This window comes from Lagopus muta, chromosome 22 (assembly GCF_023343835.1).
Source record: "Lagopus muta isolate bLagMut1 chromosome 22, bLagMut1 primary, whole genome shotgun sequence".
Taxonomy (NCBI): domain Eukaryota; kingdom Metazoa; phylum Chordata; class Aves; order Galliformes; family Phasianidae; genus Lagopus; species Lagopus muta.
The window spans coordinates 822938-960000 of NC_064454.1; the positions used below are offsets into that span (position 1 = coordinate 822938).

General features: G+C 49.4%; 1 protein-coding gene and 1 long non-coding RNA gene across 6 annotated transcripts; both read right to left on the reverse strand.

Annotated features, from left to right (window-relative positions):
- Positions 1 to 27759: 27759 nt before the first annotated feature.
- Positions 27760 to 39419, reverse strand: LOC125703714 (uncharacterized). The gene is made up of 3 exons (XR_007380946.1): positions 39392 to 39419; positions 36190 to 36388; positions 27760 to 35609 (listed from the first exon to the last, which is right to left on the reverse strand). It is a non-coding gene; the product is annotated as an uncharacterized LOC125703714 (long non-coding RNA).
- A 16965-nt stretch (positions 39420 to 56384) lies between these two features.
- On the reverse strand, positions 56385 to 121185 carry ETS1 (ETS proto-oncogene 1, transcription factor). 5 transcript variants are annotated; one of them, XM_048968175.1, is made up of 10 exons: positions 121139 to 121185; positions 115167 to 115249; positions 113613 to 113754; positions 74186 to 74305; positions 73315 to 73515; positions 69940 to 70017; positions 69567 to 69815; positions 66433 to 66693; positions 57741 to 57859; positions 56385 to 56945 (listed from the first exon to the last, which is right to left on the reverse strand). In XM_048968175.1, the coding sequence occupies exons 1-10, from the start codon at positions 121182 to 121184 to the stop codon at positions 56730 to 56732; spliced, it is 1515 nt and encodes a 504-aa protein (XP_048824132.1). In that variant the 5' UTR covers position 121185; the 3' UTR covers positions 56385 to 56729. The 5 variants fall into 5 exon arrangements, with proteins under 5 accessions (XP_048824132.1, XP_048824130.1, XP_048824134.1 ...); XM_048968173.1 differs by having other exon boundaries at positions 113613 to 113757; XM_048968177.1 differs by having other exon boundaries at positions 121061 to 121167.
- Positions 121186 to 137063: the final 15878 nt, after the last annotated feature.

The following is a 137063-nucleotide window of genomic DNA, read 5'->3' on the forward strand; positions in this document are numbered from 1 at the left end:
TCTTGGGTTGAGAATAACTGAGCAGGAGGGCACCAACAGGGGCTAAAGGTGGGCATAGTGGAGGGTCTGCCTTTCAACCTCCTTCAGCTTGGGCAGAAGAGCAATCCCTAACATCTGAGTCCAGTTCCATCACTACCCATATGCCAAAAATACCATGGAAAAAAACACCATGAATTGGGTTTAAAAGTGGGCATTAATCCCATGTTAATCCAGTTTCATTCCTTATTATTTGTAGCACTGTATGTCCTGGGACAAAAACTAAGGGAGGCAAAAAAGCAAGAAAGCAAGAAAGCAAGAAAGCAAGCAAGAAAGAAAGAGATCATATGGAAGCAATTAGCAGAAACTTCATTCAAAAAAACATTAAGGTGCTTGTAGCATTAAGGCTCAAGTGATCTGTACTCTGGGACCATAATTCACTGACACTTAATAGCATTTACCCTGCAGATGTGCATTTTATGCAGAAATATCAGCTTACCGCTTTGAAAAATTAACCTATTGAAGGCTGTCAAGTTCTGGACACACTCAGGGGAGTATGAGACATTGGCTATGCAGCCTTCTTTTTCACCTATGGGTTGGGGGATAGATGGGTTAATGGGGTATTTTAATGGAAGCAAGAGGTGGTTGTACCCTTTGTTGGACAAGGAAGGAAACTTCCCTTGTAAAATCCACCCTGATTCAGATGAGCATCAGAGTGCACAATGTTTGGGCCTTGATGGCAGCCTTCTCCCCTTCCCCCACTGCAAGGCTGAAATAAGTGCTGTGCTGCCCCGTGGGACAGCAGTTGTAATTTCCAATTGGTCTTAGAGCACAGGCTGCCTCTCTGGGGAGAGCTGCGTGCAGCTTTGCTCAGTAAGGCATTATTTGGGGATGAATTATTACCTGCCATCCAAAAGCAAAGGCGGTGGGGATGCTCTAAGCCCCTGCGGAGCCCTATGGGGTCCACTGAATCTCAGCTGAGAGAGTTCAGATGCTGCTAAAACAGAGAGCAGGATGAGGTCAGAGCCACTTCACCGCTGGAGTTGATGGAAAGGTGTAAAATAGGGAAGAAAAAGTGGAGTTGGGCTCATCTGCTCCGCTTTTGCTCACCCCATACATACTGCTTCCAGGAATTTTGCAAAGTGAATGTGTCCTACACAGCCTATGCTGGATGCATTGACGTGCTGTGTCTGTGGAATGCCATTTATTTTTGCCTGAGGTGTGTGTGACAAAGCATCAATTTCTCCACCTAGATGAATAAACAGCCCTGTGTTCCAGTGTCATCTCTGAGGACACCAATGGTTTTAGGAGGCAACAGGGGGAGGCAGTAGGGCTGCATCCAGATCCCTTTCCTTGGAGCAGCCCAATGCTGCTCCTCAGAGCAGGGCCACAAGCAGAGCTGTGCCCACAGATTCCCAGCCCCTGGCACACCGGACCTGTTGACACTGGGACATTCTTCAACACTACACCCCAAGGGCTGGCTTTGGGAATAGAAACGGTGGAAAAGCTCTCAGCACCATTCCCTGGTGGCACTGAGGACACGCCAGTGAGTGGGAATGCTCATCAGACACATCTGGGGGACCTGTGGAGTTACTGTATTCCACCTGGGGTTGTTTTGTAGCTCCCCTTGGTGCAGAAAAAGTCCTCCAGGGTTGCTCTGGTGCTCACATGGCGGGACATGAATGCATCCAGCATGAATGCAGAGCCAGGAGCTTGCTGTGATTTGAGCTTTTCCAACTGCAGAACATGGAAAAGAACATTGTTAATCCCCAGCCCACACCTGCTGCCTCTCTTAACATTTTAGGGTGAAAACATTCTATATTAGAGTATTAATAAATGATCTTACTTTACTTGGCAGCCTTGCCATCGTGTCAACCAAACCCTACAGAAAACAGCCCCAGAAATAAACACATACCCTCCATCCAGCCAGTGCCATCAGTGATGGGCTTAGCAAAAACACGAAGCACCTCCACAGTAGGTCTGTGTTTTCCAAATACAGCTTCAAGCAAAGAGCATAACACATATATAACCCCCCGAGCTGCCATAAACCTTCAACATCGTCAGAATCAAAGGACTTTGCAGGGCAAGCAGTTAGCAGGCTGCCACGGACTGAAAGCTCACTTTACAATGAAGGGGGAAAAAAAAGGAAGCAAAAAAGTCTCTCGCAGTCCTGGGAATGAATTAGGAAGGTAAAACTCAAGTTCTCTCTGAATGCATTTCAATTACGGAGGTGAGCGCTGCTCACATGCACCGCAGGGACTCGGGGTTATTTATTCAGCCTTGTAGATCACGGGCTTTTCTTAGCGGGAGTTTGGAGCAGGATCTTGTCTTCCCCATCTCTTTGAAGAACAATAAGGAATGGGAAAAGAAAGGCCTTTTTTTGTTGTTGTTTTTGAAGGGCACGTATTTAATCTTATCAGAGGCAGGCAGGACAATAACAGGAAAGGGTAGGGAAGCCTCGCCAGGGATGGGGAGGGAAGGGCAGGGAGTGAAGAGGGGTTAAAAGCAGAATGCAGCCCTGCCCCCAGGGAATCACTAATCAGAGGCTGTGGGGCTGAAATTTATCCTGGCAAAACACCATCGGAGCCACACAATGAGAAAGCCAATTCTGTGCAGACAGGTTAGTAATGAGGAAGGCAGGCAAAAGATGAAAGGATATTTCCCCTCCTGCTTGCTCAAATATTCACCTAATTTCGGCAAGCTGAGCGCTATGCTATGCCGGCTCAGGGACAGGAATCACAGAATCATTAAGGTTGGGAAACACCTTCAAGGTCATCAAATCCAACCATCAACCCGTCCTCACCATGTCCATTGTAAAGGGGCAGGAATGCAGCAACGAGAGCAGAGCAGGAAGGTCCCCAGCGGGAGCAAATTGGGACTTGCTCAAATGCAACAACTGTAGAAAGAGAAAGAAAGGAAAGAAAGGGAAGAAAGGAAAGAAAGGAAAAAGAAGTCTGTACTTCATGGCTGTATTTAGCACTGAATAAATATGTGCCTCCACTGCCCGAACTGAAATTGCATAGGGATGTCTTTGCCTGCTGCTTGGGTTGATGGCTTTAACTGCTGGAATGCTAACGGCAAAATCAGATTCAGCATCTCCCCGGCCTCCCTCAAAGGCATTGCACCATTAGCGTGTCAACATCTTGCTTTATTGACAGTATCTTTTAATTGCACAGCCACACAAATCCCATCAGCGAGATCTCCAAGACCTGAGATCAGTGCTTCTTCATGAATATTTTACTGGCGTTTTTATTGCACATGTCAGAAAAATCAAGCAGAAACGGGAAGAAAACAAGTGATTAAAGACTTAGAAAATGAAAGAGGGAAGGTGAAGAGAGAAAAACTCTACGTTGGAGAAGATAATTAAAGGGAAAGCACCATAACAAAGCCTCCTGGGGAGCATATGTGCAGGGCAGCAAGCAGAGAGCAACACAGCGTTAAATGTGATCCATGTAAAGGAATAAAACCCAATGGCTTGGGAGCTTCTGGCAGCCCCTCAGTCCCAGGGAAGGCTGGCAGGACAGATGTGAGGAAATAAATAGCCAAAGTGCAAGAGGTGATGCTCATGGTCCAGGATGTGTGCTGCTCTGCTGGGCTGAGCTCAGAGGAGGGGCATGAATCTCACTTCTTCATTTCCAACGTTCATCTGAGCACTGGACTGATGAATCTTGCAAGGCAAACAGCTTCTCTCCCTCTCCTGGTGAGCTCTTCTGTTTTGCATCCAATCCATATTCATTGGCCAGAAGAGTGGAGTCGGTGAGGAGCTTTGAACCGCTGCTCCCATATCGGCTGCTGGCTAAAATCAAAATAACAAGAGGGGATCTCGGCTCCAAACATCTTGCAAATCCCCTGTATGACAACATGCAACAGTTTTGCTCCTCCACGTGGCATTTTTTCCCTGTTAACGATGCAGAATTGGGCTTTCTTTTGGATGTTGCAAGGATAAAGCAGCTCAGTGCTGCCCCAAGCCCCTCTGACTGCAGTGATCGGATCTACGTAATCACCTCGATCCCTTTCTCCCATCTCAGCCAAGAGGTCTCCAGAGTCCACGTTCATACAAGGTGATGATCTCCAGGCAATTTCACAGCCTGGAAGTGCAGGGATAAAATGTAGCTTCGTCATCCAAGCCAGGGAGAAAGTGTCATGTCTAATGAAACCTTGTTGCTCCAGTCGAGAGCCAAAATGTTTTGCAGGTGCTTGTTGCAAAGAGGAGGACAGATAATGAATAAAACATGTTTGTGCTTTAGTCTCCAGTAAATGTGACAAACTCAAATCTTATGGCTGGGGGAATGATATGAAATATGAGTTGGAGCGCATCTGAGACACTCATAACTAATCCAAGATGTTGGGCTGTGCGCTCTTGCTGCTACAGGGTATGGGTCGAGCCAGGTTTATAAGGGAGCAGGGAAACAGAGAGGGGCTGCAGTTATCTTTAAAAAGACAGCAGGATGTGACCTCTGGCTGCCGATGATATAATTCTGCACATTAAAGCAAGTGTTGTCTTCGTCTGCTCCGTCCAAACTGAGCTGACCCCACTGTTTTCGAGCCCTGAGGAGAAGCGAAAAGGGGAAAAACATTTTAGACGCCAAAGCTCATTACATTAAAACACACATGCTAAAAAGCCTCCAGAGCCCATCCGTATTATTAGCGCTCTGAGGTCAGCGCTGCACGGAGCAGCCAACAACTGCAGGATGGCCTTAGGAGCGGTGATTTATCCCTGCACACAACCCCTGCACCCTGATGCCGTGCCCACACTTGGGTGCTTCGCTCTTTTTGAGAACAAAGCCGTGATTCTCTGCAGGAAGTTTGCATTTTTCATTTGGTGCTCACAGAACTGAGCCTGGATGGAAAAAGGAGCTGGGAATTGCTTGGGTGAACCCCGGGGGTGCAGTGGGTGCTCCCTGCACAGCCCTGGTGGCACTCACAAGGAGGAACACTCCAGTTTTGTACTCTGAATGCCCCAATTAGACCAGTAATGCTTTTCTGATACGTTTTCATCGTGCTTGCACTTCCTTTTACATCATTACTCCAAACATTCCCCTGGAATACACCTACGTGTGGTCTAAATTAAGAGAATAAAGAGCTATGTACGTGCTGCAGGTCAGTGCTGGGCTCGGTGCTGCTGGCCCTCCCTCTCCATTGTGTTTTTCCTCCTCTTCACTCTCATGTTCTGAACCTGACCCCACGCTGCTTTGTCACTGCAAAACAAGAAAACCAACTCTCAGTGCCATGACGAACCCCCAAAAAGCCTAAAAGCAGTTCAGAAGAAAGCGCTGACTTTGTAATACAAGGGGCCATGTCTCCAGCTCATTCAAAACATCTTCCTCATTTATCTTCTTGTTAACTAAGGCAGAGCTTTTTGCTGCTGTGTATTCAAGAGGATTCCACCAGTTGCACAGCAGGCAGCTGGAATCACAGGGAAGCAGAGTGTTCTGTATCTCTGCTCTGCACACCAACCTCTGCTGCCCAGAGATATACCTTGAGCTGAGGCCATGAGCTCTGAGAAAGAACAATACAAAAAGCATGATACTCCCAGGTCCCAGCTTCCAAAATCAGGCAGGTTTAGAAATGCAAAACACAAAGTGTTGCACGCTGCACATCCTGACTTGAACCCTAGCCCTCTGCTTTTTGCTGTTAACCTTCAGCTCTGAGCAGCTGAGCAGCTCTGCCCACCTTGCACCTTGCAGAGCATTGCATTTCTTCCATGCTCAGTGCAAACCTTCCCTGGGAGCTGACTCAGAGCAATTCATCCCCATGGAAGACCCTGCTCTTACCACTTGTTCAAGTGCTTTTTCCCAGCAGGATCTCACAGCTGACCTCAGGTATTGCTTTACACAGCCCCGAGCCTCCGCTCTGAGCTCTTTCCCCTTCATTTCTGTCTGCAGATTCTCTGTATTCTTTAACCCAGATGGCTTTGCCCTGTCAAAAACATTAACTGTCAAAATGACTCCAGGCAGCTGCTCAGCCTCTTGCTTTTGGAGCTGTTCTTCCTTCCAAGAGGAAAGAATGAAGCAGTGAATGGGGTTTCAAACCCACTGTGATTTGCCAAAAATCCATCAGCAAGCATTGCACAGGAGGCCATTACCTGCCCAAGGAACACTGTGCTGGGCAGCCAAAAGAACTATGGAAAAGGTAAAATCCCAGGGAAATTATCATTGTTTTTATAGTGGAGCATGATGGTTGCTAATCTGAGATGAGATGCATGCACAGGTGTTCATGCAAAGCCAGAACACCTCTCTGAAGCATCTGGAGGGCAGAGATGTAGGAGTCAGCCCAGCCCACAGTGCAAATGATGCTATGAGAGCTGTGCGAGATCACCTGGGGGGCAAAAATCTCCCTTTGTGGGTACTTGAGCTGTGTGTGCATGCGTGCTCACGTGGTTGAGTTTATGGCTTATCTCCCATCCCTCCTAGGGCAAAGAATAAAGTACAAGGACCCCAAGCCAGCAGGTTTTTGGGGGACTTGAATGATCAGAGCCCAGTTTTTAAGACTTTGCTCACTTTTATAACCGAGACATGGGGAGGCTGTGAAAGGAGATGGCCTCCCCTCTGTTCTTCATTGCTTTTAGCAGCAAATTTTATTTATTCAGTTATTTTGGCAAGGTCCTTGTGGGAGCGGGTTGCTGGAAGTGCCGCGGCTGCAGTGAAATAGAGCAGGCAGCAATGACGCCAAACTCGCTTTGCAGGAGACATCTCTGGTTTTAGTCTGTTTTCCTGCCACAGAAGCCAAACTCAAGCAAGCAGAGCTCAGAGAATCATTTTAAAGAGTCACAGGTGGAAGAGTTTGAAAGCACTTTAATTGGCTTTTGAAATTGCCTTTAAATTGCCATTGAGCGATCTTCTCCAAGGCATCTTTCCCATTAGCCAAATTCATTACAAAATTAACCTCTGCACCCCCACTGGCTTTTTGCCCTTTCCCCTTTCTTCCCTTTCTCGTGCTCAGTCTCTGTTAAAATTAGAAACTATGGAAGGCAGGAGGAAGAGTAGAAAAGAGATGAACTCTCCAAAGTGACAGAGGTGAGTTGGAAACTTTGAGCCATGAATGCATCCCCACTGCTGTCCTTGCAGTATTTCTATAACTGAGCTTTCACTGCTGACTGCATTTCCTTCATTTCATGGATGAAAAAGGCTATTTCTTTCCATCGGTCTGAATCTATGGGTGTCCATAGAGCTTCCATGGAAAGTACCCTGGTAAAAGAGGGGAGGAGAAGAAAGTGCCTTCATGAGCTCCGTGATTGGTGAGAGATCAGCCCAGGCATCTTTTGAGGTCGCTTTGTTCAACATTCCTTTCCTGGAAACACTGATGCCAGCCAAACTGAGCCATGCCAAGGCCCTCCTAATTTCCTGCAGCAGCCTGGCCCCCAGTTTCAGAGGTTATTTTCCTTCAAAGCAACAAGAAATAACAGAGCAAACTTCAGTTTTGCCAAAACACTGATGGCAAGAATGCATTCACCCAGAAAAAAAGCGCTATTTCTCCGTGCTTTCCTGGTCAGCGAACATCAAGAGAGAACAATTGAGAAGCAATTCCCTTTTCCCTAACATACAGGCCCTACAGCAGCTGCTGAGGATGCAGGGGAGAAGGAGGCCAAGGAAAGGAATTAAGCAAACTATTCCAAATGAGTAGAGAAGGTGCTGATAGATAACAATAAAGACAAAGCAAGTTAGAAGTGGGTCAGGGCAAGAAGTAGTTCCTCTCCAGCTAACAAATGTGTCTGGCCTGCTTCCATGATGAGCTCATATATCTGACAATATCCTCACTTTAATGCTTTGCAGACCTCAGGTATATTATCCTACCCTTAGCCTGAACCCTTGGGGGCAGCCACACCAGGGAGGGAAGTGGGGAGTGTGCACATTGCAGCAGGATGCTCATGGCAAAGGGATGGGGATGCCTATGGTGTTTGGAAGCGAATGGTGGGGGTGCTGGGATGTTGGTAGTGCTGGGATGGGGATGTTTATGGTAGGGTGGGGATGGTGGTGGTGCTGGGATGGGGATGTTGGTGCTGGGACGTGGATATTCACAGCAGTGTGATATCGGTGACGTGGGATGGCGGTGTTGGTGATGCTGGGAAGGGGATGTTAGCGGTGCTGAGTTGGAGATGCCCGTGGGCCAAGGACCAAGAGGTGGCGCTGACAGATCATCAGCAAAGCGCACTCTAACACCGGCAGCAGAGGAAGGCAGACAGATACCCAGCACAGACATATCATTCTCTCTTATCTCCGTGCACTCAGGCTGGATGAGGAACTCTCAGGCACTGTATTTCATGTCTGTCCTGCACAGAGCGTAGCATTCCTGAGAAGAGGAGCTGCTGGTTAAGGAGTGACACTCAGCACGTGACACTCATCTCTCAGGTCTGAAGGCCACGGTCAAAGGCAGCTCTAATTAAATTAAATGGAGGGAAGTGTTTTTCTGCTAAAGAAAACATGATTTCTTCCAAAATTGGAAGGCTAAGGGGGTTCAGTGCAAGTGAAAAACGCTTACTGTGCAGAAGAGGGAATGCAAATTATTTGTTTGCACATCTCAGGCTGCTTCTGGGGAGTTTTCATCGCTAACCACCCTGTCTGTCCTTTTAGGTATGGCATATGGAGGGGCGAAGCTCTGAATGAGCCCCTGACTCCAGGAGTTACATTTTGCTGCTTGGCAGCTTCCATTGGTTTTGCAGTTGCCGGGCTGATTAGAAGGTGACTGCAGGTAAAAACCAGCCCAGCACACTTCGACTGCCTTTTCCTCAACATCTTAAAGCATTTCTGGTGCTAGATGTCAGTCACTGGAAATCCCCACTGTCTAGTGAGACGCTTCCGCTGAGGCTCCTCTTTCAAACACCGTTGGGGAAAGGACAGTGCAACTTTGTGTACAGCACTGCAGAGAACATAATCAGTCTTTCCAGTATGAGAATGCACTCAAATGTTGGGTAATAGTAAGAAGAAAGGCACAGGATGCTTGTTTTGGGCAGCAGGCATGTGCTCAGCTGTTGGGTAGCTTTGCAAGGAGTCCATCTTCTCAAGGCATCACAAGGGAGAATGAACCTCAGCCTCAGGACAGATGTTAGCAGCACAGTGAGCTCTCCTTGCCCAGCATCCGCCTAATGGGTACAAATCTGCCAATTAAGGGCTGATTAAGGTTTGTCTTTAAACACGTCCTCAATACTCAGCAAAGTGCTCGCATGCACTATTAGCAATAGGCTGTTTGGACAAGGTCGTTGTCCCTTTCATCTCGGGATCTCAAAGCACTTGATGAAACTTCACTGCCTTTCTCTGTGGTAGGTAAAAGCTATAATGTTATTTTAATATCATGAACCTAATTTATAGGGATAAATTACAGTGGGAGATAAAGAGCACGTGGATCCATGTGGATAAAAATAAAAATCCATATTGCCCCATTATCTGGCATTGGTTAAGCTTCTGCTTGTATAAGTTTTTTTGGCTAATTTCTCTCCTTTTTCTTTTTAATGAAATGCTATTTATTTATAGCTGAACGCCAACTTTGAAGCCAGAGCCAAGCATTTGGGGAGCTGCTCAGATAGGGCTCTTGAAAAGGAGAATTATGTCTGTTTCAGATGTTTTCAGAAGTTATTGTTTAAAAGCAATGAGAACTATGACATTTCTCCCAACGAGCTTGCCCTCCCCTCATTATTTCTATGGGATGTGGACAAAGCAGATGTCTCCAGAGCTGGGAAAAGAAGTGGTGACAAGTGTGTGTGTGGGGAAAAGGCGCTGGGGAGGGGATCAGATGAAAGAGGATTTTAGTTAGGGAGCTTCAGAGGACCAGAACTGGTGCAAAGTAGGAGATGCCCAAAGGTGGCCAGGGGATGTTTCAGCTTTCCCCCCCAATAAAGCCACCTTCCCAGCTGCTGGCCACCTTTTGTGGCCACCTTTTGTCCCATTTGTCTTCCCTGGTAAGCTTTATGCATGTGAACTTCTCCAGGAATCCTGAACTGAGAGAGGCTGAGGAGGTGGAGGAGCTCTCAGTGGTCGTTTTGGAGCTGTTTCTCTGCAGTGGATCAATAGGAGGGCAGAGCACAGCTGCCCACCCTGGATGCCTCCCAGCAGAGCTCTTCTACCACCTCACCTTGTGTTTGCAAGGCACAGAAAAGCACAAAATACACCACACTGAGAAAGAACTGGTAGCATGCCCATCACTTCTTCCAGGTGATAACTCAGCTTCAAGCCAAACCAAGACCAATGACAGCACATGGAAACCTTGTGTTTCTCTTGCAGTCCCAGCACCTCATTTGGATGAATTTCCCACTCCCAAGCAGCACCAGGGAAGCTATTTCTGGCCTCTTGTCCAATAACCAAACCATCCACACAGCCATGGGAAGCTCTTTGCCTGGGACCACCGCCTTTTGACGGAGAGACGAAGGGATTATTGTAAACTGGATTTTTCCATGGCTCCTGCTCTGCTGCCTGAATTACATCATGCCCTCCTGACCCACGATAAGGCAAGAGGCAGAAGAGCCTGACAGAGAGCCTTTGATAGCGCGGGGGGACGTTGGCTTGCCTCCAGAGATGATTACAAGCGGCACATACCTTCATCGCATCGCATTCGGCGAGCAATTCCTGGAGGGTGATATAACTTCCTCCGCTTAGAGGGGCTCATGTGGGGCTGAGACGGAGACAAGCTGGGGCTCTATCTCAGAGAACAGCAGTTTTTTTGAGGGACGAGAGGGGGAAGATGCGGGAACATCCTCCCACTTGTGTGTGTGGACAGATCAGTCATTATTTAGCAGCCTCCTGGGAAATGAGGCGTTCTGCTGCCCCTTGATGGACTCTTCATCCTTAACCTATTCCCTGCTGCCCTATGATTACAAACACAAATCACATGGTTTGTTTTCTCCAGGTCAAAAGTGGTCAAGATAGTCTGCAACATTCGGAAGCAGAGGCTGATAACATTGTATTATTCCCCGTGTCTTCCTGTAAATACTCCCTACTCATTCGTTCTACAGACGTAACCTATGCATCTCTGGAACCATTTTTCTCACTCTGTTATCAGCACAGAGATGTTCACTTCTCTGGGACTTGCTGACAGCCAAACAAAGTCTTTAGAAAACAAAACAGGAGCAAAGGAGAAAACAAAACAGGAGCATGCTGGCCAGCAGAGAAGCATCTTGGGAGATGCCCTAGATGTGCACCTCAGCTCCATTCCCCATCCTGCAGCTATTTCTCCTTTGGTGGGACAGCCCTGCCTCACTTTCCTCTGCTCCTGTCTTTGTGTTGCTGCACTCCAGCCATGCTCTTCAGCAGCTACAACGAGGCAAGGGAATGTTTCAGGATGAACGGGTTTCTTTCTTTTTTCCCCAATGGTTCAATGCTGTTCAATTCAGGAACGTGCAGGAGAAGACCACCCACATCTTCAAGAACTAATTCGGCAACAGGGGAGGGTAGTTTGGGTTTCCCCACTGCAGGTCCTTCTCCATTCTCTCCTGCAGAGAAGCTGAGTTGCCCTGGCCCTGCTCCCATCACACGCTGCAACATCAGCCATGCACTTACCTGCACCCACTGACACCCACTGTCAGCCCCTGCCTCCCTGTTATCACAGGCTCTCCAGAACTTTGGGTGTGATCACAGAGCTCACAGCAACCCACTGGTTAGAAATACTAATGGTTACAGCCATGCTTTCTTCTATTTAATGTAACAGCCCAGGAGAATGCTTCCTAAACAAAGCTGCAGTGTTTGTAAATGTCTCATTCAGTGCAACATGCCCACATCCCATATTCACCCTGCCACACAGGGCAAGGGGAGGAATAGGGGATCCAGCCTTGTTTGAAGTGCAAATCTCAGCTCAGCCTTCACTCCAGAGCCATTAGCAGTGTGTCCATAATGCTCTAAGATCTCCAGTTGTTCCCCTGGAAATCTGAAAGCTATTAACACGCTTGAGAAAGGGAGGTAAATGAAAATGTGTTTGCCAGTTTTGCCAGATGTGAGGCCAGTGTCAGGGACAGATTTTATTATTCTATAAATACCAGGGGCAGAAGGTTGTTATTAGCCACTCCATAATTAATACAATGTGCAATGGCCTCAGACAAGGCCCACCACTTAATGTCCAATTAATAGCATGCTGCCCTCCTGAGCACATGTTAAACTCCCCAGATGTTGCACAAAGTCATAAGTGCAGGCAGAAGGATCCCCAAACTTGGTCCTGAGCTCAGAGGACAAGTTTATCAGAGAACAGATGATGTTACATACTGCAGACATCAAAGCCTGCATGAGCACATTTCTGCACATATTCAGTATGCATGCAAGGAATGCCTAATGCGAGCTCACAGACCAGATATCTGTGTATTAAGAGGCAGCTAAGTGAACAAATCCCAGATTTGCAGTTAGCCAATGCATGCTAATAACCTGCTTTCCTGCTCTATCAGCACAGCAGGAAGCCCTGGCATATCTGCATGTCCAAGGGCACAGCCTTCCAGTGCCAAAAGTCACTGCTCTCTGCAGCACAAGATGCAAAACAGTTCTGCTAAGTTGTACCTATGTTGTTGGAAAAGCATCAAAACTGTTCTATAAGTGGGTGCCCCTCTTCCAGCAAGCCAGAAGTCTCTGGGGCTGGAGATATGGAGGAGAAAGTGAAAAAAGGGTGGATTTTCAAAGTAAAGCAAAGAGTAATTTGAGATGTGGGTCTTTGGATGGTGGTGTGAAGGTGGACGGGGTGGTGCTATGACTGATGAACGGGGTTAGTGTTGGGCTGGGGGGGAGAGCTCATGTGTCAGTGAAGGGAAAGCTATTCCCACAGCTTTCCAATGTGTTATTACAGACAAAAGGAGGAAATCCTTCACCCTGATAGGGGAAATCAGTGGCTTTTGGTGATGGCTGTATGGAAAAGCCCGGTGGGGATTGTGATACATTCATTACACAGTGGGTTTGTGGGTGGTAGCAGAAATGGAACAGGAGCCCCAGCCCTGAGCAGTGCAGAGCATTGCTGTCAAAGTGGCCAGAAGGGCTGCAACGTGGGAGACCACAGACCAGCAGCAGAGCAAGCAAATGCAGCACTGCTACCCATGTTGCTTCCCAACCTGCCGTGCATACACCCAGCATCCTCCACATGTACACCATCCCTGAAGGATGACTTGCAGGCTGAGCACCCACTGCAATGGGTTCGCTTCCCAGTGCTGAGGTGGGAGAGAGTGTAAGTTGCAATGCAGCTCACTCAAGTGATTTATTTTATTGCATGTGTGTAAAAGAGTCTTGGCGCTTCACAGAGGGGTCACTGCCAACTTCAGGCTAGCCAAGCTATACCCTGGTGTAAAATGAGATGGATGAACAAGAACATTTTTCCATAATAACAGAGTGAGAGATGCAAGTGATACTCCTCAGACATCCATCCTTAATTCCTTGACCTCTGAGCTGTCTGGCAGACGGCCCCTGTGATGAGTAGAGGTGATAAAAGTGCTTGCCAAGCCCTCACATCCCAGCTCCATCTGGACTATCCAGCAGCAAGCACTTGTGTCCCCCCAGAGCCATGTTTCCAAGCCGTTCCCAAGTGCTTTATTGAGACAGGCTGGGTGACACCTCTTGGATGAGGATCAAGTTGGGTCCAGCAAAAGTGATCCCCATGCTGAAGCATCCACTGCATCCTTCCTTCCTTGCTGGACACTAAGCTATTCTAAAAATAAAATACTGAGTCTACTGAAAGCTATAGCTCTGAGCCTAGAACTCCTAAAACTCCTAAATTCCTACAGCTTACAAAATATCTGATGGATGAGACCAGCTGGGTCACCAAGGGGTTGCAGAAGAGCATACAAAGCCATGCATGCTGAGGTCTTCAAGGGCAAAGAGGAAATCTTCCATCACTGCACTGGCATGACAATCTGAGCTGTGTTGGCCAGAGAATGCCCATCCCCCTGTGGGGCTCCTCTGATTCCTTTTGTTTACATCCCACAAATACTTTCAGGCTGTTCTCATGCCCTGGCATAGCCACTGCATCATCAAAGTGAAGGGGAGAAGCTCTGGGCAGTGATGCTGTGTATGGGGCTGCTTGGGCTCTCCTGCTTCTGGTTCTTAGAAGCCTTGGGGTGAACAGTCAATGAGATTTAGCATCAAGGGAATGGAGGCTTCTGGGCAATACATGTTGTTTCCTGGTCTGCTTGAAGAGCACTTAGGGCATGGGTGTGTAATCTGGACCTAAGTGGTGCTGCTCCAGCTGGTGATAAACAGCCTGTTCATTTTCCATCCCCATTACACTGAGGTGAGCCCATCAGCAGCATTTTCTATCTGCAGTCCGCAGGTGCTGCAGAGCCCTTTACTACCTCCCTCTTTTCCTCTTTTCTGCCATTTTCTGCTGTGCATGTGTTACAAAAACTGCAAATGCTGGGTAACAGGGCAGGATACATCCCCTGGTGCTGACAACAATCCCATGGGTGGCATTGTCTTGCTGCACCCAGCCCTCATTTCATGCCACTGCCAATCTTAAGCAGCTTCAGGGCTGTAACTCTGTGTTAACAGGGCTAGAAGCTGGCAAGCACTTTCTCTTCTCTTTTTTTATTTTGGCAAGATGCATCCATTCCCCTGGCCATGGGGCTGGGAGCAGCAAAAGGATCCTGCAAGTGGAGCCGAGCTCAGGGGAGGAAGGCATTAGGATGTGACAAGGTTATCTCTTTAACAGGTTTCTTCTGTCCTCCAAACATATGTGCAGTAACACATCTCTGGAAAATATGTGAGTGGGTGAGTTTGGACTTGTCTCTCTCCCAGATGGGACTTTACACAGCCCACATCATAAAACCATCAGACACAGTTTGACAGAGCTGCCAGCACACCCATCCCTTTATCAGAGGCCCAGAAATGTCCATATGATCCCTCTTCTCCCCCAAACCTCCTTTTTGCTCTCATTTACAAGCAGGAAATATGTTGGCAAAAGGGCTTGGCCAGGGCAGAAAAAAAAAATAAATAAAGGAGAGGGAGGAACAAAGCTTCAAAGGGAGAATGGGGGTAAAAAGCAGAAAAGGGGGTAAATTACCACCAAGCATGCAGCACTGAAGCTGGTACCCCTGAAGGGCACAGCTATCTGTGCTCACATCCAGGGCAACCAAAACCAGCTGGTTTTGCCCCATTTTCCAAGATCAGCTATGCACTGCAAGGTTGCTTGCAGCGTCCTCCCAGTCCCCTCCTGCTGCAGACAGAGCACAGGGAGATGCTCGTGGGTTGCACAGCCCCAGCAGGTCCCAGCAGCATCCCCTAAGACAGGCAGGACTCCTGGCTCTCTCCATCACACAGCCCAGGCTCCTTAGGGCTGTTGCTTAATAAGAAGCACTCGACAGACTGAGCCCTTCTGCATCTGCTGTGCTGAGAGCAAAGTGACATCTGAATTCCACAGCCCACAGCTGGGAAGCATTTCACCAGCTCCAGAGATTGTTCTGGTGTAAAGAGCTATTTCCCTGCAAACAACCGAGCGTAATTCTTAGGAAAACCATCTGAGTCCTTGGCCTTCGCTCAAAACACATTAGAAAATCAAAAGCATTTATTTTATCCCATTTTTCTCCTGAGCTTTGTTCAATACTATCCAGAGCGAGTAGGCTTAATAGACTTTGCCTTGTGACTGCAGACACCTTTCATAGCTTTGCTTTTTCATCACACATGAACTCCGATATTCATCATCTGAAATCTGGTTAGTAGCATGTTCTCATTCACTAGTCCTCTATTTGCGTTTTGTCCACCGTTCCTTAATTAATTTAGTATGTCAGGGCTTATAAATCACTGAATTCATTAACTGCTGGAGTCTCACTTTGCCCACCAAAACCTCTAAGTAGAAGTCCCACTGAGGTCCTACCAGAGGTGGTGATGCACAGAACAGCCCCTCATGCTAAGGCTGGATGTGCTCTGAGATGCTCAGTTCCTCAAACACAGCAGGTTGTGTGGAGGTGGACGGGCTGCAGGAAGAAAACTGTTCACAGGCTCAGATCGAACTTACAATTAGTCAAAACCTGGCAACAGAAAAAGAGTCCAGACCATCCATTCCATGTCATGCTGTTTTCCAAAAGAATGTTTGGGTTGGTTGTTTTTTTTTTTCAACTTTCAAGGATATTTTGGTCTTAAAAATGGAGCCAGAACAGCAGGATTTACTCCTGCACCAAAAAAGTCCTCCTTAAGGTCAAAAGAACCATTTGCTAACTTCCAAAACCAAATTTATTTGGCCCATTGGCACCAGTTGTGTATGGTTTGACCTGAGCTGACCTCTTCTTGGCTCCTTCCCCCCTCACTGATGCTTTCCATCCTGTGGTTGGGTTCTCATCTCCCGATGGCAGCAGGGACTTCGGCTGGCAGTGCTGGAGCGCATCTCCAATGGGGGTTGGGAGCACCCAGATTTGAGGTGGGTGTGAAATCTGGCAGATTCACATCAATCTGAAGGCACACTTGGTCTTCTACACCTCAGAGATGCTGTCAGGGTGACAAGCATCTTCCAGGACTACAAGCACCAGCAGCATTAAGTACAGCAGTCCATAGCCAGGCTCCTAAAACCTCTTCTTCCCTATTCCCCTGTGTTTCTTAAAAATCAGAATTGCACTGTTTTCCAAGAAGAGAGCAATTTTAGATTTCTAACCCCAATCTGAATAGGACAGATGCTGCTATTGCTGGATTTGTCCTCCATAAACAACATCAAGTGAGTCCATCATAGATGCAATAGGAGGTGATGGGATTTGTTCCATGTTTTGGAACACTGAACACCTTGGTGCTTCCCACAGCAGTCAGGCTCCCTTACAGCCCCCTTCAGTCAAAAGCCCAAATTTGGAATTGAGCTCACAGGGATTTTTGGAGCATTCTTTGCTTTGGGGTTGGGTGGGGTATTTTTTCCACTCTTTCAGAAAATTATTAGTTTTTAACTAACTTGCCACCGATCAAAAGACAAATTTTCTTTGAATGTCAAAACAGGATGTTTTTGACAATTTCAGGACATTCTCAATGATTTTTTTTGTCTTTTTGAAACAGGAAGCCTATTTGAAAGCCCTTTCCTGCATGCAGTTTCAATTGTGACAAAACTAGCAGTTTTCTGACAAAGTTGTGCTGTTTTGGTTGCATGGTTTTTTTTCCGAATAAAAGAAATTGCCACTCCCCAGAACGAAGAACTCTCTACCAGGAGGCTCAGTACTACAGCTGGGTGTGGGTTTCTGCCCCTTTAACAGCCCAGAAATAGATAATATCAAATCTGAAGTACTGTGGCAGCTGGGTGATGGGGAAGGGAAAGGCTGCCATGGGTGTATGGAGACCAAGACCATGGCAAGAAAGACATTAAATGTGCCCACGACATGTTGCTATTCAGACATCTCCATCGTGTTCCCCAAAGTGGGCAGGCAGCACCACATAGGGTGGAAGGTTCAGGAGGGAAAGGAGGTGGAGGTGGGTGGTGAGGAAGGCCCACTGTAACATGGTGCTTGTCAAAATGCTCAACTCTTGATGAGGAACTGAAACAGTATTTGCAAGTCAAATGCTTTCCTCTCTTTGCACGCAGAGAAAAATGTGGCTTGGTGGATCAAGGAGGGCAGGGGGTGCTAAAAGAGTGGTTGGAGGGTTCCTGTGGCTAAACAATAGGTCTAGTACAGGAAGAAGAGAAATAACCCGGTTTATGCATGGGCATATTCGTGCTAAGGCATCAGTCTTCTATTTGATTAGAAATGGGACCAACACATCCTGGCCTGGCTTCAAGCCATTGCCGCCTTCCTTAGTTCACATTTGCTCCTTGAGAGGACAAATGCTGAAAGCTTCAGCTGTGGAGGGTCATTCGTTTCCCTGAGATGTCCTTTCCAGAGGAGGTGTTACTGTTGAAGATGGCCTGGGCATGACATGCACAGGGCCATGGGAGGATGCTGTGAGCACCCAGATCTGTCCGACCCCAAGGTAACATACTGAGCACACACGAGCCTCTGTGGGGCAGAAAGACCTCAAAACTGATAGCAGTGAGCAAGGTAAAATAGCCACTGAATGTCAAGCATGTCTTCTGTATTTCTGGGTGGTCTGGAAGTTATGGTTTCAATACGATGCATACACAATACTTTGCATTCATCTTCTCTATTTTTGCCAGGCTTTTGTGGTGACTTGCAAGAGAAGTCTATGTCAGAAGGAATGCAGTGAAATACTCATTCCTTCTGTTAAGGAAACTCAGAGAAAGGCAGGAAGAAGGGACCAAATGTGTTCTCAAGACAGGAAGATATGCCCTGCTCATTGCATTTGTATTTCTGTGATCCAGCACAGAGAGGAGAGATCTGGCTCCTCACCATCAGTCTGAGACAGCAGAATTAGCAGAGCCCTAAAGGGCAGGGAGACACAAGAAACTTTACAAGGGAGAGAAATGTGTTGAATTTTGACAAAGGGAGAACATCACAACAAGAAATACATCGCTCAGACGGAGAGGTCGCAAAGTGGCACTGACTGGCTGAATTAATGCTCCAATGCTCCCCATCAAAAATATCTATGGGAGTGCAAAGCACTAATAAAATTGTTCCCCAGATGGGATTTTCAGGCTCCTTTTTCCTTGTCTTTCATCTAATTTGATTAACTTAGCTCATTTCCTGTTCTCCCTGTGATCTCGCTTATGAGATGTGCAATCACAGGTTTTATTGCAGCCTGATTAGGATCAGTAAATGACAGGAGAGAGCTCTGCAAGCACGACCTCAGCCAGCTCAGTAGTGTGGTCAGCTGCTTCCATGTCTCCTCAATCCCCTAGCTATGTCTCTGCACCCCAGCTGGGAAATGAAGTGGCCCAGGTACCAGAAGCATCTCAGGGCTGCTACATACAAGCTATGGGCAGCTTACAGGATCATAGGCAGTAAGGTTGGAAAGCACCTCTCAGATCCCCAGTCCAACCCCAGCCCACCCCACCGTGCCCAGTGCCCACATCCCTCAATGCCACGTCCCCAGGGATGAGCCCTCACTCCCTGGGCAGCTGTGCCAGAGTAGTACCACTCTTCCAGAGAAGAAATTGTTCCTAATATCCAACCAACTTGTCCATTGTAGGTGGGAATTCTGTCCCAAACAACACTCCAATGTGTTGGATACATCCCAAATTTCTTTCTCCCACTTTCTTTTTTGGGGTACCCATTTTACTCCATGCAGAGCATCAACGTGCAGAGGATGGAGATTGGGCGCTGCTCCCAGCCTTGTTATCAGCTCTGACCTTACTGTTTAAACAACTTTAAGCCTTCAAAAAATAAATACTCTAGGAGAGTTTGGCTTTACTCAGCTCCCTGCCTGGCAGCGCTCCTAAAACATCCAGGAGTTCTCACAGAGATATTTAGCATAATATTTGACACTTCTATCACTCCTTTCATCCTAAAGTGCTTCTCCAACACAAGACCACCGTTGGAGTCAAACCTCTGGTGGGACAGCAGGGCTTTTCCCTAGAGACCAAATCCCACAACAGCTTGGGAGCCCCAGCTTCTGAGCACCTCAGTGCCATAAAATCAACGGCAGCTCAGCACACTGAACATTTGTGAGGACATGGCTTGGGTGATGCTACTAAAAAAAAAAAGTGGTGCTGCTTTGGAGAGCAACTTGAGAGGTTCTAGAGCCTGGGACCATGGGCTTGAGGTTGGGTTTTGTCTGAAGGTGGCCTTTGTATTGAAAATGACTCAGGTTTTGTTCATTTCAGTCCATTGGTTGCTTTCTCCAGGAGAACAGTGGCTTTAGGAATGGAAAAAATGTGTCACTGGGCAGAGTGAGATAAACTCTGTGGGCTTCAGGAGCAGTGTTAGTGCTGGAAGTGGCACCACGTGTTCAGGTAGAATCCTGAGATGCACATTTGCAAATTGAAGCAGGATTGTCAGAAAAAATCAGGCAAATCTGTACAAGCTAAAGCTGGAGCTCTCTGCTGGAGCTCTCCTCCTCCTCCAGACATCCAGGTATTGCCCAGGCCTGGAAGCCATCAGGCATGTAGAAATGGGTTCTGGCTGATGTGAAGCCGGACAGAAGGGTTTTATGAGCAAAATGCAAACAGGATTGCAACTGGGATTGGAGTGTGTGGGGTGGGAGAGCAGGACACAGAGGGGACAAGCCCTGAGGGTCTGGTGGAAAGAAATTCAGCACATTAATCCTTGCACCACTGAGTGGTGGAAGCACTGGAAGACCAAATTCCCCTGTTGCCCCATCAAGGCTCTCACTAGCTGGGTGCTAGAGGAGAAAGCAGTGTGCACGCAAAGCTATCTGTGCTGGAAGGTTCATTGGAGAAGGATGAGAGCCCCGTGCTAATGGGATTGGGGATGGGGAACATGCAGTGCAGTCGTGAGCTGCCTGCACAGCCTGGGCTGAAGTTGAAGGGAAGGCAATTATCTGATTATAGGCTAATGAAGGACAATTGAAATGGATAAGCCCTGCTGGAAAATCAAACAAGGCCGACCGTGGAGTTTCTAGGGAGAAAAATGATCACCTAATGGGAAGGACCCAGGAGGAGAAAGGGAGGCTGCAGACCCCCACCACACCATAGAACCACAGAACAGTTGGGTTGGAAGTGGTCTTAATGCCCCCCAGCCCCAATCCATGCCATGGGCTGGTTGTCCCACACCAGAACTGTCTGTCCAGGACTTCATCCAGTGCCTTGGGCACCTCCAGGGATGGGGCACCTTCACACTGTGTGTACACACATGCTCACACACCTCTGACTCCTTTAACACAACACAACAAATTCTCACAGTCTGTGCAAAAAAATGGTGAATACAAATTGCTTTCTGCTCCCTTATATTTCAGCTTCCCCCCCGTTGCATTTTTCCAGCCACAGCAACTCAGCCATAACGCTGAGATTTCTGAGCCCCCATGCAGAGCCACAAAATGATGTTTAATGTGTCTGACGTGGGAGCAGGTGATTAATTTGTCTGGGGGCACAGGGGTACAGCCTGCATTGCAACACAGCGCTGCTCCTTTCATTCTCAGCTGTGGAAGCAAACCAACATGCCCTCAGAAGAAATGTTATCCACTTATTTGCTTTATTTAATAAATACGAATCATCCTTCAGCGTTGGCTGGCCCCACAGCCTAAGCTGACCTCCAGCATGAATAGATGACACGTTTGGGAGAGGCCAGAGAGCTATTCAATCTCTGAATCCAACCCAGCAGCATTGCTACTTGCCTGCATTCTTCAGTGCAGGTGGAGATGCTGTGCAGTGCAAGGGGATGAGCTGGATGTTTGCTTGTGGGCAGAGGGAAGGCTGAAGGCCTGGCCTGGGTTATCCATCCCCAGCCAGCAGCTGGGTTATTTCTTCTGCAGGGAGATAGAAAGCTGTAAACGTGTCCAAGCCAGGTGCACTGGAGATATATTTCCTGGAGACAGGTGAAATGCTCACTGGTGGGAGCTGGACCTCACAGCCGTCAAACACGGTGCTTGGAGCTGCTTGGGCTGCTCATTGCCACTAATTGGGTGGTTGACATGCAGAGGGGGAAATACTGCACTCCCATTTGTACCTTACAGCCATCCTTTTTTTCTGTCTTGAAGCCATTCCACCGTCCCAAATGGAGGAAAGGTCCTCAGGGAGTATTTCCCACCCCCCCCCCGCCATGAGCATCCCTTTTCCCAACAGCAACACAAGCAGAAGAAGCAAACTTAGCACCCCAAGGCAAAAGCTGGTGCAGCCGAGCCCTCGGGTGGGACGCACAGCCAGGAGGGGGCTGTGTGGGGCTGATAACACTGCCGGAAACCCATCAGAGACACTCGGCCCCAGCCCTCTGCCTCTCATCAAAATTACCTGCCAAAGGAGGCTCTGCTCCAGCCCTGCACCTTGTCAGCTTTTATGGTAATAGGAAACAGCTGCTCGTGGGGGCTGGCGACACGCAAGTGAAAGCAGGGGGAGCCGGCGGGGGGAAGGAGCCATTCATAATTTTTGCTCCTTGCACAAGGCTGCAGCACGAGGCAGAGATGGAGAGGAGGTGGGGATGCTTCCCCCTGTCCTGGGGCTGGCTCTCACTGCTCATCCACCTGGTTGGAGGAAAAGGGTTCCCACCCAGCATGGAGCTCCCCAGCAACAAGGTCATGTCCAGGAGATGGGCTTGAAGTTTTATTCTGCTCCAAAAAATAGGCTTTCCACACTCAAAACTTCCTACATCACCTCTCTACATGAATCTCCAGGGGTCTGAATGCCGAGGCTCATTTCTGGATGCTACAGCATCATCTACCTGCATCATCCTGAATCTCACCCCACAGCATCCCACATCCCAGTCCCACAGCATCCTGTATCCCAGCCACATAGCATCCAAAGTTTGTGAGTTCACAGAGGATTTACACTTGTGCCCAGAATGAGGTTCTGGGAAGAGCAGGACTGCTAAGGAAGCAGTTCCATAATCAGGTTAGCTGCGCTCATTTTCAGGAACAGGTTGCTGCTAACAAGTTTTAATTAAAACCATCTTCATGGTGTCAGCAAGTTGAAGTAAAGGGCAGCTATTAATATCAAAGGTTGCTCTGCCTGCTGCACCAGTGGATACAGAGAGGCCATCTTCAGGTATTTCAGCTTGGTGTGTAATCAAGCAAAATCTGAACGCAGGAGAGGATGGGCTGGAGTGTGTCGGGAAAGTGTGTCTCCTACAGCCATGGCTTAATGCTTCTCCAGGACTAAAAACCACTCATGGCAGTAAAAGGAGGAAGAGTTTTCCTGCCACAATCTCAAATTCACCTGGACAGAGTTCTTGGGCTTGCAAGCATGTTTTGGGTATGGAAAAAAGCCTCCATCTTCCTCCTCCTTGCAGCTGGATCAGGTTCAGGGGTTGTTTGAATAGGAGACACAGTTCACCAGGAAAGGAAATTCTGGTTCAGTCCACCAGTGGAAAATGAATATTGAACTCCAAGGGCTCTTTTTTGTGCCATTTTCCCACTTAACCCTGGATACATAAAGAGCTTCAATGCTGTGCTTCTCATTGTGGAAATACAATGTTTCCATTTTTGCACCAAAACCATACTTTCAGATCTTTCTTCCGTTGCTCACAGATCTGCCTCCTTGCTTCCTCTGCAAGGTTGTGTGGAAAGAACTGCAGAGGCACAAATGCTGCCAGAAGGAACATAGGCATGAGCATCACTTGATGCCCAAGGACATCACAGAATCATAGGGGTTGGAAGGGCCTCCAGAGATCATCGAGTCTAACCCCCCTGCCAAAGCAGGTTCCCTACACCAAGTAACACTTTTGCTTTGTTATCAAGAGACAAACCTGCTGGAATGGTTTTCTTCACCCAAGAAGCTTTGGAACAGGGCAGGGGATGGGTTTTGTCCACACACGGTGCCTTTAAGACCCCGGACATCAACAAAAGCCGGGCTGTTCCCATCACTGGTGGGAGCAGCAGCAATTGGAAGCAGATGCTGGCGGCAGCAGCTCAGTGCCCGGGGCACTGCAAGGGGCTCAAGCTGGAGGGGCCAAGCACACAGCCCCCCAGAATCCCAACCCAAACCAGATGGGAGGGGATGGCTTATATTTGGGCTTAGGCCATTAAAATGGATCATCTGCCGAAAGGGAGCTGAGATGTCCTGGGGAAAGAGGATGGAATTGGAGCGAGAGCACCTGGAGATGGGGTCTGCAGCATCTCCTTTGCAGGGGCGCTCAGGCAGTGCTGAAAAACACGGGGCTGGCTCACAGGGTGCTGGCGTGCAGCTAAAACTCAGCAGGTTGAGCTGCTGCAAGGCCTTGCAGGAGGGATTTTGTCTGCAGCTGGATCACACCCAGCAGTGGGACTGCTCCAGGCATCCGTTTGGTCAGCAAGAATTGCAAGGCTGATTCCAGCCTGGGAATCAGAGCTAATCCACTCTTGTTTCCCAGCCCTGATGTATTGCGGGTTGATGGTAAGCAGGTCTGCCCGTGTGTTTGCTTCCCATTGCTCATCCAGGGAGCAATGCTCCTGCAGCGTGAGCATCATCCTCCCTGCCTGCTGCAAGCTGTGATTACACATGGGAAAAAATGCAAGAAGTCCTGCTGCCCTCATCCTGGGGGAAAACTTTTGGGTTTTGTGGCTGGGATGGGAGGCAGCAGCCTTGTGAGCTCTGTGCCTCTTGTTTGGACACCCCAGGGAGAGTTCTGGGGCTGGCAGATGTATTGCCACACAGGATGCTCCTATAGAAAGTTCCTCCAAAAACATGGTGTAATTTCCTCTTTTTACCTTTCTGTTCAGAAAAAGCAGAGGAAATGGTGTGTGCAACTACGTCACCCCAGGGGCTGATCTCTATCTATGCCACACATGTTGCAGGCTATCTGTGGGAGAAGCTGCTGCTCTCACAGTGTGGCACGGTGCAGAAGCAGCAGCACACCTGTGCACAGTGGCTTTGTTGGAAACTTCATGTGGGGGCTCTGTGGTCCAAATCTGAAAATGCAACAAGAATGCAGTCTTCACACAAGGTTTGTTTGGTTTGTTTGTTTGTTACTGACAGTCCTTTGCAAATGATATTAATAATAATGACTTTGCTTTGCCTGCACGAGGCTGGGACTCTGTTCCATGCATGCATGCATGCTTCCCCCCACCCCCCGCCCATCTCTTTCCAAACCAGTCTTGGAAAAGAACAAAATCATGGAATTAGCCAAGTTAATCAGGTGAGCTTCTGACGCACCTCATTTATCTTTCTTTCGAGGCTGAGCCTGGGAGACCCAAAAATGGGATTAAGTGCAGCGATAAACAAAAGATCCCAGACGGCCCAGAGATTTGTGGGTTTTCCCCTGGTCTGAACTCTGGGCTGTGCAGCCCAACATTTGCTTTTTATTTCTGAAGAAGAGGAAGTGACGGAATTGGGCTTTCTGCCACACTTCAGTGACCGATTGAAACAGCCTGGTTGAGAGGGGACGAAGGTCAGGCAAGGTGATGACTGCGGCTCTGCTCCGTGCTGGGAATAAAAGAAGGGTTTTATCCACTCTGCCTCTGCTCCTCCCTGCGTCCCCCTGACTGGCAAGGCAAGGAGCTCACAGCAGGCTTGTACAGGGCTCAAGGTTGTGGGGAAAGCAGGGGAGGATGCTGCAGCTCTCACAGACTGCCTGCAGACACCGGTGGCCGCATCCATCCATCACCCCGGCCCCCGTGTGCAATCCATCACTTGCAGGAGCCCTCTCAACCAGCAGCATCCTCCTGATGCCTCGCAGACACACAGCTCACCCTTCTCCCCCCGATTCTGTGCCCTTAAATTCAGCTGAAACTGTGTTTGCTGCTAAAGAAAAGAATTCCTTTCCTTGCAAACTTTCCCACCAGCTTTTGGTATTGCTGTCCATTTGAGTGCTGCAGAGTTGCTGGCTGCACTGAACACAGCAGCAAGGCAAAGCTGATGCGTGTCTGGAGGCTGTCACATTAAATGGAAATGCATCCCCAGCCCTATCCTGCAGTCCTTATGGTTTGGGGATAAGTGAAAGTCCTCAGTGAGGATTATGAGACACAAAGACAGAGGGTTTCAAAGCCATCCAACTAAGTGAAAATGTTCTAGCAGTTTTCTCTTCTCGCATTTGGCTTTTTTCCCCCCGGATGAAATATGGTCTTTCATCTGGAATTTCCTGAGAGGAGCACAGAAACCCATAGTCATGGTTTGAAAAATGACAATTAATCTCCTTAATTCCGTATTTTGAAGGAAAACCTGTTTTGCTGGATTTTTGAAATGATTCATTAAAAAAAAAAAAAAAGAAAAAGAAAAAAAAAGAAAAGAAAGAAAAGAAGAAAGGAAAAAAAAAAGGAAAGAAAGAAATTGCACATGGGCAGCAACAGCACCTCCCCACTTCTGGCAATCAGCTCCTGAGAGCTGCAGTCTTGTCCCTGGGGTTCCTAAAGCAGCAGCCATGGGGTTACGTTTCTCCTTCTCCCTTGCTGAGGGTTTGGGCTTCACCTCTGGCAGTAGAAATGGGGCTGGAAGGCTTTATGGCAGGGCATTGCCTCTGTGCTGTGATGGCCCCAGAATCCATCTTGAAGAGCTTCGCTGTCAGCATGGATCCTCCACTTAGGCAAAACAAGCACAGAGCAGAGGAGAAAATCTTGGGGTCCTTTTTGGCATGGAAACAGCTCTCCTTGCAGTCAGATCCCCTTCCTTCAGATTGACGTTTCCAACTTCAGCTTGTTTTAAAGGAGCCTTGGCTTGCACACCCAACCCAAAAGCAAGGAGAGGCATCTCCACCCCTGCAGCCACTAGATGGTGCCAAGAGAAAGAACGTGGGAGGAACGGGGGGGAGGAAGAGAAGGGAACCCAAAAGTCCCCTGCCTCCTAAAAGCCACGGGGTGAGGAGCATCCTCAGCAGATGATGATGTGATGCATGGAAAGAGGGAGGTTTCTGCACCATCGCAAAGGAAACGTGTGCAGGGATGGAACCTGGAGTTTGTGCATGGAAATAGGGTTGGGGTGTGGGATGTGTTTCTATGACATGGATGCACTGGGTGGGCCTGCAGGTATCACAGCCTCATTGGCTTGTGTGGAGTATAGAAGGATTCGGGGAGCATCTCAGTTGTATCTCCAGATCACAAGAAAATGTCATTTGGCTTTGTTTCAGTGAAAGCTAGAACTTTGAAGAAAAAAAAACCAACCTCCAAAGCTGAGTGAAGTTTCTCTGTATCTGTCAGCCTGCTGAGTTTACCCATCTTTGCCAGGTCATATGACTTTGGTTTGAGTCTCACGTTATTATTTCTTGTTCTCCTGACTGCCCTGATCCCCAGAATCCCACATGTGATAGAGATGAGACTCAGGGTTCTTTTCTTTATATCTTAATTTAGGAGGTTTCTAGACCTGTCCGATCTGGCTCCATCTCAAAAACATGACCTTGAGGCACCTCTGGGTCTCAGAAAACCATGGCTGTTCTGAGAGGATGCATAAAATGAGCTCATGATCTTTGGGTCTTCTCCGTGCCAGAAGGGCTCACAATGGGTTTGCATTTACTTTTCAGTGTTGATTTGCCCTAGGAGAGGCTCAGTACCCTGAGCTGTGCTTTTACATACAAAGACTGATTTCCAACTGGGCATGGGAAGAGCCCAGAAGAGCAGAAAAAAGCAGAAATATTGGATTTCCTGTGGTTCATCCCCTCCTGCGCCTTAACAGAGGTCAACAAGCAATGCCACAACACATATGAAGGTGGGGGATGGGATCTATACAATGTTCTCCTGTGGAAACTGAGGCACAGAGGGGTTGGGCTGCACTGAGTCACAGCTCCTGGGTGAAAGCAAAGGGGCCAAAAACCATTTACCCACGTGTTTTCTACCTAATAGGGAAGAAAAAATTGCCTGCAACTTGAGCATTTCTCTGCTTCCTTTCCTCTTTATCACTTCCAGGTCTGAAAAAACAACACCAAAGCAGCACTGGGCCAGATTCTCCCCCTAAATATTTCCAGAATTCAAGAATTTGTTCCTTCTCCCTTTTTTTTTTTCCCTCCCTTATCCTGTCAGTACCAAGGGGGTGGAAGAGCAACACGTTTCCAGAGAAGAAACAACTTGCTCATCACGCCTAAGCGAAACCCCCATTCAGACAGAGCTCAACAAGGCACGGTGATGCACCACGGTTTGGCAGCTAAAGGAGCTCAAAGCCTCTGTTAGGGCCTGACCTGAGGCGTGCTGCCGTGACCACACTGAGCATCCTCCTCCTCCTCACCTCTCCATTACTGGGAGCCAGCTGCAGCGTGTAGGAGAAAATGCCCCTGTCACGGCTCTCTGCGCTGTGTTATTGTTAGTGTTACATTACAAATCCCGTTTCCATGCCGAGGTCCCGGGGGGGTCATAAACAGGGGAGGTCAGGACCTTGCCAATAAACAGGCCCCCAGCCCCAGGGCAGCCTCCCTGCCTCACTGCAGGCAGCATTTACCTCCAGCACCCCAGCCCTGCATCCCAACCACACAGCACCCTTGCCATGAAGCCCAGAATCCTCCCAAATCCCCTTCAAGCACAGCACAAAAGCCGTGCAGGATGGCTGGCATTGCTTCCAGCTGCTTGCAGCTCAATCTATAATTAACAACCTTGTGGAGATGCAGCTTTTAAAAATAGGCACGAGCAGGAATTGTTTCCCCTATTCATTAGTGTATGTTTGGCTGGTGTTGCTTAGTGGCAGCTCCAGCCAAGCATTGTTGTCTAGAGCAGATTTGGTGCACAGCTTGGCGGTGAGTCGTAGGTGTGGAACGCACTCATGGGTGCAAAAATATCCTTAAATAAAATCACTGGTGGATGGAAGCTCAGCGCCAGTGCTCTGGGCTGGTCCTTCACACACACCACGGCGTTGGTTTGCTCTCCTGCCGGTACACGGGGTTTGGAGAACATCCCAATGGGAGCCAGGCTCCTCTTCCACCAAAGCATTTGCAACCCCAAGTAGCAGCCAGGAAAACGTTAACACAAAGATTTCTGGAGATGTAATGGGATAAGATCCCATCTGATCCCATCAGGAAGATGCACAACAGCGAATGGGGCAAATATTGGGAACTTCGTAGCCTGCAAACGCCTCCTCTCACTCTCCTCCCCAGCACTGCTGAGGATGTTTCTTATTAATGTAAATCTTTATTTTGCTGCACAGGGTGGGAAAAGGCTGGAGAAACAAAACTCACCCAAGTGAAGGATAAAACTTTGGCTCTGCTGCTTTTTATCCCCTTTTCCCACAGTTTGCTCCAGCATCTTCAGCCCTCCTGTGGTTTGGGAGTGCAGCTCTGGGTAGATATTGGCAAAATAGGGGTGGAGATAGAAAAGAAAGGGGACTGGAAAGGACTGCAGGAATGTCAGGCAGCTTTAAGCTGCTTGGGGAAAATGTAAGTGTAGGAGGGAGAGAAGACAGAAAACGATGCTATGAGAAGGCACAATTGTAATGACCACATTCAAGCTCCTGGAGAGAGCAGGAATAAAACCCCACAATAAATCACAGATTTCATGAAGACCGTACAGCACAAAGCATCAAGGTTTCAGGATGATTTAGGAGCTTGAACACCACTCAGAACTGTACCTCTGCTCCAAAGGCAACGAGGGCTTTTGCAAAATCTCCCACCCACATGCCATGGGAGGGTTTCGGGAGTGCCCAAGTCCAAGAGGCTTTGATGGTGCCTCTGCAAACCCAGGGAGCAGCTTGCTGCAAGCCTGCAGGCTGAAAGGCACTCCTGAGTCACACGTCCTGAAACCATGCTGCAGGTAACATGCTAACACACACACACAAAAAAAGTGGAGAAAGTGAGAGAGGAAAGCAAAGCTCATCAGCATTGATGTACTCAGCTTGGACTGGTGGTATCCTAGTGTGCAAGAGTGCCCTGAGCTCCAGCACCATTGCAATGTGGGGCTGTCTAAGACCAAAGCTTGGGCCATTGCAAACTTCTGCTGCAGGCTGAATGTTTTCAGTCTGGTGCAACTCACCTGTGGCTCAGCAATGTGCACCTAAAGGAACTGATCAGTCGGCAGGGGACCCACATCTCTCAAAATACTGGGCCAGCGCATTGTTGATGCTCAGCATCAAACCTCCCTCCTGCACTGTACCTCTCTGAAAGTCACACAGATGCAGCACAGAAATTTCTGTTGTCTGCCCAAGCCGGGGTTCTGAGTGTTGCCATGAACACCCAAAAAAACCAAGACAAACAGCACAGTGACTCAGAGTTACGTGTGAGGTTGGTTTCACGTCCACGTGAAAAGAGCTCCCCATCTCACTTCTGCTCATGGGGCGGGTTGAGAACAGCCCATGGTAAAGGCAGCAGCAGCATTTTGCTTCAGTTTGCTGGGTTTTGCTTTGTTGTGCAGGCAGCTCACCCAGAAGCTGAGCAGCACTCGAGATCAAGATAAAGGTCTGCAGAGCAATAGAGCCCCAGCAATAGGAAAAACAAAATAAATAGGCACAGAGAGCAGAGAACTGCAGCCGTTGGGTGGCAATGCTTAGTGCTGGCTCTTGTAGCTGTTACACAGGGGGGGAAAAAAACATGGAGCATGACTCAACCGAAGGGCAGAAAATGGCTTTATGGGCTCTAAGTCCTCCCTTCAAATCACGTTTGGAAATAAGGATGCGCCTTTGTGACAGATCAATGCAAATAGGCTGAGAGGGGCCAAGGTCAGAGAAGAGAGCACCAGAGTCTCAGTGGCAATCTGCTTTCTGGAGGTGAATTTTAATCCATTTGTAGATCAAAGCCTTTAATTGCATCATTTTGCAGGACAGTAATAGCTAATGGGAAAGGGTAAATATTGTTTGCAGGTGTCAGGAGATAAAATAGAGGAAATCTCAGGCATTCCACCCACCAAGCCCCCACATCTCCCTCACCACAACTGGCAGCAGCAGGCATGGGAAAGGGGAGAGCAAAGTGTCTGAGACTAAATATTGTTTAAAACCAAGACCTGCTGCAATTAATCCACGTGCTCTTACATAAACAGTCTCCCTCCTGTCCGCATCTGCAATCCTTTTTTTCCCCCCTCCTCTTTTTGGGGGGAAGGCTGTGTATTTTACTGCCCAGGGAAAACTATGCAGCATCCCTGATGGGTCCAAGCAGTGCTGCTGGTACAGGTGGCAGTAAACACAAATATAAAGCTGTTGCAAGCAGTCCTTGGCAACCATAAAAGTCAAGAGGTGCTTTGCAATGGTGAAAAAGCATCATTTACTTAAACAGAGAAACTGGGACATGGGGACACACCTGTTCATTGAACAGCAGCTGCAACATCTCACACCTACTGGGGGATTTGGGAGCTGTTCTCAAGGCTTCGGTGGACTGGGTGAGGGGTTGGTGAGTAAAATTGGTCAGAAAATGATTTTGTGTCCAGGGAAATTTTGACTGAAAGTGAGACAGGGAGGAAACGTGCTGAAAAAGGTCAAATTCATCTCCAAAAATGCAGACAGCTCTATGCTTTGACGAAATTACCCTTTTCAGAAGGAAGCTGATATTTTCCTGTGCGTGATGGTGTGTCCTCCATTGAAGAGAAGCTGCCTTAGTGGAAACCATTCCAGCAGCCTAAAAAACATCACAGAGATGTTTGAGCAGACAGAAATCCTCTCAAATGCCAAATAGACAAAAGAAAAAAAAGAGTTCTGTTAAAACCCAAAGATATCACAGACTTTCAGATGTGAAACAGCCAAAACAGGTGAACACTGACATCCCTGCTCCTCACCTGCCCCAATCAGACAGAGCCCTCCTGGGAGAACCCAAAGCCTCCACTGAAAACAAACTATCCTTTTTTGGTTTGGTTCCCCAAAACAGCCTTCATTTTTTCTCTTCAGAAACCAAAAGCCTGCAGGATCAGATATGTCGAAGCCCTGTCTTCTGGTTTTGTTTGCTTTTAATGGGAAAAGTTGGAAGGGAAGAAAGCAATCCCAGCCACAATTTGCTCTCAATAAAATCCCCATTTTCCACTGATACATTATGGATTTCATACAGCCACAGAGGTTTTTCCCTCTATCAGAAAACATTCACAGCTTCAGAAGACAAAAGTGGTGCAGACTCACTTCCATTTAAATACCAACAAAGAAGTAAAGCTCCTCTACCTTCCTCCACCCATTTCACCGGTGCTGAGCAGCCAGAGCATCCTGCTGGCTGGGATTTCACCTCCCTCCCACCACTGCACATAAAGCTGCAGTTTGTTAACGAAGCCCTTCTGTAATTGTATCCCCACCTCACGCTGCTGTAACCTTCACCAGTCTCTAAATGAACAGGCTCAGCTCTTTTGATCCCCATTTTGCCTCCAGCTCCATCCCCCAACCCCAAACTTCCTCCACTCTGCCTCGTAAAAGGATTTCTCCCCAAGAAACATGGTTGCTGTTTTACTGATAGGGTCAGGACCTTTCCTTTTTTTTTTGTTTTATAGCCGGCTGGGGAGCGAGGCTTTCCATCTGGGGAGATATGTAATGCAATCCCAAAATAACAGTGCAGTGCCCCATGCACAGAGGAGGGACCAAAACACTCACCCCATGGTGCAGGACCAGCACCACACAAGATCTTCCAAGAGGAAGATTTATCTGTATGTGTGTGTATTTACTCCATAGCCACTGTTCCTGTGTGCTGCACCTAACACAGAACTTCCCCCAGTTTCCTCCAGCTTATAAGAACCAATCTGTTCTTGCCCTTAAGGTGGGGGGCTGCTGGCATTGATGGAGCTCTAGCTCCCATCTCCCTTATGCATGGGAACACAACTTGCACCAGACATTCAAGGGCAGGCACTGGTTTTTCTCCTCTCAGGAGTAGCTGCACGCCACAGGAGCACTATGGAGAGGAATATAGAAGCACCAAAAGGAACCTCAGGTTACCAGGTCCATGGGCACACTCATCTAGGGAGCGCTGACTCAGCCTGAGATGCCAGCCCACAGAAGAAGTGGGTGTGCTGGCAAACCCACCCCAAGCAGCCCTTTTTGACAGATCTTCCCTTTTTCTTGTCTTCCACTCTTCCCACTCATCCTCCCTTCTCCAAAAGAGAAGCCTATAAAGGCACAATGCCCTTCAACATTTTAGCTGTCTGCCTCTTGCTGTGCTTGGCACAGCCCAGCCACTTTTTCATTCACCTGTAATAATCATTACTACCACCATTACTCTTAGTATCACCCATTATTGTAATTAAAAAGACACCCCTCCATCCTCACACATCCAGGTCTTGCTTTGTTACATTTTGATGTTGGCTGCTCTACGTGGTTCCCAAGACTACAGTGCCCAAATCCAAATGCAACCAGAATGGTGATATGAAGTTCCCATGGCTGCCAGAGCAGCACAGTCAGGCTGGTTTGCATTTGAAATCCATTAAAACCAGCAGACTGTGTTGGTGAGGTGAAGGGTTTGGGATCCCTTATGCTTAGACCTATAGAGTAGTCAGCTGCAGCATCCAGACTTGGAAAAATTCAGCTTTGAATTTTGCACCATCCCAGGTAGGCCAACAGGTAAAGGAATGGGAGAGCATTGTTTAAGCTGAAAACTCAATATGGAGGGGAGGTTTCCACTAAATCTATCCCAAGATCCCTGGATATCCACCTTAACACCCTTGTTTTACCTCCTGAACAAACCCATGAAGGTGTCAAAAATCCCAAAGAAAGGCTGGATGCCCAGGTAGTAAAGGGCAGAACCCACCCCAAGGCCTTTGCAGCTCATGCTGCCTCTGCCTACATCTGCTAAGCCACCAGAAAGAGCCATTTCAGTCAAAACTCACAACCCTACTTGGCAGGGCACAAACCCCCAGGGCACACACAGCTAAGTGCTGGTGTATGGCAGGCAGGGAGGCTGAGGATGATGCTGTCAGCAATGGTGTACTCAACAAACAAAGCCCAAACACCTACAGAGGTCGCTTTTCCAGCCACCTTTTCCCATCCTCCCCTTTGTTAAAATGTTTGCTGTTTCCAACATGGACAGGAAATCAAATTAAACGTTTTTCCCTCGCAACCAAATAAACATCAACTTATTTTAGAAACACAGCTTGGAAAGAAACACGTAAGCTCTTCCCAAATCCCCTGTCTCTTCCCAGCTCCCTGATAAGACCCCTGTGACATTATTTTCTTTACAAACCATAATGGGAGGAACAAATGGTAGAGAAAGGCACGCGTCCCCCATTACCCTGGTGTCCTCACCACGCATCAGCCCACCTTTGTCTTTTCAAAGGGGGTTTTCAGTTTTGAAATGAGTGTCTGTGTGCATTCGTTGGTTCTGAAGAGGCAGAGGGAGGGTTTTAACCAAACAGATGCACTGCTCCTTCCATAGCTGCGTTCTAAGAAGAATTTAATAAAAAAAAAAAAAGACAGGGGGATTTGGGATTTTTCTCCTCATTTCGTGAGAAATAATTGGGTGTATTGACTGGTTATTTCCGTGGGACAAAAGGATGGGCTTGGAGGCAGATCGGGCTCTCAGCACAGCACACCACTAGAGGGCCCAGAAAGTGCTTTTCGGCGATGCTGGAACCACCCTCCACAGTCACCTTAAAAAACAGCATCGCCCACAGCCTCCAGAAAGTTATAGCTAAAAAAAAACCCAGCAAGAATAAACAGTCAGAATAGAGCAAGAATTAAAAAGGCACCAGTGGTTATTTGGTATTTCACTACAAGACTCCCAGAAGTTCATAACCTTGTAACACCAAACACTCATGCACTCCTGCAACTGTCAGGGCATTTACACCAATTTATGATGTGTGCTTCAGCTGTATTGGCACCCACCTACACTTGCTCTACTGGCACAAACGTTTTCAGCCATGGCAGCCCCAGGCTGAGCTCTGCCATGTGCGCCCCATCGGCTCCAGGCTGCCGTGGCTTTTGATAATTATTTCTCTTGGGCTTTTTAAATTGCTTTTCCACATTCCTCTCTGCAGCGTAAAGGGAGCAGCTTTTCCTGGAATTATGCAGTTTGTAATATTTAGCTGCCCATTCTCCTACAGAGAATAGATGATGATTTTCATGTTAAGGGGAAATAGAGGTAGAGAGACATTTTTTCTTCCAAAAAAGGGGAAAAACTCCAAGTTCAGAATCACCCCACTGCCCACCTCTGCACGGATCTGAGCAAATTCCTCGACTTCCATCTACAAGCATTTCCCCAGGGCACTGGTTCATTACTTGCCACAATTAAATCGCCTTCAGCCTGGGCTGTATTGATTGCAGCACACTGCAGGCCCTGAGCAGAATCTAAATCTCAATCTAAAAATCTCCACATCCTTAGGGTAAGGAGGCTCTGAGATGTGACCCTTTCTCTGCATGCTCTTGTGTTTCTGCAAGACCAAATTGGTGCAGAGGACATTGCTTTGCCCCAAATCACTCCCAGGTTCCCGGGCTGTGGACAACCCCCTTAAACCATTCCTTGATACCACAGGAGCCAGGACCCGTGGTTTTTTTTTTATTTGCAGTGAGATCCCTAAGTGCTGTCTCCTGTTAATTGCCATCTCCTGGAACTGCACCTCCAGCCCCCTCCCAAATTAACCCCATCACTTGGCTAAGTCCTGAGGGAGCAGAGGCATTAACAGCAAGCAATGCCTCCTCAGAGACACCATCAAGACAGAGCTGGGAAATGAAATCTCTAATAGGGACAGTAATGAGGGGGGTGAGGATGGAGGTCTCTGTCCTGGAGGAGAATGGCATATGGGCTCTGAGCTGAGCTGCTATCATGCAAAGCCCAGAGACCAAAGCAATGATCTCAGCCCAGCACCTCACATAAATAACATGATTCCAGCACCAAACTGAGTTCTCAACAGTGCTGCTCAAGCAAATAGAAGAGGTTAGAGAGCAGAAGGACAGCAGATTGCTGGAGAGCGTGCAGAGGAGGGGAGGGCTACAGAGATGGGGAGAAACCTACAGGGCAAAGCACATGAGGGGCAGCTGAAGTCCTGTAGTTGGTTTGGCTGAGGTAAGAGAAGGCAGAAAGCAGGCATCACGGCAGCCCAAAGCTCTTCACAGGCTTCACAGATGATGATGCTTCCTGCAATTCTGGCCATGACCTGACCTGGTTTTGCTATCAAATGAGGCTGTGGCTGCTGCTGACCTGCTCTGCACGCTGCCCGGCAGGCGGCCTCCCCTCCCTGCTTTGTCTGCCCATGGCACTCACTTCCTTTGACGTCTTTAGGATGAGTGTGGAGCAGAGGTGGGCCAGATGATTTTGCAGCGTCCTGAATCATAGCAGTGATTCCTTCAGGAATTGTGGCAATGCATGGAGATAACCTAAGGAAATGCTGGATCAGGATGGAAACCTGCCTGCCTTCCTCCAGCACCGCCATGCTGAGATAACCGCATCGCTCATCAGCAGCTCCAGTGCTGCCAAATGCACTTCTCTCATCACATGGATCTGAGATCCTGGCTCTCTGCACAACCAACCCCGCCAGGCGCACTGGAGATGCTCAACATGCAGCCAGCTTCCAAAAAAAAAAAAAAAAAAAAAAAAAAAAAAAAAAAAAATCTATTATCAGAACTGGTTATGTGAGGGAGCAGCCTGTGCAGTGGGGCAAATGCTGACTTCTGCACCTCTGTTTATCCCAATGCCCCAAACACCATGTATAGGCTGTGTCCTTCCCATCCAGCCACAGGTATCTTAAATGATCCCTGTTCACTTTCTCCCATCCTACCACAGCAAGCCACCATTCCATCCACATTTGAGAACAGGAGTGAAAACCCAGAGCTGGCAGTGGATGATCCTACTGCTAACCCTTAACTGCTCTATACCATGCTGCAAAGAAAGCAGCTCAGCTGCTGCAGCTCCCCTCTCCTCTCCACATACCTTACTCCCCCAAACCCCTGGAGCTGAGCTGCAGGGCAGTGTTAGCAGCCAGCTCAGTGGCCTTGGCTCATCCCTGCCGGCCTCTTCCCTGCTCCCTGTCCCTATTGTTCACAGGGCCCGGCCCTGACCCCATGTATTTATAACCCCCCCTTTCCGGCACGGCATTGTGTGCACCCCACGTCCTGGATGAGCCGGGGCTCAACTCCACGCTTCCTCACCTTCCTGTTTACGGGGCTCAGGAGGATCCAGCCCTGCCCACTTCTCAGCTGCTTCCGTAAAACCCTCAGTATCCTTCCAGTAGAGAGAGAGGGCTCTGGAAAACACTTCAGTTCCCTGAAATTTGGAGAGGGAGATGACATTGCCCAGTTGCAAATATGGCATGCACACATCTGGCTTGCAAACCCTGATGGGTTTTTTCTGTCCCAAAACAGAGAAGAGAAAAAACAATGAGTCCTGCTAATAGCAGAGCATCTCCCACATTGCTTATCTATCTCCTGAATCAAATTTTGTTGTGCTGTATTTCCTCCAGTACACACATACTTCACACCAGGCAGCATGGTCAGGGCTGTCTCAAATTCTTTTACCTCCATGCAATGCTGTATAGCCCCAGCACAAAACCCAGACTCAGAATTGGACTCAAAGTTGTCTTTTTCTTCCTTCCAAGATCAAACAAAGGGTGGAACCTTTTTGGTTCCAAATACATAGCCATGTCTCAACTAAGACAAGGTTTGTACTCATGGTTTGCTAGGAAAGAAAAAAAAAAAAAAAAAAAAAGAAATCACCTACACTCTGATATCATCAGCAAAGCCATTTATTACAACAGATGGGACTTTTTGCCCAGATACCTTTTGTTATTTAAAAGGCAAATCAGTAGCACTGGCAAAGCCATTATGCTTGCCAAGAGAGCAGGCAGGTGGTCCCCACAGTGACCTCCACAACAAAGCCAATCCCAAGCAAGACAGGGCTCAAACATCTCCTGTCCCCACTTCCATCCTCTCAGCACTGCACAAAGGGATGATTTATCCCAATTTTCCCCCTTTATTTTTTGCTAAACGGTAATCCCAGCACGTGTAAAGCTGATCCACCCTGTGTCTCGCGCAGCCACAACCGTCAGCAAGGTCCCCTCCTACCACGCAGTGGGAATTAAACAAAGCAAAACAAGAAACCTCCCAACCTTAATCTCACCCTTGCAAAAGCTGGGTGGAGCAAGCACTCCAGGAAGCCCCCATTCAAAGCCATTCATTAGTCAAGAGCTGTACAAATAATTATCTTTACTGCTGGATGCCACTTCCCCAGCTCACAACCTCAGGGTCCAGGTGGGGACGTCACTCCCCACGTCCAGTCATTGCTAGAGGAACACTGGGAGCTTTTTCCCTTCCAACATGCAAACAGCAGCATGCAAACAATAGCCTGGCGTCAGCAGACACAGCTGGGGCAGCCCCAGCCTCGCTGCCATTTGCAATGCTGCAAGGTTTGTTTTCTCCCCATCTCCCAGCCACCGGTGGGTCATTCCCTCCTGAAATCCCACCTGGAGCCATCAGCTGGGAGAGGCTCATGGCCCCTCCAGCTGTCACTTCACACTTATTCTTTCTCTGGCTTTGACAAAAGGCAAATATATTTCCAGATGTTTCCTACTCAGAGCTGGGACCATGGGTTTAGGCTCATGGGCTCTGGGCTGCCCACTCAGTCAATGGGCTTGACTGCCATGAAGGAGCAGACACCCATCGTTCTCATTCCTATACCTAGTAACCCAAAGCTTACAAGGTATACAAAAAGATTTCATAAAACTCTCAATGAAGGAGCAAGCAGATGGATACCACAAGCCATTAGAAACCCATGGCAAAGTTCTTTAGGATGGATGGACAAAAAATGTAGGCTGACAGAGAGCCCTTGCAGAGAGAAAAGGTTGTCTTCCAGCATTTCCTCCTATTTTCCAGTGCATTTTGAATATTGGGTGGATACAAAGAGGACCTTGAAGTCCTTCCCTACTTATGTTTATCCCTTCCAGTGATGGGAGTGTGTGTAGCACTGCCCAACCTCTGCAGGTGGGAGATTTGATCTACCTACATGGACAACAGCAGGTAATAAGAACAATTAATAAGAGCAAAAGATGCTCTGGAAAGAGAAAGTAGAAATTAAGAAATAGAGTCATACAATGCAATGCTCTGAATGGCTCCACAGGTTGGACTGTATCAGTACAAACCTCAGAAGGAAAGAGCCTAGATGGAAACAAGAGGTTAACTTGGGAGGCACAGGATGAATTTCCTAGGCAGGTCTCACTAGTGCACTGTATCCTCTAAAGCTTATAAATCTATTAACTCTGGACTGCTAAGCTAATTACAGCTGGTTACACTTCCAGCTAATAAAATATTTGTCATGTTTAAGGCACGTGGGAGTTTTTCTTCGGCTTAACCAAATCACCCTGACAATTCCTTGAACTAAAGAGATTCCCAGCAGCATTTTTGCCAGAGGTTGGAAGAAGAAAAATGAAATCAGATTATGTGCAATGATGAAAAGGAGCTCTCAGGCAGCTTTTCCAGCCATAGTGCACAGCAGCAATGCATGCACAACTCCAGCATCACTCCTCTCAACGACCCAACATCAGGAATAGAGGTGCATGGAAGCTCTGGGTTTGAGCACAGCGTGACCCATCAGACACTTGGGTTCCAGAGGGTTCAACATTTTGGCATCATCCCAACACCAATTTGGCATGATTCATGCTCGTGTCTTGGGGAGCCTGGGAGAATTCAAGTTCACCTTGCTGCTTCTTTGGTTCATCTCTCGGGACACTTCGTGGTACATGTTTAATTCAGCAAAGGAAAAAAAGCCTTTTGAACACATTTCCTCATCTAAAGGCAGGTTTTTTTCCTTCTTTTTTTCTTTTTTTTTTTTCCTTCTACCCCTTATTTTTTAATGGACTTAATAAAAGAGGAAATGTATTAGCCAAGTCCAGCCCATGTGCTTTTAATAACTCAATTTAATTAACATCCCCCAAACTGTCTTATTAAAACTAAATTAAATCCTTATTTGAGATCTTTAATAGATCACACAGACTTTGTGCAGAGACAACTGCAGCTGTGGGAGTGCCAGAAAAGAGAGCAGAGCTTTGCTTCACTCAGCCTGCAGCCAGAAGAACCACTGCTAACTCACTGGGCAGAGATGGACAGTTGTCTGAAAAGAAGTAAAATTTGGTTCTGCAAGGATTACGCAGTATAAACCCTTTCCATGGTGCTTTCTATTTATCTTAGCCATGGTTTTACACAATTAAATTGAGAGTATTTGGGTCTGTAACACCATAAAGCAGTGGAAAGCACAGCAGTGACAACAGTGCAGCAAAGTCACAGGCTGCAACAAGTGAGAATATGCTCAATGCAGCAGCTGTGGACACAGAAACAGAGGGGAAAAAACAAATCTGCTTACCTTTAGAAGGCCTCAGGTATACAGGGATCTCCACCATGATCCCCTCACCTCCATTGCAAACCCTTAAATGAGGGCTGGGAAGGGGTGGATCCTGGCTGCAGCCCTTCCATCACTCAGTGCATTGCATGCACCTGAGCTGCCCTGTGCTGGCCCTGCCTTCCCCCCATGACTCCTTCACCCCATCACTGCTTCAGGCTGCCACTCACCATTTCCACAACAGGTGAAAATTTCTGTCTCTTCCTTTTCCTGGGGATCTTTGCTCTTTTACTTGAAAAATGAGGGTGTTCATATTAATAAGAATTTCCTTTAAAAATGCACCATTTTAAAGGTGCCCCACACAGGAAAGAAGTTTGGTTTTGGGTTTTGCTGGAAACAAGATATTCATTTTAATAGCTGATGTGGAGGAGCTGGTGCCATTTGGTGGGGCCTCCAAGGCTTCAGCACCTCACCCCCCATCTCATCTCTTTGTGCCTTTTTCTGTTTACCTCCATTTTTCTCTTGGTTTCCATTCCCTTTTCCATGTTTTTTTTGCCACTTTGTGTCTCGCTGCCTTTCCCCCTCACCTCACCCAGTTTCGATGGATGTTTGCATACCATGGAACTTCTGGGCCAGTGCTTCTCATCCCATTTTCCCAGCAGCACCTCCAGAGCCAGAGAGCCAATGGAGGCAGCGTCTGCTTTCCATCACACCTGCCAGGCAGGGCTTAGATCTCCTCCAGTTTAAGACATGTCAGTGCATTAAATATATCCAACCAGATTAAAACCATGTTCAGACAAGGCTGGCTTGTGGCCGCTGTGGCCCGGTGGGTTGGAGTTCAAAGGAGCTTGTTGGGGGCGATGGCCTGAGATTGCACAGCCCCTGCTGAGGATGCTTTGGGCAGACAGATGGATTGAAATCATTCACTGGGGGTTTTAATGATGGGATTTTATTTGGCATCTACCAGCTCTTGTTGACCACTGAGGTGATGCTGAGCGCACATGCTCTGGATGGATGGGGTCGGTAGCAAGGCTCAGCTGCTGTGCTCACTGCAAGAATGTGGAGCTCCCCCAGGGCATCTGAAATGGTGGGAATGGGCTGCCCCAGTGTACAGGATCAGCCTGGGAGATGTCTCAACTAAATGTGAACAGCACTGTGTAAAACAATGGATGCAAAGAGCAGAGAGCTTGGGTGCAGTCAAGAAAGTGGGCTCAAATCCTTTAAATCCAGCTGGCCAAGAGGTCAGCACTCAGAAGGGCTGCAGATTCTCTCTCTGGGGCCAGCAGTGCTCAGTCACAGCCTGCATTCCCTGGGCAGCAGTGGGAAGAGGGTGATTCATCTGGTTGGGAGCCACAAAGACACCCTGTCCCATCAAAATCTGGATCCTGGGGCACATGAGGAAGGGCTGCCCATAGGGTTAAAGGCAGATCCAAGCTAATAAATGTGTGAGAAGCTCAATAACGTGAGTTAAAATGCCACCATTTCATCATTTTGCTGTAAGAAACAAAGAGCCGGCAGCTGGTCGTTTTGCAATTCTGTTGACCATGATTTTCCAACCCCAGATCCATTCCTGCTGACGTTAGTGGAGTTATATCACCTGGAAAACTGTTCCAAATGTGTCTCAAGCAGCACTGTTTACTGAAGCTTCCTTCATTAACAGTTTCTCTGGTGCAAATCCATGCTGAAACCAGAAAAGACATCTGTGGAAAAATAAAAAAAATAATAATAATAAAAAGAAAAATCAACAGAAATGTTTGTGAATGGAAGGGGAAGGAGATTTGAATCATCGGCTGCTGGAAAACTTCTCTCATCTATTTGTTCCCGGGCTTGACATCTCAGGAAAAAAATAAATAAATAAAATACCACTTTCCAAACTCAGAGAAGGGTCTGAAAAGGTTAATCCCAGCACAGCTCTACCATCAGCCCTTCTGGAAGCTGTGCTCCCGATGGAAAGTGTTCTCACTGGGGCTGGGATTGGAGGAGGGATTAGCCCAGCGCTGTGTTTGTGCTGTGACTCTTTAAAGATGGGAGATAAGGATCCTGTGATAATTGTCTCCGAGCAAGGAAAGACAAATGCTCGTGTCTTGTTTTCTGAATGCTCGTGCAACTTGCAGCAGGAAGTGCTTCAGCCTTTGGGAAAACCCATTTTTCTTATAAATCCATGAGAAGGGGAGGAGAAAACCAGCATGGCACCTCACAGGAGTGGCTCCAGGATAAAGGAAAACCACTGCCTGAAGTGCCGAGCGGCAGTGCAAAATGAATTCATGCAAAGAGCAAACTTCTGTGCAGTAGCTGACGATGTGCAAGTATCCTCATGGGTTTTATTTGTCTTTTCCCTTCCCCCTGTGCATTCCTTCACCCCGAGCATCCTTTTCATCGAGCGGGGTGTCCTCGCACGGAGCTCTGCAGTCCTTCTCTCCACAGCAATGTGTGCACCTGGGGGAAAGCAGGGAGACATCAAAGCTGCAGGAGCCTGGCACACAGGAGCTGGGGGCTGGTTGTGCGGGCTGCAGATGGCAAATGGCTGAACCCATCTCCAGCTCGAAGAGGAGAGGTTAATGTGGCCATTAATAGATGGGCTCAGGAGATGAGACATTGAAAGGGGAGGGGAGGAGGCACCAACACTGCGTTTGATCCCTCTCTGGCGTTCCCCAAAAGCCACCATATGCCCAGCACCTGATAAACTCTATTTATAAACCTGGAGGAGGAGAAGGCAGGTCGTAAATCTCCCTGCTTTTCTTTTCTCTGTGGATCAAGAGGAAAATTAAAACCACGTGCTCTGTTTCCCAGGGATGCCCCATCCTCCTGCCCACGTGCAGAGGTGGCTGTGGGATCAGCCCACGAGCTGAGGGGTCCATGGCTGGACTTTCCAGCCTTAATTATTCTGTAATACTATGATTCTCTGATTTCACCCAGGTGAGACACTGGTGTCTCAGGGAGAAGAAATTGTGAACATGTTTTTGTGTGTTTTCATGAAAATCCAAGGCTCTGGGGCCATGAACTTGCTGCTGAAACTTCTTCTCATGGCTCCTATGAGGACCTTATTCCCTTATGTCATTACCAAAGCTCTGTTACTGGGAAGCAGAAGGCTGATCACTTTTGGTAGGGAGCCAAACCCTGAATTGTAGCAGGCAGGAACAGCAGGAACCACAGTTACCAGCAGGCCTGTGTAACATGCAGTGGAGGTGCTCTCAGATCTGCTAAGGGGTTGAGCTTGCACTGCTCTCTACACTCGTGCCACATTTGGTTCTTGCATCCAAACTGCTGGGCATGAGGGCAGGCACCAGGCAGCCCCACCAGGCCCAGCAATCAGTGCAGTACTGTGCAGCACTGGAGCAATGGTGCTGATTCAAACAGAGTCGTCTGATGGGGAAAGCGATGTTCTTTGTGCCATAGCTGTGAGCGAAGGGTCAAAGGCCGCTGCCACCAAATGTGACCCACACGGTTGACCCCTTATGGAGGCTCAGAGCACATCAAGATGCCAGAAGCCATTGCAGGGGCACTGAGGCGGTGATGCAGAGGATGGGGAGGGAGCGGTGCTCCTCGTCCCCACTGAGCAAGGCGGGGTGAAAGGCGAGCTGTGCCAGTGACCCAAAGGGCAGGGCAGAAGCAGGAGCAGATGTTAAACAGAAGCCTGCAGTGTGGCTGTGGCTAGCAGGAGCCTGCCCTGGAGGAAATGACCCCGCGTAAGATGCATTGTCACTGAGATTTCTTAACACGGGATGGCAGCTAAGTGATTAGGATGAGCTGAGCAGGGCCAACAGCCGCTAAAAATGCCAACAGGCAGAAAAGATCTGCTCTCGGGATCACTCTACAGTTTGCATAGTATTGGAATTAATTTTTTCCCAATTTTTTTGCTTTTTTTTCCCCCCATTCCTCTGACTTTTTGTACTGCGTTGTTCCCTGGGCTGGAAATACAGAGAGTGGGAGTGCCTCCTGCCAAAAAAAAACCCAAAAAACCAAAAACAAAAATCCAACCTATTGATAAGCACTTTTCAATACAATTTTGAAAATGAGGAAACTGAGGCCTGGCATTTGTACTCCCCTTTGGATGAGATGGAGAATTGTAGGCTGGGCTGCTCTGTTCAATCCTGGCCAAAATAATCCTGGCTCCCTGAGGACATGTGCAATGTGTGTCTGCCCAGAGCGATGCCACCCAGTGCTGTGCTGTCTGAACCCCTTCGTAACCCAAAGGGAAAACAACAACAACAAAAAGAAAGAGAGAAATCAAACCAAACAAACCAAGTGGCCAAACTCCCTCCGAAGAGCCTCAGTTCTCACGGCCGGCAGTGACCGGCGGCAGCCAGGAGCCTCCATGCACTACTCCCCCGCAGGGCTGTCCTGCAAAAAAAAACCTTGGGGTTTTATTTAGCATCATCAGAGCAAAGGAAAAAGGGCATATTTCAAAGCCACAAATCCCACAGGGAGGAGAAACCTGCACTGCCCAGCAGCCCTTCCAGCACGGCTCTAGGTAGCGTGGAGCTGGCGGCTCCCCGAAGGGAGGGAGCCCCACCATGACGGATGCATCCCCTGGGCACCATAAAAGCCAAAGCCGGATAGATTTACATTATCCAAACATCTCACTGCTCCCAAAGCCATCCGGGGGCAATGGAGGGAGGGAGGCTGCTCCGGTGCCCAACTTTTTCCAGCATTCTCCCCCAGTTAAACCCATTGATTACCCCAGGAGAGGGCATGTCATGGGCTCCATGCCCCAAGGAAGCTGCCCGCTTTGCCCGGAGAAATGAGCTCAACACAAGCCAGTGCCTGACTCCAGGGATTCTCCCACTGAATCTGCAAGAACCACACTTTTGGGATAGGATTGTGCATAAAAGGGAAAAAGTAGAAAAAAAAATAAAGAAGAAAAGCAGTAAAACACAGCCCAGCACTGCACGTTTCCCAAGCTTCCAGCACCAACCATAGTGCAGGGAAACAGCGATCACTCAATAAATGGGAGCACGATCTCAAGCATTGGGAAAAGCAACATCTGAAGTTTCCAGAAACATCCCACAGCACCTGCGTAATATTTTTTCTTGCTGCCTCCCCCTAATTGCATCCATCTGGGACAGAGGATCTCTTTCAGCGCCGCAGTGCGTGGGCAGGAACCATCGGTTTTTGCCCCATTTTTCTCACAGATCGCATATAAACATGACCTCTTCCCTCTGAGCGGCTCTTAGATGGCACGCTAATGCAAATAGGCTGTTTTATTATTCGGGGTCTTTCAGCAGAGCCTTCAGTAAGGAAGTTTTTCTAAACTAGCTGCTTTCCATTCTTGTTTCTTCATTTCTTTTCGGGGGAAAAGAAGAAAGATGCTGGAAGTAGAAAGGAGGGGACGATGTCAGCCCTCCTCCCCCCACAAGAGCAGTGCTGGGGGAAATCACCACACAACCCCATGCCTGTTTCCCTCCTTATTTCCAGGAGATGCTACAATCTTTGTCAAAAAACATTTGAAGTTGTATTTCCATGTGATCATAGGGATTTTCCATGGTTCCATACGGATTTAGGTTGGGTTTTTGCCAGATTGCAATTTTCTTTTTGTGGAATTGGACCCCAAAGAGACAAAATGTCCCAGCGACTCTGGCTCCTGAAACTGTTTCTAAAGCCGTCCTTTTGCATCTCAGCACCAGCTGATGAAACTGGGGAGAGATTTATCTCCCCACCACGACCCTGAATCGACCGCTTCCTCAACAGTGGGGAGAGGAGATCATTTAGCTGCCATTTCAGTGAAACCTCGTTAAGTGTTTAGAGGGTCCATCTCTCTTTAAGTGCTTGCAGGGTCCCTGGGAATGCAATTAGTCATACAGCAATCCTTTGCTGAGCTCACCCCGCGTAACAGAGCTGCAGGAGGAGGAAACCTTCCTCTCACCATGGGGTGATGCGACGTGTCCAGGGAACAAGGGCTTGGAGCTCACATCCTGGGTTACAGCTCTGCAGTTACAGCTGGGATGAGAAGTGTTGATGCGAAGTAAAGGGCAGTGGGGCTCATGGATGGTGCACCCATAGCCTCATCCTGACATCCTTTACTCCGGGGGGCCAAGGACCCAGCTGGACCTACTGAAACCACTTGCCAGCTGGGGAGCATTTCTGTCACAGCCCTGAAGTCCTGCCCAAAGGTCCCCCAGCATCGCTGGACTTCGGTGTCACTGGTAGGAGTGGGATGGGGCAGGTGGAGACAGGAGGCTCGAGACCAGCAGGCCATTGGAGGACTGAGGTTTCTGCTGTTCATGTTTCTATTTTTACTCCCTTTATGGTTTTCCAATTTTGAAATTCCACTAAAAAGAAGAAGAAAAAAGCCCTGCCTGGAATTTCTTTCATGCCCCGTTCTCAGCCTGCGTGCGTATTTCCCAACTCATTTGCAAGAGTTGCATTGACTCAGCGGGGACAAGAGCCAGCTCTGGTTTCCATTACCAGTGATTAATGCCAGGGAACATGTTTAGACTCCCAGGGCCTGCAAGCTGGTCAGGGCTCGGGGAGTTTTGGTCCCAGCTCTGGTAAAATATCACCGGCTGACAGCAGGGCCTTAGGGCAGAGAACATCCCCTTGCCCTCAGCAAGCTGCAGCCAGCTTAAAATCATGCTTGAACCATTCTCTTCCAATAGGCTCATTCAATTCCATTTAGATTTCTTCATTATACTTTTCTATTTATTCAAATTGCAAAGGCCAGAACTATTGGCCATTCCCAAATCCTATCTGATGGGGAGATTTTAAGAGAAATAGGGGAAGCTGGGAAATCTCCGGGGCCATGGGATGAAAGCAGCCCTTGCATCCCCTGCACACTGTGCTCTGGGGTATAGGAGCTCTACACCAACCCTTGTTCCCTCCCACCCAAATTCACCAAGCACTTCGGTGATGCCAACCACGCTCATAAAGCTTTTCCCACATTGGGTTAATTGGATCAGCAGCAGGAAGGACCACTGAATTCCCCTCCCAGCAGATGTTCAATTCAGGCTGCATTAAATAAAGAAGTCTCCTCCTGCAGGTAGCGCCGCTGTCAGCAAGGCAGAGCTGCCATTTATCTTCTTGCCGTTGATGGTATAAATCCTTCCCTGGGCTTCTGGCCAAGGCAGCTGCCATTGAGGAGCCGATAGCTGCTCATGGAGTTAATTCCTGCTGCTCTGCCACCAGACAATATGGGCTCAAAAGACCAAAGACCCACTGGGTTGCCCCATGTTCCTGGAATAAAACTTCTCTCAGACTCTAATGGAAGAATGAGGTGATCTCAGAGGTGCGTGAGTTATATGGGATGCTTCAGTGCAGGAAAGGTAGAAGAGAGGGCCCCTGTGCCATGCTGGGAGAGCTACGCAGGGTCCAGAGTCTGATACTGGGAGATCTTTGGGAGGGAATGATGCTGACGTTTTTCAGAGCTGGTCCAAACAAGTTTCGATTTAATTTGGTTGCCCCGATCCTCAGAAAATTGTTATTTTTCAGCTAAAAGTCAAAGTCCACGCAGTTTGTCTGCCACACAGTTTGTATTTCAGTGTGAGCCCGTGCTGACTCTTCTGTAATGCCAATCCCATAATTTCTATGGAAGTCATCCTTAAAAAAAAAAAAAAAGAAAGAAAGAAAGAAAGAAAAAATGATGTATCAGAAATCACATACTCCAACTAGAAACTTGACTTGAGGACTTGTTGCCTTTTTCAGGAATGCAATTAATGCCCTTTTCAGTCTTTCCTTTCATCCAGCAACTGCAGTGACCAAGGCTCCGAGCATCCTGCGGGGGAGAAGAGAGCACAGTGGGGATGCATTGGTCTGTTTCCCTCCACTTGAGGTCATGAGAACATCCTCCTCCAAACCTGGAAGGCAGTTGGATATTGTCTCCTCCATCTTGATTTTTGAGGCAAGCTTCTTGCTTCCAAGCCTGCCCCGTGTAACCCAAGCAACCAACTCAACCCCAGCACCGCTCTGCTTGTGACAGAGATGGAGTGCCAGCATTACTTCCTTCCAGCCAGGCTCCTAAATAATAACACATGCACATATAACCAGAACTTCCCACCAGCTTCGATGAGACCTCTTGTCTGCTTCCCCCCGTGTCCTTCATGGGGAGAGAGAAAGTGGTGGGAAAGTTTGTTCCCAGGGCACCCAGCTGGCTGCAGCAGCGCCTTCAGGCTTGGAACAATGCTTGGAAGGGAAGATGGGGAAAAAATAGACTGGGATGATAGAGTATGGACTTATCCAAGCAGCAGCAGTGCATAGTTTGCGGTGTCCTGGAGTTATTTCCTACAGAAATCTGGTTTAGGTTATGCAGCCCTACTAGCGGACTGAATCTTCACAGTCCTGAGTTCCTTCACTGGACTTCCATTCATTTACCACCAGCTTTTCTGCTACAGGCTTTGCTTTTCCCAAAGGAAGTCCGTTAGCCTCTCTCAGTGGTTTTCAAGGGATGTTCCCCAAACCACATTTGCTGGTGGATCTCCTCCACTGGAGGACACCACGTCACACACAGATGCACCCCAAGACTGAGTTTTTGCTTTTGTCATCCATCATGGCCCTGTGCTGAGACTTCAAGGATGAGATGGGGACCATGCCTGCCAGACTGCATTTGGATGAGATGGACCTCATGCAGAATGTGTTTGTCCAGCAGAAATGGAGAGATGAGTGGTTTGGATCTCTGTGTGCCATCTGAGCATGAGACTGAAAGTAGAGGAACAGCTGAGTTGGGGTACTCCAGTGAGTCTCAGCATTTTGGGGGAAAACAGGGAAGGCAAGACCAGACCTGTCAGCACTTTCATACCTACCAGGACATGAACCATATCTACTGGGTGCTTTCTGAACAAGCTAACACTTGCAGACCATCTTCATGGCTCATAAGAAGTGCAAACAGAACGCCACCAGCATTTTTTTGCATTCCATCTTCATGCATATCACTAACCCTAAACTCTTTCACACAGCTCCACCAGCACGTCCTCAGTTTTAGGATCCCACTTGGAGTGGCTTTAAGCAGCCTTGCTTTTCCCATATGATATCACCAGCATTCTTCAAAGGCTGTACTCTCAGAGGCATCTGGAAGTTGAGTGCACAGAAGTTGGTTGGTCAAAAACCACAAGTCATTTTTATCCACTACCAGAAAGTTCTGTGTTTATTTCTGTCGTTAGGGCAACTCAAAACGAAGATGTCTGTGGCTTAGAATGACTGAGAAAACTGTCAGCGTGTCTGGAAGTCCACCTGGGAGCAAAGAGAAATGGATGTGGATCCTCAGCAGCACAGGGCTGGAAAGCCATCACCCACCCTGTGCTGCTGCTTCTCCAGTTCCACCTCCTGCTGGTCACCATCAGGACAATATTTGGGGCTAAATGTATCAGATCTTTCTCCTACCCACTCTACTGATCTCATCCAGCCCTTATCTGCTGAGGGCCATGTCCATGCGTGCACACGAGCAGCGAGCTCTGGCTTGCAGTCCCATGCAAACCCATCCGGCGCGTGCATACCAGCTTACGACTGATTTGTATCGGCTTTGCCTGTGTGGTTGAGTGAGTTTGAATCATAAAGCAAATTGTTTATTAAACTAATTTAGCTAAAATGCGCAACTTCTGAAAGCAGCCCGCTCTCTGCTCTCCTCCCCCCCCCCCCCCTCCTCCAAAGCCCATTGCTGATGGTGGGGGAACCAAGTCCTCCAGCTGCCGAGATTTCTAAATCCAGCCATAAAACTTTATTTGTCCTGTTTCTGTTTATCGTTTCCATAAGCTATCCCGGTAGGAATTGCACATTCCTTGTTGCTAATTTTAACAGAGAAGGACTGCACAGATCCCCAGGCTGCAGCTAGGAATGCTCCTATGGAATCACATTGCTTGCTGCCAGCACGGGTGACTCTTCCCATCCGGCCCCTGGAGAAGGCACACGAATGGCTTCTTGCTGAGTTGCTGGGTTTGCCTCCATTTTTTTTTTCCTTTTTGTGGGTGATCAGGCAGTTGGCACAGCCCCGCCAGTCCTGAGGTTCCTGATGAAACACCACCAACTGCAATGGCAGCTGCGTTGCTCCAGCCTCACATTGCATGGCTGCTGCTGCTGCTCTGGGTGCGTGGGCAAGGACAGCTCAGTGCTCGCTTTGTGCAGCCCACAGAAGGGAAAAGGTGCAAAATGCCTCTTGTTCGTGCTACAGTGCTGCAGTACTGGGGTCTATGAGTGTCCCATTGGCACCAGGTTAAGTTTCCAGCCCAGCAAAACCTTCAGCTGAAAAGAAGCTCCAAAAGCCACACACAGACACACACACACACACACACACACACACACACACACACACACAAAAGCCCCCAAGTGGTGTGGCAGCCCCTCACATCCCTTTTTGGATTTATGTTGCATCCCCTCTGCCTTTCTCCTCTCCCCTTTGCTGGCACTCAGTGCCTACTTTCATCAGTGGGGTTTGGATGTGACATGAAACCAGTTGGACCTCACACAAGGAACACTGTGACCATAAACATGGGAATAGCAAAAAAATACATATACAGATCACCTGCACCAGGCTCTGAAAATGGGGTTTCTGATGGTGAGGGGAAGGCAAAAGCCCCTTCCTAGCCTCTGAGACCTGCAGCACGCTTAGCAAAGCTCAGCAGGGTTGGTGATGCCAACACCCGCACAGAGACTCCTACAGGAGCAGCTGGGATGGAGAAAAACACAGAAACCTCAAAGAAAATAAAAACAACAACAAAAAAATTGCTCATTGTGGGGATTTTTATATTTCTTTGCATTTCTTGGCATGCCTACCTTGAAGTGATGCTGTTCCCCAAAGGAGCCCACTCCCAGCTCCACAACACCTCTGGGGCTGTTTGGGTTTGTGCTCACAGCCCTGGGACTGCTGGTGGTCTGCATGGTGCTGGCTGCACCAGGTGCTTTCCAGCTGGTAAATGCCAGTGATGGAAACTGGAAACAGTTGGCAGAATTCCCGTGATGGGGCTGGAGCTGCAGCATCACTGGGATGCCAGGAGGGGTGAAAGAGAAGAGGATGGAAGGGAGAAAGGAATAAGACGGCGGCTGAGGAACGGCACAGGGCTGTGCTGGGAGTGCCTGTTCCCACTGGGGGTGATTCAAGCATGAGATGGATTAGGGCATCCCAGCATCACGCCATGAAATAAATCCAAGTCAGCACGACCATGGGCACAGTGGTGAACATCCTGCTCCCCCCTCCATCCCCAAAAGGATGCTCGGAGCTCAGCGAGCATTCCCACGACACAGATGCAGAATTTGGGGAGCATCCCCGGTGCAGGGCATCCCCCAGAACCCCAGGAAGGTGTTTGGTGCTGGTGGGTGTGCGGCCCCCCCAGCTGCTGCCTCCCTCCAGGCACAATGGCTCATTGTGGGGCCGGCTTTCATGCAGGGCCAGGGAATGGCAGCGCAGGGGAAAGGCCGCCGGAGGAGCCGGAAAGTTGCTGTTGGACGGCGTTCAGAGGCCTCGGCGCAGTGGGAGGGAGCCGGGCGCGGAAAGCAAACAGCGGAAAGTGCTGACTGCAGGGGCGGCCCTGGCACCTCCAGCACCACCTGCAGCAGTGCTTGGGCAGAGGGAGGACTGAGGTCCAAATGCTGTGAACTGGCCATAAATCCCCTGATATTCTGGGTGCATCCCTTGCTGTCCCCAGCGGGCACTGTGGGCTTGGCTGAGCATCGCAGCGTGACTTTCGGGCTCCAGCTCTGCCCTTGCTCCCATCCTTCTCCATGACATTCTCTATATTCTCCCCTTCCATCACCTCCTTACATCTTTCTTTTCCTAGCTCAGAGATTTCTAGAGAGCCCTTCCCTTTGTTCAGTCCTCGCTGATTTCGGTTCCTCTTTCAGTCTCTCTTCTTTCCCTCAAGCACCCATTTCAGATGTCTCATTTCAAGACAGACACCCAAACCAGGCCGCTTTGCTATTTGGCCTCTATTTCAAGCAGCATTCTCAGTGCTTTGTGTTTGCTTTTGAGTGCAAAGCTGCCTCAATCCCATCCATCCACAGTGCTGCTGGATGCAGCTCCAGCCAAACCCTGCATCTGAGCGCTGATGAAGAACAGAGTTGAAGTGTTGCTCCATCTGTCAGCCCCAGTGCTGCTGGGGGAGTTGGGGACATACGTTGCCCTCTGCAGTTTCCATAGTGAGCAGCCCAGGTGCACAGGGGCTTCCCCAGCAGCCACCAGTGGGTATTTATAGTGCAAGCGCTGAAGTGTGGTCCCCAGGCTGTGCACACCATAGAGGGGACAAGCTTGCTGGGTCAGTGAGTGGCAGTGCTCACCCATCCATCCTTCAGCCCTTCCCCAGACTTCTTGCACGCCTGCAAGCCAAGGCTATAAATGGAGCTGTTATCAATATTCCTCCTCCTGGATTTGTCGCATCCTGATGCAATGCACACAGATGACTTGTCAGCTCCTCTTGGTGCTCAACCCATCCAATGCCTGCATTTGTGGACGCAGTGTCTAATCAATCCACTTCGACGCTCATTTGCCTGAACTCGTGCCACAGCACTGTCCTTGGGGAACTCCACATCACGTGATCTCAGTCCTATGGATAAGCAGCATCTGCTGGTGTGAAAAACCCCTCCAGTTCCCCAGCCCTGTTAATGAGCATCTTCAGCCCTCTACACCAATCCCAAACCGACTGCATCGCTTTCCTGAGGACAGTGAGATCCTGAACCAGAGCCCACAACAAAACCTCATTGGGAAAAAACCATCATGTGAAGAAATGCACAATTTTTCAAGATTTAGTGGCGATTCAGGTGGTGAGAGTGCATTGAAATGGCAAATTTGCCCATTGGCCAACAGTGCTGAGCATCTGTGAGGAGAAGAAAGTCAACCCCACGTGTCCCATCCTACAGCAGGAGGGAATGTTTGCATCATCCCCGGGCTTTTGCACTGCTCCCGTTTTCACCTGGCCTTGAAAAGCGAAGGCAACGTAAGAGCAAATTCACAAAGCAGCACACTGGGACTGAGTGCTATGAATTATTCTTCTTTTAATTTCACATGGTTTAAAATACAATATGAAATAAGGCTACAGTATATAAAAAACTCTCCAGCAAAATGATGTGCCAGCATCAGCAATTAAAACAAAACCAACCCCTTCCTTCTTTAAGTATTCAATGGAGGAGGGGCGTTTTTTGTATCCTTTAAAAAAAACGACAACACAACACACGGACACACACACACATCGCTACATCTCTACGCTACCTCAGCTCAGTTTTTAAAAAGCACCTGCTTTTTCCTTGGTTTTTTTTTTTTGTATTTTTTTTTTTAAATCTTGCTTTTAAAGTTTGTTTTTTTTTTTCCCACTTTTAAAAAATATAAATTATATGAAAATACACGTTGGAAAATAGTCGAACAGCACAATATAACAATCTCTCTCTTATTTTTTTTCTCTTCTCCTATCTGTATCAGCTTAAAAAAAAAAAAATTCCCATCTGTAAAAACAAAATGTAACAACAAAAAAAAAACCCCACTTTTTTCTTTCTTTTTTTTTTTTTTTTTTTTTTTTTTTTTTTTTTTTATACTGAGGCAGTTAATTCCTGGAGATATTCCATTATAACATATATGCATACATAGATTTATCATTTATTTAGACCTCTTTGGAATGTAGACAACAGCTCACGGATGTTGGAAAGACCCCACCAGAGAGCAGAGCGCACTGAGGAACCCAACGCTTGTGATGCTCACAGCAACGTGGCAGCCAGGCCCCAAAGCTCTGCAGAAAAGCCCTCCAGAAGACAACGAGGCAGAAAGTGGAGATGCTTCCTGCAGCCTCTGCATTGTTTGGTGCTAACCAGGATTGCTTTGCGGATCTGGCGTTGGGTTGGGAATAGGGGAAGAGGTTAAACTGTGTGATATTTGCTGATTCTCACCGAACCGCTCTCTGGTTTGGTGGGCATGGTGAGGATGGGTTGGGGTTGGACATGGTGACCTCGTGGTCTTTTTGGATCTTAATGATTCTATCACTTCTCCGAAGTGACTTCATGTGTGACCATGCCTGGAGCTGGATGGTCGTAGTGCGTAAATAAATGGATCTGCACTTGCACACACACGGCTCTGCACTGGTTATAGTCATCATACACAGAGATGGAGGATAGATCTAGGCAGACCTGCTTGCTTTTTTTCCAGCATTTTATATCTCTTACTGGGGCCTCTTTCCCCTGATCTTTGAAATGACTCTTTCTTTGGGAAACGCACCTTAAAAAACCTTTGGGAAAGGAAAGTCACAGCAGTGCAGAGAGCTGCACTCCCCAGGCTGGGGGACAAAGGGGACAAAAGGGACGCAGCGGGTGAAGGGGATGTGCCCCAGTTGGTCAGACACCAAAAAACAGCAGATCAGAAGCAGAACAAAGAAAACACTCCAAATCACTGGAAATCTTCCAGAACAAGACAAACCCAAACACTATTCCTGAGTGCCACCTGGATCTGCCAAGGCTGGAGCTCACTGCCATGCAGAGCAGCCAGCAGAGGAGCGAGTCCCATCCCTGGCAGCTCCCTCTCAAACCCATCCTGCTGGTTCAGCTTGTGTGTGAGTTTACCAAATTTTCATGGCCTTGAAGAACAGGAGGTCACACCTCCCTCTCCAAAAGTCAATGCGCAATTACAAAAGTGGGAGAAAAAAGAAAAAGAAACAAAAACAAATCCTCACATTTCCAGTGTATAAACAGCACACAGCCCTCTCTGGGATGGTCTCTAGAATGGGAATAAAGAGTTGAAGAAAACAGAAAACTGGGAGATGAGGGATTTGGCCTGGTGGAATGATGGAGTTGGTACCCAAAACTCTGACTCCTTCCATCAGAGTGAAATGTTATCCCTGTTTTCTGCTTGAAAAAGGCACTTCAGCTACAGCAGGGCCAAGCAGGAGGCATTTCCTAAGGCATGGTGTGATGCCACAGGCAGGAGCTCAGCCACGTAGCAGCACGTGGGGCTGAAAGGGGGATTCTGTAAGCAAAGCACACTTTGCAGTTGCATGCAAGAGAGCAACACCAAAAGCCTAAGAAAATCCTACCGAGTGCTGAAAACCCTACAAAGCTACCACGTCCTGCTGGGATGCCCTTTCACTAATCTGCTGCCACCAGTTTCTGTGCCATTTCTTTGCCCCTTTGCCCAGCAGCTGCAGCAACCCTTGGCTCTGCCCCTCAGTGAGCCAGTCCCTGCTGGGTAAAGCTGTGGTGCCTGTTCCCACCCAGGCTCCCCAGTGCCCACATTGTCCTCCCTCCCCTCCAGTTCAGAGCTGCTTTTCCCACCTGCCCGAGGAGCCCAGCTGCTTTTCACCTCCCAGCAGGCAGTTAGTGAAGGAGTGGGCCACCCCTCCTTTGGTGCACACACCTTTCACTGTCCTTGCATCCTATTTTCCTTCCTTTCCATCTGTCCCACTACTTTTTGCACACGCTCAGTGGGACAACATGTAGCCCCAACGCTGTGAGCGTACCCAACATCCTTCCTTACCTACACCTCCATCTGCACCCCCTCCACCAGCTCTCCCGAAAGCCACCCTCCTCTTCCCCCTAGCAGTGCCTCTGGGTGGATGCAGCTGCACAAGACACTCAGATGGACGAATAACACACAAAAAAAGCTACTTTTGGTTCAAATGCATAATACTGTCTTTAAAAATAAAATGCCCAACAGCTCTTTGGGGCAAACACCCCAATCCCACAGCCAGACCTGCACGGGTTGTGACCTGGGGTCACCTCCAGGACTGTTAATTTTTACCACCAAGTCTTCAGTGCCACACTGAGCCCAGCCCTGCGGGGTCTTTGCCCAGCAGAGTGAGACTCACTCCAGTGCAGGTAAATGGGGTAGAAAAAAATCAGCACAGAGGAGCAGCCCCTCAGAACTGATTGTGCTGCTCTCCTGCACTCAGGCAAGCACGAGATGTGTCACCAACCCCACCACCAACAGTCATGTGCTTCATGTTAATCACACCCTGACACGGTTTGCGGATCAGGCTCACAAAGGGCAGTAAAGATCCCATTTGCAAAGGCCAATTTCCTTTCTGCTGGTGCCCATGCTGGTTAAGACATACAGCAATAAAGACGGAGCTGCTCAAAACAGGAAGGAAGAAATATTTCCTTTTGGTTTTCCAATGTTTTCCTGATTTTTTCCCCTCACCAACTTCTGCAATTTTCATTTACATCGCGGGATTTCTCCCCACTCCTCTCCAAAAAATGAGAAAATTCCTGAAGGCACCAAAGTGTTCCTCATAGAATCATAGAATGGCCTGGGTTGAAAAGGACCACAATGATCATCTAGTTTCAGCCCCCCTGCTATGCGCAGGGTCACCAACCACCGGACCAGGCTGCCCAGAGCCACATCCAGCCTGGAGCAAAAACTCCATTGGGAAAACACAAAAGCCATTTTCACTGCAAAAACCTCGGTAAGCTTTGGAAAATCACTGCGTGCACAAGGAGCAGATGGAAGAGAGAGACTTATTTTGAACAGCAACGACAAAAAGGTGCCGTTGGAAATCTCACCCAGCTTTAGCAGCACACAGCAGAGCAGAGCAGAGCGCGAGGGCTGCAGGATGGGAGCAGAGACCCCCGGCCAGCAGCAGCAGAGCTGGGGCTCCATCACATCCCCCCCAAAAAGCACTGACTGCAGCGCTGCCCTTCTCCTGTGGGGTCTACAGAAACCATTTTCTCTTTTTCCTCACTGTGATAAAACTCTGCTGGCATAACAGAAACAAACACACACAATATTGCAATACTGAGACCATCTTAGAGCTTAAGACTATTTAAAAAAAAAAAAAAAAAATACTGGCACAAAATTTAATAAAATAAAATTTTAACAAATTTTTTTGTTGTTTTTTTTTTAAAAAAAAAGACTCGTGATCCCTCCTAGAAAAAAAATCTGTCCTTTGTATAAAAGAAGACAATCGACAGAAAGGCGATGCAACAAGAACAACAACAGTTCTTGGGTTTTTTCCTATATTGCCCCTCCCCAAAGCAGGAAGATTCCCCCACTTTCATTTTCCCTCCCCCCTTCCCCCCCCTCCCCCCCCCAAAAAAGCAAGTTTTAAGCCCTCAAATCCTTAGGAATACTGTCATTTCCTCAACTGTCAGTTTGTTGTGCCAATAGCACAAAAGCCAAAGGGTTTGTTAATATTTTTTCTAACCAGCGAGGGATGGGGAGGTTTTTCTGTTTGCTTTTTTTCTTTTTTTTTTTTCTTTTTTTTCCTTTTTAAAGTGAGCTACATTGTTCTGGCTTTCTTAAAACTCAGAATCTTACCCAAAGAAGCCTGTCCTGGAGCTCTCAGCAAACAAAGGTTCATCCTTCTCCGAACCAAACTTTTAAGGTTATTCCAACCAGAAGTTCGACTCACCCGCCACCCTCTCTCCCAACATCCTCCAAGCATCAAATCTGAGTTGCTCTCTAACAACAAAAAATAACGAAAAAAAGCAAAAAAAAAAAAAAAAAAAAGATGAAGTCCCATAAGCTCTTCAGAATTCACTCGTCAGCATCCGGCTTGACGTCCAGCATCGCGTGCAGCTCCTCCGGCGTGTAGCCCAGCAGGCTCTGCAGGTCGCAGACGAAGCGGTAGACGTAGCGCTTGCCGGCCGTCTTGTGGATGATGTTCTTGTCATAATAGTAACGCAGACCACGGCTCAGCTTCTCATAGTTCATCTTGGGCTTGTTTTTCCTCTTGCCCCACCGCCTGGCCACCTAGGAGAGGGGTAAGGAGAATCAGAGGGGATGGACGACATGGGGATGAGAGAAGGCTTTCTGGCTTGAATGGGCAGCCCTTGGACACATGAAAACCATTAAAGCTTGGGAAAACCGAAGTGTTCAACAGCAGAGCACAGAGAAGGACTCCATGAGGACACAGAAGTCAGGTAAGGTAACGGATACCCCATACATGGGGAATGGGACAAGGTTTAATGATCGTGGTGATGAAAGCTCAACAGTTGGACTACAAGGTCTCAGTGGTCTATCCCAATTTTTTACAGTGCTATGGTTCTGTGATAATCAACAGGAAGCCTCAACTCTCAGCTGCACACATCTGTCACTGTGCCTTTCTCTACAGTGTTTCAGCTTCTCACTAACTCTGAGCATGGGTTATTGCTTCCTACACAACTTCAGCCCAATTTTTAACTAGACTTTAGCTGGGCTTCAATTCACTGCATTCCCCTACAGAAGACCAGAACGATAGGCCTGTCCTAATCTCAACCACGAATACCCTCAAGTTGTACCAGGGGAGTTTCAGGTTGTATATTAGGAACAATTTATTCTCCAAAAGAGCAGTGCTGCACTGGCACAGCTGCCCAGGGTGTGGGGGGTTACATCAGAACCATGGGGATGTGGCATGTGGGGAGATGGTCAGTGGGCATAGTGGGGTGGGCTGGGTTGGATTGGGATCAGAGAGGTCTTTCCCAGCCATAGTGATTCTGTGATTCTCCAAAGGACAAAGATGCGAGTTATCTTAAATATTTCAGCAGCATTTGGGCTGTGGTACTTTACCTCATCTGGATCAGAAAGTTTGAACTCCCAGCCATCACCCGTCCAGCTGATGAAGGACTGACAGGATTTGTCAGTGAGCAGCTCCAGCAGGAATTGCCACAGTTGGATGGGTCCACTGCCTGGAAAGACAAAGGAAACACAAAACATCAGTGCCAGCAAATCACAGCCCCTTCCATCCCAGTCCAGGGTGGGGGGTTCACATGCAAATGGTGCTCACTGCAAAAAAATAAAACCTTCTGCCAATAAAAAAAGAAAACCATCAATGGCTGCAGGGTAAGACCTCAGACAATCTGGCAGTTAAATCCTGCAGGTAAAAGAGCTTCCAATTTGCAGTCAGAGCTGAATACTTGCACACTGGAATGCTTCACTCCGAGTTACATAAATAGGATTATTTTTCTGGCACCCAAACAGCCAGCAGTGCTGCCTTGGCACGAGAGCACCACCATCCCCTGTGTGCCAAAAAGCTCCTGGCCATTGCGTGAACTCCGGCAGACTTCTGCTTCCCAACCTTGACTCTTTGCTCTGTGCCTGTTTATGGAGATAAAGGGGACCCAGGTATGAAAATTATTTGGCCTCTCTCCAGGGCGTGTTGCTGCAGCTCACAGAGATGGGCAGGAGCTGCAGGGTTTGGCAGAGCTCTGCTTCCACCAGAGCAGCCGGAGAGGTGAGAGCATCCCTCGCTGTGGATGTTCAGCCTCTCTTTTTATCTCCACGTCTCCCATTTTGGTTTGGGTGCTAATTTTGGCCAACAGCAATTTGTCTCGCGGCGCTGAGCTCAACACACCTAACGAGCAGCAGCTGGTGCACTGCAGGGAGACTGCGGCTTCGCAGCCTGGTTTTGGCTGGATTCATGGTGTGTGTGGAATGATGTAAGAATTATCTCTTCTTTGCAGTTGTGTCCCAAGCAAAGGTAGAGGAGAAGCCCTCAAGCCAAAACTCTTTGATGAGCAACTTTAAATGTGGCCACACCCAAAACACTGCGCTTAGCTCTGGGAGAGATTTTGACATGTTGTAAATGGAGCTTAGAGAATCTCAGCAATAATAATGACAATAACAGTAATAAACAGAGCCAGAGGTTAGAGGAAATGATTTATCACCCCTGAAAAACTGTGCAGTCTGGATGAGGACGGCAGGCAGGACGGGGCAAACCCGGCGCTGACAGCAGTGAGCAAAAGCTTCAAGCAGGGGAAAAAAGTTATTTCCTCAGAATAAAGAGATGGAGTGCAGCCTGTTTCCATGAATGACAATGGAGGCTGTCAGAGCTGTGGCTGTGGGATAACGCACGGAGGGAGGAGAGGGGTGTTCCCCCTAATCCACAGCATTTCAAATGACTCAAAGCAGACGGGCTGCTGGCAAGCAGGAAATGACAGAGCTGGCTCTGGGACAGGAGCATCAGGGCTGGGGAATCACTGCGCCCCATCCAGCCCTCCCCAGAGGGGAATCAGAGAGAAATCCCAAGGAATTGCTCCAGGTTTTGTGGGATCTCCTCCCAAACCATGCAGCACAAAGGAGCATCTCATCCCTGCTGTCTCTATCCAGCCCAGGACAAAGCAGACAGCTCACTGCATTGCCCCAGACATAAATGAGAAGAAGATGTTTGGTAGAGATGCTGCAGCCTCATGTGCTCAGCAGGAGCTTGCCAAGACACCGAGCCTCTGAGAGGGATGGGGCCAGAGCCGCACTGCATTACCTGCAGCGAAGTGAGGGAGGAAATTCAGATCGCGCCTTCACCTCTCATCTGAAACAGAAAAGCCAAAGCCTGGCCAAATCAGCCCCACATCTTGAGATCATGGCCCACACCAGGCTTTGTGCACAGGGGAATCACTGTGCAAGTGGGTGCTCCAGGTTGCACGGTACAGGACAAGTGAGTACAGGAAGGGACCAATTCTCTAGTCCCATCCAACTTTATACCAATGCTTTACACACATAGGAGAGCAACTGGTGCCCAAAGCAGACCAACAGTGCTGGGACACAAGATTGCAGCACAGATTCACCACGCTGCCTAGACAAAGAAGAACTTTTTACTCCTTCCCCAAAATAAAACACATGGAAAGCTATTGTTTGGATACTAGGTTCTAGGTGACTGCCTTCTAACTACCTGTGTGTGATATTCAAGGCATTGGGGACATGATGCAAGAAGTGTCACCATTCCTGAGCCAGGGGCCAGCACAGCTCACGTTCCATGCTTGCCACTCAGCTGCCAGCTGGCACAGGGTGGTGCTGGGAAACCCAGCAGTTTATCACCCACTTGCAGCAAACGAGGTAGGCTCCTTCCTGCAGCACTAGGAGCTGCTCAAATGGTTATTTTGGGATTTTGAAGAAAGCGGTGTCATCCAGCAACTTGTGCCTTGCAAGAGGGATTCCCAAGGTCTATTCCTAGCTGCCCGCAGGACTCGCGTAAAACCCCAAATTCCTCTGTTGTTGGACAAGCAATTATGTCAAGAATGTGTTTACCACACAGCTCGCAGGCATGTCTCAGCTCCTATAAACACACCCTGCCGGAGGGGAAGGAGCAGAGGCCCTGCAGATGGGGCACGATGGTGAAGCAAGGCAGGCACTGCACATGGCAGGAATCAAAGCCGGCACGTGTGCAAGCTGGTAGGGCCCAAACAGCATGGGGAGACCACAGGAGTAAGGGGAAGAGAGAACACCAGGGCACAGGTGCTGGGGAGGACTGTGTATGGTCTACTTGGAAGAAACAGCTGTAATCAGAGCTGAAATTAATTCCTTTTGCACACTTTTCATGCAAAGCAAGGAGCTAAAAGGTTTCTCTGTGACATTCAACTTGTACAGAGATGTCCACCCACCTGCAGCACATCCCCAGCACTACTGGGGTGTGACGCTGCTGGGCTTGTCTCTGCGCCCTGCCCCTCGTTGCCTTCCTCTCATCCTCATCCACTGCAGGAAATACCCACTGAGACATCTGGTCCAGATCACTCTGGACCACTGGAGTACCCCTGCAGCCCCAAGCATGGGGTGCAAGGACGCAAGACCCCCTTTATGGTGCTGGTCCCACTGCATGCTCCCAGGGATTTCCCACACCAAAGCACCCAGCCTCATTGTCCCCACAGGAGCTGTGCAGAATAGAACCCGCCTGAGGGGCTGGCTGCCCACTGGGCCACAATGGGGATCCTGTCTTGCCTCGGTACTACTGAAGAGGGTCCTTCAGCTGGGCTGCTGGCGCCTGTCACTGCACAGGAATTCTCCAACGTCAGGGGGAAAATATGCTTCTTGTGCCAGATGACAGCAGGCCTCTATTCTGGCTGAGTGGTGTCACACCAGGGCACTGGGTTTGGTGTTACACCATCCTTACACCATCCTGCCCAGGATAGGGCTGGAGATCCCCATTCCTGCTCCATGTGCTTTGAGTAGGACTGGAGATCCCCTGCAGACTTCCCACCCTGTGGTTCCAGAGATGGTTTTATACCAAAATGCCCAGTCTCCAACATTCATTCAGGTTTTCTGCTTCAGCACACCCCAGTGGGCACTGCCACCAGTGTGGTGATGCCAGCAGTACCCCACTGCCTGTGCAGGCACAGTGCCCAGCCCTCAGTGCGTCACTCCCACTGTCTCTCAAGCTTGTTTCACACCCTCACCCCTCTCAACGGCCTCTGTTTGAAAGAAGAAAAATAAAACAAAAAAAAAGCTTCAAAAAAAAAAAAAAGAAAAAAGAAAAAAAAAAAAAAAAAGGCACCTATGCTGTTCACTCTGTGGTTTGTGGTTCACACCAAACAAAACAATTGGACATAGCAACATCTCCAAAACAGCCCTCGCTTTGGTGATGTGCCCACCCTACACAAACCCCATCAGTGGCATTGCAGGCACTGGAGTCCAAGAATCCCACTGCTGTGTTGGGATTGTGGAACCATCACTGCGTGCCTTGCCTCCCCACATCCCTTACCCAGCCTGGTGCAGCCACACCATCACCAAGGGCTTGATTTGTGCAGGCAGCAGGACACTGAAGTACAGATAGAAACATCTCCAGAAAGTGATCAGAGTGGGGAAAGACCCAAAAAGCTACTTCTTGCCACGTGCTTTTTGTGCTGCTTGCAGAGCAGCCCCTCCACTGCTGCTCTGCCATCCCCTCCAGGCTGCTGGGCAGAGCAGAGCTGCAGTCACACTCGGGCAGCGTAGCGTGGGGCTGATTTCACTGTCATTTGCACACGTCTGGCAGGTGGGGCAGGAGCACTGAAGCAGCCCCACAACCCACCCTGCAGCTCCCCACCCTGCAACATGATGCTGCAGCAGGAGACGCTGCTGGTGACATCAAGTCACCCCACAAGGGCAGGCAAAGCACGGGACTCAAAGTTAGTGAATGAGCACCATCTTCTGCATCTCACACTACATCTTCAAACTCCCCTAAACCAAGATACCAGCAGCTACAAACGCTCACACAGGCAGGATGCAGGGAGGAAAGATGCTGATGTTTCTAGAAAAGCAACTGCACAGGATCTGGATGCCAAGGACAGACACCCACATGTCTGGAGCATGGCAGGGTCATGCTGGTGTGTTTTGCATGCCCAAATCTGGGAGATCACAGGCTGGAAGCTGAAGGCCAGCAGCATAGTAAGAGGAGGGGAAGAAGCAGCGCACAAACTCTCTTGAAAGACACCCACTTTCTTTGGCATCAACTTTCTTGCAAAACAGCAGCTGCGTGCTTTCACTTCTGTCTCACTGATAAGCATCGCACAGAAACGGAGGCTGTCGAAGGCACGGCTTCATCTGCACCACAGATGGTCTGGATGGGTTCACGGGGCACATTTGAGCCAATATCAATACAGTGCCATGAATGGTGATAGCAACCCTCAGAGCTGGATCCAGGGCACAACCGTCAGCTGAACAGAAGCGATGCTGGGTGCTCAGGAGATAGCATCTCATCCCTGCACTGCTTCTGTCTTCTCTAAGGGCAGAGCGATAATGAAGATAGCATCAATCTGTCGCTAAGAGAGACAGTCAGAGACAGTCAGGGTGTGTGTGATACTAGCCGGGGCAAGGACATTAACTCCTTCAGTGCTGAGATTGCCTGTGAAGAGTTCAGAAACTTCCTAACTTGCCCCATAAGAAAGGACAACTTACAAAGGCAATCCAGGCCTTGCAGTCAAGGCATCAAGGTGTGCTTTGCAGTCATCTCACCCTGCTCATCCCTTTCTCCTCTCTCCCCCCACCAGGCCCAAGGGGAATCGCTGTGCTCTGCTGCTTCAGCTCTCAGGATCAGAGGCTCAGTGCATCACAGCTCAGTGCTGCAGGCAACGCTGTGAGACGGAAAGCCCCGGCTCACTCAGATGGTGCTGAGGTCCTTTGTGCCACAAAGCAAACACCACAGCTTGGCTATGAACTCATGCAGGTGCTTTGGGGCGCTCAAGAAAAGCCAAAAGCAATTCAGCCTGGAGCAGCACAGGGTCTGAATCTTTGCTGGACCTGCACCAGTGGGAGGTGAGCAGGCTGGAAGTTGAAGGCCAGAAGTAGGTCAGAGCAGTGGAAAATAAATATAGAGCAAAAAGGCTGAAGATCAGTGTGGTCAGGCCCACAGCATGGGCAGCACGCTGCTCTGCTACAGCCCAGTGGTACTCATTCACACAGTGTTTGCTCTCAGGAAGGATGCAGGTTGCTGTGGTACCCACAGAGGCTGGTAGCTCATGGGATCCAGCAATGCAGCCCTGCGGGTGGCACAGAGCTCCATTTGGCACAGCTGAGCTCAGGATGAGGGCTCATGCAGCCAGAATGAGGCACTCACCCGCACCAATCACTGTGCTGAGGAGCTCAGTGCTCACTCAGATAACTCAATGTGAGATCTCACACCTGCCTGCAGAGCAGACACATCCTGACACTTGTCCAATTTTAAGGTTTGCATTCTGTCTTCATTTCCTAGGTCATTTCAAAAAGGAATAAAACCTGGCTTATAGTAAGGCTCAACTTGGCCAAACTCCAGAGAGCTTGCCCCCAAAAAGGTGTCCATGGACATCCTTCCCTGCAGCTATGGAAACTGTAGTTTACTAACTCCGGAGCAGTTACATTTCTCCTTCAAAAAAAAGATAAGAAAATTGCATCAATTTCTATCTGAGCAACCATGGCAACTTGTTAAATTAGGTCAAGATGTGGGGGCAGATAAAGCAGCTCAGAAAAGCTGCTTGTGAGCTGTGTGAGGAACACATCAAACACAAATGGCGCTTCCGTCAAAATGCACCTCCTCAGCGCAGCACGCGCCTCCTGGGGCAGATATCATCAGAGATTGCCACAGCTGTGATAAGGCTGTGCCACCTCCCAGGGCCACCAGCAAAACAGGCCCATGCTGGCAGAGCCAAGTAATATGGGCAGGTTCCTAACACAAACCCAGAGAGCCCTCGAGATGATGGATGTGGTATTCCACGCCAAGGCACCGTGGCACGTCTGCTGGGCGCTGCACTGGCTGGTGATGGGGTGCCAGTGTTGGGTGCGTGCTCCAGGAATGCTCTGGGTGAGAGATGGAAAGCTGTGGGGCCATGGGCTGGCAGTCCCCTGCTCTGCTCTTTTGGAGGCTCCACCTCCTCAGCAGAGCTGTAGAGAGCTCAGGCTTCGAGTTCCTCAGCTCTAACCACCAGATAGCACTTCCTCCCCTGAGTAAAGTAAAAGTAAAGCAAAGCAAAAACAAGAAGCCAGGACTTCTGTCTGAGAGTCCCCACCATCTCTTCTCAGCTGGCCAATGAGAGGTCCTCACTTCTCCATGGCCAGCCTTACTTTTTTCATTTCTTCCCAGAAATAAACTACTGCAGAACAGTTTCGAGAGGGCCAAGTTCTCCTACAATTCGTCATACAGCATGTTCTCACTCGCTCTCACTGTGACCTGCTTTCAGAGCAACCTGGCTTCGCCTTGCACCCATGCTAGGCTCCCTCTATACAGGAAATATGAGGTGCTGACAAGTCAGTAGACATTAAAAAGGGATGGAGGACATTCCTAGAGTCACACATTTGTAAAGCTTGTCAGTCCAAAGATCCTTCCCCACGGTAAATGCAGGCAGGGGCAGTTTCAGCTCTGAATAACTACTCAGCAGCCTCTGGAGAAAGCGGCGCTCTGACCGAAGGATTTCCAAGTGATTGGTGTTCCTGGAAACCTCTGATTTTCCTCTGTTTAAAGTTTTTCAAGTAAAGCAATGAAAAAACTTATTGATCATGTCAGAGTGCGTGGGCCAGGGGATTATCTTCCCAGCTCAAAGCAGGCTTTGAAACGAGGCAAGGGAAAAAGTTATGCAGAGAAAAGCATTTGGAAGTGTGCTCTGGCACTGCATAAACCAAAGCCTCACTTTCCCTGTGGCAAGAGCCCAAGGACACACTTTGGGGTGCTAAGCTCCTTGGCCAAGCACCGGGTCCAGCCCCAGCTTTGGTTCCTCGCTGCAGAGGGAGCTGGGAGTGCAGCCTCTCTGCTTCCATGAGCAATAGCAAACGTGGAGGGAAACTTCCCACCCCAGCAGCCGAGCTCCTTCCCAGGTGATGGGTGCCCTGCACGCTTCCACAGCCCCAGTGAAAGGTGTTATCAGAGGAAAAGAGGAAAAAGAAGTGCAAGTAGCACTCCTGGACTCTTTTCTTAGGAACTCCAACTTCTGTGGCTGGGTCAGAGCCCCTCCTACCACTCACGCCTCTCCCCACCACAGCCCCCAGCAAAAGCCATTCAGGAATGGCAGAGCACACTTTTATTTTGCATAGACCTGCTCAAAACAGGCTCATTCAGCAAGGCAGAGTTGAGCTTTCTTTCTAACTAAAGCTGTAGCAACAAACCACTTCCTTTTTTACACATCCTAAAATTATCTCTCCACCTCTCCTCCCCTCTGCATTTACCCCCAACAAAAACTCAGTCTCAGCCTGAAGATGAGCTGTGTGTGGGAGGAGATTTCAGGGACAGTCACATGTCAGGATCTGCTCTGAACCTTTTGATGATTTTTATCTGCACAACTATTTCCACTGCTTGGCTCCTCTGGGCCACAGCTGCTACCAGCTGAGAAGGAGGGATCAGTGTGGACCAGGGAAGGAGCAGGCAGAAGGCTGCCCTGCAAACGTTACCTGTCTTACAGGGAAATGACATAGCACAGAATGACTGGAAAGGATTACCTCGACATTGGCTTGAAGCCTGACCCCATGTTTCTCTCCATGAAGAAAGGAGGTGGCCAGATTGCAGGGGGGACTATCATGCAAAAACACGAAGTTCCCATGGTCTATCACCTTCTCATCTCTCTCATTGCAGGGAATGGAAAATGCTTGGATCTGCTTTGGCAGTATCCCACCCCTGTCTCGCACCAGCACAAAAAGCAAAACAAAGTTCCTTCCTCCCTGCTGGAAGGGGATAAGATCATTCTGCATCATGCATAGCAAAGCTGAAACACAGCCAGTCTTGCCTGAAGTGGGAAACCACAAGCAAGAGGCCAGTGCACTGCATGAAAGTGGCCGTGGGGAAACCAGGGCTCTCTTTGAGTTCTCAACAAAGCTCACCAGACCCCAGCTCCTACCAAAGTCAACAGGAGGCATCCAGCTTAAACAACACACAAGTGCCCAGTGCTCAGATCCTACATGAGGATCAGAGTACCTGTGCCCAAAGCCTTGGGCTGACCCCCTAAACCCTCACTCAGAGCAACCCAGAGACCCTGGAGGCTCTGCCCTCTCCTGACGCAGAGGCTCTCCATGAAGTGCAGAGCACAGAGCTGCTTTCCAAGGACTGTGACCCTACCTGTGTAGCCGGCGAGGGCAGCGGCAGGAATGACAGGCTTGTCCTTGTTCATGTCAGCCCGATCTCGAACATAGTCCTTGAAGGTGCCCTTGGGCTTGTGGTTGGGCAGGGCGGTGGGGTAGTCCTCCGAGTCAAAGCTATCGTAGGAGGGGACGCGCTGCAGGCTCTGGAAGGAGGACTGGCTGCTCCAGGACTGCGTCAGGCGGTCACAGCTGTCGTAGCTCTCTATGCTCTCAAAGGAGTCCTGGCCACCCAGTTTACCTGGTGAGAAGGAAGGCAATGTGAGAGGTGCCTGGCCGACACAGGGATGCTCTCAGTCAATGTGGTCATGAGAAGGATGCTTCACTTGCCTGCAACAAGGCAGCCAGGCAAACATTGCTATCGGGCTGTGTCACACCATATAACTCAAATCCAAGCCCTGAAACAAGGATATCTTCATTACCTTTGTAATTCAAGAGCAGGGCTCTCTGAGCCCTAGAAATCAGGCAGCAGAGCAAGGCAGGCAGAATTACGGAAAAAAACCCAGAGCCTTGACTCTCTACCAAAGACAGGTGCCTGGGGCCTACTGAAAACTGTCCTCTGTTTCCAAAAGGCAATGGCAGAGAAATAATCCACTTTAGACAGATATTCAGGGCATAAACATGGGCCCTTCAAAGCCTCTTGCTGCAGAAAGATACGGGTCTGCAGTGATTGCCATATTATAACTGCCAGTCCTATGTAAGCACTGCTCAGGCTTATGAAGGGCACTGGACACCCGGCTTCTTTGCTTTTCATGTTTCCTACAAAACTCTACAGCAGCCTTTTATTGCCATATGTTACAATCAACTTCCACCCCCAAATCCCCAAACAGCAGCGATTTGATGGAGGAAGGGAGCAAAAGTCTGAGAGCTCAAACAGCTATTTTTCCAGCTCTGGTAAGGTGAGCACAGCTGGGTTGTATCAAGCCTGCTCTCCAGGGTATTTTTAGTAAAGACCAGAACTTGAGAGGCCAGATCCTCAGCAGCACCATGCTGATTTACACCCACTAGGAACGGCACAAGTATACCCTGTGTACTTAAAGCAGTGAGCTAAAAAAGGATACAAAGAACAAACTGAAATTGCTCTCTCTGATCTCCCTCATGCTGCCGATTGCTCAACATCTTTACTGACAAACTGAGAGCATAACAGGATCATTCAAGTTCACTAACTTCCCAAACCGGGCTAAAAACAGCTGCTGGGATTGTGCAAGAACTCCTGGAGAAATTTCCATTGGCAGAGCTACCCGCAGCTTGGGCCCAGATAGTAAATCACAGGGGAACGGGATCGTGGAAGGACGCTGGCACGCTCCCGCAGATCTTTGTTGTGTTGTAGTTCGAAGAGCACTTGCTGCAAAAAGACACAACTACCGTGGGTGTGGAGATATGCCAAAAAGGCAGCTCTGCCCTGACTGCTGGCCTCAGCAACAGGCATCTCCCTCTTCATCCCACAGAGATGCTCCATCTTCAAGCAAATGAGCTGGTCTTACAAGCTGGGATTTCCAGTTTAGACCCAGCTTCTCCTTCACATGACTTCATGAGACTCAGTGCAGCCTGACATCCATCATTCCCCCTTGGATACCTTGTTAGTTACTGCTAGAGAGTCCAAGTTACAAAATGATTCTCCTGGCGATATCCACACTTCAAATTCTTTTTTTTTTTGGTTTGTTTGTTTTTTGTTTTTTGAGAACTTACAAAATGCTCTTCAACCAATTCCTGAATCCTGGGAGGGGAAAATATCACAGTTCTGTGCAAGTTCCTTCATTGGTGTAACCACTTCTCTGGGAAATACCAAGGCACAAGCTCTTCTAGATAAAGAATTAGCAATCTGCCAGATGAACAGCTTCAGCATTAGAGCCATGACTTGTGTCATTTCATTGAAAATTCACCCAAATTTGACCTAGCTGTGAGCCTTTGCAAACCATGCCTTGCACCTACTCAGGAGAAATTTGTTAAGGAGTTTGACAGCCCTGTTTTCCAACCAGACACCTTCACTGATAAGGCAGACAGAAAAACCTCTCTTGGAACCACAAAATTAACTTCTAATGCCCCCACAAAGCAAAGCAAAGTGCGACTGTCTGGAAAATCTTCACCCTAATGTCTCTCTTCCTTAAGTGCTTGACTTCACGAATGATTAACCTTATAATAGAGTGGGAGGTGGAAATGTCTGTAAATATAAATAAGCTGGACTCTGGTTTACATTAAAGCTTCCTTATAGCACTCTGGGAGGATTTATGCCACCCGAAGGCCATTCTACATTGCTTATATGTAGTGCCAGTGTGAGCATACCCACGATGTGCTGCACTTCTTCAACAGCAATCAGTAGCATTAGCTAATGCCAGGGCCTTTGGACCCCAGTGCTGAGTGAAGGGCTCCTTCTTCACTCCCTGGAGCCTTTTTAGGCTTTTTGTAGGTACACACTCAAAATACAATTGCAAAAGCATCCCCGAGTCATTGCATTCCAATGAGAATTCTTAGGAAATCACCTGTGTTAAAGAAAAGTCCAAGAAGAGTGAAAGACACAGATGAAAGAATGATAGAAAAGGGTTGGCTTCACTGGGACAGATCACCAGTTCAAGCAAATAGCCATTAAAATCAGTGGAGGTAATGGCAAAGAGTTTGGATCATCGAGTGTAAAAACTTCCAGAGCTGTAGACAGTAATTCCTAATGAGAACTTGTGAAGGATTTGTGAGTTGGTTTTTTTTTTGCCTGATTTTCTAGGAAAGTGAGATTTCTACAACCACAGAGCAGTCTGTCCTCCCTAATAACCAAAAAGCATTTTTCAGCTTCACTCCAGTTTGACATCAAAGTGCAGGGCAAGAAATGCCACATTTTTGCAGATGCAAAAACAAGCAGTGGAGTGGAGACGAGAAAGACCTTCTTGTTTTCCCCAGAAAGAAAGGCAGGAAAGGTTCAAAGCCTTCAGAGAAACTCTCGGGGAGTTCAACCCCAGAAATGACACATGTTGGGAAACAGCTTCATTACTGGTATCGCATGGCTCCCTGTTGGCTTTGGTCCTCATGAAGGACCATCTCCTGCAGAAGGGAGGGCAGCACTCATGTTCATGTAAGCAGAGACAGCAAGAACTCAAGCAAACCATGAGAGATGCCCTACCATACCTCGACTGGCACGTCCCATGCACATGTTGTCCGGCGTCACCACCTCCTGTTTGATCGTGAAGTAATCTGTCTGCAGGGAGTCCGTCTGGACGGGGTCACGCAGGATGACTGAGGGATAGTCGTTCTCGTACTTGAGGGACAGAAGCTCTTCCGAGCTGATGGGATGGAGGGTCTGGTAGGACTCTGTGATGAAGCTGGGCTCGGAGAACTCGGAGGGAGGCACGCACTGTGCGTGTTCAATGCCATAACCTGGCGGCAGGATGAGAGGCTCAGAAAGCAAAGCAAGCAATCCTCATATGATGCAGAGACACCTGTAGGAGGTGGCCCTTCTATGCCTGGAAGCACAGTAATGATAACAATAATTGGGACTTACTAATGAAGTAGTCTGAAGTGTAGCGGGATTCTGGATACGCTGCATTCACTCCATTTGCTGGGTACGGTTTTGCCTCTTCTGCAAAGAGAAAAGGAAGCAGCTGTCACATGCCCATAGACACATCATGCTTTGCAAAGCACGCTGTAACACACAGAGGTCTAAACGTCCTAAAGGTCTCCTGCCTGAGTTAAATCGGGCCGCTCAAAGGAAACGTGCAGTTCAGTGCTGATATACCACTGAAACACATGCTTGATACATTCAGGCTCCTTTGGGAACTGTTGCTGCAGACGCACAAATTTAAACAAAACAAACTAACAGTTCTCTCTATCCACGGCTCCAGGTGGTTCTACAATGCTTGTTACATAATTTCCTTGCATCCTTTATTTCATCAGTTTCTTTCTTTACAAAATTGCTTCACTTGGTTACACGTATGGTTTTATGAAAAAGACCACCGTTCAAGGACAGCTGTTGTCCTGGAAAACTCTCTATTTTTAGGCCAGGTAGATGTAAGTCAGTGCGTAATGCAGACCAAAACCAGCCCCTACAACATTAAATTAATGCTACCTTCCCGTGCACACAGCACATTTCACCTTACGCCTGATGAAGGCAGAGGATCCCAACTCAAAGCTTCGCCATCCTCTCCTTTAACCAGCTCTAATACACACTGCTCAGACTACATATGGGCAGCACCACAAATGTTGACCTTTCTATAGGCGTGGTTCACTGGGAACAAGCAAGCATCACATCAAAGCAGACTGCCCATTTTCCACTGCTCTTTCGGAGCACTTTCCTGCTCCCAGCCTCAGCACTGACTTTGCTTTCCCACCTAAAAGCCACACTGCTCCTCCTGACCAGTTTTTCCAATAACACCTTACTCGTTCCAGTATGGCACGCGGGCAGAGATAGCAGCATGGGAGATTTTTTTTTTCTTTGCAGAGGGTAACAAAAATAAAATGCACTAACAACTCTGGGTTATATTTATTTCTGCTGAGGCTATAAAGAAGCAAACTGAAGATAATGCACGTTCGTTTGCAAGGAGCCTAATTTTGGCCCTCTCTCCTGGGGATTGCAGGGGTGGAAAATATCTTCCAACAAAAGGAGGTTTTGTGCAAACAGAGAGACCTAATGAGAAATGCTCTTTTTCTCCCCATGGAGTCTGCCAAGGGGCAGGGAGGGTGACCACAGGGAAAGAGAGCAACCTTCAGCTATGCTTACAGTCAAGCGGAGTGCACTGCTGACTGCTGGTAACTGAAGAAGCTATTTTAGGAAGAAATTTGGAAAAATAGGCCCGAAAATACCCAAATCCATGCAGGGAAAAGTCGCCCATCTGCTGCCATTTTTAAACCCTGAGCAGGCTGTGGTCCGTGAGTCACTCCCTCAGAAAGAGCTCACAAGGGGAGGAGTGTTAGCAGGAGGACAGCAGGGTCACAGTTTGTCCCAGCATGACCCCACTCCAGCAGTCACACCACCACAGGTAATGCCAGGCACGTCAGGGTTAGCCACCACCCTCAGCATCACCAGATCTGGGTGATGATGGCAGGGGACCAGGTGATGGGTGCCAGAAGTGGGGATTGGCGAGAGGACCCTGTGGGCTCACCCGTAGTGTGGCTCTATAGGTAAACCTATGGGAATGGTGATCTTCACCTTCATGCTTCACATCTTCAGCTGCAAAGCAGAGAGAAACATCTCTTCTCACACAGGGAGAGATGTTGTACAACACCAGCACAACAGAACCTGGATTTGACTGGGGCCTGAAGATATGAGACCAGTAAGATGAGTCTCATGACTTCCAGGGAAGAGGAATTAGTCCTTGGAGTGAAGCTGGTTATTTCTTGGAAGCTCTCCTCAGTTACTCTCCAAATACTTTACACATATTGCCCCTCTGGGAGATGTGTAAAGAACCCACCATCCAAGCTATGGCTCAGACGACTTAAACAAGAAGTGATGAAGTCACTAACAAAGCTGAACACAGAATGGGGATTTCTTGGTTCCCAGAGCTACGTTAGTGGTGTTGAGACAAATAAACTGTGTTTTATTTTTTTCCATCCTCTTGGAAGAAAATCTGCAGTAGGTACAAAAGATTTCCAGCTTCTTTGTAAAAGCCGTTATCTATCTCACACCTTTTGCATCCTCTTGACCGTGGCATCCAAACATCCATCTGTCAGTGCTGCAGGGAAACTGGAACCCTACTTGACAGTGAGCAATACAGCACCAAGTTCCTCACTGTACCTTAGGGAACTTGCAAGAAGAGCAGAGCTGGGACCAGACCCAGCCCAGTGCCTCAGCCAGAAGCTGCAGCACATTGCATCCCTCTCCAGTGGGTTGCAGGAAGGCTGAGCTGTGTTACAAGCCATGGCTTAGAGCAAATAGAAATAGGATTGACCACAACGTTTTGCTTTGTTTGGTTAAACTGCATGCTGTTGATATAACCACTCATTAAAAATCATGCAAAACGAGAAGAACTGAGCAGATACAGAGTCAAACAAAGAGCAGAAAAACAGCCCGTCATACCCTGACCCTGGGAAGAGCCATGTTTACCTTCTGCAAACCACAGGTAGCAGTAAAATTAGTAATCAGCAATTAACATCCATTTGTCAATGGTTTCCTGGAAGGCATAACTTTGTTCCCCCTCCCCTTCCTGCCACCAGCTCAGGCCTACGTACAGGCACGCAGGGTCAGCCCAGTAGCACTGGGGGTGTTCCAGGAGAGCACGTAGCTCTGCACAGAAATGAGCTACAGGAGATCTTCTATTAAGGATCTTAAGATTTCACTCTTCAGGAACCATCCGAGCTGGAAAATGCTGCACACCATCAAAATTAACATCCAAAATCAACGTGTGACTCCCCCCCACTCCTTGTGAATAAACCAAAATTAATTCCTTTAAATGCGTGTATGCAGGGACAGGCAGATATGATTTCCACCATTCCCTCCTGTGTGGGATACGACCACACTTCACTAAACACCATTACACTCATTAGACAAGAAACAAAAGCCGCTTCCAATTGCAACTGGGAAGTCAGTGTGGGATTTTGGTGATGTTGTTGTACCTTGCTGCACCGGAGGAAGTAGTAAAATTCACAGTGGGAGCTAAATGAACTGAGGAAGAATGCTTTGGAAAATCCCACCGCCATTTCCAGGCAGGCAGAGCGTCCCTGCATGAACAGGGTGTTCCCTTCCTCTTTCAACAAGCGCCAGGATTTGCATTGCCCACTACTGGCTGCGATGCCCATTTGAAATCTTACGGGAAAGCTGAGCTTTCAAAGCTGCTTTGACTGGGACTGCAGCCCAAGTAGGACGTCGTACTCATTGGAAAAGCCCATAAGCAGAGGAACCAGGAGCACGCAAACTATCCTCCTTGGAGACCCCAGGACTCACCTTTCTGCAAGATCTCCAGGTGTTCCCAAAGGATATCTCCCACAAAGTCGGGCGCTAGCTCCAGGAAGCACTCCTTGCCCAGGGCGCAGAGGGCAGCTCCGTTCATGCAGAACTTCTGGAAATCCACTCCCTTCAGGCTGAACTCATTCACTGCCCACATCACCCAGTCCCGCACGTGTGTCTCTGTCCACTGCTGGGGATCTGCACCAAGGGGTTGCAGAAAAGATCAGTCAATGAGCAACTAACAAGGGGTCATAGAAGAGATCTGTTAATGAGCAACCACAAGCCTTTTCCCCAGGAAAACAGGACACATCTACATCTATCCCAGTGGATAAGCACCTGCACAGCATCATTCTCTAGAGACTGACAATCTCTTGGTGAAAAGGCAATACGTGGTGGGGGAATACTGTACGCAGAGTAAGTTTGAATCAGCCATGTTTGCAGACATATTTCATAGCAGGAGTGAGCTTTGGGACTTATAAAAATCCTGGCAGTTCTCTGACCCCTTCTCCCACACACTCCTTCATCTTGTTGCTTTCCCCCCGTTATCAGCCTCTTGTAAAGCATCCCAGCTGCTTCCCTGTGCAGTGGATGTGATTTGCAAACACAAGTCTCGCAGTCTCAACAAAGCTGCAGAGCAGTCTGGCAGTAGAGGTTATCTCACTTTGTTAGCAGGACAGACAGGCGCAATCTGTTGGGTGGGTGCAGTCTGCAAGTGGTACTGAAAGGTTCTGCCTGTGTGTCTGGATTCTTCCAGCTTTAACTGCCAAGAAACAAGGCAGTACCACAGGATGGGCACCACGTGTTGCTGTGGCATCATGGTGGGGGATTTGTCCTCTGTGCCCACCACAGCTGTGCTGCCTTCTCTTACCTTTGGGGATTCCCAGCCGCTGCTGCTCCTTTGCAAAGCCACTGAAGGTGGCTTTCAGTGCCTGAGACATCATTTCCTTGCTGCTGGGGGTTAACAAAGGCACATCTGCACATTCCATATCTGAAAGCATCAGAAGAGAAAAACAATCATAAGGGCTGGGAAAGACAACAGAATGGTTTGCACAGTATTGAATTGTCAGAAAACAAGCAAACTGTTCCTTTGCTTCTTTTGAAATTTTTCATACTCCAAGTCTCTAGCCCTAAACCTAAACCTGCAGGTCCACAAGCAGACCAGCACACAAGCCATGTCTGACAAGCTTGGCTACATGGTGCTTGTGGTCTCCCTGTGAGCCAGCCCTGAATGTGCTGTTGGAAATTTGATGGTGATATCAGACACCATCACAGACAACAGCTCACTCAGCATCACCATCACCCCTGGCTTCTGAAGCCTGTGAGATAGCTGGGTCATGAGTCCCATACAAGACTGAACAAGAAAGCACGAAGGAAAGCATCTCTGAATGCCTGCCTCAGTGCCGGGCATCCTGGCCCAAAGCAATAGGAAAAGTCATTTTGAAGAATTGCAATCAATCCCAGAAAAAGGAGGGCCACAGCAGGATGAGGCGGGATGGAGAACCAGCAGAAAAGCCATTCAAGGATGGGAGGGAAAACAAAGAGCTGGAAAATCCCACATGAGCACAGAGTTACATCATGCAAAGCCCAGGCGCTCCGTGAGTCACCGAACAATGCACAGCCGCCCCATGGGATGCATGGGGCCAGGCCAAGGGCCTTGGAGCCAGTCCTGATGAGAAGCAAAGGTCTGCCTTCCTTTCTTCCCTTTCGCTAATTTATTTGGAAGGAGGTGGTAATTTGTAGCCAAACAGTTCCATAAACAAAAGCAATCGTTTGAAAAAAAAACCTCAATCTGAATAAAGGTTTTGGCTCTTTTTCACATACTTGAAGCATTCCTGAAAACCATCATTTGTGGTGAAGGAAAGCCTCAAATATTCACCATCTCCAACAACTGAACTTTGTCAGTCTTGTTGTAAATCCTCTGCCGGAGGCTGGCTTCACTCTGCAGCCTATCAGGAATTTTTCAATGAAAACTGTTCTCAGTGGAAAAGTGACAATGAGCACAAATTTTTGGTGTTTTCATCACAGCCGGATGTGAATCTCAAAAGCCCTCAAAAGTGCTCTCCGTGCTGTGCAAAGGCACCTTGGCTCACTATCATTCTGCATTAAGCTCTGATTTAATGCTCCACATATCCTCAAAGTGCTCCTCTCTCAATGATCGCTGAGAGCATCCCGACTGCAGCCCAAATCAGAGCTGCTCTCCTGCCTTCATCTTTGCACCACTTCTCAACCCCAAGCAGATGTGCAAAGCCATCCATGTGCCCAGCTCCCAGCTCACTGCTCCAAACTCCCATTCCTTTTGTCCAGGTAGCCCTGCTCTCAGCCCCAGCGCCCCATTCCTTCCCCAGCCCTGCTGTAGAAATCAAGGCCTGCCTGCCACGCTGCAACCGTCAGGACCTTCAAAAGCAAATAATAACAATCAAAGGCTATTTGGCAAATTACACTTCATTATTTACTGGATTTAGCTGAGGAGGGCACAGAAAAACGAGCAGGCACCCTGCATATCTCTGTTCTCCATCTGCTGGCTTTGAGATAATGCTGGGAGAAAGTGGTTTGGTGCCCTTTTCCCTTCATCCTCATGTTACACGTTAATGCTCTGCTGGCTGTGCTCTGTGGTTATGGGGACCACCCATGGATCTGCTCCCTCACGGCCGCTTCAACAGCAGAGCGCTGCTCCTCGGCCATGGGAAGCTGAGTCAGAGGCAAGCTCAGAAAATGTTTCCAACCCCATTTTGCACTGAATCACTTGCAAAAACCTGCACATAGATGACCTCCTTAGGCAAGCCACAAGCCAGGCTTTTGCTAGTGCTAAATTTTTCCTGCTGCCATGCAAAGGAGCATCTGTCACTGATGGGTCCATGCATTTGGGTTTGCACAGAGCCAGTGAAGCAGTTTTTCAGTAGCACTGGATAGGGTTTCAGTTCCATAAGGTGAGCACCAAAGCCAAACCAAAGCACACATCTTGAGGTTTCTCCTTTAAAACAAGATGCGTTGGGAAAATTCAGAATTGAAACCTTTTTCTCTTGTTAAACCATAGCTACTGCTTAAAACTTCTTCAAAACACAAGGCAGCCTCAAAGCCCCACACCTGCAAACATCTGCAAAGCCTAATTTTAGTCAGCAGCATCCCGCCTCTATAGAAGAGCTCGCGTGTGCAGCATTAAATGGGTTGGTGAAGCTGTGCATACGTGTTTGTGGATGAGTCCCGGCTGCGTGATCCGGGGTAGAATGGGAGGGGGGACAGTTTGTACTTCAATTCTGGCTTTGAGAGATACTAAATGCACTGAAAGGTCACTCTCTTTGTTAATTCCTGGGAGCACGATGGGCTTTACCTGCCCTCCGACACAGCAGTGCTTTTCTGCAGGACCCCTCAGGAGGACACAGCCATGGTTCTGTCCCCATGCGCAGCACACACCGCCTGCAGCGCTGGGTGGGCAGAGGTCAGAGCAGGGCAGCATTTGGGTAACAAAAGCAGGCCGGGCTTCACTCCCCTGGTTTCAACTTTCACTGTCATCTGAAACCCCTCTCCAAGATTTTAATCAAATCTTACACAAATAAAACGTCCCCTTTGTGAACCTCCTGCTGCCCACAAAAGCACATGCAAAAGCATGCACGCGTGCACGCAGGAGGGCTCAGAATGCATCAAACCCAGCACCAAACTCAGCTGCTGTACCCCAGCTTCTTTGGGCAATTTCTTATTCAAACCAAAAAACCAAGCGTGGACTTGCACTGCAGACTGGGGTTGCTGGATGGGTTTTACAACACCCATTAAAGCCTCATTGACACAGCTTGCACGTGCAGAGTGCTGCCAAGATGCCACATCTCCTGCTGCTGCCGCTGCACTGACAGTGAGCGGCATTTGATTTTCCTCCTGGGACACCAGGCAGGGTATGATGTTTTGGTTTTTAAATGCTAACAGGAGTTGCAGGCGCTCTGGAAAACTATGTCACATTATCTCCAGCATCTGTAGAGCAGAGATAAGCAATTTTCCTTACACGGTAGGAAGGCAGAGGGATGCTGATGCAAGAGGCTGCAGCTTTGCAAAGCAAAGAGAGGTCTGGGGGCTCAGCTTGAGATCCTGAAGGCTTCCCAAAACCAGACTTTGTTTTTCCTCCTTTAGATCCCTGGGGACCAGATGGACATAAGGATGGCAATGATCCTGCCATAGCCAACAGCCAGCTTCACATTCCTATGTGGCTTTTAAGCTTAAGAGGATGCACACCAAAGCCACCATCCCAGGTAACTAGTGATGGGAGATAGTGCCCTGAAGTCGTGCCAGGGGAGGTTCAGGTTGGATATTAGGAACAATTTCCTCTCTGAAAGAGCAGTGCTGCACCGCATGGCTGCACAGGCAGTGGGAGTCACCATCCCTGGTGTCCCAGAGCAATGGGATGTGAAGTGGGCATGGTGGGGTGGGCTGGGGACCTCCAACGTCCTAACCAACCTTTATCACTCTATGATGGCACTGCAGTAAGTAGGTGCTGGACAAACAGACACAGAGACTGTGAGAAACGCACAGAGAGGCCAACATCACCAAGTTCATCTCCCAGACAAATTCGCGTTCTGCTCTCCACAGGCTCCACATGTATAAACTACTTCTACGCATCTGATCTTTTTAAAGCACTACGATTTACAAACTTTAGGGATTTTGACCTTAAAATGCAAGTGACTCTGCTGCATGTCAAAACATTAGCATCTGATTGCATAAGCAAAATAAATGGCAGTCAAGAAAAAAAGCTGGAGGACAGGAGCAAAGTCATTTTTCTCCCTAATTTCCACTTGGAGTCAATGCCCCCTTTAAACTCCCCTCAGCCACTCACTTTGTTTCCCATCAAAAGCCTCAATGTGTCCTTGTTTGGTCCCCACTGTTTTACACAGTAGCCTGCATGCAGATGGATGCCCAGCGGGTCAGAGCAGGGCCAGCTGACCCCACAGCCCCTCCTGCCCCTGCTCTGCTGGATGCACACCGGGTCAGGAACCCAGCACACCATTCTCAAAGGTGAAAGTCCTCCTGGGACAGGCATTAGTCCTATGCTGTGCTGACATCACAAGGATGTGGGACACACTGACTGCTTGAAGGAGGCATGGGATATATTCTGGAAAAGGTGCAAGTTGGCATGGAGTCAAGTCAAGAAAATAATCACTCCAGGACCATGCATCCAACAGCTGCATGAATTTGTGCCCAAATACCTCAGAAGAGCTCAGTCCTTGAGCCATAGCTGGCTGAGATGCTCCTATGAGCACTTGTACAGGGCTCTGCTGGAGGACAATTCAGCCAGGTCACAGCTAGGAGGCTGTGTCCCATGGGACCATGCTCACCGTGCCAGCTTCTGCCACTCCAGGGACATCCCAGTGCTGCCCCCACAACCCTATTTTCCTGTGATGGAGCAAGAGGAGTTTCTCAGAGATTTGGCAAGAGAGGCAAGGACTCATTTGCTCTCCTGCTTTCCCCTGTGCCACCAAGCTGCTCCACCCCACAGGGAGCCCACCATCACCTCATCACATGGCACACAGACTTCCACCCCAGCCTTCCCCAGGAGCAAAGCAGGGCAGAGCTAGCAATGGGGAGGCTGAAAGACAATTCCCAAAGTCTCCCAGCTGGCAGGGTTCAGCTGAGAAATCTTTCTCAGGAAGGGAGGAGGCTGCAGAGAGGGGGGCCGGGAGCTGAGACCCTTCCCACGCTCCCCAATGAGGCATGGCAGAGGCACCGTCTCCCACATCTCCCATTTCAGGTCCCTTTCCCTTAGGGCAGATTTGCCTTTCCCAGATGCCCCGCACAGCATCGGGGCAGGATCTCCTGGGCAAATAACCCCAACTGAGCCCCACTTATTTAGGCAGGATTAGGCAAAAATTTGTCTGCACTTTTGAACTGTTTTCACAAGCACAGCCTCTCACTCCCACGCAGGAAGCAGGAGCAGAGCCGGCCTGTTCCAATTAGGGCTCCTCAAACCAAAAGGACAGCGAAACTCAGGGGAGAAAAGGGGAATAGAGGGAAAATTGAGGAGGAAGGACAAGCAGGAGGAGATGCTGGGACAGAGAGCACTGAGATTTCTACCCCTCCCGCAGCACCTCATCATGTTTCTCTCTCCCAGGCATGGCACGAAAGGGACTGACATTTGCTATTTTAATTTTAAATAAATACATTTTTAAAAAAAGAAAAATAAGCTTCTTTTTTTTTTTTTTTTCCTTCAAGTAGTGAAAAATAAATACTCTGAGATGAAAGCGGGGTTTGAAGAGAAAAACAAGAGAGGAAACCAAAAGCCCGCACTGCTTAGCGCTGCAAAAAGAACAACAAAGCCAGCTTTCTTCCGGCATTCAGCAGCTTTCTTATGGAGATGCAGCGTGTCATGGGGGCGAGTTCTCCCACTAAATAAAGGGCCTGGAAACTTGTCCTCTCAGCACGCAGATAAAAGGGTTTCTCCCGAGTTTGTACTTGGAGCATCACAGGGAGCAGGGAATGGGAAAGGTTAAGAGGAGGGTGGGACCGGCTGTCAGGATGCTCTTGCTGTTCAGCCCTGGGCTTTAAGATAAACTGTGTTACCCATCATGTAAGGGGTGTGAGCTGCTCCGGGGTGCGTGGTCAGGGCAGCTGTGCCCACAGCCCTGCAGCACCCTGTGCTCACAGCAAAGCCTGCCAGCACTGCATTTCCAACCTGCTGGCACCGCCCTTGCTCTGCTCACAACACAAAAATATACAAAATATGTAAGAATATCCCAGCCACCACCCCAGGTAAAACCTGGGACAAAGGTCCCTCTAGTCCACAGGGTCACATCCCCATAAGTCACATCCTCACACACCGTAGCACTGAGGTGTTTCATCTCATCAAGGATTACTTTGAATGGGACCAGCTTTGCAGCAAGAGAGGAAAATGGAAAATAAAGCAATCCAAATGTCAGTGCTGGCTTTGGCTCGTATCTCTTGGCCATGGACCAGGCAGCAGCACCGACAGGTGAGAGGATGCTTCACCGCCACCCAAACAGCAGCACCACCACGCTGACCTCGCCTGCTGCCCGAGTTTCTTTCCATTCCCTTAGTCACAGTTTCATGCCGTGGGTGTTGGATGTGGACCCTGGGAAAGCGGCATCCCCTGCACTCACAGGGGCTCGCTTCTCCCTGGTGTTTGTGGGGGAGAGAAGGGGGAGAAGCACGAGACAAAGCCCTGGATTGAAGCTCAGTAAAACCACAGGGCTTGAGTCAATGCTTGTTGCGATGATGAGAAAGTTTCCCCAGCTCAGCAGGCAGGACAGGACCCACGGCTCTGGAACTGGAAGTCAGGCTTCCCCTGGTGCAGGGCTTCACTGCATCCTCCTTATCTCAGCTGCTGGAGGGAGCATGGAGGAACAGAGGGAGCACCAAGGACCTACAGCCACCTCCAGGCTTCGATGTGGCCACTGTTTAACGACACTCATCAAAACTATGCAAAGCAGCCAGTGAAGGCAGCAGAAAGGTTTTTCCACCGAGATCTCAGTGGTTTAGATGCAGCAACTCTGCTCACCCAGTGAGCCCCCTGCAAACAAGCACCCATGAATCAGCTTTGCAACGGCTCCTCTCACTTCACATCTCTGAGCCTCACTGCTGAAAACTTGTGTGAGCCCTTTGTGAAGGTGCAGACCCAAGCACAGGATCTGGGTTTAGTGCAACCTCTGCAAAGCCCACATATGTGCAGGGTGAGCTCCCAGCTCAGCACTTTGGAGCTGGCCACAGCAGGAGGTTGGGATAGAATCACAGAATGGTTTGAGTTGGAAGGGACCCCTAAAGGCCATCTGGTCCCAGCCCCCTGCAATGAACAGGGACACCAACAGCTCCAGCGGGTGCTCAGAGCTCCTACAGCCTGACCTGGGGTGTCTGGAGGGATGGAGCATCCATCACCTCGCTGGGCAACCTGTAACAATGTTGCCCTAAATGAGGCTGCAGCCAGCAAACCAGCAATGCATAACATCCATGTGTCTCCAGGCTCCTGGCTGGGGGCGGTCAAACCCTTCTCCCCCTGCTTCCCCATGCAAACATCACATGAGCCGCTGAAGATGGTTTGCCTCCTTTGCAGGGTTGGATGCTCTCTACCTCCAATGAAACTGCTCTCTCCTATAGGAAATTCCTCCCCCGTGATAATTCACTCTAATTCCCACTAACCGCTTTGCTAAATAGCTCTAATCCCATGCACAGGCACACACACTAATGGGAGAATGGGGAGGGCCCAGCAAAGCCTGTAATGGACACCCAGCCCTGGCTGAAAGGAGGTCAAGTGTAAATAGCGAGGCCAGGTCACGCCTGTGGCAGCAGCCTTGCATCAGTGCTTCAGCTCAGGGAGATGCTGCTCCGCAAACAAGCAGCAAAAACCCAGCTTCTCACACTCCCAGTCCCAGTAGCAAAGCTCTAATTGCTCAAGAGCAATCAGGGGGAGGGGGGGAACACCCTCCCCAAACCCAGTGATACCGACTGAACAAACAACAGGTATTCATCTGCTTCTTGGATGGCTGCCTGAGGTATTCGAATGGCTCATGCCTGGGCCCAGAAGCCTCTTGAAATTCCTTACTCTGCTGGTTAGGGTGGAAACCCCGTAAGGTTGAATGATCCCTCAGGTTCATGCAGCTGCCCTTCCAAGGCAAACCAAGGCTGGGAGCTCCAGGGAACAGATAGTAGTCCCTGTCTCACACATCCAACACTTCCCTGCAGGAAGCTGCTGAACAACTTGTGGTGGTCTCATCCCCATAGCAATGCCACCTGGGACACCTCTGCTGCAGTGACATGACAGAGGGTTCATCCCTGGAGCAGGATGCTCAGGCATCATGTGCTGTGACATGGTTACTCAGGACAACAAGAGCACACGCAGGTTGAATCAAGATGCTACAGAACCCCAACCTAGCAGCTCAGATTGCATATCTCCCTATCCAAGCAGTCTCTCCTTCAGATATTAATCTCGCTCTCCTTCATCTCTCAGACACGTGGATGGACACATTATAGACAGACCCATCTCTGTTGCTTCCAGCCACTTGCTCTGGTTGCTGCAGGAGACACAGCAATGCTGCACTTCACATGACAATCTCCCAGAAGACAGCCAGCAGCGATTTTGCAAGTCAGGGTTGAGGTTAATCAGCAGTACATTGTGTGAGGAAGATGCTGTCAGGATAGGAAATGTGAAAAGGGAAGGCTGAGATATTTTGGCAGGGCTGTCCCCCCGCTGCAGGGATATTGGCCAAAGAGACTTTTGGTCATGCTTAGGTCTTTCATCACCCCACAAACAGATTCCAACCCACCAAGCCTGCTTAAGCACACCTGAAGAACGTGCTGTGCCAACATTCTGTAAGCAGCTATGCATGACCTCACAGCTGGAGATGGTTTCACTGCATATCTGAAGTCACATGAAATGACTCTGTGCCCAAACACCATTAGCACTGTCCCTCACCATGACACAAAGCACTTCCCATGACGATGCTCTACACGGATGTCCCTGCTGCTGGGACGCCACTGCCAGACCAGTCCTAAAAGCTGGAGTTCTCCTGGCCTCAGAATGAGATGAGGCATGCAGCTGCTCAGCCAAGTCCCTCCTTTCTTTTCCTTCCCCTCCAATATGTCCTAAGGAATTCCCCAACCTCTTCTTGATTATCAGCCCAGCCCAAATTCTGTGTAAACTCTGTGTGCTGGCATCAGCCCTTGCCCGCAGGCTGCATCGATGCCACGTCACACCAGACACGTGGGGACCACATGGCAGGACACAGACTGAAGTGCCCTCGAGCCAGGATGACGCTTAGCCCCCAGACTATCCCTCTCCACATCAAAGCTGCTCCACTCCACTCACCAGCTCTTTCTCCATAAACCAGCATGTTTGCTGAAGCAGAAAAGACTGGACCTGCTATGGGGAGCACTTTGTCAGCGTACACGCAGTAAGAAGTGCTCATAAGTCACAAGCAAAAAGGGCCTCAGACAGCACCATGGAGCACAGGACATCTCCATGTGATACAATGATGCAGAAAGCACCGAGTTGCCAGCAAAGAAGGCAGCAGCAGGTCAGCTCCTGAGCACACACGCTGCCCGGGGCGACAGACTCTGGGGGTGAAGCTTGCCACATAGCTCCGCAGCTGCAGATTCCTGCCTGCTGCCCATCCCACCCCACCTCCGCAGCCTCCCCAGCCAACCCTTAGCTCCAGGGCAGCGCCAGGCAGACACAGAGCCAAGCCCAGAAGAAACCATTGCTCAATGCAACGGTGCAAGTCGCAGCGCATCACATCCCCTGTGGATTACGCAGGGACGGCCGCTGCCTCACCAGAGAAGGCCCTATTTCTAATATCAGCCTCTTTTTTCTATGCAGCAGGGAGTATTTCAGCTCTGCTCAGCAAGCAGAGGACATGTGGAGGGGGACAAGGTGTGCAGTCACCACTGATTCTCCGTCGCGCTGTGTCACCTCCTCCTTCTCTGCCTCCATCATAGGACATGAGGATGCCAAGTCTGTCCTTTTGCATCAGGCTGAGCTGCCCAGCTTTGCAGTTCCAAAAGGAGGAGAGGAGAGATGAGCATATTTCTCTCTCAAATCAAACAAATAATCACACAGACTTTTGCAACCACATTAAGTTTGGGAGGTCGGAGCACAGCTGGTTTATCTCAGCACTGGTTGCTCTAAATCACATTAAACCAAAGACAGTCAATCTTTGTAATCAACAAAGTTATTGTCAACTCTTTAGAACAAACAGCCAGCTCTGCCAAGAGATGAAGGTAGCACAGCAATCCATACACCTCTCATCCCCCTGCAATGTGTATGGATTTATGTCTTTGCAGCATTGGAAACACTTCTGATGAAGACTTGCATTTGCAAGTGCCCTGATGGCTCTGAAGGCATCGTATCCTTCCTCGTGAATGTGGTTCACAAACTGTACATAACAGCCCCCCACAGCTGAAATAAGAACCTAAGCCAGCAACATCCATCACAGCCCACGCATCTCCTCTATGCTAACTGCGTCTCTGAGAGCAGCAGCATTTAAAAGAGAGGAAAAAGAACTACATAGAAAGGGCTGAAAGTCCTCAAAGCAAACAGCCTCTCCTCTTCCCTGAACAGCACTCCACTAATGCAACCCTACAGACCACAAGTGTTCCCAGGCACCTCCAGCTGGCATCTCCACAAGCATCACCCATAAGCATGAGGTCCGCACTGTCTGCCCCGTCCCACAATCAGAAACCACACGTGTCCTACACTCACCTCAGTTTAAACATTCCCAAGGGTGAACTCTTTCAGCTCCTTCAGGGATGGAGGTCAGAAACAGCCCTAGGAAAAACCTGGGAAGCAAAACTCTGCAGACCATGCTGGACTGAGTGTGTTGGAAATATTGCTGCCAGACCAACTGCATTTCATAACATCTCAGGAACAGTTCTGCTGTTCGTGTTTGGAAGCAGACAAGGAAACAAAGACAAGGAACAAGTGGATTTTCCTAAGTACAAGAACAGCCCTGAGATTAAGCCTCCTCTATGCTTCTCAACAGTTTCAGATACCAGGGCCCCCAAAAAGCAGGATGATCTCAGAGCTCTGCACCATTCAGGCTGCACTGTGAAGCCTCCAGGTGAACAAGCAACCCCACTGAGGAGAGCTTTCCCAAGGAGAAGAGTTTTCCCAAGCGGCCCCAGGAAGCTTTTCTCCTCCAGCTCTGACTTCTAGGAATATTCCCACCAGGGACCAATGTAGCAGTTGGGCCAGACAAGCCTTGGGAAGAGGAGGAAGGTGGGAGTGAGCAGGGGAAGGCAGCCAAAACCATGCTGGGCTGCCCCATCAGCTTCAGCCATCCCCATCCCAGCACCAGGATGGTCAAGGGGAGGATAATGTCACCTACTGGCCTCAGATGGGACAGCAAAGGGATGGCAGGGATAAGCTGGGGGCTGGGGGTGCTCAGAGGAAGCCCTGAGTTTAGAAACCTCCGCGCAGGCTGTGGCGATGGGAGGAGAGAGGCTGAGATGCTCACAGCCCTCGCATCCACTCCATGCGCAGCATCCGGAAGCTATTAAGGAATTACAGCCTCGCTGGCCCTGAGCCTTCCCCAGCAGAAGTGCCTGGGAGCAGATGGTGAAAGGGCTGATTGAATTCGGCTGCTCAGGCCAAGAGGCTGTTAGGAGAGATGCAAATGGAGAAGGGAGTGGGGGTGTCACTCGGCTACTCAGGAGCCAGAAGCCCTTGCCAGGAACTTTGGGAATCCTCCACTGATTGTAATGAGCCCTGGGATGCTGCAGCTTTGGGCTGGGTCACTGCTCCTGAGCCACAATGTGGGTTGATGAGGCTACCACCCACGGGGCCAGGCTGCAGAACTGAAGTGTGCAAAGAGCAACCTGGTCTAATCTCAGAGCATCCCCAGAGACAGCAGGAAAGCACGGGGCACAGACCCGGCGCTCCTCTCAGAGGGAATGGGGCTCACATGATGCTCACTGGGGAAATGGCCTGGAAAGAGAGGCACATAGTTTGGAAAAAAGAAAAAGCAGGCCAAAAAGCATAAATGAATAAGTCATCCATGGTGCCATTTGAAGGTAAATTTGGTGCCTGCAGCCAGCAAACACTGACAGAAGATTCCAAATCGCCTGCAGGCAAAAGAAGGGTTTTAAAAACCCTGGGAAGTGGGAGAAGAAAAGGGATGAATGACCCAAAAAGCAACACAAAGCCAAGCTCTGGGCTCCCTGCCCTGGCAAGTGGCCCCACACCCCCATGCCCTGGGGAGCAGGCACTGGCTCCACGGCCTCGCTGTCTCAAATCTTTCTTTTTTCCAAGCAAATCTTTCTCTTTTCCAAGCAAGAAACTTCCAACAACTCCCCCGGCTGGCCCCGCTCCCCCAAGTTGGGCAATCACAAAGCTCGTCAGGGCTCTGACGAAGGCGCGGGCATGGAGAGCTCCATGACCGTAAGGGGATCTTTTTGGAGCAATCTTTTCCGAGACAAGTCATGAGATTGTTTCTTGCCTGGAATTTGCTCCCACGGCTCCCATCGGCCCCTGATTGCTGAGTCAAGAGATCGCTGGGCTGTGCCCTCCAGATGAGTAAATTAATTGCCTGGGGGGGGGGAGGAGGGCAGGGAGGGGACAGGGAGCACACAGCAATGACTCTCCGGCCCCGCACACGTCTTGGCAGCGGGCTCTGCTGCTGCTTTGCGATGCATGGAATTAGTCACCCCATTAGCAAGAGCGGTTACACACAGCTGTTTAAAGGCACATTATCCCTATCCATCCCTTTTGCTTTTTTTTTGGATTTTTTTTCCCACATTTCCCCTCTTTTGATTTTGTTTCCTTTTTTGAGGATATCCAATGAATGCCTGGGACAAGCAGCTCCCAAAGCAGACACAACCCGGAGATGCCAAGCAGCTTAGGCTCACCCAGCCCCGCTTCCCCATCCCTCCTCGCCCTGTTGACGTAACCCACCCCTCTGCCGGGTCACTCTATAGGATCCATATGGCAACGGCTGCTCGGGGTTGAGCCGTTTGAACGCAGGAACACGCGAGAGTCATCCAGCTTGAAGGCAGAACACACGCACGGCCGGGGCCTTTCAAGTCACAAGCTCTCGAGCCAGCTCCAAATCTGGAGCCGCTTAAAGGGATGGAAAACAGCGCCAGTGACTCAGTGCCCCGCTGGGCCACAGCTACCGTGACAGCCCTGAAAGCCCATTGATGACGTTGGAAAGCGAAACTTTCCCAGCCCCACAGCAGGACCAAGCTGCCCAGAAGCAGGGACAGCACAGGGACAGCACTAAGTGAGGCTTAGCCTGGGTATCTCCATATCCCATCCTGGAGAACGCCCCAAGCAATGCCAAGGGGATGGAGGAGTTCTTCCCATGTCCAGCTGCAAACCAGGATGAACTGTACTTGGTGACCTCAGCCAAGCAGTTAGGAGAGGCAAGAGGCTGCATAACAGGCCCTGAGTGTTTTAAAAGAGAAAGCACTTGGGATTGTGTTGGGAAACCGCTTCTCACAATGCTGTGTAAAAAAAGCTTGAGCTTCACGTGCTCTGCTGTGGCTTTTTTCAATTTTTTCAGTGGAAAAAGCCAATGGTGCTCAGCTTTTGCTGTTACTTCTGATGATGGTTCACATTTTCGGTAAACAATTTCTCAAAACTAAAAGGTAAAAAAACAAAAACAAAACAAAAAAAAACTTGCTGCTCTACAGCTTCCAAAGCACTGACCAAAATGGAGCAGTTTTGCACAAACACACGCAGTCTACCTATAAAAAAAAACTTTCATGTGGGTCGAAAAGCCACATTTTGATTACTGTGATAGACGATGCTGACAGGAAAGAAAAAGCAGCATGAAACAAAGTGCTCCCAGTATCTGGATCCAGCAGCCTGTGCCTCAGTTCCCCTACGCTAAACCTTTCCCTGCCTTCTGTTGGTGTCAGAAGTTGGGATCAGCATCCCTGAAATTTTGGGACTGAGCACCCAGAGCGTGATGCAGCGCACGAACAGCGACATCCCACTGGTTTGCTCTTCTCGTGCTCCCCAGCAGCCATCTGAAGAATGCCCTGGAATCGAGTCAAATATTTTAAATGAGATGGGGGGAGAGGGGGCACGGGGCGGGGAGCAGTTGGGGGGGAGCGCTCAGTTTTGACTCAGTGTCTGGCTTCTTTCATCAAACCCACATTCCTAATCATGCCATCACCCTCCGGGAAAGTGCGACAACATACATAATCCATGTGGAGCCAATTTAAAATCCCCTCCGTGGAAGAAAATGCATTTCATTCATTAACAAGCTCCGAATGCTTCACTGGGGTGAGGAGCCGGCCTCAGCCGTTCCAGCTTACCCATATGGGCAGAGCCACATCCTACAAGAGAGCAATCCCTCATGAACCCATGCACGGCACAGGGTTCAGCCCACAGCACACACTTGTTGAATTACATCGGGTCTGTATCCACCTGAGGTGGGTGGAAGCTTCCACTCCTTCTGGCATCATTACAGGAGAAGTGAAACATCTGGAGCCCTGCCTCACTGAGCTGCACAGCTGAGTGCTTCCTGCAGAAAGCTGCTGCCTTGCTACGTCAGCCCTATGCTTCCATCAAGCGTCCCAGGCAAAAAGGAAGCCCTCCACCCAGCCTTAAGCTGAAAAGGTGCTTCAGAGGGAATGGGGATAAAGCTCCAAGCAGCCATTCAGCCCCTGGCCTCTACAGTCATCATCTGCCCACATAGAGCTGCCAACAGGCATCTGCAGGCAGCAAAGGCTGTGAGGGAGCCCTCCCCGTGCTGCCCAGCACCTGCAGCCATCAAATTCCATCAAACCATGATGCAGCTCTGCATGCATACAGCATCTCCAATATCCTCCAAAACCTGACATCTCCCAAAAGGAGCGACAAAAAAAAGGCCTTTTCCTCTCTGGGATAGAAAACTGCTCTTTATTCCATGCATGTGCAAGCCACTGTGCTCCAGGATGGTATTTTCCTGGTGGGCATTGCTCCATGGGGAGCAGATGCAGGGCTGAACAGCACAACATCCTGGCTTCTTGCAAATGCACAGCGAAGCTGGCATGCGGTGCACAAAGGCGCAGAACAGAGGGCACCAGGCAGCAACCGCAGCTCGAGGCGTGCCAAAAAACTGTGCACAATCAGCAAGATCAGGGAGGTGATGGGGAAAACGCATTGCGTGGTTGTGCTCAGACAGACATCGTCCCAGCGACTTGACGCCGCTCAGGTCACCAAGGACCAAACCAAAGCTCAGACTGCTGCCAGTTGAGGAGAGGGAAAGAAAACAACGCACAAATGTGCAGTTTCATTTCACAGTTCAGACAGGAGTGCTGGGTTTGCTCCCCATGCAGAGCTAAATAAGCCCAAAGTTACTCTGAGCCACCCACTGCATGCAAAAAGGAGAACAGCACAATTTTGAGCACTTATGAACGTGAGCGCCGTGAGCTTTGCTGCCGTCTGAACACACGCAGCTTGCAGAAGCTCAGGTTTTGCATGCAAACGTTTGCAGTTTGCTAACGTTACAAGCACATGCTCTCAGATCCAGTGGTTCTCTACAGTCTAGACGTGAAAGCGGAGTCCCTGAGCCAAACTACTGAAACCACCCTGATCTTTTATTTTATTTTTTAGTTTCTTTTGTCATCTCTCTGGACTCAACATTGAACCCTGTATCCCCTCTGGACACCAGCCGCTCCCTGATTCAAGGAGATATTCATGCAGATAAAGTGTCTTGCAGATTTGCACATTTTCCCATAATTACCACCAGAGCCTGAAGCAGCCACAGGCACAAATCCTGGAAGCTGGGATCCAGACAGAGCACAACTACAGACCAGGGACACAGAGGCAGCCTGCAAGGCACCCAGCCCACAGCAGGGCTGCTATCTGTGCAACCATCTCCCAATTTTGTCATCAGGAGGAGCAAATTCCATGTAAACCCAACGCAGCCACTTCAGCTAAATCGCAAGCCTCCTCAAGGCTCGAGTGCCCCCGCTCCCAAATTCCACTGCACCTGGGAAAAATGTAGAAGCTTGTAGGAGAATCAATAAATATTTATTGTTAAACCAGCAGTATTTTGACTGGAGATGTAAGCATGGCCTGATGCCAGTGTAACCAGAGCCTCTTGGCCAGCCCTGCAAACAAATTTTCTTTCTGTATCTAGTTGGGAGATTATAAACTACACAATGAAGGGGAAAAAAAGAAACACAAGGCAGTGAGCAGCTTAGTCACGGAAGAGGAACAAAAGAGCTCAGATGTATAACTATGTCGTGGGTTAAAAAATAAATAAAGGGACGCAGGGCCAATTTTTGGCTGTGGGACAGCTGTACCATTTATATCAGCTACAGATCTGTCCCACTGGCTTCTGCAGCAATGAAGCTTTCTCCTGAATCAGAGCATCCCTGCCTTCAGGAGAGCTGTGCCAATTTGGACAAGCTGCAAAGCAGCCCTGAGCTCACAGCCAGCAAGTGGTCTGGGGGAATATCTGCTGGGATCCCCAACTTCACAGTGCAGAAAATGGGCAGTCTGTGCTCTCAGCTCAACCAAAGCACATTGTCCCTGATTTTGTTGTGTCAGTTTGCACCTCCCTACCCAGCACAGGTCTTTCCCCGAGCTGAATGTGAGATGCCAGCAGCTTCATCCTTTCCATTCATTCCAAGGATAGCAGTAACACTTGTCTCCCAAAGTCATGCAATTCTCTGCCTCCAGGCAGCTCATGTGCCCATGCAGTGCCAGCTGATGGTGCTGAAAGGAAAATAATCCCTTTAATTGTCTACGACAAATCCACATGGGTTTGTTTTTTTTCCTTCCCCCAGATCCCACCACACTGCAGACAGTCACTCAGTGTGGCATCCCTGCACATTTACATCCCTACAGTCTGCTCTTACACCTGCATCCTCTTCAGGTGCTGGAGACAGATCTGCTCTCACCCAAACATCGCCCTTCCATCTTACCCTCAGCATCCAACTGCCATCTCGAGGTCTAACTGCAGGGATTAGGCTGCTAGAGGTAAATGGGAGCTCTGAGTCTGCAGAGCTCAGAGGCTGCCATGCACTTTCTTTCCCAGCTCTCTTTCACATCCACCCAGAATTCCGGCCCCATGGCAGGGAAAGCAGCACCTTTGAAGCCTAAACCTGGACTTGATGCTTCCCCAGCTAAGCCACGTGATGGATCAGTCCAGATAGAAATCCCCAAAGCCATCATCCTGGTAAAATCCAGCATGCCAGGATCCCACCAGAGAGCACAGGCACTGCTTATTCCTGGAGCTTATTCCTGCATGAGACTGTGTTATCCCTTCATTTTATAAGGCTCATCAAAGCATAGCACACCATAATTACATGGCAAATTAGAGGCCGCTTCGTGTAACTATGCTGTAATTGCACAGTTGTTACATGCTTTGTGGACGGCGTGATGAAAACGTGGAAGGAATGGGGCTCTGCTCCTCTTTCTTGGAAATTCTGCTCGCTGTACCAAAGTCAAAAACACTTTATCCAGGGATGAACTTCAGGGTGTTTATCCCCAAGGGAGGCGGTGAAGGAACGGTTGCCCTCTTTCCAGCTCTTCTCACAGCTTTGTTCCTCAAGCAGACGCAAGTTGACACCGAACAAGCTGGTGAAAGCCAGGTGCAGCCAGCCCCCTCCCTGCTACGAAACTATCATCCCCCCATCCTAGCTGGATACCACAGTGATGGGCATTTTGTAAGCGCATAGAAAGATAATTGCTCTTTTTCAAGGGAAATTCTCACCTCTTACAGCGGCAATCAGCACTGAAAATACTGCAGGAGCCCGAAGCCCTCATTTATTGAGCCTCGCTGTCGGCTGATGATTTGTGCCCACACAGAACAACCCGCTGCCAAAGCGGAGCTCTCACCTTTGCTGTTGGTGCAGAAGCAAAAGCAATCAAAGCATTCTCCGCTGCCCCGGGATCATCGAGACGCTCAGAACAGCAGCTGACCTCACCGCATGGACCAGCCCCGTGTGAGTGCTGTGCAGAGGTAACCCATCAAACCCATTTTGCAGAAGAGCGATCCCCAAGAGTGCTCCTTCCTATTCCTACCAGCCCCCAGACCGACTGCCTTGGGTGGGATGCTGCTGCACACATACATAAAAACTACGTGGAAATTAACGATGTGTGTTTGGAAATTTGTGCTCTCCAGGATCTCATCGGAAGGCTGCGACAAAGAAATGCTCAGGCTTGTAAAGCACTTTGCCCTTTCCCTGCAGCAAGGCACAGCACTGGAGGGAACACACCCGACAGATTTGCTCAAATACGAGCTCCCTCACTTGTGTGCACTAAAAGTGAAAGCAAAGGACAAGAGGAGATAACCCTGGCTCTGGGAAGGGGAAGCCGCGTGCTGCGGGCAGATCCTGCATCCCAACACGCTGTGCAGAAGCTGTCTGCTTCCCTGCAGCAATCGCAGCAGGAGAAACCTCGCTGATCCCAAACACTAAACAGAGGGAAAGGCTCTTGCCAGATCAAACACCACCCCCGGGATGCCACCCACACACAGGCCAGTGGAAATACGTGCCTGTCTCCCAGCTGGCCCTAGGGTACATATGGGAAGAGCTTAAACGGATGGGTCCTGTTGGGATTTTACAGCCCGCTCCTATTTCTGTGCTGGGCAGAAGGATGCCCACCACCAAGATGCACCCAGAGGGGAAAGAAGAAAGAGGGGAGTGGATGCAAAGCTCAGCACCTCTGCCTGCACATCACACCCTGCCCTGCGGGAAGCCCCGGGGCAGCAGGTCTGCAGCTTTCTTAGCAAGAAATGCAGTTCTCTCTCAGCACTGGGAGTCCCAGTGACACACTGCCAGCTTCCAGCAAGGGCTGCAGGGCTGCTTTAAACTCCAACCACAGAGACCAAACAGAGCTCTGCAGAACTGGAGGAAGCAAAGCGATTTGCAGAGGGCAGCGTTGCAAAGTTCAGTTCCCAGTAGGGCTGATTTGTACCTGGTTTGGGTTCTTCCCCCAGCGGATGAACTTTGAAATATCCACCATAATAAAGCTGGTAATTTAAGCCTGCTAACCCAAATTGGTGGGTCGGATATATATTTACAACTAAAACTACGTTATCATGCACTTTTTCATAGCATTACAATGAACACCCCCTCCTCGCACAACTTGCATATGAAAGGAGAAGACCACTATGGGGTACTTTGGCTCCTGACCTCATCACTCTCAGAAGTTCTGGCTGAAAAGAGCAGGGAATTTGGCTTTGGACACCCTGTAGAACTTCACATCCTTTTCGAGTTATTTTTAAACCCTTTGGACACATTGTAAATCCCATCCCATTTTTGCACACCGAGGCTGCTGCACGTGTGGCTCAGAGCAGGCTTTTGTTTTGGGGGAAAAAGGGGAAAGCTGCACACAGCCAACACATCTCTGCAGCTTTATGGGGCACCGAGCACCTGGCACATGAAATACTTTGCACAACTGAAAACCTGTGCCTGTAACGGCTCTCTCTGCCTAAGTTTAACCCTAAGGACACTGTAGAGCAAACCTGCTTTACTGGCATGTAAAGGGATGAGTGGCTCAGTTCAACCAGGCTATACCCATTTCAAAGGGCAATGGGACACGTTTGATGGCAGGATCCAGAAGAAGATACCAAGGGCTGAGCAAACAGGACCCGAGCAGCAGTCTGAAATAGATTGGAGCAGAAAAAGCGTGGCGTCCTCTATTTGGGGCATCGCTGGATGCCTGAAACAGAAGGCAGCAGCATCTGCACTCCCTCTCTCATCATCAGTCCCAAGCACGCAAGAAAGCTTCAGCGTTCTCTAAAAAGTTGCAGGGGAAATGAGGTTAAGCCAGCTAATTGACAACATTGACCTTTCTGGCTCAGTGTTAGCACAGCCACCAAAACAGAAGCGACTGCAGCTGAAGCCGACAGGGAGTCAGCTCTTTTTTACCTTTTTGGTTTGTGTTTCTCAGCGCTCTTCCTGCCAAAGTTTAAACTTTGGGTCAACACTAAAAATTGCTTGCTGACATAAGCTGCAAAAGAGCTTGAATTGAAGAAAATGAACTGAAGGCAGCACGAAACAACACGTCCTCACTTGAGGCAAAAGGCAGCTCCATTGATCCGCTGCTCAAACACCTGAACTACAAAGACGCCTCAGTACCCGCTGCCACCCATACCAGGAGATGTTTAAATTTAAACAGATATTTGGTCTGATTGGAAGACAAACAAACCCTCCCAGCCCTGTGCCCATGAGCCAGGTGTTCCTTCCCATCCCATTTGCTTCCTCTGCAAGCAACAAGACAGCAGTCGTGACATGAAGTGTACAGACAAGCCTTGAAACGTTCTTTCAATCAGAGCTGTAGGAAATGGGAACAAACAGATCCTCAGCTCCACCAAAGCCTCTCAGTTAACCTGCTTAGGTGCTTTGGAAATTGTCCTCAGCATCCCCATCACAACTGGAAGCCCTTCAGAGCCCACACAGGAAAGCCAGGCTCAGCCTTGTTAGGAGCACTGAAGCAGCTGTGATCACTAACTTGGTCCTCCATGGATCACACACGTCTGCCCACAAACCAGGTTCCCTGCAAGCCCACGGACACCCTCCTTGATTGGGAGCACTGAGTACTGATTGGTTCCCACCCACATCCCAAATCCCATCACCTGGCGGTGCAGAGCCCCCGCCTGGGATTCCCAGAAACTTGTGGAACAGCAAAGAAACACACAGCTCTGACTCGGTTTCCTTCGGTGCACAAAATCCAGCAACATCTCCTTCAGCACAGCGGGAACATTTTGGGGAGAAAGGAAGCAGTGGGATTGCGCTTAACCCTCCCTTGTAGCCAGAAGGCAGAGCTGTGTCCCTGTAGCCCCTGCTCCAGTAGCGCCCGGCTCGGCAGCGTTGCGAGAGCAGCGCTCCTTCTTATGGGAAACGCTCAGCTCTGTACAGCCGGCACCAAAACTTAGCGCTAAGAGAATTAAGAAAAAAGCAAAAAGAAAAAGCGCGCCTAGCACGGTGACACGCTGCTCCCAGCCCCGATAGCTCCAGCACCCGTCCTCCCTGCATTGCAAGGAGGGAAAAAAATCAAACTAAGGAAAGCAGAGCCGCGGGCTCTCCCGATGCAGAGGCGGTGCCGAACCGCTCCGCTCCCGATCCCGGCCGCGCTCGGACCGCGCAGGGCCACGGGGAGGGGGGGATCCGCCCCACGGCCCGAGCTGCGGCCCCGCCTCGCCCACTCGCGGCCGGGAGCTGCCCCGATCCCACGGCTCGCATCCCGCCCCGTGCCGCCCCGCAGCGCTGCCGGCGGCGAGAGGAGCGCGGGGTGCAGCGGTCGCCGTGCAGGGCAGGGAGGGGAAGTCTTCAGAGCGCTCCGAAGCCAACTTCGCCTTTACCCCGCCGAGCAGAGCCGGAGGCGGGCCCCCCCCCCGCACCTCGCCCTTCCCACGGGACCCCCCAGAGACGCATATGCCCCCAAACCTCCGCCCTCGAGGAAGCGAGAAGGGATTCCCCGCGAGGCGAGCGGCTCACCGGGTGACGGGAAGAGATCGATGTCCACCTTCTCCGTCTTAATGATAGTCAGGGTGGGCTTCAGGTCCACCGCCGCCTTCATGGCTGAAGCCGGAGCGAGGGGACCGAGAACGAGAGCTGGGGGGCGGCTGCTGCGCCGGGGCAGCGGCGGCTGAGCGCCTTCCTCCTCCTCTTCCTCCTCCTTCCTTCCTCGCTCTCTCCCTTCTCCTTCCGCGCTCCTTCTCTGCTGCTCCGCTCCGCCTCGCCCCCCCCGCCGCCGCCGCCGCCCGGCCGGGCTCAGCCGAGGGGAGGGCGCTTGGGCGGCAGTGACAGCGGCGGGGAGGGACCCGAATGCCCCCGCCCCGGAGGCGGCCCCGGGCCCGGCGCTGCGGGGAGCGAAGCGGAGCCGCCTCGGGGGGCTTTGAGCTGCGCGTTGCGGCACCGCGCGTCCCGTTTCCACGCGGGGAAAAAGATCTCGAGGCGTTATTTTCTCCCTGCTCGATGCCCTGAGATGCGCGCAGCGCAGAGCCCTGGCAGCCCAAGGGTGATCGCGACACTCTGAGTGCCAGCCCGGGGTGAGGAGCACGCTCGTGTGCCAGCAAAGAGGGCTAGCTCAGGTGGGATTTGTGCAGGTGGGAGGCCAAACGGGTTTGGGAACGGATAGAAAGATGCAAGGTGAGTACTGTGCCAGAGTGTTGTGAGCTTAACAGAAGAATATCGGTTTTCACATAAAATACGTTTTATTATATTTGGGTAGCAAAAACTTCAGACCACAAACGGCAGAGCAGAAAGGAGATTATGACTCACAGATGTCAATTTACCGGTACAAGTGTAAAAAAAAAATTAGCAACCAGCTTTTGTGGTTCTCTATCTCAGAAAGTCTCAGCAGTTGGTGACATGCTGGCAGGGACACAGCAAAGCTGGGCCCTGGGGCTGCAATGGGGCGAGGGGTGAGTTTGGGGCTGCTCACCCCAGGATGAAGCAGGGCACACACACACATGTACAACAGGAACCCCCCAGTGTGTTTCAGCTGCAGATGCAAATGTTAGAGCTCGGAAGTGTTTCTAGCTCCTTCAGCACTGCCTATCTCATTCACTCAAGGTGTATTTATAGAAGAAATGTCTTGGAAATAAAAGAAGCTGTGAGGTGCCGGGACCAGAAATGCAGAGCTTGATGCTCGCTCACACAACAGCTGTTTAACCAAGGCAGACAGCTCAGGCTGTTTGAACACCAGCAAAGCAAGGCGGGCAGAGATGTGCCTGAAAGCTCAGCCTGGGTGCCTCACATTTGTATTTCCAGTTCACCCTCCACTTACAAGTTCAGTTCCTCACTTTTACAGAAAACCTATACTGGTGATTCTCTGTGACCAGCACCCAATCAGCCTCCTGATTTCTGCATGCTTTTTGAAGCTCTGAGCTGTGCTGGGTGCTGCAGGCAGGGCACGAGGGCTGTACACCCTCATCTGCAACAAACCACGCGTATCTGAGAATGGCTGCAAGAATAAAACTGGGTCCCTATTGCACCCCCCTGCACAGGATGAAAGACTTGTACCTGTCCTGCCTTGGTGTTGTTTATGCCCTTATACAGTGGATAGTAATGATTGGAGGAAGAAACAGTAGAGAGGAGTCTGAGCAGAAAGGCTGGCTGCGATGCACAGTGAGGAGCAGGGAGAGGCTGGGAGAGCGCATGCGTGCTGCTGTGGGGGGAGCAGCCCCACAGCTGGCTGCAGCCTCCTGGCCAAGGTGAAGCCATCAGAAAGCACCTGCGGCCCCTACGGCCCCACTCTTCCCCCTCTAGCTCTTGTGAACCCGCGGTGCTCAGACTGAGTGCAGCCTCCTGCAGCAAACCACAATCCCCAGGCTGAAAGAGCAGGCACACAGCGAGGCCATGGTGCCGTGCATGAGTGAGAGCTGATGGGGACGAGCTGCTGACACCATGCAGAAGGCTCCCATGAGCGGGGATGCTCCTGGATGCAGCAGAGGAGCTGCTGCTGGGATGAAAGAGCTGAGCAGAGAAGTGCATCAGCTGCCTCTCAGGTGTCTGTGCTTTAGCCCTGCTCCCGTGGGCTGATACATTTGGCTTGGCCTCTCCTGTGAGCATTAGAGACTGGCTGAAGTCCAGCACACCTGTATTGAGGCTCCCTCTCTTCTGGGCCCATACAAAGGCTCTAACAAAAATTGTTTTTGCAGCTTGTGTGTTTTTTATCAGAGAAGATGCACACACTCTTGGCATACCGGCTCAGTGCTGATCCTGCAGAGCTGATGACACGAAGCCACAGCTTGGTGCTGCATGGCTGTGGGGGGCTCTGAGCTCCCCCAAACTCCTGTTTTGATTTGCAGGACAATGAGGAGTGCTTCTAAGAGCAGCACTGGGGCAGCAAACCTCAAAGTGGAGGGAAGGTGGGAGAAAAGAAGAGAGAGGCTGTGGACAGAAATTTCCTCCCAGGGCAGCTGAATCTCTCCTTCAAACTCGACTCAATCCTAGCGACTGCCTTAATTTGTGTTCACTTCAGAGCCTGCAACATGAAAGCCCTGGCTCTGAACTCCAGCTGAGCCGCTCAATGGCTCAGTGTTCACAGAAGGCATGGAAGGAATCCATTGATTAGTTTCTTCAGCTGGGATGTGACCATTTGTAGTCCAAGACCTGCCAAACATGACTTTGCCTCAGCAACTGGTTCCTATTTGCTGCTTACAGGCTTCAGAAAAATCTTTCCTCTTCAACATCCAAGACTCACCCTCCTTTTCCATTCTGTTGCTCTTCAATGTTAATATCTGTTCGTTTTCTCCCCTGTTGAGGGAGGATGCTGGGCTGTGGACAACAGCACTCCTGCCATTAATACAGTCAAAAGATTTTGCTGTCGATCGGAGATAACCATCTGCCCTCCCTCCACAATGCAGCCCGATTGTTTTTCAACAGTTTGGAACAAAGAAAGGACAGGCAATAATGCCACATTGTTCCAGGGATGCTGACTAACCTTGGTTTAAATGAATAATTATTATTCATTTAGAGTTGAGGAAAGGTATGAGGACATCAGAGCCCTTCTGCAGTGCGGACACAAGCTCTCCTGAGCTGGGGCCGGCCCTTTCCATTAGCAGGGCCAGATCCACTCCTGCTGAGCCTTTGCAAACTGGCAGCTGTGGGCTCTCCTCCAGATGTTGTGTCTGGGAAGACTCCTTGGGTTTGCCCACCTCCTTGCTGCTGCCTTGGGAGCCTCTACTGCTGGCTGAGCAAAGGTGCTTTCCTGGCCCCAAAACACAGCCAGCTTTGGGGTGAACACAGCGGCTACGTAAGAACGCAGAGTCACACCACCCAGCTGTTATGGACAGGAAATGAAGAACACCATAACCAATTAAAACTGCAGGGGGATATTTATGGCAGAACGTAATTAGCCAAATTGGAGCCTTCCCCAAAACTACCATGGGATTTTTAATGACTACGAGCGGTCAGGGCCTCAGTTTGATGCTTTGTCAGGCAAACAATAACCAGAGGGCAGGAGACAAAAATCAGGAGCAAAGAGGAAGAAAGAAAAAAAGTTTTGTGCAATTCCAGGGAGAAACGGAGACATGAAAGGGCTTATGGCAAAGGGTCATTGTTGGAAAGAGCAGCAGCCACCACTCCAAGAAAGGAAAGAGCAGGGAGGTGGCTCTGGGCGTGGAGGTGGCCCACTGCAATGAGAGGAAGGAGCAAGCAGCTGCCACGACTTTTCCCCAGGGAGATACCTTTCCTGGAATTTAAAATTATATGAGAAATTCTTTCAAGCGCCATAATAGCTGGGAAGCATTTGAGCGAGTTGTTGTATGCTGGTAAAGAGAGGCTGGGTTAGTAGTCCTGGTGACAGCAGCCTCCCCCTGTTGGCTAAAGCAGCCAGCACGCAAATAGAGCCCGTTAACCAGCACGTGTTGTGTGCCCTGCACTGCTGGCTGGGAAGGCTCTCACATCTCATGTGTGTGGGCAGGAGATGGCGACCATCATGAAACGCTGGCTTCTCTGTGACCCAGATGGCTGCAGCCCCAGGGTCCCATGGCTGCTCCATGCCCAGAGTCACGCAGGGTCCCCATCCTTCGCACCACCTGCTCTAAAAGCAACTTTCTGTTCATGCCACAGAGCTGCAGAATTCAGTCCTCAGCTCAGCCCAGAACAGCCCAGACGCTGCCACAATAACGTCCTCTGATTGCCCTCCGGGTGCGAGTGGAGGAAGCCGCCTCCGAGCCTCCTCGGCTCCTGCTCTCATTAGCTTCCCAGCGGAGATGGCTCACAAAAGCATCTTTGTGGCCAGCGCGGCGGCAGGAACCCAGCACAGAGCCCCACAGCACAGCACTGGTCAGCGCGCCGTGGGTACCTCAATCAGCGCTCTCACAAGCTGCTTAAGCATCTTCCAGTGTCTCCTGCTATTGGCTTGCCAGCGATCCCATGCTGCTTCATAACCTGATTAGCTAATGTGAGCTGGAGCGATGTAATTCTGCCTTGAATTTCGTTGGTGGGGGTGCTGTCACTCACTCGATGCCTTGCTGGAAGATCTGGCTGATGGAAAATCCTTGTAAGCTGTTCTGCAGTGCTGTTTGCTCTCGGTACATTTTTCCTTTCCTCCCCAAGTGACAGCACTGAGTTTTTGGTAAATGGGACCCGATGTTTTTGCTGTTTAACTCGTGGTACTCACAGTTACCCCCAGCACGCACAACTAAAGCACATCAAACCTCATTTGTTCCACCTCTTGTCTGGTCAGATCTCAGGCAGTCTCCTCCGCAACAGAAGTAAACAGCTGAGACTTAAGGAACACATCTCTGGTCACTTTGTATTTACTGGTCTCCAGCAACAGAGGTTACTGAACCCATTTTGGATGGTCCCTGAAATCCCCATCCCTGGGAAACAGGTGAGGTATCACAAAGAAGAAGCAATGGGATTATCACTAATACCCCAGCAAAGCCAATCTGGACAGCTGGATGCTATTCACCAACATTTCTGTGTTCATTCAATGTTTCAGAAACAACAACAAAAGCCAAAACTTCAAGAAATATCAAGCAACAGCTACATTTTGTTTTCATGGAGGTGCCAGGAGCCTCAAAAGCACCTCTCAAGGACCAGCCATGCAGTGCCAACCCGCAGGGTACAAATTCAGAGCCTGAAAAATGGCAGCCAGCAGGAAAACACGCCTGCACACAGATGGTTGGAAGCAGTCAGCACAGGGGAGTCAAACCCTGGAGTGCAGTGACCCTCAGGTTAACTCTGTGGCCAGGACAGAGAAGCTCAGGAGATGGGAGTTTAATTCCTGGTCAGTATTTCCACACGACCTCTTACAAACTTCTGTGCTTCCATCTCCCTTTTTTAACAGAAGGATGTTCACTTCACAAAGGACAACGACAGGGTCAAACCATGGAGAGATTTGAGGAGACAGCTCAGGGCAGACCAGGATTCCCATCTCTTGGTGTGCAGGACTCTGGGACGTACAGACACCGTGTCCATGACAGCCAAGGGCTCTGCAACCCAAACAAATGTCCCACCTCAATCACAACAGGTGCTTATGCAAAATCTCTGGAGATCACTCAGAGATGGGCACAATTTGCCCACGTACACCATGCTTGCAGCACGTGTTTATGGGGAATTATGGGATGGAGCTCCCAGCAATCAAGCCCTGGAGCTGCCCACCCAGATACGACGCTGGCAGAGACGCTCCTTGGGTGAAGGACTCCCATATGAGTGTTTCAAAGAGGAAAACCCTCGCCGTGCGTTGGAAACCTCCTCGCTCCCAATTGTCTCAGCTTGGCAGCCGGGCCTGATAGTGAATGAACGGCAGAGAAATATTCCGCTCTACACGTGTTTGGGTTTTTCGGGTGGTTTTCTTGGACAGCGATCCTGGCTCTACAACAATGCCCGTCTTGTTCTGCCCCGCGCTACAGAGCAGGCTTGAATAGATCTGTCTAAAATTATAAGCGGGCAGCCCCTGGGCTCTGCGAGATCACAGGCCACATGCTGGGGCTGAACAAAGGCTCTGCTATTTCCTAACAATTAGCCCAGCTAAAAGGACATCTATCTCCTTCTATTAGAGCCACCACGTGCCTCCCAGTCAGTCCATTGTGAAGCTAATTAAATAACACGCCTCTCTCCCCATGAGGGTCTCCTGATTAGCTCGCCTCAGCCCTAAATCCTCGCTGGTGTAAATGGGCAAGAGACAGCTGGTCGGTAGGAGCCTGCGACTCCGAGCATCGTCACTCATTATGTAGCTATCATCATCACCAGTTATTTCGGTTTTTTAATTATCTCCTGAAAGCTGTTGAATGGAGATGGAGAGATAGAGGGGGTTCGGCACACAAACCGGCTCCTTCCCTCCACACTTGCCCCCTGCTTGCAGCACAAGTTGTGCAAATAGCTGATTTATTTGTGTTTTTTCTGGCTTGCTGGTAGCCAGAGGGAAAAAAAAAAAGAAAAAAAAAGGAGACATAAATATTTTTTCTAAATACGTTCTGTGTTAAAGCAAACCATTTTCTTTTTCCACACGTTTTTCACTGGGCTAACAGCAAAAAGAAAGTAAGCAGGGAAAATCACGCGTTGCTCAACCTGAGCCTCAGCTTCTCACTTTCGTGCTTTTCAAGTTGGGGTAGAATTTGAAAATTTAAACAAAACCAACAAAAATAATCTGTTAACAAACCCTCTTTGCACTCAGTTCAATGAGGCTCCTGCGGCAGGGGTAGGGCTCAGGTGCAGATGAGCTGAAATGCATCTGCATTTTCAGCTGGGGAGCACGATCCATGTTTTAGCAACGTTGAGATGAAACAAAAGGCATCTCTGTGCTGTAACACAGCGCTTGGAGTTTCCTCCAAGTCCGAAAATTCATTCTGACCACTCAGAAAAAAATTCATTCAGCATCACTTCAAACATCCCAGGAGCTGAATGAAGTTCCCTTGGTGCTCAAGGGAAGCAGGGCCGTCGGCACACATCCCCTGTCCTCATGATGTCAGCTTGCCCCCATGGAGTCAACACTGCTCTTCTGCAAAGCCCAACGTGCACCTGCTCCAGCAAGCAGCTTCTCTCCTCATCACTCCATCCCAGTTCTTCAGGGCCAGCTACGTTTGCAGCACCATGAGCACACAGCCTCACACAACGGCACAGAACTGCTAAATCACTCCAGATGTTCAACACCTTCCCCTCACCGCTTCCCACACGCTCCCCAGACCCGGAAGAAATACAACGTCCCTCTGCCAAGTCTACAGTCAGCAATAGTTGCAAATATTACCTTTACCTCCTTTAAATCATTATTTTCCACTCTTGGCTATTTAAATCATTATTTTCACACCGAGAACATGGCTGGAAAGCTGGAATGTGGGTCAGAAGACTAATGAGCTGATTTCCTGTGGACCTTCAGCTCCAGGACTGCAACAGCTGGACCTGCTGCTCCAGCCAGAGCTAATTCCACCCAAGGAAAACAGAAAGACCCCCATCTTCAGCTCTGGTCATGGAGAGGCAGTGGGAGCAAGGGCACGGAGGAGGAGACAGATCTTGGTTTTGTTCTGATGGGAACAAGAGGAGCTGACTTGAAGCTCGCTCCTGTTTTCCAAGCCCACCAGCTGCCCTTGCTGCTCACAGTAATGCTGGGCAGGAGCTGCTGCTGGAGCCTGGGTGGGAAGGTGCTGGGAAGCCTTAGAAGTGCATCAGATCTTGCCAGGAAATATATTAATTAGCTCGTATGTGTGTGTGCACATCCATAGGGTTTTATTGTAAAAAGCACAGGGAGAAACTCATTGCTGTCGGAACCATATTCTCCCTTTGCTCAGAGAATGCAAACATTTTTCATCAAATAATCAAATTTTACAAGGATGCATCAACAGAGCCAGGTAAATTGTCATTCAAAGATGCTACATGACTTGCTTGAAGGCCTACCAGGGGCAAGTCCCAGAGTGAAGCCCAAAGCACAGCTTACGTGTAACCTAAGAGCACAACACACAGCTCTCCAGTCACACTTTCAAACCCAAACAGCCAGGTCTGACAGTTTCACTCATAACAAATGTACAGAAAAGGGCAAAAGCCCCCTGTCTCCCCCCCCCAAAAAAAGCTTTTGTGTTAACTGCCTGCCTCCCCTCACCCACTAGTGCCCTTTATCCCAAGGGGATAGGAATGGCTCTGCAAGCCACTTGATTAATAAGAACCCAGGGGGGAAAAAATCGTTTATATAACCTCGTCTTCTCTAAACTTCCTAAGTGCTGCAGAAAGTGGCTGCCCTGGAAACCCAAACTGGAAATGAAAAATATTATCTCTTCCATTTATAAACATCTCCAGTGCTAATGAAGTGAGGAAGTGCAGCACCAGGGAGGGGAGCGTCAAGATGCACTTGGCAGGCGTGGGAGAGCCCCACTAAAACTGTTTTGTCTCAGGTGGGTGAGGAGGGGAAAGTTCTCCTGCCACCGTCTGCTGCTAACTGCAGCCTGCAAGGCCCCAGGGAAGGATGTTGGAAGACTGATGGTTATGGAAGGATCTGCTACACCAAACACAGAGACAGACAGAGAGCCTTACTAGGTGTAAATGTGGGGGAAAGGAAGACAGGGTGATGTGCAATGAGACAGGAGCAGATTGATGAATCCTAAAAACAGCAGTTTCTATGGCTTGAAGCTGTAGCTCAAATGAAGCTATAGCTTGGATGAAGCATTACAACCTGACAGATGGAAAGGAGAGCACAAGAATCCCTTGCAGACACTTTATGGCTCAAACCAGGATGCTTTCGTATGCCAACAGAGCTGATCAAACCAGTTTGCTAAGTAATTCCTAGGAGTGATCCAGGTTGACACCTTGGGTTCAACCACTCTCAGCCTTGAAGCCCCTCAGGTCTGAATCTGAGAGCAAAGGAAGCACTCTGCAGAGCAGCCCAACATATTTCCCCATTTTCTTTCTATGTTGGCATTTCCCACGGAGATTTGTTTTTGCATCAACACAGGCAGCAGCAGAAAAAGCTGAGCTCTGCCTGGAAATGTTTGGTTTTCGCTTTGACAAAATATTGATGATTTCTGCAGAACAATCCATCATTTTTTGCAGTTTCAAATGAATAGAAGAAAGTCAAAAAGCTGTGTTTCATTTAGATAGGGCTTGAGCTGACACCTAGCCCGGAATTCAGCACAAGTGTAAGGCAAAGCAGGCTACCAGGCTGCCTCGTTATCTTGTCACTTTGATTACTGTGAAGCAATGGGAGCTGCTACTACTTTCATGTAGTAGCTGTTTGTCTGGATAGAAACACAACAGGAGCTGCCAGACAAAGGGAGCATCTGGTCTGGTAGGGCTGGGCAGACGCAAAGCAGGGAAGAGAAGATTTTGTTGTCCCTGGAGATGTCTCACAGCACACAGGTACCCCAGGCTCGCAGCATGGTGAAGAACTGGTCCAGGGCAGGACTAAGATGCCAGCTTTATTTCTATCACTGCTTTCCATAATTATTCATGCCTCTTTAGCCTGCAGAACTAGGCTGAAATGCCCCAAGCACAGGCTCTTCCACAAGATGTCTGGAACTGACTAAATTAGAAGTTTTCCATGAGCAAGCTCCCTTGGGGCATCTCCTTCTTTTTTTTTCCTATTCTACCTCAACACTGACATCAGTCTGGCCAAAATGAGTGCCCTCTGCACCCCTTGAACTTAGGATGTGGAGAATGAATCATACGATCTGGAGAGAAAAACATTTCAGACGCCTGAAAATCCTTCACTGATGAGAAGTAGCTTGGGCCATTACTTCCTAAAATCACGTCTCCACTTTGGTTGGAGCAATTTATTCTGCTCCATTGCACTTGTGCTACGGAAAGCACAAATAACTAGAAGTGTTTTTGCCATGTACTGCTGCTCACACAACATATGCCATGTCAGCGGCCTCGTTTCCCTTTCCAGGAAGGGAAGTCATGTCATGAACTGTTGATCTGTATTATATGGCTTTTCAGTGCATGTGCCCAATCCTCTTGCTGAAATCAATGGTAGCATTCCCACATAGCGGGGCAGAGGCAGCCCCTTTCCAGTCAGGCTGCAGTTAGCTTCAGATTTAAGGTTGGATCCTGGCCTGGAATCCTCACCTGCCCTTTCAGCATATGGTGGAAGAAGGAGAAATCCCAGAAGAGGAGCCCTGCTACTGTGAGATAAAGGGACCACAGCTCTCCAGACACACAGCTCTCTCAGGGTTGACCAGTGCTGATTGGGAATCTCCCAGCATCAAGAACAAGCCCATAAGCAGATCCACCCCAGGCTTTCCCTACACCTCCTGCAAGCCATTCGGAAGCCAGCAAGCCTCTCACTATTCCATTCTGCATCTATTCCATTCACTGCGAAGAAACCACTTCCCAAGGTTCACGCATAGCCTCGTCAGCCCAGCCTGCTGCCGGAGGCAGCTTGTATTTAATTCATTGTGAAATAGCCAACAATTGACCCACTGCAACAGTTTCAAAGCCTATTGATACAAAACCCCACAGGGGGAGGCCCATCCGGAGGGCTGTGTAAACTCCAGCACGTGTTCAGCAGGCTATACATAGCTTCAAGGGGACAGTCACACCAATGGCTTGGGATTGGTTAAGATGGCTTTTTGCTGTGTTGGGTTTTTTAAAGCAATATTGAGCTCTTGTACAATACTGTTCTCCAGAGACTTCCTGCTACTTGCCTGACCTCGATGAATTAAGTATTGTCATAAAATGTACAATTAATTATCATCTGCATCTCCAACACGAGAAATTGCCACACAGTGACTACAGACAGCCTTGTAAATGGTGTAGACATCACTGTGGTGGAAATGAGCACACTTTGGATGTCTGAAGACTTTCTGTTAAGTTGTATAGTCAAGGTCTTCCAAACCTCAGCTGTTAAACCCAATGGCCTCAGTCAGACATGCTAAGGGATGCCATCTCTTATAGGACTTTTGTGAATACAGGACCTAATTCCATCCTTCCTACCACATGGCTACAAGCACGGTCTTTCTCCTTCCTGCTCCACATCTACCAACCTGCATGCAAGCTCTCTGAGCTGCATGTGGAACAGGATATCTCAGTCCTCCTGAAGGTGTCTGTCTGCTTGAAATACCAAGACAGACAGACGGGCCATCCTCAGACATCTCACTCCCCTCCCCAAGTGTCTGACAGCATGGTTTCTCAGAGTGTAGTGATGCAAATAGCTCAGATAAGACTCAGATAAAGTATCTAAGCTCTCCAGGGCTTATCTGAGCTGAACACCAGCTCCAAAAAAGTTCTGAAATTTGCCCTGTGGGACAATCTCCATACAGCCTGATTGCCATCTGAAGCTTCAGCCTCCAGAGGCTGCAAGAACAGCTCCTGTTCAAATACATTCTTGAGATAGCGGGGTGGGACACAGCAGGTCTGCAGTGTTCCCCTATCGTCGCTATCTAAGGATTTGCCTTCTGGTGGAACACTGCAAGAGCCTGGCTGATGGCTCAAGGAACCGGTGATGGCACCTTTCACCACCAACACTTACACTGTAACAGATGAGGTAGAGCTTTCTTCAGCAGCATCACTGGAAAGATCACTTTACACTGACTACAAAGTACTCAGTGCCTTTTTTTCCCTTTCAGCTGTGTCTCTTTGGGGTAGTTGCTAGCAGAGGGAAGGCTTGCAAGGAGAACACAGGCACAAGGTGCTGAAATTCAGCTATGAGTATCTTGTTAAGAACGAGATTCCCAAAGAAGCCAAGGAACTGGGTGTAAAACCCATCTGGGCTTCACTGCAGATCTGTGTCTGGCAGTATGCAAAGGGGTCAGCAATCACAGCAAGGATGAAACACAACAAGGTTGAAACACTCACAGTGATAAACATTCATGCTTAGAGATCCAGCCTGCAGCAGTCTTAAGACATGTGAGACCAGATAGCAAGCATCCATTTATAGTGGGCAACTAATAGGAGACAAGGCAAGTCAAAGGCCAGGCTTAGAGAGAGTAACTGGATATCTTTGTAAAGCTAGTAAAGAGGGCTGTGAGCTCACTCACACCTGGGCTACAGCTATTCTTTGTCCTGCAGGAGTTCCAAGGGTCCCCCATTCCACACACAGATCCCATACGCTGTGTTCAACAAACACAGGAGTAAAAGTAGGAAGGATTCCATCTCAACGGGTCTGCAACCAAGTCAATGGTAATCTTACAATTGTACACCCAACACAATTCTAACAAGAATTAAAAGCCCTCTGAAAAAAACTGTCAAAGGTCTGCAGATGTTACCCCCAAATCTCGCTGATCCAAGCAGAGAAAGATTTCCTTTCTGTAGATGTCTGCAACAGTCAGAGTTCTCAGGCAAGAATAGCTATGAAATTCTATAGGATGGCTCATAAACCATAAGGAAAAAAAGCCCACTTAATTTCCTACTAAAAATTCCCAACAACTCATTCCCAAAGGGCCAACATGCCAAAGGGCCCCTGCAGAGCGTTGGCTCCCCTTCTGCATCAGCACTTGGCTCTGGCCATAAACCAGGGAATGAGGGGAAAAGCACGTGGGCAGGCTCCGAGCTCCTCAGCTCAGCTGTGTTGGCAGCACCAGGGTTAACCACGGCAGCACCCTGTAATGCAATGATTTCTGGTTTATTTCAGCAGGGGAAGTGTGTCCCAGCCTGATTAGCCCAATGGTTTCCTCTTTTCCCATAACCTCCAGACCCCCATGGCCTAAGTGTTTACTTTCTGAAATAAAAAATCTGCTAGTGTTTTTCTTTTTTCGGGGCATGTGTATTTTGGGAGGATTCGGGGGGAGGAAAGTGGAGAGGGGGAGTTGAATGGGATGGGAGGCTTGCATACACCTCCCTTCTCTCTCCCACCCCTCACCCTCAGCTCCTTTCCAGCTGCAACCTCTGAGCTGAGACTTCTGGCTTCAGTGCAAGAGAGGGAGAGAGAAACGTATTAATGAGAGTTCAGTCTCTTGCTTCAGCAGCCATAAACACAGTGAACATCTGGAGGGAGAGAGAGGTGCTTCGTGCTGCCAGGAGCTGAAAGAAACAGGCTGTTTGCAGAGCCCCAGCCCCCCATGTTCTCCACATCCCCTTCTGCCTGTCCCGCACAGACCCACACTGCATCGCCCAGCCACAAATAGAAGCTGGCTTCGTGCTGCCCTCCCAGCTCCACGCGAGCACAGAGCCTTCCGAGGGCACTGCAATGGGAAGGACTGGCCACGTGCAACCTGAAGTCCCTGGAGAGGTCCTCAGCTGCTCAGTGCCCCCAGAAGAAAGCACTCATGTGTCCCTGCACGCTTCTTGTAGGCAAACAAGGTTGGGATAGCACAACGAGGCATCTGTGCTTTGTATGGCCTTGCTCAAGAAAGAGCAGAGTGTCACAGGACAGCCTAATCCTCTCAATAAACACATGTGTGCACTCATTTCTACAGAGGGACCTGTGCTACTCCAAGATCAACTCAATGCAAGTCATCCACAGTCACCCTCAGGACACTGAGGAGTAGGCCATCACCCCATTCCTTTCCTCTTGGACTCTACAGCAAGTGAACCCTTCCCTACATGCCAAAGCCATCAAGTACTGCAGCTCACATTTCTGATGTTTCTGGCAGTGTTTTAAGAGCATCTTGAGTTTTCCCCCTGAGCTGAGCTCTAAATCCCCTTTCATAAGGTGGCCCCCCGCAAATCTGTAGGTATCACTCCCCCAAAACAAGTATAACATTCTTCCAGTTTTCACCTAGCACCATCCCCTGTTCAGAGCACAATTCACCCCCACGCAGCAGCTGATTTCCAGCTGACACAAGTCTGCAGCTCAAGTGGGAAAAGAGCTCAGTGCTCATTCTCTGGTGACAACCCAAAGTGAAGGGATCTCCCTTGGGCTTTGTCTCTGAGAGGCAAGACAGGGATTTTTCCAGGGTCAAGCAGGAAACAAATAGAAAAGTGAAAGCCTGGATTTTTGTCATTCCCTTGCTTCAGTGCAAATAAACCTCCCCAAATAAACCCAAGTCTTGACTTGCAGCAGGTTACAACAGGGGATGTAGAGGGAGCATACCCAGGTATCACAGGGTCACCTGCACATGCTTTCCTCACCTGCAGAACAAAGATCTGCACAAATCAGGTACCAATTACTCCCCACTAACCTGGAGAGCAAACCAGTAGCAGCTCAGCATCCTTCAGAGTGCCCTTGCAGAAGCGCCAGGAGACACAGACAACCCACAGCTTTACAATTCATTCACGAGACATAGAGGGATCTTTTCTCTGCCTCTAGGCTGAAGAAAGTGCCATTGGTGGAGAAAATTGTGTCTGCCCTCCAACAAACCCAGAGTGCCCATTTATAGTAGGTGTGACATGACTTGAACTGTAGTCAATGAAACACCCAAAGACTGCCAGGAAGAAAAAGGGTCAAAGAAACTCATTCTAGCCAGGCTATAAACAGCGCCAGACCCCAAGGCTTATGAGAGGCAGCACTGCCACGCCGGCTGGAGGATGACAACAGAGCCCAGCAGAAAGGCTTCATTCATCCCTTTGCAGAGATGCAGTGGACATCAGATGAGAATTGGGGTGAGCTGTGAGTTTGGAGGAATGAGTGGCAATAGGTCGGGCAGAGGCATCTGCACAGAGGATTTTGTTTGTGCCTTTTATTGAACCTGGAAGCAAATAATATCTGCCTCCTCGTCCCTCTCGGGAGCAGCTCACCACTTTTTCCACCCACTGCTGTTTCCCTTCACCTTCTTCCACGTCCTCCCTTGCCCACTCCTCATTTATTAGGGAGAGAGGACAGCCGGGCTGTGAGCTGCCTGAGAAGTCCTGCAGGGTCTCACAGCCGCAAGCAGATGTGCGTGCCCTGCGAAGAGACGCCCATTCATCTCTGCAGAGAGCGTGCGGGGGAGGCAGCAGCACAGGGGAGGGGGGGGGGGGGGGGGGGAAGTGTTGGAGGAGGCTGAGAAAAGGAAGGAGGCCACAGTTAAAAATAGGATAAAAGGACATGAAAAAATGCAGATTTTTTTTTTTTTTTCCCCTAAGCTTCACTTGGAAAATGTGCTGCAGCTGGAGAAGCCATTGGGCTGAGCCTGGTCAGCTTTCACCTTCCCCCTCCCCAGGCTCCCGTCCTCCATGCATGGGCCTGGAAGACAGCCCAGAAAATGCTCACAGAAAGAGCTTCCCTCTGGGGATCTCCATCAGGACCCAGAAGAGTAAAGAGCAGGTCTTGTGGCATAGGAGGACAAGATGGGGAAAAGCAGAGAGAGTTTGTGATGGATGCAGGAGGTCCCCACGTGATTTCTGCCTGCAGTGCACTCCGAGCTGAGAGCAGGGCTTGGAGAAAGATCACAGCCAGAGTTAGGGGGGGTGGGTACAAAGGAGGGCATCTCCACGTGGTGTGGGGCATTGCAATGTGCTGCAGTGCTTTGTTTCAGCTCCAAAGACTTTGCTTTCCTGCCAAATCCAGCAGGACACTGCTATGGCCCAGCCTGTAGGACCCAAGACAAGATGTCCATCGAGCACCAGCAAGTTGGATGCAGGGCTGCATTAGGGAGACAGACCACCCCCAAGCTAACAAACCCTTTTTTGTGAGCTGAGAGATAATGTGTCCAGACAATATCAGCCACAGACTGGGTCAAATTGTCTTCTGTGCACTGTGCCCTCCTACAGCCCTGGGTGCTGGGGGTCATCCTATGGTAATGCCTTCTGTGTGTGACAGTGTCTTGATGCCAAAATCTTTCAAAAGCAGCACCAGCCAAAGAAGCAGGGTCAGACCCACAGCTCTCATCTCTCCTCTAGAAAACATTTTAATTTCATTCCTTGCCTTGCAAAATTCAAACTTAAATGCATTTGTTTGAAAGAAAGCGAGTTCATTTGCCCAAAGGTTCCTCTTAGTGTCCAAAGGCTGCAAGCACCTTCAGTCCAAGTGTGCTAACTCAGCACAACAATCAGAGCAACTTCTTCCGCCAGAGGCATTTCATCCTTCTCCTGCCATTAACAACAGTTTTATCTCCCCTATCACTAAGCAAAATAAACCAGTTCATAGCAAAAGGGGTTGTCAAAGTGACCTTGGCTCAAAAAACAGCACAGCCAGGACAATGTCAGTGCTGAAATTACGATGCTGCTATCAAACATTTTCCTCCTCTCCATTTTTGTGCCTAAACTTTTATCCACTAAAAAAAATATTACCAGAGAGTAATATTAAGATACTATTGCCTTAAGAATTGGAAATCCCAGTGCGCAGAGTGACAGCATCTTTTCAGTGCCTTTGCTGCTTCACGCAGACTCACAGCACCCTTGATTTTGGGTCACCAGATAATGCAACTAATGTGCAAGTCTCTACACCCCTATTGCCACAGACACCAGCTTTCATAGGTAGGCAGTTCTCACTGGTTGTTTTCTAACACCTTTTGGTGAAGCCCTTTTACGTGCTATGGACCCAAACGTGGCTGACTCTCAGGGCAGGCACAGTCCCAATCCATGTACTACAGGTCGTGACAGCAAGCTAACAAATAAAAGTGACTACACATCACTTCCAGTTCTCGTTGTAATAAAAATGTAAAATAAAACCCACCTCTTTTCTTATCCTTATCTACAAACCAAATCCACATCAGGCTTTTCTTTATACATATCACCAAATAATCTTAGCAGACATCAAGCACCATGTAAATAAACTCACCCGAGCTTCAAAGGCAAAATATCTTTCAACAAAGCCAAGCAGTTCTAAAACTTCTAGAAGTGTTGCGGGTTTCTGTTGTGAGAGGATATATTCACACTTGCATTTTCCTTGCTGACTTGTTTCTTTCACCAACATCAAGACCATGAAAACCAAAATAGCCTCCAGTATAGCAGAAGAATAGATGACAAATGGCTTTCATGCACACCCAAAACACAAAGGAGAAATGAAAGACTGTTCCTAGCAGTATATACAAATGAGAGTTTCCTCTCATTTAAAATTAGAAACTGTTCTAGACTCTGAAAAAAAATGGCAGAGCATTAAAATAATAGTAATAATAAGAGAAAGAGTACCACACACTGCAACAGGAAGAAATGAAACGTAATTTTTAGGTACTGCAAGAGAATTAGAGTTCTGTCCTACAGTCCCAGTGTATTCCAAGTTGGACTCAAACCTGCTAAAGACAGCGACATCTTTTTTTCCAGTGAGCTTTGAACCAGGCTCCAATCTCTGCAGCAAGAAATTTCACAGAGCCAGCATGGGGTAATGAAGATGTGGGTTACAGATATGCTGGTCCCTGGAGAGAGCGCTTTCACAGAAAAGGGGAGAGGGTATGGAAAAAAAAAAAACCAACAAAACAACAAAACAACACACAAAGAAAACTTTCCAGGCACAGATTTGCAAAATGTTTGAGTAAATCCAAATGCTGCAAGAGCAGATTTCATCAGAGCAGAGCTGACATCACGCTGAGAGAGGTCACCCACAGGAGTTGAGCAAAATAGCTGAAACAAGAGCGGCTGGGAATAGACAGCGGAGTTTTTCCTCCAGCCACAGCTCTCGGTTCATCTCCAGCTAACACACAAGTGTTCACCAAAGGAAAAAAGTTGAAATGCCTGAATATTTGCCAAGGAGAGATTTCAAATTGTACATTTGACCGCAACAGTCACTGGTTCTGCTGAACTCTTTAGCTGCAAAGAAGTCTCCAAACATCAGGGCTTTTCCCCTCCCAAGGGGCCAATGTGCATAACTAACAAGCCGGGAACAAGTCACAGAAGACCAGCACATGCCATGCAAAAGCTTACATGGGATTTATGTGCTTCACGATAGGCTTATGTGGGACTTAAGTGAAACATAAACTTCATATTGGCCCTTTGCAAAGGTCACATTCATGCAATTTGAGCTCTTTCACTTCGTTTTGCTGTTGGCCTGTGCCATGGTGTACCTGAGCCCTCCCTTCTGCCACAGAACAGCTGGGAAGCGAGACTTGGTGGCACCTCTTCCCAAAGCTGAATCACTGTGCTGTGGGCAGGGGAAGCCTCCAAGATGCGCGGCACAGGGGCAGCAAACACAGCATGATGCAGTGGAAACAGGGCTTGCACTAAAGCCCAAAGCTCTCTGCTTGTGTCACACCTTTGGGTACAGACCCAGAGCCCTGCACTGTCAGTTACACAAGCAGCAGCCCAAGCTGAAGTTCTGCTTCACAGGTTGAACAAAGTGCAGGGCAAGAATTAGTCACCGGTGATTTTGTAACGACTTTCAAAGTATGAGTGCATCACAGAGCAGCATCATTTAGTCAAAGCCATGAGCTTAACTGTAGGCTGTATCACAACCACCCAACCCTGACAGCAGAGCATGGCCATGCCTCCACCTGCAGCCATATAGCACTGAATATCGCACCACCATCCCCAGGAGGAAGGGGACAGAGACCCCAACTCAGTGTAACAGCAGAACTCAGGCTCAGGAGTCCAGGCTCCCCTTCACAGAGGCCTCGTTATCTTTCCAAAGAAACCAGCTCAAGCCCGTACACACGAAACCAGGACATTAAAGCAGCCCATCTCCAGGCTGCACCTGCAGGGAGGAGCAGACCGGCCCTCCCCACACTCCACATCCCCCAGAGCAGAGTTCCTACCTGTGCTGTAGTGCTCCAGGCCGGTGGGCACCTCTTGGATGGCCGCCTCGTCCCACGGCGGGCAGCAGGTCCTGGGTGGGCAGCAGGCTGACTGAAGCCTGCACGGCATCCAGGGGTCCTCATAGCAGCTGCCAGCGCCTTGCTTCTGGGCAGGGGAGGGAGCCGTGTCACCTCAGCAGCAAAACAAACCCAGAACCAACCCTTCCCTTCCAGGATAAAATCACAAAGTACTTACCTGACCCGGCCCAGAGCCACCCCAGCTGAGCAGCCAGGGGTCAGAAAGCCCCTTATAATATAATGTATGTGAATGACATGCCTTATCTGCATTTACCTGTGTGTGCTACATAGGCAGGTAGGTACATGCATGTGCCTAGTTCTAGCTACAGCTCTCATTATTGATAATACACTTCTAAATAACACATATATACATACAGATACTTGGAAATAATCCCAGGGTATCACTTCCATTATGTACACACACATTCATTACATTTATCTTTATAGATATATCCACTGTACATAAATACATACCGTGTGTGCACACAGATAAACCACATTACAGATTTTACACATGTGCCACATACATGTGTACATCAGTAGAAGAGTAGCAACATATGCATACATACAGTCATACACGTAAATAAACTCAGGATGTTTGCATCCATTCTGCTTTTATTGTTAGTTCCCCACATGGAAACAGTTTTGCTTCATTTCCAATCAATGTTTAAATGCCAAATACATTCTTGGAACCATTTAAAAGGAAGATACTGAGCTGTGTTAGACATTTTTCATGTGTCACAGTGGCCTTTCTTCCTAATTTGGTGATAATTTTGCTTTCTAGCAAGTCTTCTGTATCCCCTGGTGTCCCAGCTCAAAGATACAGCTCACATCTGACCTTGTCTAGGGTCTTTAACACTAGCTGTCATTTCTTTGGAGAAACGTCCATTGATGTGATTTCCTCAATAAAGGTCATGTACAAACATAAGGTAACCAGCAGCACAAAGAGCACAGCTCAGGAGCAGCACAATGTACTGTCAGACCTGCCCCACAGCTGCTGACATCCACATAGACATGCCCAGCACTGCATTTTAATCCATATTTTATACAACTACTCAGCAACTGCTCAAACAAAAAGGAGTTGCCTTAGAAGAGGAAGCCCAATATTTATCAAAAAACTCCAGTCAACGCAACAGAAGCTTTTCCAAAGCCAGGTCTGCTTTGTGCTGATGCTGCTGCATTCATCCAGCAGGTGAAGGTCAGCGTGTGGAGCGGAGGCTGCAGGACAATGGTTACCCTAACAATCCTCCTCTGACGACAAGCACAGGAAATCCGATGCAACAATCCTATTTCCAGCTTGGGTTTGCAAGCTCGAGAGGTTGAGATAAGCTCTGAGCAAACACTCAGCCTCTGGATGCCACTCTGAACTACATGGAACTTCAGGATGATTTAGCAGTCAACACCAAGCTGTGTCAGTGAATGGTCTACCATTGACACAGCAGCCAAAGAGAAAAGCCACTGCTAGAGATAGCAAAATAGCCCCCAGCCCTTTCTTACCATCGCTCCAGGGCGAGCCAAAGGATAAGGGCCCGTGTTGCCAATGGTTGTGTCCATGTAGTAACTCATCATCTTTGAGGTGCCTGCAGAAATGAAAGCAGACATCAGATGCTCTGCTGCAGAATTCTGGTGTGGCGTAAAAATTGACAGCCTCAGTTAGACCTGCTGTAAAGCCCGTGCTTTCTCACAGCCATGTAAAGGTAGCACCAGGCTGCCAATCTCAGCAACTTAAGGCAGGAAAAGTAAAAGGGAAAAAAAACTGCATTAATAATTGATTTTGTGATTGGATGCGTATATACATCAACGATGGAAACAAATCCATTTGTGTAAACTGGTGGGAGCTGGACAGTGCTGAATGAATTATCACCTAGAGGCTGATGGAGCTGCTGAGAGGGTGGATGAGATCGTATTTCCCTTGCTGTAAAATTGATAGGGAATAGTTGCCATTTTCCCCCCCCCTCCAATTCATTGAGATCAACAAATTTCCTATGGAAGTTTCATCAGCACCAACCCATTTCACCAAAAAAACTTCTCTTTACTCAAGAAAAATCTTCTGTTTGCCTACACTGTCGTTGGTTCTCTGTGCTGGAGCTCTCCCTTGCACTGCTGAAATCCAGGTTCTCATTCTCTCATTCCTATCATGGGATGTACTCTTCTGAGCAAGTCCTCCCAAGAGTGCTGCTCACTAGATGCAGTTGTAAGCCACTAGTTAGCCCATGTGCATAGCTGAGGTCTAGTTCTGTTTCATAATAGGTAGATGCTTCTCATCCTCTCCTTTACACACAACAGAGAACGCAGAATGCATGTTCTGTGTTTGGAAGGATATAACTTAAAGGTGCTGGAAAGAAAAACGGCAGTGGCCTGAGCTCAGAAGGGCTCACTCAGGCAGGGTACAACAACTTGGGACCAAAGGGAATCACTGCTCTCATCACATTGATACACAGCATCGCCCAAGAGCCAGAGGAGCTGCCATGCTCCAACTTTTCTGAGGACACAGCAGCTCCAGCTCCTCTGAAATACACACCCTTGTATTTCTGCTACCAACTGTGACTGCTGCAGATGCAAACATTCACCCAAGCCATCCTCCAGAGCCAGCACACCCAGGTTTCCATCAGCCTCTGTCTCTGCTCTGCACCCATAGCTCCTGTGGGCACTGCAGCCCCACTTCCCTGCTCACAGGGCTGGGGTTGCTGTTAGCAAACAGCCAGCAGAGGCAGAGCCTGCCCCAGCTGTGCCTCACTCACCACCTCAGCAACCAGGGACTGCAGATAACGTCTCCCACCACGCAGTGTGACTAATGGCCAAATGTGAAACACCTGCATGTATATGTGTATTAAATTATTATCATCATCATTTCCTGCTTGTTATTACTAACTTTTTGCTCTAACACCAGTATTATTGTTATTATTATTTTTTTACTTCTCTTTTTAATTCACAAAACTGAAAACTACCAACGTGCTGAAAGAACAACGGACCTGTTTCTCCTTGTGCTTAAAACAAACCCAAATGCACACATCTTGCAAGTTACTGTGGCTGAGAAGCCTTAACTGATCTTAGCATCAGAGCACGCCCTACCAGGCGTTAAAACACACTGTCTTAAATCTCACTGCAGCTGGGGAAGATAAAAGAGGGTGCAGAACAGCCATCTCTGCAAGTCAGCCAACAGAAGAAAGTCACTCCACCCCATGCAGTCACACACCTGTCCTTCTGCCCCTAACCTTAACAGGGTGTAAATGCATCACCTAACCATGACCCTTAGCCCTCGTGCTCTGAAGTTAGGATCTATGCTGCTAAAGTGCACCAGCACAAGGCACACACTGTAGAAACCATCAGGCTGACCCAAGTGCTCCAGCAGCACACAGGGCACGTGTGAGAGCAAGGGGTGACAGCAGTGACACAGCGGTACCACGAGCAGAGCAGCTCGCTTTTCTGCTTCCCAGCTCCACAGCAGGCAGTTGGGGCTTGGCTTTGTTTCTTCCCTTTGATCAAGTCACCTAGCTGCACACTGCTTACAAACTGCTTTCATGCCTCGCTGAGCACCGTTTGCATTTTTCTCAGGATGCTGTTGCCAACAAAACCTTCCAGCACAGCGCCACATATTGATACTCAAAGCTGTGGTTGAAGCCTCCTACGCCCAGGGCAAGGCTTCAGGCAATAGAAAATAGGAACAATCAGAAAACTCAGCATAATGGAATGGTAATAGAAGAAGTGTAACAACAGAGGGACCAATGCAATAAAAACGGGTTATAAGGGAAGGAAAAAAGGACTGCTCGCCCACCCCCAAAGAGCTAGGAAGGAAAACTCTTCGAAGAAGAGACCTCCAGAAAGAGAGCCTTCCCCAGGGGCAGTCAGCCCTTAAATGGGGGTCTACGAGAGGTGCAGCCAGACTCCACCCCTTCCAATCACTGGTAAATTGCCTTCATCTGTGCTCCCAGGGCTGACCAGGTCCTTTCCCCAGGTGCTCAATCAGCAGTTCAGGCCAGGACTCAACAGTTTCCATACAACCACATTAACACAGACCAGTAACACAGCACCAACAGCTAACAGCTCCATCCCAAGTCCCAGCCAACAGAAAAGGAACCAGCAGAAGAACTGTGTCAGCAATGAGGGGGCAAGTTAAAAGCAGAGAAGGAGCTCAGGAGAATTTGGTGCAGGCTGATTTTAACAGAATTTCCACCACTTCCCATAGGAAACTACTTCACAGCCCAATACATCTCTTGCTGTCAGCAAGTTTCCCTGATGGTTGAGCCGTATTTTTCTTCTCTTGAGCTTCCTCTAATAAGAGCCTAAATAGCTCCTCTCCTCCCCTTGGATGCCATTAGAGAGCTTTAATGACCACTCAGGAGCTTGCAGCTGAACTAAATTCAATGACAGCATCCCTTGTGTCAGGTAACTTGGCCAAAATTGAGGAAATCACTGCAGATTTACACCAAGATAATTGAGATCCGCAGCTTGCTGCAAGCTGTTAATAAATAGAGGGGAATCAGAGCCATTTGGTAAAATCCTTAATGACTTCACATCTTGATTCATCTCATTGTTTGCTCTTATTATTCCTGTCTTATGGTGAAAACACGTGTGGGGGAAGCAGAGCTTGTTTTGGTGCTTGATCAAGTACCAGCCAAAGCTATTAGACTCTTCAGTCATTTCTAAACGTAATTAACATTTTAATTTCATTTCAACATCCATCCCTCCTCTTTTACAAGAGAATTTTGAAGAAAATAATTACCAAACTTAGAACTTATGATAAACTCTTATGATACCCCTGTAGAAATTAGGAAAAAATTAAAAATACGTATTAAATGAAGATGAGCTGTTTCTATGGGATGTATAAAGACCCTTTAAAAGGCTGCCTTACAGCGTTTAAGTGCTTTGTTGTTTTAAGTCTGGGGAAAAGGAAGCTGAATGAGACTCAGTGATTTCCCTGCAGCTCCCATCTCTCCCACGTTAGCACCCTGCACACCCATAGTATGACTGGGACAAAGCAGCTGGACAGCTTTCTGCATCCCTGTAAACCAGCAAGATTCCCTTCCCTTGGGGTTGGATGGGGAGCCAGGAGCAGCATTGGCAACCTTATCAAAGTGTTCCTAACCTCAAATGTGGGAAGAAAGACTTGAAAAATGCAGAGGACACAATCGTCCTCCATGGGCTGCAGCACGGGCAGCTCCTGCCCCAGAGTTGCTTAGTGATACCGTTTTATTTTTCATCAAGCAATAATTTATCATCTTTGAGGGGGTGGAGAAAATAGCTTATGGAAATGACTTTGTTCCACAGGGTTTTAACCCTTGGTAACCTGGCACTTTCCAGGCTGCCTGCCAACTCAGTTCTCAGGGGAAAAAAGTGTTTGTTGATCTGTTGGCATGTTAAAAACCCATTCAATTCATCAAACCCTGGCACCAGCTTAAAATAAAAGGAGCATCCCTAATGCAGGGATACAAGTGATAGGAAGAATCGCATTTCTCTTGCTGCCAACTAAGCACAAAATATGCTCCCTAACAGATCGGCCACCTCCTGTCTCTGCTTCACATCAGGAGCTCCTACATTCATTACACTCTCAGGCAGGGCAGTAAATAACACAGCCATAGGAAATAGAGAAATGCACTAAGTGCCCTTCTGCATCCTCAGTAAATAGTCAGAGATTAAATGTGCTGCCTAAGCTCACAGGACGAAAGGGAGGCTGTGTGGCTGAGCCCTAAGGCACGACCATGGCTCCATGCAGTGGCTGCAATGGGACGAGCGTGGCACCACCAAACCCACAGGTCGTGCTGAGGAGTGTTCAGGTGGGATGCTGAAGCAGAGTGGCTGCTGCTTACAGTCACGCTGCTCCCTATTAAATCAGAGCTGCTATTTGCAACTGCAGGAAGATGTGAATGGGTGGGGGGGGTTAATTAGGTCATCTGTTATTCCACTCACGTATTTCCCTCTGTGAAATAATAGACTTACAGTACAGCAGCATGGGCCAGATCCTCAGCTAGGGCAAAGCAAAGGGGGAAAGAGTAGGGATTGAAAGCCCAGCTATATTTGGTGTTTTGCTCCACACTCCCCATATGACCTGTAGAAGGATGCTTGGGACCAGCCTGCCCAAAGATGCTGGTGTTTCAAAAATCCCACTAAGCATTAAGTACTCAGCAGCTGTAGAAAGTTAAGAGAAACCAGAGTTTCTCTGTGCCTTCATATGCCAAACATAAAAAGGTGATGATAGCGTGGGGGTGCTTTCTGGTTTGGAGATGCACATGGCACCCTGCAGTTCAGGGCAGGAGCCATGCACAATCCCAGTGCTGGGTGCACAAAATACACAGCAGTCCTCCATGGAAATCTCACCCCCCTGGGTTAGCAGGGCCATTCCCTGATGCAAACGTCTGGGTAGCCCTAAGTATCTGGCTTACCAGAAAATTGTTTACAGGACAGGCAGGGGTGAGGTCAAAACCCCAGCTGGATCAGAGGCAGCACGAACAGGGCTGTAACCAGGAAACAGCCCCGGACCCAGCCCACAGCCCCCAAAGGTGTCAGTTGACAGCACAGCATGGGAAGTTGATGGTAACTGTAATACCAAGAGAGTGGCTGCATGCAAAGCGAGGATTTAGGGGATAATGGGAAGGGGAAAGGCCTTGGCTGTGCTGCTCGGGGCCACACGGTGCCTGCTGGCCCTTTTTGGCTGCGAGAGGGCTGCAGGATTTTGCCCATCCCAAGGAGCAGCAGCAGCACAGCTGCACATCGCTGTGGCTGCCACACTCAGGGCTCCTGACTCCAATTCCTTCCATAGACAAACATGCAAAATGCTCACCTGCGGCATTTTCTGCCCTTTGGGGATACCATTGCTATTGGAAAACATTCAGAGCTGAGGCAACAAATTCCACATAGCATCCCTCCAAAAACAGAAAGCAGCCCTCTCTTTGGGGGCTGGTCAACCTGCCCGCTCCCTATCTGTGCACCCAGCTGTGCTGGAGGGGCTGGGGGAGCATCTGGGCCTGGGCACCTCGCTGGTCTCCTGCCCCATAGCGAGCACAAGCAAACCCCCACCCCACAACCAAAGCCTCCTCTCAAGAAAGAGAAGGAACTGCAAATGTAATCCACTGTAAGAATGCCAGGGCGCAGCCTGCTACCTAGATGAGGGAAACAATACTGTTCTCCTAAGCACACATATCAACTTGATATTCTCTCTATATATGAAATTAAAAAGGATTTTTAAAGGGAAGCATCAGCTCAGACATTCGTAAGACACTGTTAGCTATTAGGCACTATTAGCAAACACACGAATCAGCCACTGGGTGAAACTGGGAATGGAGAAAAAGAGTAAATGCCCAGCAAAGCAAACCTTCCATCTCTCTTGGAAACGAACACAGGTACCTACAGCCCACAACAGCCTTTAAAGAGACTCTCTCCCCACCACCACTTACTACTTATCTGGAAGACCAAGGAAAAAGCTTATGTCCTCCACGGCTCCCCACACTTGTCTCCGGTCTCTCTCCAACTACCTGGTGCTATCCTCTGCGCCGGAGCTGGGGAGGATGGAAATACCATAGTGTTTGCAGCAGGGCCGCCTATTCAAAGGGAGGGGGAGTGGTCAGCCCCGCACAGGCGGTGGGGAGGCGAGCCCCCCGCGCTCCGCTCTCGCTGGCAGATGTCGCACTGTGACCCTCACCACGGGGTGTGAGCCTTATCGAGCCCATTCCCAAAGCTCTGCTGGGCTGCCCCAGCTTCGAGGTGCCTGCTGCCAAAAATTGCTTTTTCTTCCTCAAAAGTCCCCTGGGCACCTCTGGCTTTTCTGCTCCTTTGCGCACAGCAGGCACCGCGGTGCATTTGGATGCCCACCTCTCCCCCAGGCATTGGCAGGGTCCAGCCGCCAGGCTCCCACTGCCCATTTGCAACCCCCTCGGTGCACGCCTGCTTTCTTTTACAAGCACAAAGGCTGCAGTAGTCTCCCTTTCACAGGGTACCATCGTAGGGAGAGCACTCAGGCAGCGCTGGCTCAGCCCTTGCTGCTGGAGGCCCCACTGCAGCACCATGGGCTGCTTTGCCCCAGAAGGCAGGGGTGCATGGTGGCTGCAAGGCTGCAGTGTGCAGGGCTGCAGTGTGCAAGGCTGCTAGAAAAGCAGGGAAATGCTCTCCCTGAGCATGGAAAGAGATGGGGACAGAAACAAAAGGCTGCTGCATCTCAGTCCTAAAATGTGGAATTAAGTTCCTCATTCTGTCCAAACAGCCCTGGAGCACGCAGCCCAGAACTACGCGGCCCTGGATGCAGGAGGATGTGCCCGTCTTGCAAAGCTGTCTTTTCCTCCAGGAGGGGGCTCCAGGCTGGAAATGTGCTGCACTCCAGCACGTCCCTGCCACGCAGGAGCTGTCAGTCTGCAGAAAGTTTGCAGCATCTCCACAACGAAACAAAATTGCAGTGTGTGCGTCTAAGAGCTACGGCTGGAAGGGCAGAGTAAAGCATTGGTCAGGCCCAGGGAAAGAATTAATTCTCCCAGTTTATAACCTGGCATTTTGGCTACTCCCAGCTGAGTGGCTACTTAAAAAGCATAGACTGAAACTATATTATATCAGGCACATAATTTCTGTCTGCACTGACTTCTGTGGCATCTACTGCTGCCAAATGCCCTGCAGAGAAAGCAAAAGTACAAAGCTGCAGTGCATGAAGGACCCTCCTGCCCCTCACCTCCCAGCCCAGCAGAACCTGGTCGCTCAAATGCACATAGTGACAAGTAGCCACAAAAACTTCCCCCCCCAAAACACCAATATTTATGCACGTAAAAGGTATTAACAAGTCCTTCGAGGGTTTTCCCTAGCTCCTAAGAGAAGAATGAAGCTCTGTGTCAGCCCTTGCCTTCGCTCAGAAGCACACAGCTGCAGGTGGCATGAGTACATGTTACCTGTTGAACTCGCAGCCGTAAGGCACGGATCTCTTGTGTAGCTATTTTAACTCAGGAAATTATTTACAGGGCTCCATCTTCTCAGGAAGGTTTCCAGCCTGCTGGGCTTTGGTACAAAGGCTCGGTCACGTCTGAGCGCCAAAGGAGTGGAATGCATCCAGCAATCAATTTTTATCTGGGCAACTCTTCCCAAGGCTGCAGGATAACCCCACGGGCATCTGTGAGCAAGATGTCTTTCTTTCCCTAGGCTGGATGCTGTGCTCTGTGGCAGGGAGCCTTTCCAATACAGTAATCTATGTATTAATTGCCTTTGCATTATGGCTGTCCAATCGACTGTGTGTCTGCAAAATAGAGAGGATTCTGGTTTGAGCTCCTACGAGGCATCACAGTGCCTGCTGTGTGCAGGTCACCTCACTGGTTTTGGGGTTACTGCTGCTTCAGCCACCTGGATCCATTGCTTCAGCCAGCAGCAAGAAGTTGGGTTAAATTTAGGGCAGTTCATTCAGCTTATAAAGCCATAGTGCATAAAGAAGTAGTTTCCATTCCAGATGGTTTGAATTTTCTTTGTACTCATAAATAAATAAATAAATAAATAAATAAATAAATAAATAAATAAATAAATAAAGATTCATTAGTGTCTAATTAAAGCAGTTATTACTGCTTTTACCAAATCTGAAATGTCCCGTGGATGGTTCAAAGGCTGTGCACAGGTTGAATTTAGGGCACACAAATGACCTCTGTGCTCCTGGGAGGTGCTGGATGTACATGTCAGCACACACAGCCCCGCTCCCAAATGCTGAGAAATGCTTATCTCCGTTTTGCAGTTAGAGGAATGGACGGAGAATGGGGTTAGCATCACTTCAAAGATGGCTGTGGGCAGGGAAGGTCATGGCTTGAGCCCTGGAGCTGGAGAATGAGCTCTGCTTACCTAGAAAAATCCATCCTGAGGATCATAAGCCAAGGTGGGCTGCGTGCAATGAACTTCCAAGTCACTTGTTGGATCTATAAGCATCATCATCTCTGTACTACAGCAGGAAAACAGAGCAGGAACTGATAAAACAACCCTGAGTGCTGGGGTGGTCTGTTCTTAGCTGGCATCACACGGTGACCCAGCAGAAGGAAGCAATGGTGGGGAGCTGTGGCATGGGGGGTGACTTCCCCACCCCTCTTTGTGCTGGGACAAGGTGATGCGGCCAGACCAGGGTTCTGCCTGTGCTCATAAATGTTCCAGTGTGTTTGCCCAGGCTACAGCATTCCCTCCTGACCCTCCTGGAACTCCAGATGAAGACACGTAGCTGTGCCACAGATGGCCCAGCAATGGTCCCTTAGGAGCCGTGCACATCTGGCTGCCAGGTGCTGAGGCTTTCCGTTGCTGGCTGCCCTCAAACACGAAGCAGAGGCACAGCCAGAGCTCATTGCTTCTGGCCCTGCTGCACTGGGGTGAGGATCCCACTCACTGCTCCAGGGGTGTGGACCACAGATGCTGTGCCCTGCCCCAGACTGGGGGAAATACTTGGCCCCGAAATCCAGAGAGCAAAGCTTGCCTATCATTGGGTCAAGCAAGAGCTCAGGTCTGTCGTCTTGGATACAAGGAGATGGATACAGGATGTATGTCTGGGTGGGACACCATGCCTTGCAAAAATTCCTTCATTCTGCTTTGAGTTTTCATTTTTAGCACGATCTCCATCTCTACATATGACTATAAATACAGGTATGTATCTATATATGATAAAACCAAAAATAACACCCAGTCCCATCCATCTTTTCATTCTGGAAGAGGAAGTGAGAAATTTCCACTCAGCTCTAAGTGTGATGTGAAGCAACATCTCTAGGGAAGTTGTAGCCATAACAGTGCCAGTCTGCACCCCTCGTATGCAAATGGGCATTTTTTGCTTTGTAAGCACAAAGAGTAATCAGTTCTCTAAGAGCTGACATAAATGTTATCATTATAACCTCCTTTGGGCAGGTGCCTGCCCCTCTCCCACCATTAAGTGACACAGCAGGTAGGTGCTCTGGAGCCCCCAAACGCCACGGCACGAAGATATATCCATTATCAGTTATGGAAATGTATCTGGAAAATCTGCTGTCATTTGCCAGTTCTCATGTCAAGAATTAGGGCTGTTGATTGGGAAGGGAATCTTTTATTAAACTATCTGTTGTACCTGGAGAAAAACAGATCGGGTTGTGTGATGAGTGCCCCTCTTCAAATCTGTGAATGAAAATCCTTACTCCTAATCATTTCATGCAGGGCCAATCTTCTCCCAGGCAGATGTATCAATAAAGATCAGATATACAAAATGCCATCAGCCAACAATCCCTGCTCGAAATATGGGCAGATCTCCAGATGGATTCAGCAGCCAGTTGATTAGTTGGTCTTTATTACTCAACTTGCTATTAGCAAGGGGGCAAAGACTGAGGTTTTTCTTTTATTTTATCCAATAAAATGTTTCCTGCATAATGCACCACCAACATTGAAACCATCAGTAAAGATGCTGGCATCCTTACCAGGTGTGGCAATCATAAGCAGCAGTGCCGTGCATGCAGCAATGGGGCCAACACAGAAGGATGTACAGCTCACCAATATTTGTTGCTACAGAAGGAAGAAGGACCAAACGGTAGCAGAAATGTGAGGCTTGGTTTCATGGAAATGAGTTATTAACCTATCCTTTACCTCTCTGTTTGTTTCCCATCTGGTTCCAGGTCAAGGAAAGTTTGTCTGTGACATTGGGAAGAGATGGGCTGAGCACAGCTGTGCCTCTCAGATGTAATTCCTGAGCCTGGGCTCCTGCTGTGCCCTCCGTCCCTGATGGGGACACAGGTGGCATTGCTGGGGGCCTCTGCTGGGAGGGCACCCCATACTATGGCAGGAGGATGGCCCAGCCCTTACAGGCAGCTGTAATGCACAGTCACCTTGCAGGCTGTTAATGGAGGGGTTATTTATGGCCCCTCTCTGGATCGCAGTGCTGGGTCCCACATGTGAAGTGAAAGTGGAAGTGTGTGGGTGGGAGGGGAAGCAGCAGCGTCTCATTTATCAGCGGGGCTGAGCAGGTTTCCACCCAGACACGGGCTCCACATCTCCCGGGGCGTTTCTCCAGCTGCTGCTGGAGCTCATCTGGGCTCCAGAGCCTAGAGCTAGATGCAGGATCCTATTGCACTGTGGTGCAATGAGAAGCATCCCTGTGCAATTTGGATGCAGGCAGAGCATCAGCAGTCAGACCACACTCACATTGCTCCATCATCACCTGCAGCATCGCGTGACCCCAACGGCATGAGCACCCGTCCTGCTGGGAACCAGAGGTGCATCAACTTCCCCCAAGTTAGCAGATCCAAAAAGGCTCCTCCAGAGGCTGCCCCAGCACATGCAGAGCTCCATGGAAGCAGGCAGGAGCCCGCTAGCTTGGAGCAGAGCAATGGGCTGATGAGGAGGGGTCACAGCAGGGTTAGCACTGAGTAGCAAACCATCCTATTTTATGCAAAAGCAGTCTGGAGAAACTGACATTCTTGATTGTCTGCATATATAACATAGAGGATGCTAAATAAAGGAGCCAAAGATGTTCCTATGAATCAGACCTTTATCCTTCCCCCATCCCGGAGTGCAGCCCATGAATTTGGGTGAGTTTGCCTTTTTAATTGCTCTGTCTTTCTAATGCAGGCTATTTAGAAACGGCACCAGCAGTGCCCCGTTGGAAATCAAACAGTTCATTCGGGCTACAACTTCTCTCTGGTTTTCCACCATCTGAGACAACAAACAAGCCATTAATGTCTGGAAACATTGCTTTGATTTCAAACTGTAGACCACAGCACGGATCACTGTGGTGGTGCCGATGTCACACTTGGGGCCAGCCCACATCCCAGCACCAAATAATTCCTCCCTGCTCTCCCACCCGGGTGCGTCTCCCATCTGCTCTGGGTTTGCAGCCCAGGAGATAACATTACAGCCCTGGGAATAGGAACTATTCTGATTCAGAGCTTCCAGTGGCAAAAAAAAAGTGAGGGGGTTGCTTTTGGTCCCAGGCTTGGCTCTGCACTGGGTGAAGGAAGTGACCTCCAGGCTGTCACAGAAAACAAACTGTATTAAAACACATCTTACGTGCTCTCAGCACCTGGTTTCTTCTAATGATGATTCTGCAACTTCTGCAATCTGTAGGGTCTCTGCATATCCCCCCTTCTGTTCATAATCTGTGAAGCTGTGGGTTTTCAGAACAAAATCGGGAAAACTGCGCCCTGGAGGAACTGTTTGTTCCTGCTTCCATAGCTGAGGACCCCTTTTTAAAAGTTATTATTTTTTTTTTCCATTTTGCCCTTCCATGCCACCACCCCGAGTGTGAATGCCACACACTGCAGGGATGCGGGCACAGCTTCTCTCACCCTAACAAGATAAGATGGGAAATTCTCTTTTCCAGTCCCACTCTGAGCATCTGTGGGCTGCAGGGACCGTGGGGAAACACAGAGCAATCTGAATGCACCTCTCCCCAAACGTGCTGCATTCGCTCCCTCAGCCAGCTCCAGATTTTCATGGATGCAGAGAATGGGAGGAATAAAATAATTGCTACAATCAAAGTGTTTAAAACCTATGCCTCGCTTATGCCAACACAAACCCTGAATCGGAGGAAACGTCAGGCTAAATATAGATCCCCCAGCAAAATCAGAGGGCTGATATTTATTTATTTATTTTTCTCTAGGTTCATGCTGTAAAACATCTGCTGAACAGTTTCCTATAACTGTTTTTGGCTTTTAAATCAAAGAAAGAAGAAACAATGTCCCATTTTGGTAGGGAGAAAAGGAGCTGGGGAAGAATAGATCTTCCTCTCAAAGCAGGATGACAATGAGGATGGAAATAGAAAGGGGGGAACTCTGAAACATCTTGAGCACAGACGAGAAGTGGGTGGGGGGCAGACCCAGGTACCTCTGCCTGGTTTCCCATCTTGAGGCAGAGCTGCTGAGAGCCGAAAGAGAAACGGAGCTCCATGCTGGGGGAAGGGAGATAGGGGCAGAGGAATGGGAGCTGCCACATCCACACTGCTTCCCACTGGCATGGCCAATCCCTGCCTGCTTCACGAGCTCACCATGCCCATCCCTTAAGGGGTTTGTGGGGATGGGAGATGTGCTGTCACACCTCAGGGACCACCGGGCACAGCAGTGCCTGCACGGAGCCCTTCCTGCCCCGCCGCAGGATGCGATGACGGCACGGCTGAGAAAACTTCAAACCGGCCCCAAACAATCGGAGATTGTCTGCAAGTGCTCTAAAATTGGCTCCTTGGATTAGCACCAGGCTCACCCCGGCCTTTGTCAGGGCAGCGGGTGCAGCGTTGTGACGAAGGGCTTAATCTCGCTTCCCATCTGCAGTGCGGGTTGCACTGAGCCCTGCTCGTCCCGCCGTGACCTGCAGACAGAGCTGCCGGGAGCCACTTCCCACTGCTGGTGATGCTGTGCGATCTGTGTGACTCAGGAGTCTCCTTTTTATTCATTTCCCCCCAAAATGTGAGTTGGGAAGGCAAAAGCATTGGGTGAACCCATTCCTGGGCAGCTCTGACGAAAGGGAGTGCAAGAAATGCTCTATAGCATGTGTTTGACTCTTTTTAGGTATTATCCCCATTACCAGTGGTAGAGATCCCCCCTGTCCCCATTGTATCACTGCAGCAATGTGACACAACTCCTCGATGTTTGGCAGCCAGCAGAAGTGTGGGCATGCAGTGCTGCACGGGTTGGGGCTGCTCAGCACCGTTCGGTCCCCAATGTGAGGATGCTGTGTGATCCCCACCCAAATCCATGGAGAAAATCCAGGACAAAAGAAGCTCAAAACAAAAACCAGGAGTGGGGAAGTGGCGGGCGAGGGGCTGTGGCACAGCAGCCAGATCCCCAGGAGGAAATAATTGAAACAAGGCTCCAGTTCGTGCTGGGGATGGGAGGTGCTGGGAATGTGCTCATGGCGGCCCTGCAAGGGACGGGGCACCAGAAAATGGAATTTGGGTACAAAAATTCTCTGTCAAAGAGCTTCTGGAGTCTGCATGGAAGAGGCTTTGCATTCTGGAGAATTTTACCCCCAAACTTTGCATAGAGACAAAATGATACTGTATGGGATTACAGTGCACCCAGAGCCACTTCTCATATATATCTCAACTATACCTTCTGGGCAAGAAGTGTGCCTTAACCCTAGCACCATGCTTCAAGGCCCATCTATTCTCACAGAGGGGACTGCAGAGCTCAGGGCCAGCGATTATCCTTCCTTCTGCTCATACCTGATGCCACAGGGCTCACAAGGGGTGAATGTGCAAAATGCAGCTCCAAAGGCACATGAGGGACAGTGCAGTCAGTGATATCTTTGCCTTTTGGAGAAAATGAGCTCCTGCATGCATAGGAGAGGGGCAGCAGGAATTGGCAGCAATACGCTCAGCCCCAAAAAGCACTGGGAAGTGCTGGAGGAATGGGGTCTGTGGAGTGCCAGGGCTGCACATCTTCCCCACATTAAGAGGCACAGCCCCAGCACGTCGGCTGTACACTGCATTGATTGCAAGCTTCACAGCTTGGAAACTTGGAAGGACCGTCTGTTTGCACTCCCTCTCTCCCAGGCTCTTTCATTCATGCTTCCTCTCTCTTTTCCCCTGTGCATTTCTCACTCACGCTCTCATTCATGCTCGCTCACTCATTCGCATTTTCCTGGCTGTATTTTTAGCTCCCTCGCCATTCAGAGGATGTGAACATTATCCCTGAGTCATGACTTTGTGAGGAAACAGGCGGCCAGGGCTCCCATTACAGCCCGTCAGGGCTCTTATCAGCTGCAGCACAGCCCTGCGGGGCTGGGGCTGCTCTCCCCCTCCTCTGCTCTCCTTTGGCAGCACTGATAGAGCCCCAGACGCTCTGTGGGGCCACGAGCAGGGCTCAGCCCTCTGCCTCATCGTGATGCAGAGCTCCACGAGTTAAATGAAGATTGGCAGCCAGGAAATGGGAGTAAACCATGAAGGGCCAAAGAGCATCCTCAAGGCTCGGGTGGCTGCTGTGAGAATTACAGCCAGCAAAAAGGTGTCTGGCAGCTCTGACACGGAGGGCTGTGGGTGTTATTCCCAGCCCGAGCAAACAAACATGAGGTAATGGCACCTGGGGCTCAGCCCTAAGCTCACTCTGGATGTGGAAATCACAGAGCCCTGGAGCATTTGGCTCACAGGAACGTCCAGCTTTTGTTGCTGCAGCAGTACAGAATTACAGAGGCTCTGTTCCCACACGTGGATGAGGCACTGAGACAAAATCCAGCCCACACGAGGAACGACCGCAGCCAATCATTTGCGCTTGCTTTGTTCCCAAATACCAATGATGTTTTGAATAAAATGAATAAAATGTCACCCCACGCGGGCGCTGTGCCTGCACACAGCCAGGGCTGTGCACCAGCACGAGGACCTGCACACAGCCAACCCCATATGCTGCTCCTGAGTGGCCCCGGGGGGTTGGATGGGGATGATGGCAGTCTATGCGCACATCACTGCTGTATCTGCACATCACTTTGTGTCGGTTTCCTCATCACGATGCTCTGTGCTGCTCGTGAGGCTCAGCTTCACCTCTCCGTGACATTCAGCTGCTTTCGGCTCACTTCCTCTGACTTTCCCCTCTAACCTTTCTGTTATCTCCTTAATACTCTCTCCTCCCTTTTCCACCCTCCTGCTTATTTTAGCAGCCTCTTCCTGCCTGCACGTGGGGTGCGCCCTGCCCGTCTCCTCCCGTGCCCCATCTGCAGCACCTCTGACCGACCTGAAATGGTTCTGTGCCCCCCCCCCCCCCAGCTCCTGGGCACAGTTTTGCCTCATTTTCCAAATGCTGGAGCTCAGTTCCTGCTGTACATCCACCCTCCCCAAATTGTACAGTGGCTGAGTTGGAAGGGACCGTAAACATCGTGGATTTCCAACCCCCAACATGTGTGCACAGCATCAGAAGTGGGGGAGTTGGAGCTGGTGTTTGTTGTCTGCTCCCCCTGCAGCCCCAGGACACTGTCACATTACTGCACCCTGTGCAGATGCAGGGATGCTCTGCAGGATTGGGTCCCTCTGCAGACATGGGATGGGGAGAGATGAAAGGCAGCGCTGGGGCTAAAAAGAAGCTAAAAAATTCAAGGAAGACAAATCCATTGAGGGCCACTAAAGAAACCACTTTGGGCTCAGGAAATCCCAGCACTGTGGTTATCAGTAAGGACAGCAGGGAGGGACCAGGCCCTTTGCTTGTGCTTCCCTTCTGGCTCCCAGTGCGAGCCAGCAGAGCCACTGGTTTGGCTCCTCACAACTGCTTCATTGCACAGCCCTGAGCTGGTGGCTTTTTGGACTCAGTCCTGGAGGGGACACTGGGTGGGAAAGGATGCAGGAAGGGAAGCAGGGAGATGTTTCTTTCTCATCTCAACCACTTCAGGGCACCCAAGGAGGAGCCGCATCCCTGCAGACACCCAGGGAACAGGGCTCTGAACACCCAATGGAGCTGGGCTGTCCCTGCTCATTGCAGAGACTGGGACCAGGTGGCCTCTAAGGTCCCTTCCAATGCAAAAGGTTCTGTAATTGTGCAGTTCTAAGCAGGGACATGGATGCTGACAGAGGGAGCACTGAATCCACAGGGTTCACCTTCAGACACGGGGCAGCAGGAGCCCCATGGTGCTGCGTGTGCACAAAATGAGACTGTTTGCAGTCCCAGAGCCAGACAATTCCAACAGTGGGAGGCAGGACTTCCTGGGCTGAGCCCCACTGCTAAATATAACACAAAGAGAAGAGTAATTAGCTGCCATTAATTGTTGTTCAGAGGAGTTTTGCTGAGCTCTCTCAGGAGATGCCTTATCCATCCCGGCTGCAATGAGGTCCTGTGCAGACTGGGTTTATTTTAAGCAGCTCTGGACATTTCAGCCCCCATATGATTTGAAAATGGCAAAGAATTCTCAAAAGGAAACAGAATAGTTCTAATCAAGGAACGTGTAAATGATATCAAAATGCTCACACTGCTTTTGTCTGCACGATGTCTGAGGGAGCAATCAGGGTTGGTCCTGCAGTCATTAAAAGGATGCTCTGCCCTTGTCACTTACCTGGGCTCTGGCTTCTGTGTTTTCCCGTTAGAGTTTATTCATGCTGATGGCTATTATTTTGTTGGATGATGGATACAGCCCTTTCGGCAAGCCTTGGGACATTGCCTAGAATTACAAGCAATTGAATAACAAGGAACTGAACACGGAGGCTTTGCTTTCACTCCTATATCATGGGTTTCATATAGAGGAGCTGCAGCAAAGACACCAGGACCCCCCAGCTCCATTTGAGCCCCTCCATGGCTGTCCCATGGCCATGGGACATCATAGAGCTGCAGAGGTGGGGAAAACAAGGGGCACCAATAGGGGGTGGGGGCTGAGCCTTTCTCCAGAGTACCTTTATTTGCATCCAGCTGCGCTCAGTGGCTCTCAGTTCCCATCTCTGCAGGTGTGAGAATGACACCCCTTTTGGACACCCTTTTGGACACCTTTCTAGACACCCTTTTGGACATTCCCCCCATGTTGGGGCTTTGCAGCATCCCACAAGCACTGAGCAGAGAACTCTGCTCTTCCCCATTACAGTGACATGTTATGCTGAAGCCCACAGCGTGCACCCACCTTGGCACCCCAGAAATCATTTACTTTTTGTTTGGTTGTTTTCAACTGCAAACCTTTGTAGTTCACTGTTTTTCTTTTAATTCACAATATCTCCTGCACTGAAGGTGCTGTGTTTGAGACATTTTTTCCACAAACGTGGCATTCCCTCTGTGTGCAGCAGAAAGGCACCTCCTGAAAGCAGCCCTCAGCCTCCCAAGGGGCAAAGCAACAGCTCAGGGTCCTCTGCCAAAGGAAGGTCACTGTATACAAGCAGATCCTTGCTTTGGTAAAAAATCATGGTGCTGCACTAAAGGAAAAACGAGGTTTAGGGCAATCTGGATGCTCAGTTGGGGTGGGTCCCACTCCTCTGCATTATCTCTGCCTCCACTCGCCCCCACCGCGGCATCTGGAGAAGCTCACAGCTCACAGGCTGTTTTATCTTCTCTGCACATCTGTAGGGTAGGGAAGGAGGGAATTGACTTTCCAGACGGCCGGGAGCTGAGCTATAGCAGGAGGTCAGACGGCCTCTCCAAAATCAGCAGTGCCAGCGTGAGCACTGCGGTGTGTGGGGGGATCTGCCCAAAACACACGTTGCCTTGGCCAGGTCTGTGCTGGGCACCTCAAGCCACATCAGGGCATCATGAACACGCGTGTCCATAATGCAGTCATCACTCGTTCTGCTTTTTCTTCCTTCCTTTTCTCTTTCTGTTTGGGCAATGAAACAAAACATCTTCACCATTTCAATGCCACTGTTAAGTTCTCATCTGTTAGCACATGGATGCTGTGCCCCGTTATGAGGTTCGCATTTGAATAGAAAATTGGATGAGATGTAGAGGCGTTTACTTGGTAAGGGAGAAGCTTCTTTTTGTGCCTGAGTGCTTGGAGGCTGCTTCTAAGCTGTCACCTGGAGCCTTCCCTTGAAATGCAGTTACCTGAACCAGCTGAGTGCAGCAAGTCTCTGCAGTGCAGCTCACCGCCAAAGCCTTGTGCACGTTTCCAAGCACTTTGCAGCATTTCTTCTTCTTTTTTTTTTCTTTTTCCATTTTTTTTCCTTTCTTTTTTCTTTTTTGCTGTCTATCCTTTCTACTTTGCTCTGATTCCCTCATTTCCCCTGAGCGCCTGGAGCTGCCGGACAGCCCCGAGCTGAGGCATCTCTGGGAGCCGCCTGCTGCCTCTGCTCGGCACTGCAGACAGAACCGCGCCGTGCGCTCGGGTCGCTGAGCCCCGGTGAAGGACGACTCAAAGCCTCCGTGCTCTGCATCACAAAGCCACGAGATCACGAAGCCCAGCAGGTGCAGACAGGCGAGAGAAGCAGCCCTCCTCAGCCCACTGCTCTCCTTCAGGGAGGCAAAAGTCACAGGGCAGAGCACCTTTTCCTATTAAATCAGCTGGAAAACTTGCACAAGTGTTGCAAGCTCATAAACTCTCCTTTGGCATTCATTCTTTTTGGTTCACCTTTGGAAGATCTGAAACACAACATCACTGTTAGCAGATCTAGATTACGTTTTTCACATTAATTTCTCACCCAGTGGGTTCATCCAGCTCTGACTTTCCTGCCTGTCTGCCCCATTCATCTCCTGAACACTGAGAAGAGATGGAGCCAAAACCTCTGAGCCCCACTGCTTTGGGCTGCTCGTCTCAAAGGGCCAGAGGTGTTTTGGTGCAGAGCATGAAAGGAGCTCAGCAGTGCCCCAGCACCTGGGTTGGGGCAGATATGGGGTGACCACGGCGGGGCTGGGGCTGAGACAAACCTCCCCGCACTGCGACACCGCTGGCTGCACCCAGCTCACCCTGAGTCATTCCTGAACCCGACCCTGCCTGCCTGCCCTCCTTGTTCTGACTGGTGAAGCCTCAGTTTCCTTATAGTTCTACTGCAGCAGACTGTGGCAAACCAAGGAGCTGAGCCAGACACACAGCAGCGCTGGGGGAGATGCCCAGCATCACCATGTGGTGAGCCCTCAGCAGCAGAGCCGGGTGCCCAACCTCAGCAGCCTGTACAGGCTGTGCCAGAACAGTTCTGCACATGGCATCACTGTATGCTGTGTGGGGATGGTCCCTCTGATAGCAGTTACCTCCCTGAGCAGAGCTGCACCCCACAGAGCCCAGGCCCTGCAGTGCCCTCCCAGCTGTCCCCAAGCTCTTCTCCCACCTTAAGCCTGGAGAGAGGAGAATGCACTGGGAAATGGCACAGCTTCAGGTACCAGTAGAAGTGAAGCTGTGGGTACTGGGAGCCTTCCAAGCAGTTCAGAGGCTTTCCTATACCCTGCAGTGCTTTTGTTTGAAAGGCACGTGAAGAGTCCCACACTTTGGCTGCAGATCTGAACTTTCATAGATCTTAAAGCCAGAAAGGACCATAGATTATCCAGGCTGACTTCCTGTCTAACACAGGCCATATGAGTCCATCCCCTTATTCCTACAGTGAGCCCAATAATTTCTCCTTGGCTATACATCTCTTCCAAAAAGGCATCCGGTCTTGATTTAAAGACTTCAAGAGATGGAGAATCCATCACTTCCCGTGGCAGCTTGTGCCAATGGTTATTTCTAATAAAGGAGGAAACTATTTAGAGCTGGGCTTACATCTCAGAAGCCTCTTGGGGTAGAGAAGTGCTCAGCAGCTGTCTCCTGGTAAAACAAAAGCACAAAGCAGATGCATCTTGCCCCAAAAGTGCCTCTGCTCTTTCCTCCCATTGTTGTTGGCCTATCTTCTGTTGATCTTTCCTCTACAAGCGTCATCACGGCTGTGAGAGTTTTGCTTCAGCAAACCTGCCCTTCGTTGTAAGTTGGTTATCTTTCTCAGAAGCAACCCAGCATGTTTTGCAAATGCACGCATTTCACAACCCTGGGAGTGTTCAGCCACCACCAGCTGTGACACGAGGTGATGCTATGCTGAAAACGTCTCTGTGCTTTGGGGTGCTTTCCTATCCTCCTGTCCCTAAGGCACAGAGCCACAGGAGCAGGACAGAGATGGCTGCTCACACACTGCCAGGTTATTGGGGCAGTTCTAAGGACACGTGTCCCCATGGCATGATGTAAGTGACTGCCTTGGAGGCAGAACGTGTCCACTTGTGCTCCTGGCTTATCCTCACTGCTGGACACCCATCACAGCTGGATGCAGATGCTCTTGGACTCATTCTTGGGTAGATTCTGCTGACACCCAAATGCTGCTTCCCATGGACAAACCATTTTCTATCTCTCCATTTCTCCCCTGGTGCCATCAGACTGTGCAGGAGTGTGCAAAACCAGATGTCTTTGTAAAGCCTTTCACTGAGTTATGTGGAGCATCTCAGGCAGCATCGCAGCACTGGGAAAAGTGGTGCTGGGAGAGCAGTGGAGGAGCAGGAGGGAGGGAGGGAACTGCTCTGCAGCTCTTGACAATTTAATGCACTGAGATAAAACCTTGTGCTTCTATAGGAGGGCTGTGAAGCTGCTTAGTGAAGAGATTTGGCACCCGCTGAGCACCTGTGTGAATCAATCTTAAACTGCCCCAGTGGGAACTCGCTTGTTCGTATGGCTGAATTAACCCTTCCTTTGCCAGATTAGATTCCCAGTGTTGCAATTGAGCTCAGCTGAGTCCATCTGGCAAAAAAAAAAAAGGGGTTCAAGCAGACCTGAACCAAACCCACAGATACTTTTACTCCACAATATATCTGTGCTGTACATGCTGGCCAGTGGGGACAGAGCTCCTATCAAATCCCAGGTCTTCAGTCTTCCAAAGTCACATGAGAGCGATCCCTGCAATGAGGAGAAACACCTCATGTGGTCTCAGTGATTGACACAGACTGCCAGCCCAGATACTCCAGGAAGAGCAAAGTATGGCATGGAGGAAAAGTTAGGATCAAAACGCATCTGGGGAGTTTGAGAGGCCAGTCCTAAGGAGACTCACTCCAGGGCTGCTGCAGAAATAGGGTGGGGAGAGCAGGACTTCCACGTCAATAAACGTGCCCAGTTTCTCCCTCTGCTTGTCAGAATCTCCTCTCCAACCTCCGGACCTGGAGGAGCAGGGAATCGATGGCACAGAGCAGCCCTGGCCCCGGCTGCAGTGCTATTTTCCAGGCAGCCAGCAGGTGCCAGCAGCTCAGAGCGTTACAGCCGCGCGGTGCGGGCTCGGCAAGGGCTGAGTGCCCAGTAAGGATTCTGCGTGATGGAGGGAGAGGATGGGGAGGGAGGAAGAAAGCGACTTCGTGGGGAGGGGGAGATCGCTGCTTCTTCCTGCGGTTTCCCCTCCGGCTTTGGGGCAGCTTTCAGTGATGAATCTGCTGCTACCCTGTGCTGCTGTGCATTGGTGCAGGAAGGGCACCTGCTCCCTCCAGCAGCTCCAGCTGGGCTGACACTGCCCAGTTTTGCCCTTAAAGGAAACGTAATAATTCTCCAGGGCCATGCAAACTCTGCTGCTGGAGCTCTTCATCAGTATCTGCAGCACTTTGCAGGAGGAGATTTCCTTCTCACTTCTCCAAAATGGCAGAAAGAAAGATGAGACACTTCTCCATTTTCTGTATCACTTACCAGGGGACGTTCCCCAGCCAGCCCTGGGGAGCTCACAGCTCTTTCGGTTCTGTTGGTGCCCATCTGACCACTGCTTTCATCCCAGCAATGTTGGGGCCCAGACCCACGTGGTCCATGGCAGATGACCGTACCACAAAGAAGGAGCATCTCTTGGGACTTCTTCAACTCAGCTGTGTTTTTCCCTCTCCTGAAAAGACAGACAAGAAATACAGCTTCTCCATCATGCTGATAACCTTCCGACCCCTTGCTAGCTTGCCAGCAAGCTTTTGGTAATTCCTCTAATCCCCAATATATCCTGACCCCCAGGTAGGCACTAACATTGCCCACCCTCTGCACAGCAGGGCTGGCACTCCCAGGATATGGGACAGGGCAGCCAGTGATGCAGGGCATCCTCTCAACTTCAGCCTGGAAGTCTCTAAAATAAGAGCTGTCAGTCCTGGACCTCAG

Excerpts from the sequence above, each read along its gene's own strand:
- ETS1 (XM_048968173.1), bottom strand. The coding sequence starts at position 121,184 with ATGGTATTTCCATCCTCCCCAGCTCCGGCGCAGAGGATAGCACCAG. Across the intron at positions 73,516-74,185 it reads GCGGCTGGGAATCCCCAAAG|ATCCCCAGCAGTGGACAGAG; the intron begins GTAAGAGAAGGC and ends CCCTTGGTGCAG. Across the intron at positions 69,816-69,939 it reads CACTTCAGACTACTTCATTA|GTTATGGCATTGAACACGCA; the intron begins GTAAGTCCCAAT and ends TCCTGCCGCCAG.